General features: G+C 46.1%; 3 protein-coding genes and 1 non-coding gene across 6 annotated transcripts; 2 read left to right on the top strand and 2 right to left on the bottom strand.

Moving 5' to 3' along the window:
- The first annotated feature begins 14,669 nt into the window (after window positions 1–14,669).
- TRIM45 (tripartite motif containing 45) lies at window positions 14,670–24,533 on the top strand. Of its 3 annotated transcripts, XM_037038879.1 has the most exons (7): window positions 14,670–14,891; window positions 15,634–15,884; window positions 17,353–18,086; window positions 19,438–19,567; window positions 20,404–20,518; window positions 22,292–22,452; window positions 23,507–24,533. In XM_037038879.1, exons 1-7 carry the CDS (start codon window positions 14,694–14,696, stop codon window positions 23,715–23,717), a joined length of 1,800 nt encoding a protein of 599 aa, XP_036894774.1. In that variant the 5' UTR covers window positions 14,670–14,693; the 3' UTR covers window positions 23,718–24,533. The 3 variants fall into 3 exon arrangements, with proteins under 3 accessions (XP_036894774.1, XP_036894773.1, XP_036894775.1); XM_037038878.1 differs by lacking the exon at window positions 14,670–14,891 and having other exon boundaries at window positions 15,060–15,884; XM_037038880.1 differs by lacking the exon at window positions 14,670–14,891 and having other exon boundaries at window positions 15,060–15,884; window positions 22,326–22,452; window positions 23,507–24,532.
- A 7,009-nt stretch (window positions 24,534–31,542) lies between these two features.
- Window positions 31,543–66,060, bottom strand: TTF2 (transcription termination factor 2). Its single transcript, XM_037038862.1, has 23 exons — window positions 65,976–66,060; window positions 65,793–65,895; window positions 63,683–63,769; window positions 55,351–55,417; window positions 53,446–54,447; window positions 53,018–53,132; window positions 52,504–52,686; window positions 50,824–50,951; window positions 49,295–49,376; window positions 48,613–48,732; window positions 47,113–47,263; window positions 45,376–45,481; window positions 43,465–43,646; window positions 42,578–42,731; window positions 42,185–42,276; window positions 41,298–41,380; window positions 40,773–40,906; window positions 39,783–39,953; window positions 37,466–37,524; window positions 36,438–36,588; window positions 35,647–35,729; window positions 34,283–34,357; window positions 31,543–31,915 (listed from the first exon to the last, which is right to left on the bottom strand). Exons 1-23 carry the CDS (start codon window positions 66,001–66,003, stop codon window positions 31,771–31,773), a joined length of 3,501 nt encoding a protein of 1,166 aa, XP_036894757.1. The 5' UTR covers window positions 66,004–66,060; the 3' UTR covers window positions 31,543–31,770.
- LOC118982044 (small nucleolar RNA SNORA21) lies at window positions 59,242–59,376 on the top strand. Its single transcript, XR_005065465.1, has one exon. It is a non-coding gene; the product is annotated as a small nucleolar RNA SNORA21 (small nucleolar RNA).
- An 18,507-nt stretch (window positions 66,061–84,567) lies between the features above and the next one.
- Window positions 84,568–120,844, bottom strand: CD101 (CD101 molecule). Its single transcript, XM_037038891.1, has 9 exons — window positions 120,764–120,844; window positions 112,868–113,248; window positions 110,960–111,373; window positions 104,667–105,053; window positions 100,659–101,042; window positions 99,581–99,985; window positions 96,890–97,300; window positions 93,796–94,191; window positions 84,568–86,342 (listed from the first exon to the last, which is right to left on the bottom strand). Exons 1-9 carry the CDS (start codon window positions 120,804–120,806, stop codon window positions 86,107–86,109), a joined length of 3,057 nt encoding a protein of 1,018 aa, XP_036894786.1. The 5' UTR covers window positions 120,807–120,844; the 3' UTR covers window positions 84,568–86,106.
- Between the last annotated feature and the right edge of the window lie 8,167 nt (window positions 120,845–129,011).

Here is a 129,011-nt window from a genome sequence, read left to right as displayed (position 1 = left end):
TGGCTAATGGCCTCCCAAACCGCAGGTTACTATTTTCAATGTTACAGAAGGCCATAGAGCACGGAAAGATGAAAAACAAAACCAGTGTGGGTCCAGTCTTCAAAGGAGAACCGAGTGATAGGGGCAGCTGGGCTCTACGTGACCAGGCCGAGGACTGAGGTCACCACTAGGCTAGAGGAAGATTACTATCTCTTTTGTCCTGGGCTCTAGGAATGGAAAATGACTTTTTCCTTTTTTCCCTTCTCACTAAAATCTTTTCCACAGTTCTTGACGACAGAACACACCTGTGGTTGACCAGAGTCATGCAGAGGGACACAAACACACTCACCCCTGGGGCTCAGTAACGTAGATGTGCAAGAGGGCTTGTCTGGGGAGAGCTTCCGAGCAGAGTCAAAGGCAGGGCAGCCTCCGAGCCCCCGTTGAGCGGCGCACGTAGGACATGCACAGCCCCACTGGGCTCGCTGGGGCCTCGTTTCAGCCAGGGAGGGGTCTGCTGCCCCACAGAGAGTGGCCCCTCCCCACAGCAATGCTCTGTATATTTGAGGGAGAAGAAGAGAAGCCAACCATGAGGCTATGAAAGCCCTCAATTGAGGAAATGACCTTGTTAGAATGGGGATTCCCCCAGCGCTCAGGCCCTAGTGTTAGGTTGTTCTCCCACCAAGGGCTTCCCAGGCCCCTCGGATGTGCATCTGCTCAGTGCAGGGCAAGGAATGATCCCATTACCTATCTACCAGCCATTGTAGTAAGGGTCAGGCAGTCCTCACTACACGCAAATGGCATCGGACTATTCGTTGAAATGGCAGCACCAAGGGTGACTGACCCTCTCTAAGGGCTTCCACCTGCCTGTGGCCACACTGCGCCAGCGCCCTCCCGGGTGAGGAAAGAAGAGGCCCGCAGGACTCTGCTCAGAGGCGCATTGGGGCCCAGGCCGTAATTCTAAAACAAGCAAACAAACCAAACCCTCTGGAGTTACACTGCCAGAAATTGCTCTGAAGGGGACCTCTAAGTTCTTTCTTGTTATTTGAAGACCACACAGTCTCTCATTCCCGGGCACAGAGAGCTTCCTAACCCACTGAATGACCAAACCTTTTCCTCTGTCCTGTTTCAGGTGCCCAGCCGCGCCCTGGCCTAACAGTGGTCCAGAACCCTACATTAACAGGATAAACGGTAAAAATGTCTCAAACATACATGGTGGAGCAGGTGTAATCCACACCAAAGGAAAAAGGGTACTTTAACCAAAAGATCACATACATCTTAAGTAGTTGTAAAAAATCTGATGATTATCACATTTTTATCTTCAGCTTTCATCACTCCTGATCACAGCACATTTCCACCTCTGTCCATTTATTTTATTCTAAACCAACCCAAAACAAGCTCATTTTTGTGAGTTGTGGTATCACTGAAGTCATCCAAGCTAGGACTCTCAGGGTCCTCTTTGACCTCTAAAAAGCCCTAGTTAATTGCTCATCAGTTCTTGTCAATTATACTGCAAAAACGCCTCTATATTCCATCCACTCCTCTTCACCCTATTGTTCTTGCCTTAATTCAGCATCTGCTCTCAAGCGAATTGCCCTTTAAACTAATCTCTCTGCTTCCAATTTCATTTTCATTTTTTTGATTTTTGATCCAAGAACCACTCCTTTGAGGCATGGTGGGAATATAAATGTAACCTCTCCCGAACAAAGCAATTTGTTTCAGTACGATAAAAGCACAGACTCATTATACCTGATTCACAGAAGAGGACCGACAAAGCTGAGAAAGAAAGGAGCCAGTCTCTCCCGGTCAATGTGGCGCGATGCTGTGGTTTGATGCAATGACTGGGGCAGGGCTTCACGTGTGTCTCTGAGAGGAAAGAGATGTTCTTGATGGGAGATGGGAAGACAGGAGGAAAATGGCTACTCAACCCATGCTTTCCTTAGTTAGCATGCAGAAGAACCTGGGTGTGTACGCACTCTAACCATTACAGTCCGTTTTTAACTTAGAGGGAAAAATGACTCCTAACTCCACCTCTCTCAGGATGAGCATCATGCCTGTGCGTGCCCCCCCCCCCCAGCTTTGTCCACCTCACACGTCTCACGTAGCTGCAATCACAGCCTTTGTTTTGGGCAAATACACAGGTAATACCCACAGATCTGCTAAGTCAGAAAAGCAACTGACCTTACGGCATCTCCCACAATGCACCTGAGGAATTTTCAGGCTGGAGTACCTCGTTCGTGAGAGAGTTGTCCCTGCTGGTGACAGAGGACGTTGCAGCCTGGGCTGTATCCACACAATGGGAGGCAAAGGAGAGGTGTGAGACTTGGTAAGGCGCTGCGGATTCCAGATTGGTGGACCCTGGGTGGGAGGGAAATGCCTAAAGTCTAGGAGATGAAAAAGAGACCCTCTTACCTGCCTAGCCCATTCTGGCTTTTATTAGTAGCATCCTTTAAACGGGGTTAACAATATCCACTTCACAGGGCTTTTGTGAGGAGTAAGTTATGTGAAATGGCATTAAAATGCTACAAATGTAAGTAAGGGAAAACTATTAGTATCATTCATATCATTCACGAGCCTGTATCTCTCAATAAACTCTAAACTCCTGGAAAACAACACCCTTACTTCCTGTCTTTGTGTCTCCCCACTCCCAAACCCCACCCTCCTCCCCCGAGGACGTGCTACAATATAGGCAGACTCTGTTGGAGCTGAAAAATAAAAAATACCAACCCATTTTTTCTGGGGTTGTCAGGGACATTTCATCAATGTTTGGTAAAACACCAAAGTTTGGTAAAAACAAGGATTCTGGGAGTTATTTTTAGCACTGAAAAAAGTCTAACCTGAAATGATACTATTATCAGCAGTAAAGCTTTACAAGCTAAATAAAATCAGGGTTTTATTTTTTGTTTTTCCTTTTAAATGGAATTATACAAAACACATATGCATCTCATAGAGAAATGTATGGTTGGTTTATTCAATGAATATTGTGGGAAGCCCTGTGGTAAGTGCAGAGGACAAACAGATTAAAAACAACAAGTCCTAATTCTTGCCTTTAAGGAGCTCACAGCCCAGAGAACACAGGGAAGTTTAATGTGCAAGTACAATGTTGTACGACAAGGGCCATAATAAGGACAATCACAATAAAGGGAATATATGCAAGACCCTTGACCTAGACTTGGGTGGTCCTGGGAGGCTTCCTGAAGGAAGTGAAACCTTAAAAGACTTCTGGGACTTATCCAGGCAAAGGCTGTTCACGAAGGAAGAAGGGGAGGCCGGATGACGTGTCCAGGCAGAGGGCGCAATAAATGCGAAAAGCCAAAGGTGAGAGAAAACGTGTCACCGAGAAACTGTGGTTCCATAGGGTCCCCACGGAGAACTGGGGTACAGGAGTGGGTAGAAATAGGGTATGGAGAAGGACGGCATTTTACTCCAACTGTTACTTTGCAAATTTTCACATCTAGAAAAGACTTGAGAAATGAGAAAATAGTGCAATGAATATCTATACACTCTTCATGTAGATTGGGAGGGGAGGAGAAGAAAGGAGAGAGGAAGGAAGGGAGAGAAGAGAAAGAATATGAATGAATGAATGAATGACGAATGAGTGAATGAATGAATGAATTCAGCAAAATGTTAACAATAGGTGATCCATTGGTGGTAGAGACTTTTAACACTCTTCAGATGCTCTCTCCCCCAAACTGTAAAAGGAAATCTTTCTATATCTTTTCTCTATTTTTTTCTTCCTCTCCCTCCTTGGAGATTAATTGGTCATAAAGACATTCTGTTGATGTGTGCATACTCTAGGAAGATCTAGTCCAGATAAACCAGTGTTTCTCAACCTGTTTTTCATGACCATACACCAAGAATCAATTTGTGTCCTCATGGATAATATTACTCCCATTGAGAATGCATGAGATAAACAAATCTAATACAAAAGAAACATACATCGGATTAAAATAAAATAACCCCAGCTGAATTAAGTGCTGGCCTGAGAACCAAAGGGTTGCTGGTTCAATTCCCAGTTGGGGCACATGCCTGGGTTGTGGGCCAGGCTCCCAGTAGGAGGCAACCACACACTGATGTTTCTCTCTTGATTTTCTTCCTCCCTTGCCCTCTCTCTAAAAATAAATAAATACAAATCTTTAAAAAAAGATTTAAAAAATAAACATTCCAATAGAATTGTAGGAATAATATTAACACATTATTCACTTCTACAAATGTAAAGTAAGATAAATTCTAAGATTTCTAACAAAACATGTTTTTACCTCCTAATGCTTTGTTTTGGTTCTTCTAAAAAACCACTTTTATTGTAAGCCACTAGACTGCAGACACCATATTTGTATGCTCCAGAGAACATCGTACAGTGGTAAAGGAACGAATTAGTTCATTATCCGCTGGTCCTAACAAAATGAATCTAATAACATAAGTTGCTTGTTGGGAGGGGAAGGAGACTGGCAATCCTAAGCAGTTTGGGGGCAACAGAAAGGAATGAAATTCAGGCAGTAGAGTCCCAGAGAAGAGAATGCTCTTTGCAGAAGGCAGCAAAGCTCTGGGAGGCGCTGGATGGAAAGGCTGTGGTGAAGGCTGCCTCGCCGGACTAGGGTGGCGCTGTCTCGCAGGAATTCAGTGGGAGCAGTCTACATCATTTTAATTCAGAAACCCCATTAAAAAAGTAAAAAGGAATATAACATGTAATTTTATTAACAGATTTTATTTAATAGATTTTTATTAAAATTTTATCACTTTTAGATAAACTGTAGTACACTCATATATTAGAATATCATTCACTACTAAAAAGAAATGAGCTATCAAGCCATGAGAAGACATGGAGGAAACTTACATGCATATTAATAAGTGAAAGAAGTCAATCTGAAAAGGCCACATACTTTATGATTTCCATTATGTGACATTTTGGAAAGGCTCTAGACAGTAAAAGGGTCAGGGGCTGCACAGGGTTTGGGGTGGGGAGAGATGACAGGCAAAGCACAAGGGACTTTGAGGGTAATGAAACTACTGCTTGATACACTCGTCAAACCTACAGAATGTACAACACCCAGAGCAAACGCTAATGTAAACTGTGGACTTGGGTGATAATTAGATGCCAAAGTTAGTTCACCGATTATAACAAATGTTAACTCCCTGGTGCAGAATGTTGATGGCGGAGGACGCTGTGCCTGTGTGGGAAGAGAGGGTATATTGCTTTGAGAACCCTGCCCCTTTCTGTTCAATTTCGCTGTGAATATGAAGCTACTGGGGAAAAAAGTCTGTATTTTTAAAAAATATATATTTATATCATTTCAGTATGCAATCAGTATAAATCTTCAAAACCAGTGTATGTTTTACACTTAAACCTCGCTAACTTGGAATACCCACATTTCAAGGGCTCAAAAGCCACCCATGGCTGATGGCTCGTGGAAAGGACAGGGCACGTCTACAGCAGCGCAGCTTCAAGCCACACTGCGCACACGTTGGAGGAAGCGGTGCCCTTGCTGTGCAAGAGCGGCTTCCAAACCAGCTTCTGCACCTCCTTTCCACCGGGACCGCTCCTCCCTCTAAGCCCCGCCCACTGTCCAGCCCTCCCTGCGGTTTCACTGCAAAGGTTTTCTTGATGGGATTCCATCTAAAGAGAGGCACGGACCACTGAAGAACACAAGGGATTTGTCGCACCAGTTTCCTGAAAGCACCGTGTATACTCCTCATTAATAACAGGAGGAAAAGCTTTTAGATCCTGCACACTGTGCAAAAAAAGTGAAGACTTTATTAGAATGCAGTTTAAAATGCTACCTAGAAAATAGGTACTTAGGAAAACATAGTTGTTGTCAATATAGAAATAAATAATTAGGCTTTCCCTAAGTTGGTGGAGATTATTTATATTCCCTTGCAACTAGGAACATATTTATTTATATTTCTTAGCAACAACCCTGGATCTAATGAATAGACTTCTCCATATGCCATAATATATTATAATCTACTCATGCTCTAAATGCTATTTCCAAGATGTGGGTGCACTTTAGCTCAGAAAAGTTAGCTGTCTTTTGAATTAGAAAAGGCACTATGTTGAATCACAGTCTGTCACTTATAGTCATCATTTTCAGGTTCTATCACTTAGAGAAGTGAAGAAAAAAAGGCATTAATTTGCTTACCATGTCTAACAGCTCTTCCAAAAGAAGGAAAAGGAAACGAATAGAAAGTGGACTGACTATAGCAAAAAAAAAAAAAAAAACCCACAAACAACCCACATGTACACACACACACAAAACAGTCCCACAGAATCTTACAAACGGTANTTAGCTCAGAAAAGTTAGCTGTCTTTTGAATTAGAAAAGGCACTATGTTGAATCACAGTCTGTCACTTATAGTCATCATTTTCAGGTTCTATCACTTAGAGAAGTGAAGAAAAAAAGGCATTAATTTGCTTACCATGTCTAACAGCTCTTCCAAAAGAAGGAAAAGGAAACGAATAGAAAGTGGACTGACTATAGCAAAAAAAAAAAACCCCACAAACAACCCACATGTATACACACACACAAAACAGTCCCACAGAATCTTACAAACAGTACAACATAAAGCAGAATACAGACATGCAAGTTCTATTTACAGTCACTGAGGTCATTACTAAATGCCTAACTCCCATCTGAATTCTCTTTGAAATGAAGAAGGAAATTAAAAAATAAAACTGGGATTAGCTGTTATTGGCATTTCAAAAACTAAGTCTATATGAAAAGTAAAAATATTTTCCATCTTTACATCTAAGCCTTTTCAAGTAAGTGTCTTAAATAATCTTAACATAAGTTAATAAAATGGCATGATATCTTGGATTTGATTTAAAATATACCAACAAAAATGATAATACAAGTAAAAGAGAAATGTATAAAACAGGGATGACAGAATTCTGTTAACAGGTAAAGTGTTTATAGAATTCTGTTAACAGGGGGTTTATTATACTTTTCTCTCCACACGTTTATAGCTTATATCCAAAGGTTTACAAATAAAAAAGTTAAAAAATTATTGGTAGTAAGTTGTATCTTTAGCAAAAAAAAATTAATTGGTTGTTTCTGACTTAGAGTCTGGTTTAGGAAATGTATTATTTACTTATACTCTTTAAGTTATTCACATGCTTTTATCAAACATTTTCTCAATTAAAAATATTTCTAAACATGTAGGTATGTATGTATACATAGACATACACACATATGTACTAGTGTGTTGGTAAGTGCAGAGTGCTTAACACTTCCTAAGATATTGGTTACCGAATTTAGTTCTGTGCCTTATTAGTTGTGGGTCCTGAGGCAAGTTATTTCTGAGGCTTCTTAAGTAAGGACAACATTTAATGAGCAAATACATTTGAAAACACCTAGCACAGTGCCTGGCACAATACGGCTATTCATTTAGTGTTGGGTAAAGTAACATGATACGTGGGGAGACCAGATTTTTTACGAAGGCAGGCTCCCCCTAACATTTTTATTTTCCACAAGCAAGAGGAGAAACAGACATCCATCCCATGGTCTGTTCTTCTTTCCAAGTGGAGGGGCCTCCCACACACGTGTGTAGATGCCCTAACAAACTTGACCAAGCTCCACCACCATCAGCAACTGCCCTTTGACCACCCCTGAGACCTAGGTATGCATATACTTTTCCTGTCTGCACCTGAAGACCCAGCTGCACAGCCCCGGGAGTGGGCTCCCTGCTTTTTGTCTGGGAATTTCAAGCATACCTGACTAGCTAGAACCCACTCTGGTATGTGTGTGTTTGTGGGGGGAGGGGGGATTGGGGGACGGAGCGGGGATATGTACTATTAAATTCCATAGGCCCTGGGAAAAAATATGACTGGGAATGGGACAGACTGGGTCCTTTCAAAGCAAAGGGCACAGGTTAGGAGACTCAGGGGCCTGGAGAAAAGCAGTACTGATTAGAGACAAGGTGTTATGTTAAACCACTCAACAGAGTAGGAGTCAGAAGACATGGATTCTCGCTCCAATTTTGCCAGTAACTTCATGGGTGACCTTAGGCCAATGTCCTAACTTAGCTGTGCCTCATTTCTCTCATACATAAGTATTTAACAAATACTTATCGGGCTCCAATTATGGGCCAGGCATGTATCTAGAAACTATGCATACACAGAGAATTCAATAGACTTACCATCCTGATAAAGAGCAAGCCATGAAGTTACCTGGGGCAAACATATTCCGGACATATCAGAATGTTCATGATTAATCTTGCAAGTTGATGTGTTCATTAAATATAAAAATGGAAGAATCCTAAGAGGAAAAACACTGTATGTTAAATTATAATGCAATATTTTATGATCCATTCTTTAACAAAACATTATGAGTACTGCAAACTGCTGTTAATTTTAATCATGAGAGTCATTACCATATGTAACACAAAATCTAGTCTCTAAATGTATCATTTTCTTTATATTATTACCCATTTAACAGTATATATTTTATATGGAAGATAAATTTATATAAAAGATAATGTCATCACAGAGCAGTTATCTAAATTAATTTTTTTAATAAGCACATTAGTGCTTATAGTTTACCAGTTGCTTCTTAAAACACATATTTCAAAAAGGTTAATGATGAGCTTTATTACTTGATAAACATAGAAAAAGGAATTTGCAGAAAGAGATGAATAGGGTGCCCAGCAAAGTACAAACAGCCTAAGAACACCTTCATGCTAAACCAGTTAAGGCTGGGCGCAGCTCCCTAACTGCGCCAGCCACAGAATGTCTGGGGTCACGGCAGAGTATCCAGTCGGACAACCAGGCGTCAACTGAGCAGAGACAAGGTGTTAGAAGGCCTTGGGTAGGAGCGTGAAGAATTTCTCCTGAAAGGGTATGTAATAATGGAAACTTATGTCTCATCCAGTTCCAGCCTGCCCCAGAAGCACCTACCTACACAAGGACAGCTCCAAACTGCAGGTCATTCTAGCCATTCCACACCACACCTTCTCAAAATAGAAGAGTTGCCCATTTATCACAAAATATCAGTTACGAGGGACTTTTTATGCTGTTAAACATCACAGTTAGAATTATCTCAGGGCCTTGTGAATATCTAGATAAAACTCAAACTACCATAATCCAATGCAAACAAGTTCTCCCTTCTCTGTCCCAGTTCAAAATGAACAAAATGGAAGTGTGCATTGTCTGAGCTTTATTGTTACACCAGCTTTTTATTGCAGCTATTGCCACTAGATGGCACTAAAGACTCTGTGTTTTAGGAATCAGATTCAAAATAAGAATGCAAAAATGATCTGAAATAAACAATAAATTCCCTGGTCATCTGTCCTGCTATTATGGCCGGTTTCTTAGAGATTAATATGAATGTCATTTTCCTCACTCATTTATTAACCTATACTATGTTTCAGCCACTGTGCCAAATATTAGGGATGCAGAAATCAATCATTCCTTGTCCTTCTGAGTTCTCAGTGTGGAAGGGGAGAGGGTACGGTGAGGGGAGAGGGAAAAATCAGATAAGCAAGCATTAAATTGAAATGTAGAATGTTAAAGACTTAATAGAGGATATCGAGGATATCCCAGAGTACCATCAGTACCACATAGAGGGGCCCCTAATACAGACTTGGTCGATGGAGCATTCCTAGAGAAGTCGATGTCTGAAAACAGCTTTGAAGATTGAGTAGAGATTAATTATGCAAAGAAGTGCAGGCAGGGTGTCCTAAGCGGAACAAGTGACTTGGACGATCATAAAAAACGCTGAAGCTCAGAGTGCATCCTGGGATGGGGGGGGCAGTGTAAGAAATGAGGTTGGCTGGGATGACAGAGGGAGAGTCAAGGGAAGCTCCTCCTAGAAGATAACGTCCATGAGAGCAGGAAGTTTTGCTTGTTCTACAAGATGACAGATCCTGGCAAAGAGTCAAAAGTCCCTGGCCTCATGGAACTTACTATTCTAGTGGGGGCAAGCCATGAAGACATTTAAAAAAAAAAATCTTCCAGGTGCTTAAAGGGTAGTTAATGGATAAATGGAGGTACTGAGTAGACACTGAAGATCAAAATCAAATTGGAATCTCAGAAATGTATCTAACAGGATTAGAGAGAATGGTTTGGAAATGATGACCCTAATTAGTAACCCAAACAAAGTAAAAGAACGTGAACTAAAGCAGAAATAGTGTGGAGGAAAGGGAAGTCAATTTAGATATGATGTGGTAGTAATGATAACAACGAAAAGAGATCCCATATAAAAAGTGGGCCAGTGTTTTATACACATTACTGCCAAATCCCATAACAATCAATGAAAGATAAAGGGTTTATTTGTTTTATTTTTTTAAAAAAGAGCTAAGTACTCTGGGAAATAGCACCATTTAAGACCCAGGTGGAAGAAGTGGGAAAAAGGAGAGGTGAGAGGCAGGAGGTGGGGAGAACAAGAGCAGTGCCATGTCAACCAAGGGAGGAGAATCTTGGCAATGTCCAAGCTATAGCAAATTCTGTTAGATAATATCATATTGGCCATGTGTAATGTGTACTTCTTGCCCAAATTTTTGAGGGAAAATAGGGATGTGATTTATAGATGGGTAGCACCTGAAATACTTGTATCTGTTCTTAAGTTTTGTGATTATTTGTCACATAAAATTTCTTGTACCATAAGTTCAAAAATAAATGCTAAAATCCCTTTATAGTATAAAAAAACAAGATCTAGATATAAATAAGTAAATAATTGAATTAAAAATTTAAAATCAAAGATTTTTTTGAAAGTTTGAGCCAAAAGCAGGTGTGCATTAGACAGGGCAAAAATATGGTAATTGAAAAGTATCCACTGGAGTTAGCAAGAAGGAAGTTATTGGGGACTTTGACAAAAGCGATTTCAGAGGAACAGTGAGAGCAAAAGCCAGACCATACTGTGTTTGGGAGTAAAATGTGAGAGGAGTTAGAGATGCAAGTGAAGACTGTTATTAAGAGGCAGAGAGAAATCAGGAGCTAGAGAGAGGAGTGGGGTAGAAGGAGAGACTGAAGCATGGTTATGAGTTAAAAGAGAAGATCCACAAGAGGGGAAGAGGCTGAAGACAGAGAAGGAGCATGCAGCTGAGGCTGGGCTTCAGAGCACAGATCTTAGGAGAAAGGATTCTCCTACCTTCGAAATAAGAAAGGAGGAAGGATGGAGAGTGATGGAGTAATGGTCAAAGATAAATCTGACTTCACTCTCTGGCTCACTGTCTATATACTCGTTCGGTCTTTGGTGGTGCTGATCAAGCAAAATGTCCAGTCCCGATGTGCCCGACTTCCTGAGGGTCGTTCTGCCTTCCTGACCTTCTCGCCTTTGGTTCTCACTCTGTCTGGGGCTGCAGAGTGGGCTGAAATTCTTCAGACACTTCAATCAACCTGATCGTTTTCAACAGTCCTGTTCTCTGATTCCACTACTTGTGGAACTTGATTCCCCCTCTTCTACTTCTTGTAACTATTCAAAGTATGTGAGAATGGAATAAAAACCTGAACTTGTTCTGGGGAAGGAGAATCCTTAACTAATCCTCTCCCATGATCTTGCCCCATGTCATTCTTGCTCTGCATGATCCACAAAACCCTTGGCTGCATGTAGTTCTGCTTGTTTTCCTTTGTCAGAGACCATCATTCCCTGCCTCGTCAGTAACAGTCTGTATTAGTTATCTACTGTGAAGGCACTAGGTTGGTAGCCAAGAGTATTTCATATTAACAGAGAGATGAAAAATATATGTGTGTATGGTATGTATATATACATGTACTGTTATACATGTATAGACACACATGTATACACATATATACACATAATAAATAAAAACACTTGCTACCACAATGTAGCACAAACTTAAAAGTGAAAGGTATTGGCAAAGAGCTAATAGAGCTCAAATCTGAAGCCTCGGAGTAACAGGGAAAGTTTCAAACTGACTTGACATAGGATGAAGGGTGGGTTTAAGTAAAGATGAACAAATTCTGCAGATGAAATTGGCAACCACCAATAAGGAAGCTTAGTAATGCTTAGGGAATAACTAACAGGCCAGTTTTGTGGATCTATTAAGGAAGCCAGATTTCACCCTGTGGAGATAAGGAGCTGCTGATGCTTTTAGAATGGAGACTGACTTGCACCATGTTTTTACATGTTTTACAATTAATTTGGAAAAACTGTGTAGGATCAATTGAAAAAAATGGAGGGGAAGGATAATTCAGAGACTATTGTAATACGTGAGGTGAGGATGATCAAGTTCTGTATCATCCTAAACTTCTACATGGTAAGGTGTTGGCAGTGAGGATGGAAAGAAATTGGTACCTGCCTGGATATGGAAAAAGAAGAAGGAGGCCAGGAACACTATAAAGTTTCAAACTGGAGGGAAGGGAGAATGATGGTATCTTCAAGAGAATAAAATCCAGACAGCACAGTTTAATGAGCAAAAAAGGTCAATGAAGTTTAAGACATGTGGGACTTAGGTGATGGAGACACACTTGGGTGCAGATTTATAATAAATGGTTGTGATCAAAGCTTAGGAGGAGGTTAGTACTGAAAGTGGGGACCTGGGAGTCACCTGTGCTAAGAGAAAATGTAGAGAGAAAAGGTAGGGCATAAAGTGGACAAAGGGGAACCAGTGAGGAAAGAGAGTGTGAGAAGCAGCCCAAGAGGTAAGAATGCCAGGAAGGTAGAGTATTTCAGAAGTCAAGAAGGAAGCAAAATTTAAGGAGGGAGGGGAGGCTGGGATTAAAGGGCAAAGGTCTTCAATCTGACCTTGGACTAGAAGAAAGGCAGGTAGGAGAGGTAGGAGAGGTAGGAGAGGTACGAGAGGAGAGACGATCAATCAGATTTTTAAGTGGAAAGTGAAGTTTTCCAAATACCTTTGCTTTTCTTACTCAGTTAAAAGCTGAGAGTCTCTCTCTCTCTCTCGTTCTCTCTCTCTCTGTCTGTCTCTCTCTCTCTCTTTACATAAGCTGCTGAGATGCTTAATAAAGCTGGGAAAGGAAGGGTAGAAGTGGTTGGGGTAGAATCTGGACCATGGCCTCATAAGACTGAGTTCAGGTCATCACACATATTACCTTGGGCTGGCCACCAGACTGCTCTTAGAGTTGTTAAAAGATTAAACAAGACAATGCACATATAAATTACAAAGCACTTCTTAAACAAGAGAAGCTTGGAACACCTAAGTGGGAAATGAGATAGTGCATGAATAAGAGATGAGGAGAAGCATCACCGCCATCAGGGAGGGCTGAGGTGAAGTTTGGAGTGAGAATGCACAGCAAACGCAAGTTCGCACAGTCTGTGACTTACTGCAGCACACTGGCTGGGGCAAGCAGACTCTGAGTCAGGGCAGGTGTGGAGAGGACGAGAAGCTGAAGAAATCCAGGTAAGGACTATTTAAGACATTAGCAGGCATGCTTACTTTTGGGAATCACATGTACTTTTTATATACAGGGTGGAGGCAGATGTAGGTTTACAGTTGTGAATAGGAGAGTTCATTTTTATATTATTATTTACTATTGCATTATTTTCCATACAAACTGTAAACCTATTTTTGCCTCACCCTGTATAGGTGGCACTGGACTCATTGACATGTTATATGCATTTTGGAAACAGCTAAACATTTCGATTTTTGTAAATAGGGTTTTCCCCCCATATTTTGGAGCTGACAAGTTTGAGTTTCATTTTTTCAGATTTCCGTATTTTTTAAAGCTTAGGCTAGGCACTGCGCCTACAGTAGAAATGGAAAACGAAGACATCAGTGAAACCAATCAAACAGGGAAGGTCATGAACAAAGCAAGCGGTGAGAAAATGGAACCTACTAGGCAGGCTTAGGCGGCTGGAGATAACGGAGAACCCTGGAGGGTAAGGCGCTGGTGCCACCAATTCCGGGATCTTGGGAGACACAGGTTCCAGAGCCCAGGTGTAGCAAAGCGCCGGCACCGCCGAACCAGGGCACTGCCGTAAGGACACTTGAAGGAGGAGACAGAGACATGACGGGCGCTCAAGGAGTTCGTCTTCCCAATTAGTGAGCCCACAAAGGAGGGTGTCATCCTTCCTTGACACCCTCCACTATCCCATTATGACCAGTCATGGGCCCTCGCTGATTGACCGCTACAAACGGCGGGACAAACCTGCTCCGATTCTATTATGCATTACTGTAGAATTCTGGGTGACAAACGCTTAACCCCTGGGGTCATTTGCACCCCTGGCCCAAATGGGTGAAAGAGCGGCTTCTCCAGACCCAAAAATCGGGAGCTCCCGGCGTTGGCCTCAAGAAGGCCTCCTTGCCGGCCCTGGGTTCAACGGGTCTCAGAACGAAGGCCTGAGGGGCCCTTAGTCCCGGAAAAGACCAGGGAGTAACCAGGTGCCGAGGCCCTCGCAGAGGGCACCCTACGCCTGAGGGTCACACCTCGCGGAGTAGGAACTTCCGTCTTCGCATCCGAGGCCTCCGGAACCAGAAAAACGCTTCATCCTACAACTCCCAGAATACCCTGCGATGACTGACAGCCCCACTCACCAATGGGAGAGCCAAGTGTGGGTTTGTGGGCCCAATCCGAGGGCACAAAGGAGGCTGCCCCCGAAGCAAGTCGGCGTGACTTTGTTTATGGTTCTCTGGCCTCTCTGGTCAACACAGTTATAAAGAGAAGGACAATCCCTGTAGAGTGGTGACGCTGGCTGTACTATGCTGCTCAATCCCCTCCTGGCTTTGTCCCGCCCCTGAGCTCCGAGCCCTCCCGCCTACGGCTCTCAGTTTGGTTCTCCCCTCCTGGCCTGAGTGGACCAGCGAAGATGTGGGATTTCCAAAGCTTATTGGATGCTGGTGGTGTCACTCTGGAAGGCGGCCGGGGCCCCCAGCGGCGAAGGCCGCCCTTCTTCGACGGTGATTGGAGTCGCTTGAGAAGAGGGCTGGGATTGGTGCGAAGAGGGACCAGAGCCGTTCAGCACCTTGGGTCCACACCTGGGAAGGCGGAGGCCACCGAGGAGCCGGTGCGGCTCGCGGCATTCTCCTCCTGCTGCGTGCCCTCCCCGAAGGGCCGGGTCCGGGGGAAGGAGAGGGAGACGCCCTATCTCATCACGGGGGGCGAGGGGGGCGCTTGTCGCGTGTCGGGCGCGGGTCCAGTGGGGAGGGGGTGGGCAGGGAGCGGGGGTAGCAGTGGAAGGCTTGAAGGGTGCAGGGGTCCAGGGAGGCGGCAGCAAGACTAACTCGAGACCTAGACCTGGAAGCGCTTCAGGGGCGGACTTGGTGGGACGCAGGAGGGCGTGGGCGTGTCTGGTATGGGATGCGGTGGAAAGGAGGGGACCCTCCTGAGCAGATCTGTGAGCGGTTCCTTTGAGGAATCCTCTTCCCTTTTGCCCTTTCATTTGTTAAAGAGCGAGTCCCCATGGTCTCTGTTCAAGCTTTGGAAACTTTCTTTTCCGGTGAGCTTAATCACCTACTTCATTACAGAACTGTTCAGCGCCATTTCTGATACTGGGCATAAACGTGGGGAATATGTCAGAAAAGAGGAAGCCGCTGCTGGGCTTCGTGGGCAAACTCCCCAATGGGCCTGCCCTTGGGAACCGAGGCAAGACTCACTGCCCGTCGTGCATGGGGCTTTTCAAAACTCCCAGGCTCTTGCCTTGTTTGCACACAGTTTGCACCAAGTGTCTGGAGCGGCTGGAACCCTTCTCGGTAGTGGACATCAGAGGGGGAGACTCTGACACAAGCTCTGAGGGGTCAGTATTCCAGGAACTCAAGCCTCGCGGCCTGCAGCCGCAGATCGGCATCCTCTGCCCGGTATGTGATGCTCAGGTGGACCTGCCCATGGGAGGAGTGAAGGCTTTAACCATAGATCACCTGGCCATGAATGATGTGATGCTGGAGAATCTGCGTGGGGAAGGCCAGGGCCTGGTGTGTGACCTGTGCAGCGACAGGGAAGTGGAGAAGAGGTGTCAGACCTGCAAAGCCAATCTCTGCCATTTCTGCTGCCAGGCGCATAGGTAAAGATGGGATACTTCAACCTGGTGTGGCTTAAAAGCAGAGTGCAAAGGGGTGTTGGGACGGAGAAATCCCTCCTTGGTGAGCAGATGGAAAGCTTTCTCGAATGCCATAGAAGGACAAAGAGCAATCTACGATGCGCTAGCAAATACTCCAGAATGGTTGGTAACCCCTGCAGCCTTGTATATGGTAGTTAACAGTAATAACAGTGTCAAAGGCTTGCATAGTCCTTGTCAGTTTGCAAAGCACATTCAGTGTCCTTGAATCATCAGTCCTTTGTCTGCTGGCTAATTGTACCAGGTGCTGGAGAAACAGGAGAATGAACAGAATAGTGTAGCCCCTGCTTCGATCTCTTCTGATCCTTGCACCTCTTAGCGAAAAGTAGGCACTGTCTCCACTCCTATTTATTGAGGAAACACACTCAACAATATGTGATTTGCCAAGGTCCCACAGCTGGTACGTAGTATATAACAACTGCATTTTAAACCCAGATCTGCCTGCATTCTCTACTTTCTACGAATCCATGCTGCCTTCCCAGTGTAAGGTGCTGATTGACAGGGCCCCACCTCAGCCTTTGCCTTGTACCCTAGAGACTCAAGCTTGGTGAGGTGGGCAGCTAGGTGCTCTCTGGGTGCCAACTGTGTCTTTTATGGCATTTTGGTGAACAGTTTGTCATGTGAATCTTTGCCCCTTTTCAACCCCCTCCCCCATTCCAGGACATCAGACTGTAAAATAGCCAAGGTTTTAGGATTAGCCACAATTAGACTGTAAAGTCAGCCTTCGGTTGATTCTCTGGCCTCACCCACAGAACAAGTCTGTAGTCTTCAGTCTTTCTATTTTTAACTAGTGATTGAATTGTGACTGCCCTGCTGCCAGCTCAACAGCTGTCCCTGTTTTCTCTCCAGCCTCTGCTTGGGTGCCAGAACAGGCACGGAAGCTTCAAGTGGCTGGAACAGTCCCCATGGTTCCTAGGGATGCCCCCCAATCTCTGGAGGGCTACAGGAGAGGGGAACTAAGAGCTTTGATTCTGGCCACTGATTTTACTCTTTCTGGTGTTGATAACCCTTGTTGAGGAAAATTCTACCTTGATGCTTTGGGTGATCTAGGTGCTGGCCACAGGAAATGCCTCCCAAACTCCAGGTAAAAGCTGAGGGACACGTTCTGTCAGGGCCAGCTGTTTTTCAATTGCCTGGGGTTTTCTGCTATGCCATCTGGCCCGGTTAGTTTCTCAGTGCTGGTTTTCACCTTGCTCTCACCTCTCCCTTGCTGGGTGGGGGCAGGCTGCGGCTGTTGTACTCTCCCCCCTGCACAGGTGAGGAGCAGGAATTGGGGAGGGTCATGGAGTGAGTATGAGGTTATAGCGAGGAACTGAACTCAGGTTTGCGTGACTTCTGAGCCCACGCGCTCAGCACTGCTGGACTGTTTCCCAGCTGGAATGGGAAACAGTTTCCCCGATTTCCTCTTCCCTAGGCGGCAGAAGAAAACCACTTACCACACCATGGTGGACCTAGAAGACTTGAAAGGCTACAGCCGGATTGGGAAAGCCATTCTGTGCCCCGCTCACCCTGCGGAGGAACTGAGGCTGTTCTGTGAGCTGTGTGACCGGCCCGTGTGCCGCGACTGCGTGGTGGGTGAGCACCGGGAACACCCCTGTGACTTCACCAGCAACGTTATCCACAAGCATGGGGACTCCGTGCGGGAGCTCCTCAAGGACACCCAGCCCCATGTGGAGGCCCTGGAGGACACCCTGGCACAGATCAAGGAGACAGGCAGTGCCCTCCAGCAGCGAGTGGACGCCGTGGCGGCCGACGTCCGGGCATTCTCCGAGGGCTACGTCAAGGCCATCGAGGAGCATCGGGACAAGCTGCTGAAGCAGCTGGAAGACATACGGGTCCAGAAGGAGAACTCCCTACAGCTGCAGAAGGCGCAGCTGGAGCAGCTGCTGGCAGACATGCGCACCGGAGTGGAGTTCACTGAGCACTTGCTGACCTGTGGCTCTGACTTGGAGATCCTCATCACCAAGGGGGTGGTGGTGGAGCGGCTCATGAAGCTGAACCAAGTTGAATACAGTGCCCACCCCAGAATAAACGATAAGATATGCTTCTCTCCTCAGGAGAAAGCAGGCCGGTGCCACGGCTATGAAGTTTATGGGGTCATCAATACCAAAGAGGTGGATCCCACCAAATGTGTCCTTCAAGGAGAAGGTAGGAAGCCACTGCCCACTGGCATTGAGGGGTGGTGCACAGGGACATGGTTTTTAAAGATGTGTGGCTTTTTCAGCCAGGCCTTCCTTCAGCTAGGCACAGCCCCCTACTAAAGGACAATGGTCCCCTCCCTTGCCTTTCGTGATTTGTCCTGGTCAGGGTGCAGTTTATATCCCTAGCAGGAGGCTTGATCCCTTTCCAGTTGAGAAATACTGGAAAGGGATCAAGGGCCTGCCAAGGAACTCAAGGGCCATGCTGTTTCTGTCAGAAGACAGAGCAGAGACGGTGCCCACGGGAGGTAACAGCACAGACTTCAGGGCAGGGCAGAGTCCTGAGCGCTCGGAGAGGAGCGTGCCAGGCCCCGGACTGCTTGGGCCGAGTTCTGGAGAGAGTTTCAGAGGAGTGAGAGAGAGATGACGGCCTACTTTCCCCTGTGCCCTTTTTGGTGCACACAAGCCACATACCATTGGCAGTGAAAAGAATACGGTAGGCCCTTCGTTCAGCAGGGGCCACAGCATCATCTGACCACAGAGTTCTGTTCTAAAGGAAGCACGTCATTCACACATAGGTAGGTCATCCCTGAAGGAAGGCTGTATGCTAGAATCCTGCCGACTCTGGCCCAGGAGTTGGGAACTGTCTGGAGGTCACAGATCCCTCTGAGAATGACCATTCCCCAAGAAACACTCCTTGGGCATAGGGTTCAGGAGACTCTTAGACCCTTCGTGAGCCTCTCCATGGACCTCACGGGCAGGCACTTAACCTTAAAGAAGCCCCGTCTCATCTGACTGCTGGATGAGGGGCTGTGGGGATAGGAGAGTGGACGACCGAACTCACTGAACCAGGTCTGCCTCTTTCCTTGGGAGGGGCCTCAGCTCAAACAAGAGGTCTAATTATTTTTTTAAGTATGATGTTGTGTCCCTGTGAGTATCCCCTCAGCCTTGGTGTGAGCTACCACAGCATGGAGTCCAAGCCTGTTCCAGCAGTGTCTGCAGCTGAGGGAAGGTAGTTTTGGGGTTACTAGCCACCCTCACAGGGTCCAGAGGTTTTCTTCTCTAAATACTTAGGCCAATCCTGAGTATTTTCAAAGCTTCCTTGGGGCTGAAGTTCAGGGCCAGGATCCTGTGATCCAAAAGCCGCTGCTGGCTGAGAACCAGACTCACCAGGAGAGCCTCCCGGGAGGAATGATCTGGGAGACAGGATGGGAAGAGAGAAGGAAGGGGACAGGGTGAGCCCCGTGAACAGGAAGCACCACCTCTTGCTCTAAAGACAAAAAGTGAGATGGTGTCTGATCTGGCAAGGGAGTCACTGCAGGTGGCCTGGAAGGTGAGGACTGCCCGTTTATCTCCTGCAGATCTCCACAGAGCCCGGGAGAAACAGACAACCTCTTTCACCCTGCTTTGTAAGGACGCAGAGGGAGAGAGCATGGGCAGGGGAGGGGACGACATTCAAGTTGCAGTTGTTCCGAAAGATAAGAAGGACAGGTATGTACCACCGAGTCGCGTAGTAATAAGCAGTGATGGAACTGGAAACCTGAGGTCCTTAGCAATGGTGGACTTGTCACTGCGGTCGTTACTGCCTGTGTCCTTGTGGTGCTACTGAAAATGTGATGTGACCACTGGGCCAGGTGTTTTCTCGTGCAGGTTTTAGGCCTGTATTCAATTTTCTTCCCAAGGTCTGCTCTGCTCCCCCAGCTGTCTTCACCCCAAGCTTTGAATAGACTGAAAGATATTCTGTATCAGACTGAATGGTGCCCTTCTCAAAATCGGCCCCCCTGGCCCTGACTGGTGTGGCCCGGCTGGTTGGGTGTCATCCTGCAAAGAGAAAGGGCGCCAGTTGGATTCCCAGTCGGGGCCCAGGGGTGCGGGGTCGGTCCCTACGGGCCACATAGCAAAGGCAACCCAGTCGCTGTTTCTCTCTCGCATCGATGTCTGTCTCCCTCTTTCCCCCTCCTGTCCCTTGTCTCTAAAAATAAAATTTAAAAAGAAAATTCAGCTCCTAAATTGTACTGGGAGCCGAGTTATGTGGCTCTGGAATTGGAGGGAAGGGGTGACAAAGTGCAGGAGGGCAGAGCAGAAGCCAGTCGGAGAGAGCGTACAGTTTTCAAGGGGTTCATCCGTGTGCAGCATACTGAATTAACATTTACGTCGCTTCCCTTCTGTCGTGAAATTAATTTCTGAGACGAGTAGAAGTGGCGTCCTGCTTGGGAGACATTCAAAATTAAGATCGGATTTAATGGCAGAGCTTACATCCTGAAATAGTGGGCAACTGAACGAGGCTGGGAGAGTGAGTGGCTTTTTGGAACTCTGTCTCCATCCAGTCCAGTCAGAACGACGGTGCAAGACAACAAGGATGGGACGTACTGCGTTTCCTTTACCCCCAAGGAACCCGGCGTCTACACTGTGTTGGTCTGTGTCAAGGAGCAGCACGTGCAGGTGGGTGAGACCTGCGCGTGTCCTTCCCTGAGCTCGGATCACCCTGGCCCCTGGGTTCTGTCACCTTAGCACGTGGATCAGCTGTGTAGAGGGACTGAATAGGGGCCTTACTTCCCTTGCCATTAAAATGGCCCAGATTTTGCGACTCGTTCATATTAGAGGATGCCAGAGACTCTGAAAACTCTAGTCCTGTTTTCATCTCCTGGCAGTTATGCTTGTATTTTACCCTTCTCCCAGTTGGCTTGTGGGAACTCTTAGTTTGGGAAAGACGCCTTTATCACAGGGGACAGTCTACCAGCAGACAAGAGTGCACAGTTGTGAGATATGATGTAGCTCAGGATGCTCAGCTTTGCTCAGGCAACGACCAGACGGGGACTTCCTGGAACACCCTCTCCTCTCACTGGTCCTCTGTCTGTCTGACCATCCACTGCCCACGTGATTCTCTCCTCTGTTTACATATATGCTTATCTGTTACCACCTCCACAGATAAGTGTTATACTTTCTGGTTAGAGATGATGAATTTTTGAAAATTGGGGCCATACTCAACACATCTGGCAGAATCTCTCTGCTGACGTCTGAGTACTCAGTGGTCCCCCCAGACAGACAGCAACACCGACAGGACACTAAAATACCACGTGGAGCCATGACATGATGCACCTGTGGTCTGCACACCAGGGGACCTGCTAGTCACTAACCACTCACTGCCTGCCACCTAGTGTGCCCGCTCTGTTCAGGTGTTTTTGCACGTGGCACTTCATTTTTCTTCCAGACCATTCAGGCATAGAGGTCATCATCCAATTAGGTAGACTGAGAAACCAGACTTGCCAAAATGCACAGGACCTGCACAGCAAAATCAGAATATGACCCCATTTTTTTTAATGCCAAGTTGTTTTAAAAATAGATTGTAAACTCTTTAAAGGCAGAGAGATTTAACATCTGAGAAGCTTCTAAGGCACCAGACTCTCACCTTTTGCTCTTAGACTGCAGGAACTTACAGAATATCAATTGCTCAACACAGGCTAGAAACTGGAGTGGAACTTATCCTTGAAGGAGAGGGGGCAGGTAGAAGAGTTTCTAATTAGAAAATTATTAACCACATTCTTAAACTTTCTCCCTTGCAAATCTCTTCACTGTCCTGGAATAAGTAGATGGGCAAACAGATACATCCAGGAAGGATAGGAGGAAAGGAGGCAGCTCAGTGTGTGAGGGAAGAAGGTGTGTGGCTGAGAAACTGGAGAAAGGACCACAGGATGTCACAGTCTATGGCTGTGGCGCCATAGACTCATTCCTGAGATTCCTTGGGAATGGAGAAGGTAGCCCTTGGGTGGGTCACTCAGAGCATCATCACCCCATACACCAAAGGTGGTGGTTTTGATGCCCAGCCAGGGCACACACCTAGGCTGTGGGTTCAGTCCCTGGTTGGAGCATGTGCAGCAGGCAACTTATTCATGTCTCTCCCGCCCCCTCCTCTCAAAGTCAATACACATACCCTCCGGTGAGAGTGAGGATTAAAAAAAAAAAAAGAATGGAGAAGATCGAGACCGAAGTCAGTGACAAGAAAGCGCTAGGGTCACTAGGGCATCAGGCAGTCTGGGTGACGGGAGGGCAGCACAGACTCTTCTGCATGGGATCTGGCCCCGTGCAGCAGGGCGCGCAGCTAGTTATGTCCTCTAGTGTTTCCCTCCCGCCGTGCTTGTCCAAGGGCAGGCCCTGTGACCTGCACTCCGTTAGCATATGTGATGCTCAGCACGTTCCTGTTGACTCACACGTAAGGTGCTGTTCTTTGCTCTTGGTCTGAACACCGAAGGGCTCGCCATTCACCATGACCGTGAGGAAAAGGCACCGCTCACACCCAGGCGTGTTTCACTGCTGCACATTCTGCTCCAGTGGAGGCCAGAAAACCACTCGCTGTGCCTGCGGGGGCACCATGCCAGGTAAGGAGGGCCAGTAGCTCTTCAAAGTCCTTCCCTGCTGGGACCATCTCCAGCAGCGGGAGTGAGCGACTGCACAGACACTAGGTTTGGAATATGACTTAGGTTTGTTTGTAAGAATCTAGCCTGGCCCTGGCTCAGTTGGTTGGAATGTCCTGAACACCAGAGATTGTGGGTTTGACCCCGATCAGGGCACACACCTAGGTTGCAGACATATGAGAGCACAGACGAGAGGCAACTGATAGATGTTTCTCTCCCTTTCTCTCTCTAAAAGCAATATACATATCCTTGGTTGAACATTTAAAAAAAAGAATATAGACTGTGGATAAAAGTACCACCATTCTAAAACTTCTGTTTAAAGCTTCTTTGTTCTGAACATTGAAACAGCAAGCTTACACATTCTGAGCTCTTTTCGTTTTGATCCAGTTCACCAGCCCCATGAGCCCTGTGCTTCTCCCCGATACCTGGTTTCCTGTTTCCGCCCTTCCCAGCATCCTGGCAGCATAAAAAGTGTTAACCCATCCTGTTCCTTTAAAAAGGTTAAAGTTGCAAACAAGGCAGGGGTGGGGGAGCGAATGATTAAACCGAGTGCACCAGCCCTGGCTCCTCTCTTGGGGGAAGGCGGGTGAGCTGAGGCAAGAGATCTAGGTTGTGTTTTTTTATTCTATCGTGTCCTTACTCTAATGAGGCCTTAAGAGAAGCTTTTGACCCTTTAGTATAAAAACTTCAGAATCTACCTTCCTTTTTATTTCCACTACTCTACCTTCTCTTTTATTTTGATTATTTTGGGGTTAAAATCCAGAGCAGTTCATCTCCTTGAGTCAGCAGTGTTGAAGGGCCCTTGTCTCAGAACTTCAGCTGACCTCAACTGGTTTGCTGTCACCAGTCCCGGAGTCCTCTGACCGCAGAGGCATCCGACAGCTTGTTCCTCGCTCCAAGTGTGTGTTAGATGTTTCCACATCCAGGAGCCTTGAATGTGGCCGGGAGCTTTAATTTCCATGATAACTGCTGACTTTCCTCTGATGGTGTTTTCCTGTCTGCTCTTTGTACCACGCAGGTGGGTACCTGGGCTGTGGCCATGGACACAAAGGCCACCCTGGCCGCCCGCACTGGTCATGCTGTGGAAAGGTCACCGAGAAGTCAGAATGCACGTGGGCAGGTGGGCAGAGTGCGGCAAGGAGTCTGCTCAGGACCGTGGCGCTCTGACGGCCACCCGGCCGGCTGAAGCCGCACAACTTCACAGTACCAGAGGACCGGGCCTTGATTAATTCTGAAGAAATGGAAAGAATTAAAAACAAAGTGCCTTATCTGTCCTCTGGAGTTACTCACTGATTGTATGTGCGATGGTGAGTACGAGAGATCACCACTGTTTCTCTGTTCTCTTTGCACCGAAGGAGGCCGTCTTCGGTTTGTGCGGGAATGGAGGTCTCTGTGCCATTGAACTTGGAGAGCACAGGGATAGTTTGTGTCTTAACTTTTTGATAATTAACCTTTTCTGTTGCTCCCTGAGCTACATCTTATATAGGTATTTTTCTCAGAAATAAAAGCCTCCTTCTATCATACCCACTTTTCACTAGCATGGTTTTAATGGATTGTAGTGTGATCTTGCTGTTTAGATGGAATTACCCCTCTTCCCCCGCTGTGTCAAGTTCATCTCATACCCCCAGGGCCCAGATTACTGCTTGGTAAGGAACATACAAGTAGTAGTAAGTAAATAAAGGGAAATGACACTGAAATAGAACCTCATATGTTTACTGCAGTTCTGCTCATGCCAGGGCATCTGGGACCCTCACCATCCTTGCACCTGTCAGCGCTGGGGTTTTTTAGTCGTCTTTGCTTTTGTCTGTATACCTAGGAACCGAACCAGAAGCGGTGACTCCTAAGGGTGTGTCCACTTGGCTCTTTGAGTCCAAAGAGAATCTCGGCCCAGGAGGCACACAGCTGACCGCTCCCCTACAGAAACACTTTCTTCTTTCGGTTTCTGCGGTCCCATTCTTCTTACTCCTCCTGTATCATTGGCTTTTCCTTCTCAGTCTTCTTTGCTGGCTCCTCCTTTCGTCTCCAGTCTCTATACATTGGAAGGCCCTAAGGATCAGTTCTTTTTATTTATTGACTTTAGAGGAAGAAAGGGAGAGAAACATCAATTTGTTGTTCCACTTGTTCAAGCACTCACTGTTTTTCTTTTTAATTTAGAAAATTTTGTTTTAGATTTTATTTATTTTTAGAGAGAGGGGAAGGGAAGGCGAGGAAGACAAATTCAATGTGTGGTTGCTTCTCACACACCCAGGCATGTGCCCTGACTGGGAATCCAGCCGGTGACCGTTTATTTCACAGGCCAGCTCTCAGTCCACTGAGCCACACCAGCCAGGGCCACTGGTTGTTTCTTGTATGTGCCCTGACCAGGGATCAAACCTGCAACCTTGGCCTACTGGGACGATACACCAAAGAACTTAGCTACCCAGCCAGGGCAGGGTGAGTTCTTGTGTTTCTGTTTCTTCCCACTCCTCAGATGATCTCATTCTCCCATGACTTAAAATACCATTTATACACCAGTGACTCCCAAATTTACCTCCAGTTTCAAATCCCAAAGAATTACATATGATACCTTAATATCTCCACTTGGATATATTACAGGCACCTCATATTTAAAATGCCAGAACTCCCAGTTTCCGGTTCTCACTTTCCCCCTGCCTAAACAACCCAACGGTTTCTCCTGCAACCCTCTCTGTCCCTCTAGAAGCAAGGGACAGAGGCTTACAGGCTGTGGAGTCAGCAGCCCTGACTCCCCTCTCGTTCACCACAGCCCATCCGTGGGCGACTCCGACCAGCCATCCCTTCACGGTAGCTGTGCTGAGCACCGCTGTCCACCTGCTGCCCTCCCGAGGTACCCAGATTCCTCACTTGGAGTTTGCTAACTTGTCTCTGCTTCTACCCTTAACCTCATACAATCTATTCTCTACAGTCAGAAAGGTCTCTTTAAAACACCTTCCACTGGCCTCCCATTGTACTTAAAACAAAGTCAGTCCTTACATCAGCACATAAGACCCTGCGTGACCTGCTCTTCTCATTTACTATCCCCTGTCCCCACCCATCACTCTGTTCCAGCCAAACTGGCCTGCCTGGCGCTCTTCAAACTCCCTGTGTATTCTCTCTTGCAGCCGTACCACCCCTCCACCTGGAATGGTCTCACAGATGCCCACGTGATTCACTCATTTTCTTCAGGTTTCTGTTCTGTGAAGCACCCCACTGGAGAGGTCCCTAAGGGCCCCATGTAGAGTGGCAACCGTCCCCGCACCAGGGCTCATGGTGCCCTTCCTTGGCTTCATCAGGCTGACTCCTAGATGTCACCATCTAGCATATATATTCTGTTTATTGTCTGTCCTTTTACATGAGACTATAAGCTCTATGAAGGCAGAAATGTGGCATTTATTAACTACTACATACATTGCCCTTGGTGCATAGTTGAGGCTTAATATCTTGCCAAGTGAATAAAGATCTAGTTGGTAGAATTTTTATTTTGGATCTCCTTGGTATCTTCCTATAAGCCGGGCTTCCCTTCTGCCTAACCCCAATATATGCTATTTAACAAAATCCCACTTAGAAAAGATCTTGGCCTTCTCTCAAAGCTACTGGATAAACTAAATGTACCTTAGGGACCAGTTGTGAATTTTCTAATGACCTCAGACATCTAGGGAATTACTTGCCATGAAGAAGCTTGTTGTATCACATCCTTCTCCCCTAGTTTTTTTTTTAGTGAGTCAGATTTCAGAAATGAGGATACAAAGTTTATCATTTATTTCAGCTAGAAGATTTCAGTAATTGGATAACTCTACTGTAGATAACACTTCTGTAAAGTCTAGGTTTTGGCAAATTCCCCAGCCTTTAAGCACTCTCAGTGGCGACAGTTCCCTTATAAATAAGAGAGTCTGTGCAGGTAGCGGGGTGGGGGGTTGTTGCCGCGGTGGAATATAAACTCCGTTTGATTTAACTGCCCTGCCAGCTGAAGAGCCGGGCTGAGAGTGGTCTGCAGAGCCCAAGAGGAGGAAAAGAGGTCTGAGGGTGTAGGAATCGTCCCCAGTGTAACGGTGTTCCAGAAGTCACCTCTGAGTTGTGAGCGCTGAAGCATCAACACGGTGCAGTGTTATGATGTAAGTTCTACCTCTGGTGCTAACAGGGAAGAAAAAAGGGCCCCAATTACAGTCTCCGTCCTCTGGGATGTGGTGGCAGGATAAACACGTCGGCTGTCCAGGGTGAACACACATACACATACACACACACCGCCAGCCCACACTCACTTGTCTAATCTCCAAAACACAGTAGCTGCTCAGCTTTACTCCAGAGGATGTGTACCTGTGTTAGGTCTGTCTCAGGTAAGAGGTGGCTGGGTGAAGCGAATGCAAACCAAAAGCAGAATACAGGAAGAGGCGTTTCTCTTTTGGCCTTGTTACTTCGCCTCTTGATTCTAATTCCTTCATCACTTCCTCAGAGAAGTCTTCCCTGGCCAGCTCGAAGCTCTGCCCGCCCCCCCCCCCGCCCCCCCCCCCGCCAGTGACACAGACCTCTCCACGTGGCACGTCACCACTGCCCCTTCACAGTCACGCAGGAGGGGCTCAAGAGCACCCATCTGCCCCCCTTGACTGCAGGCCTCGGGAAGACAGGGATTGGTTAGGGTTTTATATTTTCAATGCCCGGCAGTGCCTGGCGCATTTACTATGTATTTTTNGGAAGAGGCGTTTCTCTTTTGGCCTTGTTACTTCGCCTCTCGATTCTAATTCCTTCATCACTTCCTCAGAGAAGTCTTCCCTGGCCAGCTCGAAGCTCTGCCCGCCGCCCCCCCCCCGCCCCCCCCGCCAGTGACACAGACCTCTCCACGTGGCACGTCACCACTGCCCCTTCACAGTCACGCAGGAGGGGCTCAGGAGCACCCATCTGCCCCCCCTTGACTGCAGGCCTCGGGAAGACAGGGATTGGTTAGGGTTTTATATTTTCAATGCCCGGCAGTGCCTGGCGCATTTACTATGTTATTTTTTGAATTAATGTATAAATAATTAAGTAGTAAAAGTGTTCCCCCCATCTTTTCTTTCATACGTAATCTCCCCCTACACTCAGATTCGGCTAAGGATTCTGGGAAAAAATGACTCAAGCTAGCAAATACATGACGTTGTGTAGCGGCGAGTCTGTGGCCCCGTCCTTCCCGAGGGGTTGGGCTTTGTCCCCTGTGGAATCCTGTGGTACTTTGTACTATAGCCAACCCAAACTTCATTTGCTTATTAAAGCATTTAAATCTAGGCTGTACACCTAGGAATTCTAAATTCCTACTTTATGACTGCGGGTACACTTCTTAATTGTCTTTTCCTAGGGCTAGAGGCTACACAGCAAACAGCACAAGATCCCACTTTATAAACCCCGTTCTCTCGAGGCATTAAGGTAGACAGCACTATTTCAGATGACCAAAGGCCACACTGAGCGCTGGCGTCCCCGTGGTCCTCCCATCAGTGCAGGAGAATCTGGCTTCACCCATGAGCCCACTGCATTGGGCAGCAGAGAGAAAACCACCCCGGGTTCCTGTGTAGCCATTCCAAATCCCGACTGCTAGAGAAGGGTCATGTCCCACACAGATACTGTTCTGCCTACTGGTGTCCACCATGACCGCACGACAACGGGAATGGGGGTGGGGGTGCGGGTAAAGGGTCGCGGTTCCATCCAGCCACAGCGGGCACAATGAATGCCCGTTTTTGATCAGCTCCGGTGAAGACAAGCCCAACTGTAAACCTCCGTGAAGGCAATCCGGTCACCTCAGAAACGCCCTGTAAACTGGGTGCCCAGCAGTGACGTGCTTTGGTGGCAGACGTTCACCACCCGGCTCTCAGCCACACCCACGCTGCTCTGATTCGCCTGGTCCCAGGCCCGGTCCCACATCAGCAGCGCTGTTTGTAAGGCACGTCACACTTCACAAAGCACTTAATACCCCATTCCGTCTTTGCCCGCGTCTGGTGAAGTCTGGTGAAGTGGGCTGGCAGATGGACAGGAACACCTGCAGCTGTGTCGCCGAGGGGCCAGCTGGCACTGGCAGGGCTCACCAGGCGGCACTGCACTTAGGCCGCTGCACCGGGGGACCAGCCCACTGCTGGGGGGTCGTGCCCAGACCTCACAGAACTGACTCACGGTGACCGAAACGAACATGAGCCTGAGGCAGTCACCAGAATGCCACTTATGTTAATTAGGAAAATAAATGAGAAAATTTCACCCCCGGGCTAGGATTTAAGGATGCACGTAGAGTATATTTCCTGCCATCAGGGCAGCGTTTCCAACTTTCGCTGCATCCACCTCAAGTCAACAGCATCTCACTGTTGGAGGAACACTTACCCAAGCCATTGGAAAGTCAGGTGGCTTGCCCACAGATGGCTTCACTAGTCTAGCATCAGAGCAAGGAACACTAGAGACTGTCCACCATACCAGACGGAATCTCACTGTGGGTTACACTTGTCCATGGACTCTGAATACCATAGGNCACCCCCGGGCTAGGATTTAAGGATGCACATTGAGTATATTTCCTGCCATCAGGGCAGCGTTTCCAACTTTCGCTGCATCCACCTCAAGTCAACAGCATCTCACTGTTGGAGGAACACTTACCCAAGCCATTGGAAAGTCAGGTGGCTTGCCCACAGATGGCTTCGCTAGCCTAGCATCAGAGCAAGGAACACTAGAGACTGTCCACCATACCAGAAGGAATCTCACTGTGGGTTACACTTGTCCATGGACTCTGAATACCATAGGCTATCATTCCCCTGTCCACCTCCAAACTGAAAACAAGAATACCTGAACTTCAAGGTTAACATCTCCCCTCTCCAGTGCTTGGAACAGGCGCCTCCAGTGTTCATCTAACGCACCTTCCACCTGACGACCCGCCGTCTATCCAGTCAAACGGGTTACAGCGTGTGTATTTGCTGCTGACTTCCCAGTGGAGCACAGGGAGGAGGTATGTGCTAATCCACACATCTTGCAGATGAAAGAACGGAGATGCCCAGGGAATCTGGAACTGGCCCCATCTCAGACAATCAGCAAAAGGCACAGGCAGAGTCTGTACATTCATGCCGACCTGGGAGGCGCTGCTTCTCAGGTGACACTTACCTCTGCCCTGTGTGCTGACCTCATGGCATAACCCCTGGAGGGTCATCGCAGCCTTCCACTGCCTGATTTTATCAGGAACCTCACTGTAGCTGCCGAGTGCTGAAAGCAAAGCCCGCCTTAAAAATGTGAAAACCTGCCCTGGCAGGGCAGCTCGGTTGGGGTTGGTCGGAGCAGCGCGTTTTCCCATACACCAAACTGTTGAGGGTTCGATTCCAGGTCAGGGCACAAACATAGGCTGCGGGTTTAATCCCCATTGGGGTGTGTATGGGAGACAACCAATCAGTGATCAATGTTTCTCTCACATCAATGTTTTTCTCTCTCTTTCTCACCAAAAGAAAGAAAAAAATGCAATAAATATATCCTTAGGTAAGGGTTGAAAAAAAAAAAAAACCCTGGAAACCAAAGTGTGGAAGAGTTAAGGATTTTTTCCAGGTTACAGCCCAGCTAAGGTGAATGTGGAACTGGAGTGAAGTCTAAGTTCTACACCGAACCCTTCCTGCCAGGCCACGCTGTCTCCGACCACACAGGCCTTGAGACCTTGTCCCTGGACGGCATCTTTGCTTAAACAGGTTCCAGTGCCCCAGTCCATTCCGTGATGGATTAACACAGGGTTTCATTCCCTACTCCTAACTCAAAGGACAGTGACAGCTGTGTCTAGGAAGAACTCCAGTGCTTTCTACCACAAGTCAGCAGAGTAAGCATTCTGGAAACAACTGCTAATGGGAAGAAGGAAATCTGAATAGTTACCCAAAATGTAAAAGTCTCGAGAGTTTGTATTAGGGTACTAACTGCTACATTAACAACCCCAAAGTCTCAATGACTAAAAAAAATATTATTTCTTGACCACGTCATAGTCCAATGTGGGTAAGCTGGGATGAGAAGGGAGGCATGTATGGGGAGGGTTTTGTTCCATTCAGGAACCAAAAGGGCCCACAGCCAAAAAACAGGGTGAGAACCCTAATTCAGAGACTTCAGAATTCCCTAGGGCCTTGGAGTCATCCATCAGGTCCTTTGCGTCCAGTGGGCCCATGAGAGAAGAAAGGGCCTGAAGCATCATTTGCAAAGTTTTAGAGGAAAGATGAACAACTTAGATCACTTCCGACCTCATTCCCTAAGTAAGGAACTCAGTAACATGACCCAGGAACTTCAGGAAGACAGGGATGTGTCATCTCTCTGGGCGCCCAGCAGGGAGAGGAAATGCGGTTTAGTGAAAACAGCACTATCCGTTACACTGCCACACATGTTAGATTACCCCAGCGACAACACCAGTGCTAGACGGTACAACAGTACAAGGACTAAATGACACAGCAATGCTAAATGCAGCATCGATACTAAATGTTACAAATGCTGTCAATGGAAAAATACAAATATTAGAAAAGTGACAGAAATGTTAACTTGATACAAGCAGTACATGATATGATAGCAATACAGATGATATAACACTAAGTGATAAGACACCAGCTACTAAATGACACGAGGACGCAAACACTAAGCGTCTCTTTATGCACAAAGCACCTCCTCAATCTTAGCCCTGACAGGGAGGAGCGCCTGGAAGTGAGAACACCGCGGAGGAATGGCTGAAGGGGTCCACTCCCTGCTCAGCCCATAAAGAGACGGCTGCAGCCTCACTGGCAGAAGAGAAAAAGAGACTGGATGGAGCCCGTGTCAGAAAAGGTAACAGCCCTAGGTCCCCCATCAGCTGAGAGGAAGAAGGCAACAGAGAGAAACATCGATGTGAGAGAATGATCAGTTGCCTCCCCACGCACTCCAACCAGAGGCTGAACCCACTACCTAGGTAGGTCCTCTGACTGGGAATCGAACCTCCAACCTTTAGGTGTATGGGATGATGTTCCAACCAACTGAGCCACCTGGCTAGGGTGGCAACAGAGTTTTTATTGACACGTATGCACAACTCTTCCAGAGTGTTTTCCACAATTATCTGACACTAAAACAATTTTTTTTAACCCAAGTCATTTATTGGTGTGTATGCCACTGATTAAATTAAGTTGAATAACATGACTGATTGAGCAGCTGGTTAACATAACCGATCCTCAATTCTGGAAATAAGAACACAGCTTCCTGTGAGGAGGACATAAGGCCTGATGGTGAACTGGGACGCATGGAGCGCTCAGAGGACCATGCCCACTACCAACTGACAGTGGCACTGCTCTGAGCTTTGTAAACGAGAACTTAGATGCCAAAAAGGACTTTGAGGTCGGCTAAGGTGAGCTTGGTGATGGATTCTCCAGATCCTGATAGAATCTGTTTGGCCAATTTTTTCTTTGTTTCTTGGAGCTGCAAGATCTTTTCTTCTACTGTTCCCTCACACACAAATCTAAAATACGGAGAAGCAAACAATCAGGAACCCAAAGCACATCTGATACAACATGTTCAAACTTCGACTGTGCTTAGTTTTTCAATGAAGCTCCTTCCTTCACGGAAGCCTTGGTTAAGAACTCCACGTTTCGGAGACCCAAAACAATGTTGACTACTGAGTACATGTCCATTAAAGACGATGTGGCTCAAGTCAACTTTTTTTTCCCTCAAGTTAAGGTAATTGAGAAATGCCAAAATAAGCAAAAGATATCCCCATCCAAAAAAATATACAGATCCAGCTTTCACACAGAAAGCTCCATCTTGATAAGATCAGAAGGCCCTAAAGCTTACCAGGTTTCTGCTAGGTGTGTGCCGGTTTAAAAATACAGTATCTTATTTCTGGGCTAATTCGTACTGAAAACAAGTTTTACAAACTGAGGAAATGCCCCTGCTGTCGTTTGATCACTCATTGTTGCTGAAAAATTCACTATAAGCCATGTGCTGTCTATGCTAAGTGTAGGTATGGAGAGATTCATACCGTCTGGCTCTCAAAGAGAACACGAGAGAGAACAATAAACAATAGTAAGAACGCCCAGAAAGTGCAGTAACGGAAATAGGTCCACTGTGCAAGAGGAGCAAGGGGAACTCTGTCCGGAGCACTGGGGAGGCTCCACTGAAGAGTTAGCTGTTAACGTGCAAGCTGGAGGGCGAGCAGGTTTGCACGATGGAAGGGGGGGCGGCGGGGGCACCCTATGGAACGGGAACATATGCAGAACCATGTCTGAGCTGTAACGCTTGGTTTGTGGGACAGAGACCAAGTCACTCAGTCTGGCCAGGGCAGAAATCAAAAGGATTCCACTGCGATGCACTATCAGGGCAGAAGCGTGAGAGGTTGCGGGCCAGATCCCAAGGGGCTTTGCATGTCATGCTAAGAAATGCAGATGTGAAAGAAGGAAGGGCAGTGAGGCTGGGAAGAAAGGAAATAAAATGAATGGATCTGGTGGCGGAAAGTGAGAAGGAGGGAGGAATCTAGCTTCTGGAGCTAGATTACACAGCGACAGCCTTCACACAAACAAGGAATTCAGAAGAGTAAATAGCTATGAGGTGGTGAGAAGAAACGATTTCATTTGTGACATGTTGAATCCCTGGTGTAACAGCAGTTACTACACAGTGAGTTCTCAATGGGTAAGAGCTTTTGGAGTTGAATGAGATGTGCACATGAGTGAACGAATGACGAGTGAGTGTGTGGGCAGTCAGATTCAGACATTGAGCAGAGACTGGATGTCTGGGGCTGCAGTTCAGGGGGGTCTTGGAACTAAAGATGCAGATTTTGGGGTTAATGGAGTAGACAGGATTCTTAAGGAAGGTGCACCAAAGCGAGAAGAGAGCTAAAGACAGGAAAAGAAACAATGGCTGGGCTTGGCAACTTTTCAAATCCATTGGTCCTCTTAACAAGAGCAATTTCAGTGGAACACATGGGTGAAAGTCAGTTGGTCAAGGCTGAGGAATGAATGGAAGGTAAGCAAATAAAGACGGTGATTTCTAATTCTTCGCAAGAAACATGGCCCCGAAAAGAAAGGAGAAAAAGGGGTCCACAGCACAGAGAGGACGGAAACATTAATGCTAAAGGCAGGTTTTGTTGTTTTTAAAGAGAAGAGGGGCCCAAAGAGAGGAATCATTTATAAAACTACTGGCTTGTGCTCTTCGAAAATGTCAGTGGCATGACACACACACAGAAAGCCTGAGCTATTGTTCCAGATGAAAGGGGACAAAAGAGTCGTGAGTCATGACAACAGAAAGCTATGCAGGATCTTGGGTTTTCTTTTGCTGAGAAGGACATCATTGAGATAAGTGGCAGAATAGCTCAGGTAGTTGTACTGTATCATTGTTAGCATCCTGACTTTGATACTTTTATTGTGGTTACGTAAGAAAAGGTCCTTATTTTTAGGACATGCACACTAAAGTAGTAACAGGTAAATAAGCATCATGCCTGTAATTTATTCTCAAATGGCCCAGAAAAAAGTTTCTACACACATACAGAAATTTTTTGTATTATTCTTGTAATATTTCTTACATTCTTTTTGTATGTCTGGAATTATGTCAAAATAAAAGTCATAAGCGAGAGAGAAAGGGAGAGGGTCCTTTCAGGGGCTGTCTAGGTTGAGATGACGAGCTTGCTCTTCTTCTACAGAGGCCAACTCCAAGGTCATTCCCAAACTGCCTGTGTTCCCTTCCTCACTGTGAGTACCAAGGAGGACATGCCTCTGGAGCATCATTAGCCACGTGATCACCAAATACTTTACCTTCTATTAAAACATCCCCCAAGGAAGACCTGCACAAAGCAGAATGTGGGGAGGGTCCTAGGACCTGGGCGACCTTTACTCACTTGTGTATGACAACATCCTTCTGCTGCCCTACTCGGTAAATCCGGTCACAAGCTTGATCTTCAAGTGAGGGATTCCTGGTGGAAGAGAGGCAAAGCTCAAAGGCACCGACAGCCGAGGCCGGGGGCAGCCAACTTCGTGGGCAAATCCAGCCCACGGCCTGTCTTTGGTATGACTCTAGCTAAAAATGGCTGTTATGTTTTTAAGATTGTAACAGACAGAATCCTACAATGAAGACCATGCAACAGAGACCTTTGCAGCCTACAAAGCCTGACCCCGTCCTAGGCTATACTGGTCTCAGAAAGTTAAGCATCAGATATCTTCCTGCCCTCTGATGAGAAACTGGGGCCACTGCTAATAGTAACTCAGCACTGTCGTCGGTTCACGAGTGGAAGTAACGGAGGTGAAACCAACGTTCGAATTGGGCCACTAAGAGCCGGGCGATCTGGGCAAAGCACCCGGCCCCCTCTACATTTCAGACTGCTACCTGGAAACATGAGAACTGCCTAATGCTCTCAAATGCCTTTCTCAACTTTCATATTCTGTGATATGAACACTCGGGAGACGTGTTCCCTTCTTTATAGATTGTCATTGTCAACACCACACTAGTCTCTCTCCTTACCACTTTAAAATCTTAGATAACATGTCTCCATTTTGTAAAATAGCCTAATTCCCAGTGTGCCTTCCTCACTCCCAGGTGTAGGGGAGTCCCAAGTGAGACCTGAACACACCCTCCAGGACGCTGATAACAGGCTGGCCTGCTTGTGCCCATCGGGGCTGCCTGGAAAGTCAGCAGATGTGCCATAATCCTTGACCAGCATAACTGGAAAACCAAAAGCTGGGGCTAATTATGACACTTTCTCCTAACAGCACCCATTTATCTGACTTCCAGGAAAGGTGCTGTTACCTGGGAGGCGGAGGGCAACGTGTTGGCTGTATTCCTAACAGTTAGAAAATCCCTCCCCCTTTTCCTTTCAGAGTAGCTTGCTCCCTCTTTTCCAGGATTGAGAGTTCCCTGGACGTCAAAAAATATGCCTGAAAAATGGGCTTTTGAATAGGTAGGACTGATAGATGTAGCTCTTAACTGTGAGGAAAAGCCCTGCTCCCAGTTTCCATGGAAACAGGTGTTAGAATAACCATAAGGTGAACGGACTATTTTCAGCGACACTGGAAGCCTTGCTGCGCAGGAACTCAGGGCTGTCCACTGGCCCAAGGCCTGCTCAGATCTGCATCTGCACACGCGTGTGCACAGAGGCATCCTCCTCACACAGAAAGAGCACGGTCAACACAGGAAGGCCTACTGCTGCCCTAGCTGGCCGCTTCCCTGCTCTGTGGGGACAACTCGGGAGAAGTCCCGAGGGCTTACCAGTGCATATCCAGAAGAAAAAGGTGGTTTCCTCCAGTCAGGTTTAGACCAACACCTCCGGCCAAAAGAGAGATCAGCATAACCTTCCAACGGAAGCACACCGTTAGCTTCGTAGAATTTGGTGTCATGATACGCCTCTCCTCCTGTCTCAGGTTCAAGCCCCAGATCAGTGTAGATGAGGACTGTGTTCCTACTAAATTCCTTCTGCTGTCGTAAAGGCAGTAATTTGAAACTGTGAGATGCCTCACCTTTGAAAAAATTCTTCCCTCACACTTTTTGGGTGAGTGAATCTCAATACACTGTGTGCCTGCCAAATATACAAATACTACACCCTCAGAGGACTGGGCGAGGTTAGCTCAGTAAACGTTCCTCTAACAGATGCCGTCTATTCCATCAGTCGCCGCCCCCCCACCCCCGCTAGGCTCCTCCTGTCTATCACTTACTCATGCTTTCCAAGTTCGTATCACCCATCATCAGATGCCTTCGTGCTTCCACCTCCCCCCAGAGTTCCGCACTTCTAAACCCCACCTGTTCTTCAAGGCTTGCCTCCGCACAGAGATGCTCTCGATCCAAACCAGGTCTTCTCTCACTTTCCTTTCAGCCCTCATATTTTATTCTCTTTAGAGTATTTGCATACTTTGATATGCACCCCATAAATGTCTAATACATTAAAAAACCTGGAGAGATCAAAGCTATGAATATATTTCAACTGAGCTGCTACATTAGAATTCTCTGTATAACTGAGAAGAATTTGCTCCTGATTATATAACTCTGATGTGACCAGCTCCTACCTGAGGGCCCCTGGAGTCATTAAACGTCTCTACCAAGTCTATTCTCTGTTTGGGGCTGACGGAGCCATCGATGGTGGCGTAAGTCAGTCTGTGCCTCTTCAGGTGCAACGCCACGACCTTCAGCATGCTGGTCCACTGAGACACAATGACACTGGGAGGAGGGAATAAACAAATCACCACCCTCCCAACAGATTAAACTCATCTGCAAGGCATTAATGCCCCTATAATTCTTAACACCCAGTTGTCAAATGTGGATGAAGAAAGGCCCTGTGTTGCCCAAGGGGGAAGGCACATTTTAGGACTGTAATGGAGATAGATAAATTGCGGCATTTTACAAAAGACGGTAACGCTCCCAGTTGTTTCCAGCCTGTGACGTGCCTGGTGCTAACTGCAGTCAGGATCAAGTGCGGGCTAGACGCCACTCCGCACCGCAGCCTCCAGCTACCTGGGGGTCTGGTGTTCACGCGGAGGCGCCCTCGGTCCTGCCGAGAAGGGGTGCCGGCCACCACCCTTTGCTAGTCATATGAACAAGCGACCAGGACTTCTCAACTCCCCTTATCCAGCCCCTCCGTGCTGTTTAGAGTTTTAAGATTTTAGACTAAACTACACATATGCAAACACAGATTTGTAACATACATGTTAGTGGTAACAAAAAACAAATGGACCTCCCAACACCCACCCCCCTCCCCTTAAGAATATCCCCAGCTCAGTGGGGCCCCCTGTCTGCCCACACAGCTCTCCCGCCTTTTGCTTCTGTTGCTCCCTTGCTTTCTGTGGGTGCTTTTTTAAAAACACTTCTTCAGAGGCTTAGCTTACTCCGACCCTCTAGGGAGTCCCTTTCCAGTCAGCGCCAGAAACCCTTTAATTAGAAATCATAGGGAATTTGTGCTATGACCTCGGGGCTTTCTGCAGGGTGGGACTCAAGGTCCTTGGTGGAAAAAGTTCAGATTTATAACTATCAGCAACACCAGATTTTCTTCCCTAGTTATATCACAGGCAACACTTGGATAAAGAAATAACACATTTACCTCTTTTGGGACCCTGAATCTCTTCGGATCGCCTCCAATTCCGCCAGCAGGGATGAAATCTGGAAAAGGTTACATTCACATATGCAGGTTTAAGCACTTTTCTCCACACTCCCTCACCTGATCACCGAAGCAGATTCCCGGACGGTCAGATCCTCTCGGCTTCTGGTCTGAACCCTCTGCAGCCCGAGAACCACTTTCCTCCGCGGGCCAAAGCCCCTGGAGTGACTTCCCGCTGAGGGTAAGAGCCAAGCGCCTTCCCACGATCCTGGCTGCTCTGGCCTCTCTCTGCTTATGCCTCCAGCTTCATCTCTCACTACGCCCTCCTCAAATGACGCTGTAGTCATAGCAAAGTCCTCCTCCACCAAGCCGAGCTTTGTGTCATCTCTGCACATTCTGTTCCCCCTGCCTAGGACACCCTTCCACGTCAACTTACTGTCACTTCTTCTTGGGGGTCCTCCCTAGCCCCCAAGTGTGGGTTAGCTGCCCACTGCCAAATGCCACTGCAGCACGTCGCGTCCATCACCACGGTCTTTTTCTCACCGTGCGTTAGTTGCGTATTTAACCATCTCCTGCGTTCATGACTTGGGATGCTCCAAGGTGGCAGAATCTGGTTCACTGCTGTGTACCTGGCACCTAGCACGTTACTAGACCACAGACGGCACCACCCTAACATTTGTGGAAGGAGAAAATGAAAGATCCACCTTGCTGAAGGCCTGCTCCAAACGTTGTTGAACAAGAGGACATGTCCAGGCCGAGGGACACTTGCTAAAGCTTCCAAACTACTCTCTGGAGATTAATAAAACCCCTGGGGTACCTTCGGGTCCACCGGGGTCAGTCAGCAAGGACACGTGGGCATGACACTGGACAGCAGCTGAGTTCGCTCTCCCGACTGCTAATGTGAAAGACCTCTCAAAAGCCTCATAAGGGCCCTAGAGTTCACCCCCAGAACAGTGGAGGAGAAGAAACCTGGACTAGGCATCCGAGGGTGAAGAAAGTTCTCACTCGGCCAGCACACGACTGTATCACTCTTCATTCCCATGACGAGTTCAGACTCCTCAGTGGGAAAACGGGGCTGAGCCAGGTGAACTCAGAGGTGCCCTCAGCCCTGAGAGTGCTGAGGTGCTGAGGACAGCGCGCTGCTGTCACGGCGGTCACCTGCAGAGCCCCACGCGTGCCGCTGCTTCCCAGTCTGAACAAACAGGCGGTGCCCGGGCAGCAGGTGTGGCACAGGACTGCCCATTTTCAATTAGCAGGAAGAAAAAGAGCAGGTACGTGAAGTGTGTGGTAGCTTGACAACTCAAGGTTCTGGAAAGTGCTGACTGCCACAAGAGGGTGATGGGTATTTGGAGAAAACTGTCCTGGGAAGGCGGGATTCATGGCCCATGTGCTGGGGTCAAATTCCAGTAACGTTCTGCCTGAGCTCAGGTTCACGTTACCAGAGAAAACCCCTTTTTCCTCATGAAACAACCTCAAGTGGGGTGAACTATTATTAACGGTTTCATGCCAAAAAGCCTTGTGAATAAGTGTCACCTTAGTATTAGACAAGGCACACGAATTATTAGGAATATAAGTTTTAACCAAACAGCTAACTTGGAAGGCACCAGGACAGAAAGTCCGGCCACATACGGGGCTCTTCTTATGTTTCTCTGCTGTTAGTGGTAAAGACTAGCTACATATTTTTAAAATTTAATAAAAAGTATTCTGAAGTAACACTATTCCCTTGGCGGTGACCTCCTTTCTAGTTCCTTCTTTAAACACAGCCTTTGGAGAAAGAGGTGGAGGCTGAGAAGGGCTTTGAGATGAAAGGCAGGACTCCCATGACAGCATTACCCCCGTCCTCCTCTTCTAGGAGGGGGGCTCTGCAGCCCAAACCAGCCCCAGTGAATGAGGAACAGAGACTAATGAGGGCAGAGGCTGTGCAGGAAACTCTACTGCAGCCGGAAGCCTTTCATCGTGCAAGCAGTTGGCACCCAGATGCACTCAGCCAGCTCCAGGGTCCAGCCCCTGCTGCGCTCCTCTAAAGCTTCCCAGAAACAGATCCCTGCTCACTCCGCCCCGTGGCTACCACCAACCCGAGAGGCTCCTTTCCCAGGACGGAAAATCTGCCCTCGTGCCAGGGCTGGCCCAGACCACCCCCTGAATGGCAACTATGTAACTTGCATGTTACTGGTGAAATAAAACTCGAATTTAAGAGTGAAGGGACAGCTGGACCAGCCACAGTCGAATAGTCCCGGCTCTGCCATCCAATGGCTGTTCCCGCTTAGACGAACGTGTCAGGAGCCCCAGTCCTTCCTGCAGGACAGAGGTGCCACAGTACCTTGGTGCTCTCTCTCATGTCTTCAAAAAGCTCCGTGCTGAAGCACTCGCCATTGAGGGAGACAGTAGAAGATGACTCTGAGCTCTGGAGTTCGGACAAGGTCAAAGCACCGAGCTGCTCCTCCAGGGAAAGGAACAGGCCGTCGCCCTTCAGTTCTGTCGGATCCAGGGCCTACGTGGAGGACAGACAGGGGACAGAGACAGGCGGACACTCGAGGCAGCAAGCCGTCTGACGCGCCAATGATGCGCCAATGAAGCGCTGACCATGAACACTCCACACAGCGCGGTGCCTTCTAATTTATCATTAGTATCTCTTCAGGGAAACTCTGATGAACGTGTAATCTTGCAAGTTTTTTCACCAGATTAAAGATAAATCAAATGATGGAACTTTTTAGTGACACGCCAGGCATATTGCGTGATCATTCTTTTCCACCAGCTGGGACAGTACAGTAAATTAAGCTACTGATAATCAAGATAGGCTACAACTCCTCGAAAGAATAGGAAACTCCTCAACAACGGATGTGCCTCTCTACAATGTAAAGGGAACTTTCCCAATTGTATAAATACCTGAGTTTTCATACATTAGACTTAAAAGCCCTAATACTACCTGAAGGCAGAGAAAAATAGTAACTAAATTAGCTTTATAACATCTTAAAATTCCAAAGTATTCATAAATGGTTTTCTTTTTAAGACAATGCCATTTTCCGTTCTTTTTTAAAAAGTGCTTATTTAAAACAAAACGAACAATAGAAACTGTTCTCATCATAATGGACACTATCAAGATCAATAAAGATTAATGTAAAACAAAGTAAAATAAGCAGGCACCTGCCTTTCTGCCCTCCCCCTCCCACCCCCACCCCTGCAGAACCACAGCCAAGCACCCACCCAACCCCATTTCCTATGACCCAGCAGACGGGACCCCACGGGCAGAGCCCAAGACAGAGAGAGCCCTGGCAGCACCTCTGAGTGCAAAGCTAAAGGCTGCCCTTACCGACTTCAGCAAAGAGAGGTGACAGCAGCACTGGCGGAGTCTCAGCAGCTGTGACAGTATGTGGACAGTGCTGGCCTGCTCTGAGTCTGAAGCCACAGAGCATTCAGGCTCACTGGGCCCAAACGCCTGCGCCACTTCAGGAAGAAAAATGAACCACAGGAAACAGTGAGGGTGCAAAGTAGAGAAATATGGGGATGAACTGAGCACTAAATGATGCTCTTCTCAAATCGTTTCGTCTGAGGTTCAGTGACATACTCACTCCTATTCCAAATAAGCCAAATGAAATGCTGGTGTTCTTTATAAGCCTACTTGCATTTAATTGAGCTGACTGTGAAAGTGACTTAAAGAGCAGCTAAGATCACCAGGACTGATGCTTATGGATCAGTATGTTACATTTTAGTTTGAGGTTCCTAGCTGAGGTCAAGTCTCTGATACCAAGAATTCACAGCCTCCCATTGTGGTAATTTTATGAATCCAATGCACATTTTCATTAGCTACATGTGTTTATGAGTGTCCACTGCTTACCTCTACTGAATGTGTTATCAGGGCTTTGTCCAGATTCACTGTCCCCACTTTTCTGTCTTTTTAGATAGGAATGCAGAGCTAACCTGCCTCAGATAGAAAAAGAAAAAGCACATGTAACGTTTGCCACAAACAAACAGGTTTACAATGGCCACTGCTTCACTGTGCTTGCGGCAGGACTTTGCAAAATGATAAAAGTCAACTTGCTAAACAACTTAGGCTTTTAACGAGCATTGGCCAAAGGTTACAAAAAATAACTATAAAAACCAAATCATTTAAAAATTACTAGCAAGTAATTGATATATTAATACAAAATGATATGTTTACTAAAATGCAATGTACTGGTATGTTGATATTATTAATTGGTATAACACAATAATATTACTTATATTGATGCATATTAATAAATATAAGATATATAAAGAGAAAAGACATATTTATGCTAGAAGTGAGAGGTAGTGGGAGAATAAATCCGGAATTCGAGGAAGACGAGTTTTAGAGGAAGTACAAAGACCAGATGACGAGATGGACCATGAAGCAGTTTTTTCTAAAGTCCCAATGAGATACTGAGTAACAGGTCAAAGATCAGAGAAATGTAATTTCCCAATAGGCCAGAGAGGACCAGATGACTGGCACTCAGTGGCCGCACCCTGGCATTTCTGTGCAAGGAAGCCATTGAAGGGCAGGTTCACAAGCCTTCAACATGTAAATGAGACAAAGGTGAGCAGGCTGGGGGGAAAGGGGCAAGAAAGGAGAGTATAAAACCGGGAACGCAGGTAGCCACCTGATCGATGGTACCACAAACACCGTTCGGAAAAGCTGGACTCAGTGCCAAGCAAGGACAGAAAAACAACAGTACTTGTGAGGAGCCGCTTCCTCTTGGCACACACCTTGACCTTGCAAAAAGGACACTGTAAACAGTCTCTTCATCTTCAGAAAGCTTTAAATGGTGCAACTGGAATCTGCGCTGGGGCAGCCTCACCTGGGAAAAGTAAAGGGAAAAAAAGCAGCTGGGATGAAGTCACACAAATTAGCTGAATATTACAGAGTAAGTCCCAGAGTTGTCACTGGAAATCTAGTCAAGCCTGGAGAGCAGTTTGCACCCGTCCCTAAAAACAGGACTTCCGCGACACAAGGCACAGGACTGCAACCCCAGGGCCTCCGCACCGGAAAACGGGGGGCTCAGAGGCCCCTGAAGCAGAGCAGATGGCTGTTCAACCCGGGACAAGGACAGGGTCGCCATCCATGCCGCCTCCCCCACGGACACACAGACATGTGATTACCAAGGGCTTGCCGGTGGAGTCCAGCTGGTCTTTTGTTCTCCGCAGCAAAAGGCTCTTGGTTAAAATGCTCAACCGTTCTCCTCCTTTCTTTGAACCGTTGTCAACCTGGCTCTTCCACAGATTGAAATCATCAAATGGAGAACAACGGAGAAACCTTTTTTGTTGGGGAAGGAGGACAGAAAGTAGGAAAGGAGAGGTAGGGGAGGATGGAGTGAAAGGTTCAAAGAAAGATGTCAGATGAAAAACAAATCAGATTTTCTGTTACGTCTGTCATCCCATCATTTTATAAAGGGAGTTTCATAGCGAAGCTCTGTTAACCAGATCAAAAGGACCCAGGTGAATAATGAAAACTGCAATATAAAAATGTGAATTTCCCCATTAACAAGGTCTGTGTCATCACAACAGGACATATAACCAACAGCTAGAATTTATTCCTGAAGCTTCAAAGGCTAGCAAAGAAATTCCATATCCTCTTACGGACTGACTTTAATAAGAGAAAGTATTTTTACATCAGAATTCTTCTCTCTTTGCTTCAAATAAATTGTAGTCTTGACCCTTGATCACAAGCTTTAAAGAAGAAATAGCCAAAAAAGCATTCACTGAACTGAAGAAAAATGACTTCGATTTCATTGTTTCCTTTAATTTAATCTGTCCTACATTTTCTCCATACATAGTGGCTGAATGTAAGCAAAGTCCTATATCAGCCAGTCAATCAGCAGCTCATTTTCCCCATAAATATTAATTCTTTTGCCCTTTAAAGGTCGACAGGCTGGCCATCTGCTGCAGGAGATAACTGGGCGTGCGCCGGAGCTTTACCATGAGATAGGAAATAATTATGAAGGGTCACTGACAGGGTGCACGTGGACCCAGCCCCAGAGTCTGCTCACTTTAGCAGGGAGTACATGTCCAACAGGTTGTTCTGAATGGGGGTCCCGGTGACGGCCCACCGGGCACGGGCCTGTAGCTTGCACACGGCTATGGAGGTCTGCACTCGGGGGTTCTTCACATTGTGTGCTTCGTCCAGGATGACCCGCGCCCAGACGACGCGAAGCAAAGGCGTTGAGACACCCTGGAAGAAAGACCCGTGAAACCCAGCAACACTGTGGGAAAACGCACCTGCCTCCAAGAAGGCAGGGGGAAATAACAAACAAGCACTGAGGACCCACTCACACCTTCAGGTAGAGGGGCACTGAAAAAGCACCGAGGTTAAGAAACCAAGAGGGGAAACTCTCAGTGGGCACAAATAAGTCACTCGAGAGCTGCAATCCTTGAGCTTAACAATAAAATGTTTTCTAATTTGAGTTCTCATTTATTCTTTCCACCCACTTTTGAGCAACGGCTATGGGTTGGGACTACGGCCTGCAAATTCACTCATTCAATAAAATATTTACAAAGTTTACCCAAAAATTCACTAAAAATGTACTGGAAGTTTATTTTTATGTGTAAGATACTAAGCCAGACAAAAGGACAGTCCCCCCCACCCCCCACAGTCCGGCAGGGGAGAAGAGCAAGCGCCGAGACACCTGCAGGACAGGCACACACAGGGAGTCCCGGTGCACAGCTCCGCAGAGACCGCAGGAACCCCTCCTTGTTCACTGCTGTACCCCTAACTCCTGAAACAGCAGCTCCACATTCACTGAACAGACGGAGTGCTGTGATGTAAGCAAGCACAGGAGATGCATATAACCCAGCGAGGAGGCAAAGTGTTCCATTTAGAGGGAGAACAAGGGCACAGCAACGAGACAGTGCATGGGGAGCAGGGCGCACCCTTGGCACAGCGGAGCCAGAGCCGCCACAGCGGGGGCTGGGTGTAGGTGAAGAGGGACAGGCAAGCAGAACAAGGTCTAAAAAGCCTAATGTAGCGCATACAAATTTTATCCTGAAAGCAATGAGGAGCCACTGAGGGGTCTGCAAAGTTAACCATCTGCAAAAAGTCAGAGTTGGTCAGGTGTCCATTCTAGAGATCTCCCCGAATACAGAGGTCTGCGAATATTCTATTATGAAAACATGTTAAAGACGAGCTCCTGGAGCTCCGCTATATTTTCAGGAGAACAAAAGAGCCCACAGTCAACGGATGCAATAAAGCCTCTCCCTGGACAACTGAGACTCTCCTGGGCGCACAGGCAAACACTGGGGGTCTTCCCTTGGCTTTCATTTATAGCCTGATCATTTCAGCCCCTTCTCCTCAGAGGTGGAGAGAGGCCTGATACCAAAATACTAGTATTAAAAGACTAGGATTTTAATATAAATATAAAACATATCCTGAGAGTATACCCCATAGGCCCCAAAATAAAAATTGCAAGAAGTGAGGCTTTCTTATAATTATGTGACGACCACCACAATTGCAATGTAGTTATCTTAGTTATTGAAAAGAAAAGAAAAAAAAAAAAAGCAAGCCCTGGCTGCTGTGGCTTAGTGGACTGAGCGCCCACCTGCAAACTGAAAAGGCCACTGGTTCAATTCCCAGTCAGGGCACATGCCAGTTGGGGGTGTGTGAGAGGCAACCAATCAATGTATCTCTCACACATTGATGTTTCTCTCCCTCTCTTCCCCTCTCTCTAAAAGTAAATAAAATCTTTAAGAATAAAACAGCTAAATACTGTGCCAAACCTCACTCTTTATCAATGAGGAGGTTGTCTAGAATAAAAGGGACAGGGAGCTCTTTGTTTCCATGGGTGGACCGACTAGGACGTTCCTGACCTCAGAGGCGGTGCCCCTGCTATCCCCAGGGCTGTGACAAGACTCGAGTTAAGGGAGGCAGGGCTTCAGCCCCCCTTCCCCGGCAGCCCCGGCCTCACCTCCACACTGAGGTTTGTGTCCGGGACGTCTCCCTCTTGCTTCTTTGTGGAGATCTCCTTGGCCAGAAGGCTATAGGTGGTGATGACGATGTCATACGTGGAGAGGCTGTGTAGATATAACACAAAGCAAATGGTAAACGACCCCTCTGTGACTGACAGCAAGAGGCAGAGTTGATCTCTTTATATAAAAATGCCTGTGGCTGAAGGACAGATGGCAGAATTCACTCATTTATGCTGTCATCCACACCTGTGATTCTGGAGAGCAAACTTGACTCACTTGGCTTCCTTATCTCTTATTGCTGACCACTTTTACAGTCTACTGACTATGGTTAGGACAGCCTCCCTCTTCCCTTCCAATGAGTCATAAAGGACAACCACTGAGCTCGAATTAACCCTGATGCTGTCTGGCAGGTACAGGATGCAGGGAAGGGAACTCACATCTAGTAATGATTGACACAGATGATGCTTGAGTCCCTGAGATGCTTGAGTAAGAGACTCTCGAAGCAGTCTGCCTTTCATCATTAACGCTTTCTCCTCTCTGTTCCAATGGATTTGTAAAAACCCATGATCTAGCTTTGACACTGGGGTAGAATCATGCTGTAAACTTTCAGTTTACCTTGCCTACACTCTCTACATGTAAAGATTCTTAATAAAAGGAAGAAACCTTTTTCCACATAAGCTTAACACTGTGCAGCTGAGAGAACTTCGAGCTACGCTTTTGATAAAAACGATATGACTGATTCCGCTGGGCAGCAATAAGTACATGTGGTCTTCGGATCATATAAAGTATAACTGAGAATGAGTCCAACTGGTCAACTAGTACACTCTGAATACCAAACCAGGTATAATCAAAGTGCAAATCCAGTGAGATGCAATTTATTTCTAAACAAAAATCTAGAACAAAGGCACGCCATTTCTCCTGGAGAAGCGTGTGGGCTGCCCTGATGCCCTCAGTCTGCTGAAGGGACTCTCAGTCACGAGAGTGGGTGTTGTAAGGGTCACCAATCAAGCAATTCGCCCCTGAGAAGTTACTTCCCATTCTTTACGAGATAAAATACCCACTATCAGAGGTGGGGGAGAGAAGCAGAAACAACTCTGTTCTTAACTAGCTCAGCAAGTATTCAACCCAGACCCTCATATCACGATTAGGAACAACAACAAAATATTTCTCTAAATCCAAAAGGCAAAGACTAGGACTCCAATTAACAGCTGAGGAAACATTTTCTTTCCTCCTTCCTGATCGTTCCTCCTCAAGGATTCATAAGGGCTAACCCTAAACTCTTGAAACTTGAACTTCTTAGATGATTCATATATGAAAAACAGTCATAAAAGTATAATCAACCTGTATCAACAAGTCATTAGTATTATACTGAGGTGCTCTGTAAGACCGGGCCACTTTCGGTCACACTGACAGGAATGTGAATGCGGAGTCAGAAACTCACAGTCATCAGATAACCGTGACATGGCCTGGTCTACCAGGGAATGCTGCGCTACCTGGCGGACAACGCAGGCGTCTCAGGCCTGTGCAGGTGGCGGCTTTTTGCTGTGGACAGCGACAAGCATGTAGCAAAAGAACTCCATTTTCTCTCAGGAGGCGTCTCTTGCTACAGGTGAAGGCCATTTGGTGATGAGAGTGCCAATCAGAGGAAACCTCAGGGAAAGCAGGTGAGGACAACATGGTCTCTTAAGCCAAGGTGCTGAGCACCCTCCCAGTGACTCCAGTGTTTCTGCACTTACACTTTTGCACGTTGATCCCGATTTGGCCCATGATACAGATAGACTCTTAGTTTGTTGTTGCTCACACGTTTTTCCACCTCCTTTTCCCAGTGATGGATCAGGGAAGCAGGACAGATGATAAGTGTTCCATGGGAAATGAACTCAGTGGAGTCTTGAGAGGGGGAAAGAAATCAACACCTAGTTACACCCATGAAATAGCATTTAACTTCTTAAAGGCATTCTCTTTCACTCAACTGACTATTTCTTCAATCAATATTTTAACAACCGCTGATCTCTGCACATAGCACATTGTAGTAGAAGGAAATAGAAAACATGGCCTTTTAACTCCAAACACTTAATTACTTCATATTTTCCCCTATAAAGTCATCAGACAGGAAGAGTCTAAAAAGGGAGATGAAAGTGGGCAATTCACGACCTCAGTCTGAGAACAACAGTGCACTCTCAGTGGCCAGAAGGTAGAGGCTAGACCATATCCTAACTTATCCTGGGCTTTATGGGAGAGTATTACTTTTTTCTGAAAAGCATAATTTAATGACACCTACACAACAGCCCTGGCTGGTGTGGCTCAGTGGATTGGTCGCCAGACTGTGAACCAAAAGGTCACCAGTTTGATTCCCAGTCAGGACACATGCCTGGGTTGCAGACCAGGTCACCGGTAGGGGGCGTGCGAGAGGCAATCACACATTGATGTTTCCCTCTCTCCTTCCCTTCCTCCTCTCTAAAAATAAATTTAAAAAATCTTTTAAAAAATAAAATATAAGTAGAAAACCCTCTCAGATGAGCAAACATTACTTTGGAGCCAATGGAATGTTTGCGTGTGTGCACATGTGCACAAGTGTGTGTGCATGCACGCACATGCTGCCACCCCACCCAGGAACACTGGATCCAGCGGCAACAGTGGTCATCGGAGGCCCTGGGAGCTGGCAGCCATAGATTTTTTAACTATCTAACCAACTGAGAAATGTACTTCTGTGCATGGCAACCTGCACACGGTGGTGTCTCTAAATAACACACAGGACTTTCAAAGTCCTTATATTTTAAAAAGAGGTTGAAATAAAAGAGAAATTGTCCAGCATCTGGAAACTTCTGGAATTTCAGAAACATGGAAAACAGCTTCTGCTCTTGTGGCTAAAGTCTGAATTTGTGACAGATCCTCCTTAAAAAAATAATACATGAACTAATTTGGATCTATCCTGTAGTTATTTCCTCAACGTTAATAAAAATAATCATTATATTTAGACTACGTTTTCTAGAGCCTTAGCTTTCTCCATAAATTTTTTCCACTGACAGGTCAAGCTAAGTTGATATTAAAAAAGAAAAATGACCACTTAAAAAGCACACTTGGCATCAGAAATGACACCATAGGAAAGTAGTCTAATACTACATTTCCAACAGATTAGTTCAATACGGCCAAAGCTGTGCTTTTGTAGCTTAAAAGTTTCTACTCTCCGCTGGCTCAAATGCTGTAGGAGACGATGGGCTACGAAGGCACTCGGATACCATCTTTGGAAAGCCAAGTCAGGGTCACGTTTTGGTCCTTTTCTTTGTTTTCCTCTTGGCTCTTCTGGGTCAGGATGAGAGCAATCATCGTCAGGGTCTTTCCTAACCCCATATCATCCGCTGGAAAAGAGAGATAACAACAGGAGAGGTGACTACGCAGGGCAAAGAATCAACTCAGCTCCAAGAAAAGGAACGTCCTGCTACCTATCTCACTGGTGCTTCCACATTTCTGGAGCTGCGGTTAACTCAGAACAGTCCTCCACTCCCTTAATTTATTCATCAGAGAGGCAGGAAGGGGTGGACACAGAAGTGGATGATTTTGGGGTGGCAGTGCCTGATGGAGCAAAGCAGCCGTGACGGTTTCCACAAGACACTGGCTACCACTTGGCTCTGGCCATTGCTCCTAGAAGTCTGGTCTCCAGCCTGCCACTCTGTACCTCCCAGAGATTCTGTGAGCCATGCAGCATGAACTCCACCTCTACTTAGTGGGCCAGAGAGGGCTCCCACTGCCTGCAGCCAAGACCTGACCAGTCCTAAGGATCCTGAGCATGTTGCTTAAGCATTCTTAATTTCAGTTTGCTCATCTGTAAAAGAGAGCAACAACCCCACAGAGTTATTGAGAGGATCAGATGAAACAGTACGACAACGTACGTGTTGGCTCTTTCCATAATCCCAGACTTACCCAGAATTCCTCCATGTGGCTTCTGACTTTCTCGCCATAGTAACCAGGCTAACGCCTGCTTCTGGTGCGGCAGCAAAGGGACCTGAAAGAAGCAATGCCCGAAAGTTAAGTATAAATTCCTCATGAGAAGCTATCCTGTATCCTGCCTACTTGGATGCCACATTCTACTCTTTTCCTTTCTATAAGTAATCCTCCTAATATTCTAGATGTCATATAAGCAGCCGTTTTCATCATGAAGTCCTTGACTCCACCGTCACCTGTGGTATCCACATGGCCTGTTCTGCCCAGAACAGCGTGATTGATGCCGGTTGTCCAGCACGTCTACCGAGAGCCCCCTCTCGCCCTCAAGTGAGAGCCCTGGTTTGTCTGCTTAACCAGCCAAAGTCAGCGTCTGCTGCTCCGCCGACACCGCTGACTGCTCCGCCTGCTGTCACCAGCCGTCCTGTCACTTTCTTCTTACCATCCCTTCAATGCACTCTCCTCTCTGTAGCCAACTCCCCAGTCTGCAGTTAGCCATAATTTTCAACAGCCCTTTAACTGCCCCCCCCCCCGCTTAGTCTTTTCTTAGTCCTATTTATCTTGTACTCCATGACAAAAACAATCCTCGTAAGACACCCCTGCTCCAGATTCTACAGAGATTCCCTATCTCTTGAGCTGGTGGGATGCGAGTTCCTTCACCAAAGCCAGGCTGGCTCCGCAGCCAGGGAGCCTTCCTGTTCAGTAACTCTGCTGCTTCCAGCTTGGGTTCCAGTGGCGCCCCGTCACCACTTATTCACACCAATCTGTCCATTTCCTCGAACCACCACTTCCTCTAATGGGGGAGACCTCCAGGCTACCTTCAGGCCCTTCAAGGCATCTGGTAGGCAGGCAACCAGACATTATTGCCCTAGAGAGACTTTCCTTTATTTGGGATGCCTTTTGTACTTGGTATGCAGCCTATCGTACCTCACAAAGCACATTTTATCTCTCTTCAAGTCACTTTCTAATTGTTTCATGTGTGTTATACCTGCACTTCCACCCCCACTGGTTCTTTAAGAGCAGCAATTCTTTAGTATCCTTTCGGCTCCTACTGAAGGCCATCAGTAGACCCGTGGCTGCTACTGATACAGAGCTGACCCTTGAACAATGAGGAGGGTGGAAGTCCCAACGCCCATGTGGTCAAAACCCACATGCAACTTATAACCGGCCCTCTGCACAGGAATTCCCAACCACACATCGAAGACACAGCTGCCCCTTAACCACTGCAGATCTGAACCCCGTGGGTGCCTTTAAACGCACATTTTACGTGTCAGTGGATCCATGCAGTTCAAACCACACTGTTCAAGGGCAACTGTATAACTTGATGACCGTAAGAAAAAAATGCTTTTCGTTTCTCACTGTTAAACAGAAAAAGAGAAAATAGTGCCAGGGAAGCCACTAAAGCATCATCTTCAGGAAACGCATCAGAATGGCACTGTGCCAAGCCGTCTCACAGCGGCCACCCTCTTGGTGGGCACTGGGGCACTGTCACAGGACACGCTCTGGCTCACCTTCAACCCAGCTGGGTCCTCTGCCACAGCCGTCTTGCCAGGACACGACGCGAGTGATCGATGCAGCTCATCGATGGCCTCACTCGTGACTTTCCACACGGAGGGAAGGTGGTCTTGGTTCACGGGGCCTGCAGACAGACAGGCGGTACCTAAGGTGCACAAGTGCCACGTCCTGGCTACAGCTGCAAACGGGCAATTCCTTATTTGCCAAACAATGGAGCTGAATGGACTGAAAATTCATTTTTTAAACTTACTTTTAATTAGAGCTGACACTCATTAGGGCTAAACATTCTTGCCTCCAGATTCTCCTTCCCCCATGGGCTCCTCTAGTCCCATTTTCTGTTTCTTTTTTTTAAATCACGTAATAAGGGATAAAATAATAGAAGCAAAATAAAAAATAAGATAACCCATCATATTTTTAGTAGGGTTTTTTCCAGCTTTGAAGATGTAGCAGAGGAAAAGGAACCACATCAGTGTTTTAGGAAGAAAAGGTCCCTTGGCCTGGGCACAAAGAGGAGTCGGTGACAGAAAAGGCCCAGCTCGGTGGGGTTTGGGCAGGCAGAGACCACCCTGGAGGGCACGGCCGAGCTGGCTGCCCTTCACTGGGACACGCTTCATGCTGGTAGCTCCCTCAGTCTCCAGAACTTCTAGTGAAGCTACTTAACAAATGCCAGCACCTCAGCTGGTTGCAATTTCAGGAATGAAGTATTCAAATAAGAGGTTTCTACACTAATAAACATGAAACCCTTTCAATGTTAAAAATGTTTTCAAAAGGAAAGCTATTTGAATGAAATTTCTCCCCAAACAGATTCCATACTTTCTGACCTTAATAACTGAACATAATTTAATTGTCCTCGAGGCAACTCGGTCACCATTGTGATTACGGACGACGCTGTAACAGTGACACTCTCAGAGTGCGCAGCTGTGGCCACCGTGCTGCTCTGACAAGTGCACCGTCTGTGTCCCCTTCAGACCGACCTTGGCTTCATCTGGCATGGAGTCTATGCTGCCTCGTGAACCATGCTCTTCAACTTCCCCCTCTGTCTTCCTTTTCTCCCGGTTAACATTCTTCTCCAGCTCCCTTTCTCCACCTCTAGCCGCTCTGATTCGGGAGAAAACTGGCTTCCACTGTGCTGGTCACTGCCCTGAGCTCCCATCTCAGGATGAGCACACCAACCCATCCTGTACGTGCCCGACGCTCTGCTTGGGATTTTCATTCTGCAGTTACTGCTGAATCATTGTTTTCTGGAAAGCGCAGGACGCGAACACTCAGCCACATAGGGTGTCACTGCTCTCGGTGGGTCTACTGGCCATGGATCTTTCATCAGGTCACTCCCCTGTTCTGCCTTAACACACGCACAGACAGAAGACACACGTATGTGCTGACCTACCTATTTCAACATGACGTGAGTTCAAGTTTTCATTCACATTTACTAGATGACTCCTATGTGCCGGCCACTGGGCTGAGTGATCAAGTGATCCAGGTCAGTAAACAAGGCAGACACAGTGCCTGCCCTCAAAGAGATCTAAATAACACCGTGCAAAGCTCAGCTGAGCATCACAGTCTTTCTTACAACTCAGGAGTGGCTTTCGCCTTTACGTGCGCACAAAGACGGCCACTAGTCAGAATCGACCCTAGAGGTGCAGCTCTTCCCACCAGGCCAGGCCCCTGGGTCTTACCTCCGTAGCCCTTACTGGACTGCCCGGCGGCTGCCTGGAAGGCAGCCTTCAGTCCTAGAGAACCCCGAGGCTGCAGGTCCTGAGCCTGCAGGGGCTGGGCTGGCACCACGTGGGGCGGGTCAGAGGTCGTTTTGGTGAAGTTACTCTGCTGTGGTACTTGAGTGTCACTCTTCTCATCAGTGCCTGTTTGAAAACCATGGGAAGAACTGATTTAAGTTCAGAAAAGTAAAGGAACTGTATGTTTAAGGTGGGGGCAAGAGAGAGTGGGATGACCACCCTTCCACTGAGCTGGGGAAGGCTTCCTACAGAGTGTAGCATTTAAACAGGTACGTAAAATGACAGGAAGGGCAGTTGGGACCACAGGAAACAGGAGAAAGCTTTTATAAACTACAGGTGTAATTTAAAAGGAAACTCAGAAGCAGATAACGAAATGGGAAGGTGAATGGATCAACATTCTGTATCACGACGGCTCCCTGAAAGACGCCGGTGGAGCTCGGGGCACAGCCCATTTTACCTTGCTCTGGGGAGAGGGCGAGCGCGCCGAGTGCGGCCTCCAGCTCCTGGATCTGCCTGAGCAACTTCTGACCTTTGTCTGGAAGAACCTGAATGTTCGCCGATGCCAGTGTGCTCTGAAAACCAGGTCCAATAAGGATCACTCCTCTCGGGTTGTTAGAAGTACAACGCTTCAGATTAAAATACCCCAACGCTAAAACGCTGAAATTATGGTCTTTTAACTATACGTGAAAACCAAAACTTAAAAAAAAACCCACCCCAAACCCAGCTGACTTACCAATCCTGAAAATACAAACATAGGAAGCAGAAACAAATGCCCACTGATAAAACTGTGCTCACGTTAACACCTTTGACCCATGCATGGAGTCCCCAGCTGCCCACAGCGAGCAGAGCTCTCACCTTCAAACCAAAGCACAAGTCAGCACTTACCTTCTTCTGCTTCAGTTGGGTCATGAGGTGCATATGTTGGGCTGCTGGGTCTAAAGGCTCTACCTTCTTGGAAACCCCTGAGACCGGAGACATTTTTCGTTGCACGGTTTGACCAGGGAGCTGAAGGTTCTCCTTCTTCTGTGGGTCCGGAGTCGGGTCTAAGAGTGAGGGGCTCCCTGGCTGACGGGAAACAAAAACCACATCATCTTCCTCACTGTCACCACTGCCTGTGTCCGCTTCTTGCCGCTCCCCCAGGGGAGGCCCTGCAGCCCGTGGCATGGACTGGGCGGCTGGTCCTTTAGGCGCAGGTACGTGATGGGCCTGCGACTGAGCCTGGAAATGGCCCAGGAGCACCGTCTTCTGAGCGGCGTGCAGGCTCCGCTCATCCTTTGCCTTTGTTTTTCTAATCTCCCAGCTCTTGGGCTGCTCCTTGCTGAGGTGTTCCCCTTCCAGGGGCTTGTTTAGTGGGTTTTGGCTGCGAACCATTTGAGGTAAAGGCTTGGTTTCCTTTTCTCTCAGAGGTTCTGATTCTTTTGGGACATAGCGATTCTCTCCCTTTGATTTCTGCTGAGCAGAAGCAGACGGTTTTCTCGGCTCATTACCATGGCACTGTTTGGATTTAATTTCAAAAAGGCCCCTCTGGTGCCTCCCTTCAGTCTCCTTTGCTTCACACCAAAGCTCTGTTGTCTTCCCTTGGGGCTGCTCTCGACCTGCAGGCTTTTCCTCTGCCGCCAGGCCAGGGGAGAGAGCTCCCTCCACCCGGCAGTTAGATTCAGGCCTCTGTTCCTTCCCTTGATCCAGGAACGGGTCTCCCTTTTCCCTTTGCTTCTTATCAGCCATCTTTTCCTTCTCTTCACCTTTGACTAACTGCTTCCAGAATGATGGTTCTTCATTCTTGTCAAGTACCTTGAACGGGTTTCTCTGCTGGTCGGAAGAATAATGAAATGGCTCGGGTGCGTGCTGGGACTTACTGGTTACAGAACGCTCTTTGGAATTAGGATCCTACAGGACAAAGAACATAATTTTAATATATTAATGCAAACTCTACATCTACAATGTCTTTTTTCAGAGAAAATGGAAACAGGCTAATACTTCTGAACATGCCTGGGACCATCTCTGCCTCTAGAAAAGACCACAAGGCAAACTCATGAAGTATTAGCTTCTCCACAGCGGTTTCGATGCTTGGTGCCTCTGGCCACCAGCCCTGCCTTCCCAGGCCGTGGTGGAAGGCAGTGCTGAAGTCAGAGTTTCCTTTCCCATGGCAACGCCCACAATGGGTACTTTTCATGAGAAACTGTTCTCTCAAGCCGAGCTTTTCCCCAAACCGGGGTAAGGCCTGTGCTTACTTGATTCGGCTCCTTTATCCACCCAGAGGTCTGGGTCCACCCTTTATCCACCCTGTGCTTACTTCACTCGGCTTTAGGAAGCCTTCACTGCGGGAGTCTAGGATCATACGTTCAGGCTACCCCTGCACTGAAACAAGGCTCCTCACCCCCCTCGGTCTGGTTTCCCACACAGTGGATATTTGTAGGGTATCTCCCAGTTTTCATATTCTGGAAGTTTATAAATTATACCTGGCGTCATTTACCAACATCAAGGAGATATCAGTCTGTAAAAAGATGTTGACGGTAGTCAGTATATTAAATTTTTCCCTAATTAGGAGAATACTGACTACACTTAAGGCCCCGGGAAATATTTAGGTAAATGAAATAGGAGACAGATAATTAAATCTCGAATATAACCAAGTTGTCTTTGGAATTACAAGTCCCAGTGGGGTCTACCTTCCTTTCAGAGGCAGCAGGAGGAAGACCATGTAGTTTATATTGTATTTCAAGGCCTTCTCAGGTGAGGGCACAGATTAAAGTCTTAACATAGCACGTTTGAAAACAGGTGAGTAACTCCTACCTGCCAGGGGACACACCCACACCACTGTTTCTTCTTGGTCTTACTTCTAACGCACCGGAAGAACAATCTAATGAAGAGTAAAACACAAGTAATCAAGGCTGTGAAAATCCATTAAAACCAGAGATAACCTTGTTTTTAACCCAAGAAAACATTTTACAACTACATGATACTGGTTTTGAAAGGTCACTGGAAACCAGTCCCTCTTCAATGTACTTTTAAGTATCCTCTACTGCCCAGGATACTCGCAAGGACAGAAAAGAGGACTGGAGGCATCACGGTAACCGGGGTGCATGCACCGACTCACTGTTTTCACTTAATACAGAGCGACTGAGGGGAACACACTGACCAGCAGCAGCTACTAAAGTCAGAAAAAGAGCGATGCCCAGACCCCACGTGTCCCTGACGGGCAGCAGCAATGCTACCTACAAGGCTAAAAACAGACAGACAGACAGACAGACAGAATACTAAGCCAGACCAAAAGTAACAAAAACTAACCGGATCTGGTCAAACCCCTAAATCCAACGACCAGTTTACAAGACGCGCGAACAGCAGAGAAACATGCAAACCCAGACCACACAGAGGTAACCTGCAAAATCCCGAAAGTGGGAACCGCCCTATGACAAACAACTGGGTCCCTTCCGCAGATAAACTGCAAGAGAAAAAATGACTTGAAAGAAATATCAACCAGTTGCAATATGTAGACCTTATTTGGACCTCGAACCAAAACAACTAAAAAATAAACTATTTATGATATTCATGAATCTAATAGAAATTTATACTCAAAGCAGTTTGAAAAACAAAAAAGAGCCCATACCTTTTATAGCTGCACACTAAAATATTTATAGAGGAAATCACGTTCGTCATCTGGGATCCATTTCGAAACACGGTGGGAATAGGTATGGATGCGACAAAATGAGCCAGGAGCCAGTCACAGCTGCAGCTCCTGGGCCGCTGGGCTCCATCCAAGCCCTTTTGTACGCGTCCGCGATCTCCCACTAACGAGGAAGACGAAGAGTCTTCCGTCCCAGGGCAGGCTGGCCCCCCACATGCGAACAGCCTGCACTCCGGCTACGCAGAAACGGCTGCACCGCCCCATTCTCAGATTGAGCCGTGCCGTCTCCCACCACACTCCGTGTGTGCACCCCCTCCGCCCAAGGATTCCTCTGCGTCTCTGATGGCCCTCGACCCCTCGGCATCACAGGCTATTCAAGTCTTTCGGGTCCCTCACTGTCTCGTTCAAGTCATTCCTCCTTCCAGGGGTTTTCTCACAGTGCCTCCGTCTTCAGCCATTGCACGGCGCTTGCATTTTTGTTGTACTTGGTTGTATTACATTCGGACCCGTCTCCCTGACTATATTTTGAACAGCTGGAAGGCAACAACCACATACAATCTCTTTATTTCGAACAATGCCTTACCTTATAGGTAAGTATTGCTGGAAAAAACTGAATCAATGATTTTTTTTGTTAACTAAAATAACTCCTCAAAGATTTTAATCAGTTAAATAAAAGCTTTAAACATGCACATTTTACTTAGTTGTTTAAATGTGTTAGTTGTAGGCAATGTATTCTATCAAAAACTATAAAATGGCAATGAAAAGCACCCCTTTCACCGTACCCTACACGTATTTTATATACAAGGGGAGACCCCCCAAAACCCAGAATTTATTTATAAAAAACTGTGTATTTATTCTTACATGTTTAAACTTCAGTCGCATTCAAAGTATTCTTCATTTGATGCAATACACTTTTCGAGACTTTTTTCCACTGTTCAAAAACAGTTTTTGAACACATCGCTCTTGATGCCTTTTAGTGTTTCTGTCATTTTTTTGTTTTAACTCTTCCATAGCAGCAAAACGTTTCCCTCTGAGGATTTTTTTTCATCCAGGGAAACAAAAAAGAGTCACCCTGGAGCAAGACTGGGGGAATAGGGAAGGTGGGGCACAGGAATTATGCATTTTTTTTTTGTCAAAAACTGGTGTTGACCTAGCAAGGGAAGCTTGTGATACAAATGGCCCACCCTCCAGAAGATAATTCCAGGTTTTTTAGGGCCCCCCTCGTACATATTTCACAGCTGCACGGGTTCATACACAGCTGTTATGTGGATGTCCCACCATTTATTTAACCAGAGCCCTCTGGATGGACACTGGTCGTTTCCAATCCTTTACTCTTAAAATCAATGTCACAACAAATTACCTTACACACATATCATTTCACATGTGTTTCAATACACCAGGAGGGGAAATTACTTCTCATAGTGTGTATTAGTGCTTTCTCTGTTTCCCTTGATCATTTAGAGTCTAGATTTTATTCCCTTTTTACTGTTTTCTAATTTATTAAATTCAACTTTTACCTACATACATTCCTTTTTTCTCTTTAATTGCTTGCTCTTCTTCTAACTTATTAAACGAATCCTGTGATATTCAACATGAATCTTAACAGTCTGAGTCCTGACTGAAAACGAATCCTGAGCAGATCTTGATCCCCCGAGGCCTTTACTTTACCTGGACATGTAAGCAAAGATGAAAAGCCCATGACAGACAAGTGTGCCACGAACATGAAACTAAAAAGAAAATAGTTAAAGTATCCAGCCCCTCTTGTACAAACTCACAGCTTTCCCATTCAAGTCCACAACTTCAAAAAAGAAGCATTGGTCTCTTTTTCTCACCACAACAGGATATAACATTGAACACGTATAATAAAATTCCTGAAGAGCTTTGAATACATAAAAATTCAAAGTACTGTCTACTATGAAGGAGCACTACTACTTATCAAAATAAATCAAGAACAAATTGCTGTTGTTGTTTAAAGTGTATTTAGCACTTGAAATCTCTACTGAAAGAATAGGTCATAAATAGTATCTACTTTAAAGCCCAAGCCATGTAGACTTTCAGGAGATGAGAAAGACTGGAGAAAGAAGGAAACACAGCATACTGAGCAACTCTGTGCTAGGCACAGTGCTAGAAACGCTTTATCTCACATTGTTATTAAGACAGCTCTGGGGTGGCTTGTTTTTATTTAGGTTAAAAAGCTTGCTATGTGCATTAAACTGTAAATTAACAAAGAAAGCAGTAGAGCTGCATTCTCACAGAGAAAGCAGACACTGATTCCACTACGAAGAACAGTGTAATTTCTGCAGTATAGCAATTATTTCCTAGGACACAGGTTACAAACCACAGTGATGAAGAAACCAGCTAGAGGAAGCCGGACCTCTTCAATTCTGTCTTCTTTGTCAGAAGGCAAATCCTCCCTTCTTACTAAAGGCTGCCTGTCCAATCCAGCATCATGGTCCAGGCCGGGATTCTTCCAGATTCCACAAGCATACTGTTGGTTCAAATCCCAGCCCTATCACACAATTAGCTCCAAAACAAAGACACCTTATTTAACTGGCCCCTGTGACAGTTTACTTTTGTGTAAAATGGTAAAAAAACAAAAACAAGAAAACCCCTTACCTACCTCATTTGGCCACTGTGAAGATTAAATGCACCATCACGTGTATAGCAAGAACTTAGTAAGTAACAGCAATCATTAGTCCACTCCCGTCGCCACAGGGGCTTATTCCTATAACCACACTTCTGTGTACAGCCAGGAACACTTACTTCCTTGTCCTTTTCTCTGTTCAAATTTTAAATATCATTCAAGGCCCAGTTCAAGTCTGAATCCTCCACTTTCCCAGTGACCTTCATTGGCCCGAGTCCCTCACTGCAGGTCTGGTCACGGGAGCATCTGGCACGTGAATGTGGCCGGGTCAGCGCCTGGGCACGTGCAGAGAGGGCTGGCCCACTCAGTGCCTTCCTGCGCCTGATTCTCGTCCCCGTTCTGTCACAGGGCACTTAGGGATGGGGGGTCACTGCTTTCACACTAAAATCCAAGAGGGAACAAAAACGGAAATGTGCCCCTTTGAAAAGCACTCGTTGGGCCTTTCGCTAATGACCCACTGAGCCGTCAAGAACGGACAAAGTAGAAACACCACTTTGGGTGAAGTGGCAGCAGGTTGTGCTGTTTCACTTCAATCGGTGGTGTGACAAGGGAAAAAAAGAAAACAACAACAACAACAAAAAAAGGAAATGTAACAAATGTAACAGTAAATATCCTAGGAAAAAAACAGATGACTATCTTTGTCATTCTAAAGTGAAGGCTTCTCTCAGCAAGAGACATAAACTCCTGCAGCTGAGAGACAAATAATTCAGTAGTTTTGGCTACGTAAGTTTTAAACTTCCATAGGGTGAAAGTACTACAAGCAAATTCGAAGATCAAAAGCAAACTGGGAAAGTAATTGCTACACATATCACAAAGGGCTAAGGGCCTTTACATACGAACTACTTCCATTGTACAGCAAGCGAGTGATACTGGACTGCACCTACTCAGTACTGGCCTCACTGATGGGGCTTCTTCAAGGGAGCCAAGGTCCGCCACTCACACTGTAATGCCTCTGCCATGGGCCCAGATAGTCATGCCAATTTTACCCCAACGCTAACCACACGAGTGTCATTAAAAATATTTTGAGCATGCTGCTATAACAAGTTAGGTAAAGAACTAAAACCTATTTTACTGTTTATAGGTAAAAGAGTTTTTCCACCCATTTTGACCCATATCCTTGAGAAAAAAAAGTGAAAAGACTGGGGCTGGGGAGGGAAAACAAAGAGAACGTGCACTTAGGAGCTCAATGACAAGGTCCCACATTACAAACCAAAGCGCGCCACTTTTATGTGGTAAATCACTCGTGTCAAGGTAAGAGTTCTTCCCTCGGGTTCTACCGAGTGACTTTTTTCCTCTGTTGCCCCCACAAGAGGGCCAGCCCAGAGGGCCGGTCCAACGCTGGTGAGGGGTGCCACCTGGTGTTTCAGTTGGAGAACTGCACACCAGTGCAGCTACCCTCCAACGGGGAGAAGGAGCACCAGCCTCAACAGGCTTCCCTCTCCGTTACTCTATCTCCTATTCAGGTTAAGCTTTAAACATAATGGCGTTCATTAATTCAAGGATATGTGAAGTGCCTTAAGTTCTTGAAAACAAAATCAGTGCCGGGGAAGGAAAGGCTATATTCGCTGAGGTCGTTCTCCAGAGTACAGGGGTTCTGGCAAAGGAAGTCAGCATCTATCTGTTTCGGCTTACATTTCCAGCCTGTTCCACCCGTCTGGCTGTGTCATTTTTGTTGTTGTTTTTTGGTTTTTAATTTGTTGTGTGTTATAGAACTGTATTTTATTTGTCCTAAAACAACTTTTTTAAAGCTCGAATAACAGTGTTCTAGATTTGGGCGATGCATATATATTTTTTCTATTTTAAAATAATGATCGCCTCTCAGTTACATCTACCTCATGTGAAAAATATTAATGACAAGTTCTCAAAAGTCTACACTTCGCCTAGACCGCCCTTCAGAGCTGCGCACACCCTCTTCCGGCCGGTCTCGCACGCACCTAAGACTTGGTCAGTCCTAAGCTCTCTCCTCTTCCGCCGTCCCCTTCCTTCCTGTCTTGCCTAAGGGTACGTATGTCACCGAAAAACCCCAACTCAGCAACCACGTACTGAGCAGACAATACGCCAAACACCACCGCCACGGCCTCAATCCAAGCCCATCGCTCAGGAAGTCTGAATCCCAGCAGCGCCACTTCATAACCAAGGTGCTCAGGTTCCTCTCCTAACCGCTCGGAATGTTTCCTCGACAGTCTGTAAAGCAGGAACACTGATCCCTATCCAGGCAGAGGCTGCGGCAATAAGAGGGTGAGCTGTGTAGTCGGCACTCTTGGTGGCTGTTCCTTCAGTGGTCTCCCTCCCTCCACTGTCTTCACTTCCTAATTTACTCTCCCTCCTTATTCAAATGCACCGCCTAAGACAGTGTTTCTGCAGGGTAGAGAGCCCCCAGTAGTAAGTATGCCAATAGCTTCAGGTGTCGGGTGGTCACCCTGATTCCCTGTGCTAGGTTACTACCCCTTCTCTACCAGCAGAAAACAAAAGAAAAGTGAAATTTTTAAAAATTCCATTTATAACAGCATCAAAACAACAAACATGGAGGATTAAAATTAACAAAAAGGGCACAGAACTCCATAATGAAAACTATTCAACAGCACTAAGAGAAAAATTTTAAGTGATAAATAAATATACCACGCCCAGGAACTAGAAGATCAATATTAATGTCAGTTCTTCCCAAAATGATCTAAACAGATGCAGTGTAATCCCGACAGAGCTTTCCGGGGCAGTCAGAAAAGCCGATTCTGTGTTGTATACGGAAAAGCAAAGGACCTAGAATAGCCAGTCCTGAAAAATGACGTTGGAAGAGGCACTATCTTAGCTGATTGTACGATTAGCAAGTCCAGAAACAGAGCCCTACCTGGTGATCAACTAATTTTTTTTTACAAGCCTTTCCACGGGGAAAGAAGCATCTTAAAAAGCAGTGCAGAAACCATTAGTAACAGTCATTTAATATTACATGAAAAATAAACTTCTACTCTCATCTCATGAGATACCCAAAGTTAATTTGAGGTCAGCCATATAGAGACTCAACAGATAAACAAAGAACTATACAACTTCTACGAGAAACCACTGGAGAAATCTGTAATCTTGGGTAGGCAAAGATTTCTCATAGAGAAGAAAAAAAGCAGAAACCATTAAAAATATAATGAACTGAATTTATAAAAATTTAAAAACGCCTGCCTTTCAAAAGACAGGAAAATGAAAACCACAAACGGGAGAAAATATTCATGATCCATGTATCTGCCAAAGGACTTGTACAGAGAACGTATAAACAATTCCTCCAACTCAGTAACAACAAAAAGAACTGCAATTTTTAAAACAGGCAAAAATCCCCAAAAGTCATACTGTCTGATTCCACTTAGGTAACATTTTTAAAATGGAGATCAGTTTCAGGGTTGCCAGGAGTATGGGGCAGCGGGAGGGGAGGTGGGTACCGTTACACGAGGGTAACGGGAAGGTTCCTATGGTAACCAAACTATTCGATATTTTGATTGTGGTGGTGAATACATGAAACTACATGTGATAAAATTGTATATAACTAAACGTATATACATTTAGTATGAGTAAAAAACTATCTTTACGAAAAAGATCAGTGAATTGTATCAGTATCAGTATTCTAGTTGCGATATTATACTTCACTTTTCAAAATGTTACCATTAAGTAAAGTCTACAGGGGATCTCTCTGTATTATTTCTTACAACTGCATGTGAATCTACAATGATCTCAATACAACTTTCAATAAAAAATGGGTAAAAGATTTAAACAGATACTTCACCAAAGAAGATACAGAGATGCCAAATGAGCACATGAAACAAACTGTGGAATTCAAACATGGAATTCAACTCAGCAACAACAAATGAATTACTGATACATACAACCAGATGGAGAACTTCACAGATATTGTTACATAAAAGAATCAGACCAAAAAAGAATACATACAGTATGAATCAAAACAGCAGCCTGCGGTGGATGAGGGCATTAACCAGACAGGGTCCAACGACACTTTGCGGGGTAATACAAACAGTCTGTATTCTGATGGGGGTCTCGGTCGTACATACGGGTATACACATCTGTCAGAACTCAACCAGCACTTAAGTGCTGTGCTTCTTACTGTGTGCACAGCTCAATTAAGAAAATTGGTAAAACAGGAAGTATTCAGTTATGTAAAAATTGTGACGATGGCACTTGAATGCCTCTATTTTGGGGGGTGTAGGGAAGGGGTCGATCTAGAATATATAGATTCCAAACTGCATAGAACATCATATAAAGACCATCACACTGGCCCCTGCCTTCCCGGCCAGCCTCCTGAAATCTCTCCTCAGACAGAAGCTGAACTATCTCTGAACCAAATGCTTGAAATTCCGTTACTTCATGCTGCAGTACCCTAACGCAGGGTATGAATCGGCTCAATATGATCCCTTCCTTGTGAATCCTACTTATCTTTCAATACTCATAAGAAATACCATGTCATCTTTATAGACTTGCCTGCCCTTCCTCTGAATTCCCATAAAAAAGGCAACGAACACTTACTGAGTACTTAACCTATGTTAGACCTTTTCACACAGTACCTCCTCCGACTACCAGAATGAGTGTTGACAAGTTACTGCGAGTTAATGACCATGGGCAGGCTGGCGTTACTGTCTACGTGAGAGCTGAAGAGCACAAAGGTGGAGCAGTTTAACGCTGAAATTTTGCTCAGCAGTGAGAAAGTGCGAATCAGAAGATATTCAATAAATGCAGAAATACTGTTGTTGTTTTTTAATGAATGGTCAATAAAGTGTAGTCCACTGGAGAACATGCATGGCTCTAATTCTTCCAGGCAAGGTAAAAAAAAGCCAACACACTTAGACGACCCTTTGAATACTTACCTATAGTCTTTCGTGTCCTTTGGCGCAAGTAAGCCCTGAAGCTCCACCACAAAGCCCTCATGCAATAAACAATGAGAAACGGGAATGCTAGAGGGAAAAAAAATTGAAATTTTGTTTTAGGAGAAAAAGAATCAATGCCTTAGAATGAAATCCAGACTAGGGGTTTTGAATGTCAGAGCCCACGCATGACCTCCAGGGGGTCTGTCAGTCAATCTCATAGGCATTTAGGTCTCTGCACACCCCTCTGGGGAAAGGGTCCACAGCTTGCATGTCTCCCACTCCCCCAATCATGAATGACCATAAAGAACTTTTTCCTGATGACTCAAAAGTTTGAAACTACACTGTGGTGAAGACCTTACATTGAGACTCCAGGAATGCCTGAAGTATGTAAGACTGGCTGCTAAGCTTCATCAGTCTCTTTCTTCCATCCCTGTTCCCCTCCTTTTAAAAAAATATTTTATTTATTTATTTTCAGAGAGAGGGGGCAGGAAGGAGAAAGAGTAGGAGAGAAACATCAATGTGTGGTTGCCTCTCATGGGTCCCCCACTGGGAACCTGGCCTACAACCCAGGCATGTGCCCCGACTGGGAACCGAACTGGCGACCCTTTGCTTCACAGGCCAGCGCTCAATCCACTGAGCCACACCAGCCAGGGCCCCATTCCCTTTAATGATCTGTCTGCTGTCAGTGTGTTCACATGCCGCCCACTCTAGCAACACGCCCGTGTGTTCACACTTGGCATAAATTTAACTCCTCTCCTCCAGCTTATTATGACAATTTATTTAACATTTGAGGGGAAATAGGTTTAAGTATTGTCATATTTTACTCTCCCATGACCTATGGTTCTTTACTTTGCTTATATTCTAGTTACCAGATGTATCTCAAATTGAGCAAGTTTACTTAAATCACTGTCTTGAAGTCAAATATTATTGTACCAGTGTGTATAGCAGAACGTTTGTATAAATGGCACTCTGTATAAGAGTATGCTCCTTTAATGTAAAACTGGGTCTTACGCTACCGTTAATGCTTATTTCCTACTAATATGAACATGCTTTTGTGTTTCACGAAACTAGATACAGAACCTAAGGAGTTCAGTATAGAAATTAGAAATAGTAAACTCTGACATAGCATGCTGCTGATAGCTTATTTTGGGTTGGTCCCTTCTATCTTAAGATTTGGCAGTTTTACTCAAAAATCATTTTGTATTGAATTTAAGTGGATTCCCATAATCTTCAAATTTAAAAAGTGTTAGGAAAAGTTGATATACATGTTTTAAGAAGTTTATTTTCTAGCTGATATCCAGTACAGTGTGCTTTACATGATCTGGAGGTAACTTATTTTTCTCTACCAAGTTCAGCACAGAGCAGGAAAGAATGTTCAATGATGTGAGCGTCTTCAAGTTCATTAGAGACTGTGCTGGCACTGAGAAAACATTAACCCTTTGATAACAGTATTAACTTTTCTCACTTTAAAGAAGAGGCTCAATATTTCTGGGTCTCAGCTTTCAATGTTGTAAAATCAAGTATCTGATTTTCTTTCAGCGTTAATTCCTAGAGTAATCTGTTCCTTTGGATTTTCATTCTCACCACTTAAATCCTATTTTTAGACGGGGTCATCGGAGTGTTCCAACCTTAAACATTAAAAAACCAGTTGGGCCTAAAACTAGTGCAAAGCGAGGACCAACGATTTTCTACTACGCCCGTAAAGAGGTCCTCGCTTAAATGGGGTGGGAAGGACGGAAGCGGGGAAATGTCCGCGTCGAAGATACCTAGGCCTGACGAGTAAATAGAAACCAAAAGCCAGAAAGGACCAGAGGGATCCGATACTGCCTACCCTCCATTACACAGCTCTCTGCGGTCCAGAGACGGTAAGTAACCAGCCTCAGGACACACAGCAAGCAGGAGCAAAGCGTCTCCTGAAGACGCGACCTCGTCCTAGGATTACCGACTACTCGACCTCGTCCTAGGATTACCGACTACTCGAAGGGCCCTGGCTCCCCAGACCAAAGGCCCCACCTCTCCTAGGCCCAGTGACGCCGGGTGCGGAGAGCCGGCGGCTCCTCCCAGGAGGCCCCGCGCAGTCGCCGGGAGTCGTGCCCAGCTCGAGACCTACTCAGTGGCCCGCACGAAGTTGCAAGCCTCCGCCCGGCACACGTAGAAGCTTTTTCCTTTATTCGGGCCCTCGTGGACGCCGGTCTTCAGAAAGCATAAGTTCCCTGAGGAGAGAAGGTCGACCACAATTATGCCGCGGGAGATGGACAGACCCCCAACAGACCCTAGGACCCTAGCCCCTCACCGTGCTCGGGACACCTAACCAATTCCATTGCCTTCTTTCTCGCCTCTGTCCCGACTTCCTGTGCCAACACTGGCTTCCGTCTTGCAGGACCACCTGACATCCTTAACCCCACCCTCTAGCTATTATCAGCCAGTCATACGGGAGGTTCGCTCACCTCCAACCAATCATAGCCATTCTCAGGCTTGCCGCGCCGAAATTAAATAAGCTAAGAGGCGTGGGATACAGGGGGGCAGGGGGGCGTGGCTGAAGGCGGAGGGAGGCCTGGAGGTTGTTTGGGCCTCCTGGGAGAACCGGGCCCGTGGGAGTAGGACCTGGGTGAGTCCGATTCCCATTTAAGACCCGGTGGCGGCCCTAGAGGAAACACGGGCTTACTACAAGCTGCAGCGAGGAGTGCAACAAAGAAGGCTCGCTCCTCCCGGTGGCCGAGAACTCCTCGAGCTTCCCAGTCACTCCCGCGCCGGGGCCCGGCGCTCGTGGGCGCTCTGACGCTGTGCTCATTCACGGTCACTGGGGAGAAGTCTGGAGAAGCGGCCATAGCTGGAGGAGCCGCAGAATTTGCGGGTGCAGGAGCGACGGAGGCAAAATGGGGTGCGGGAGAGAGGTGATGCGGGCGCCCTTTAAAGTTGCCTGGTGAACTGACAAGTCACAGAGCAGGCATAAAGGGCCCCACAACAATCCTTTAAATTTGCGTAGCGCTTAAATACACTTCTGTACACTCCACAAACTGGTGAGATGGGCAGCATTTTATGGAGGAACCCCGAGATTCATAAAGGTTTCAGTGCCTCACCCAAGGTTCTAGAATCCGTGAATGGGCGATCTTCCGACAGGTGCCCAGGGGACCGCGCAGTTGCCTCCAGCGTGTAGGGAATATTTCTAGACACCCGTAGTGTAGGAGCCCTGAGATTATCTTTGATGATGCGAAATTTTACTTTGCACTTTTTGTTTGTCAAATCTTTCCTACTAGTGATGCTTTGGTAGTATCAAAAATCAAGAGTGAAATTAAATAAAAGGGGACTGTATTTGAAATCGTAATCAAATCTATTAGTTAATAAAAAGGGAGGAATAGAAATCAGACTTATTGCAATGGAGATGACTTTGTGTTATAGCTATTGAGGACTATATAGCCACACATATGGTGTGGCTACTGTACTGAGGGGGGGGACAGTGGGGCAAAAAATCTGTCACGTCTAGGAAATTTGGGCTATATGATAAATGTAAATGTCATACTCAATATTTGGTAGAGAATGAACACAAATATCAATATAAAATAGTGGCGTTAACAGTAAACTCTATGGGGCTAGATAAAGATGTGCCTGAAACCAAAGTGGAGTTAGTTTATATACAACTAGTCCTCTGAAACATCTATAGATAAACTTAGAGATAAGACAGGAGCAAAACAAAAAGCAAAACCAACAACAAATAGATAAATAGAGGCATTTTCATTTTTCCCAAATTATAATTCTTGCACTGAGAGATTTTTAAGTACATACTTAATAAACATTATATTGGGAGGAGCAGACCATGAATACTGGATTTGCAGGAAGAGAAGCATGGTAATTTAATTATTTGTTGAATAATCTTTTTGAAACAAGACAAACTTGGGGCCTCTTCAAATATCCCGTTCAGGAAGAAGCTCTTCCTCCACAAGAATCCCAGCCTAACCCCATGACAATGGGCACAGCCAGACCCCAGAAAGGGGGGATATTTCTTTCATAAATCTGTGATATGCTAGATCAGAGTGTTGAGGCTCTGGACAGCTTGTCTCACCTAATCACAGTCATAAGAGTGAATAAACAAGTTTGTCTGGGTGGAAGGTAGCCCTAAAATATCAGCATGAACTATAACGAATTGTACAATATACACATAAATTAGGGTATGTGTATTAACTTTAATTCTTTGTTCATATTTTTAACTTATATCCTTTAATTGCCTGCAGACCTGTAGAGAGGCCATTGGAGAATGTGCCTTATGGACCTCTATTTTGGGTCAAATTCAGAGTCTGTGTTGGTTTTAGTTTAGAGCATGGTTTATTCAAAATGAATGCCTAGGCCAGGTCCTGGAGCTTCATGGTTCAAATACACAGGTTAATGACACAATAAATTCTTCCCCTATGGGGCTGGTCAGATGCAAAGTATGTGATGGGTTTGTTCTAAACTTGGACTGCGGTAATAGCTACACAACTATATAAATTTACTTAAACTCAGAACTGTACACTTCAGATAGGTGAATGCTATGGTATCTAAATGATCCCTCAATGAAAGATGTACAGAACAAAGAAACAAAAGATACAAGGTATAAGCAATGTGAAAACGTCTTTGTGGAAAATAACAGCTATGACTGATTACCTAAATTATCTTGACATCCTAAGGAAAGAAACAATCAAGAAGTACAATAGCAGAAAGTCTCCCGTTTCGGACGACGTAGCTTTTTAAGTAGACTGGTTCTCCATCCTGTAAAATGAAATCCAGAGCGGTTCAAATACACTCATTTTATTTTTAAACATTTTATTTATTTATTTTTAGAGAGAAGGAGAAGGGAGGGAGAAAGAGGGAGAGAAACATCAGTGTGTGGCTGCCTCTCTCATGCCACTTAGTAGGGACCTGGCCTGCTCTGATCCCAGGCATGTGCACTGACTGGGAATCAAACAGGCGACCCTTCGGTTTGCAGGCCAATGCTCAATCCACTGAGCCACACCAGCCAGGGCCAAATACACTCATTTTAATTCTTGGGAAAATGAAAGAACTATATTTCCTTTGGTCAGCATTGTGCTGGCTGGCATATATGAGGTCTGTCTGGAAAAATTCGAGCCATTGCTAGTATATGAGAATGGTTTGCACAACATCGATGTAACCTGGCAGCCGAGAGAATAGATTGGAATGCTCGTGTGTGAACAATGATGACTTCACTGTACTAGTCATTGGAGGCAGTAGATGCCATTGACTGAGCACGTGTACTGTGTGGCCATCACATTCAAAATGACTCAGCCAGTAGAGCAATGAACCTGCATCAGATTGTGCATTAAGCTGGAACATTCCTCTGTGGAATCTACTCAGATGACTCAGAAGGCTGCAGCCAAGGGTAACTGGTGACTGGCAGCTTCATCAACACAACACACTGGCTCATGCATCGCGTCTCATGCAGAGTTTTTGTGTGAAACATCCAATCACCAGGTGACTCAGGTCCCCTACAGCCCAGATTTGGCACCCTGCAACATCTAGTTTTTCCCAAAACTAAAATCACCTTCACAAGGGGGGGAGGTGGGTCTGGAGCCGGTAGGGGAGAGTGGTGGGGAGAAAATACAGACAACTGTAATTGAACAACAATAAAATAATTTTAAAAATAAATTAAAAAGATAAAGTTTTTAAAAAGCACCTTCAAAAGAGAAGACATTTCATGCTATAGATGCAATTCAGGAAAATACAATGGGGCAGCTGATGGCAATTGGAACTGTGTGCGGTCCCAACGTGCCTACTTTAAAGAGGAGAGAGGCATCACTGTCCCATGTACAATGTTTCTTTTATCTTGCATCTTCTTCAGCAAATTTCTCTTTTTCATAGCACATGGCTGGATACATTCCGGACAGACCTAGTATAAACATGTCAGACATCTAGAAGGTACCAATGGTGAGAGGCTCAACTAGAACAGTCACCCCTTGACATCCCTACTGTTACCTGTATTGTTTAAAAACAATCAGCGGTGCCAAGTTCCAAGTTATTTGTAAAATTCTAACTTTTATGTAACCTTTCCCCGTACTCTTTGTTTTAAAGATTGAATTATTCAAGTGTGTTTATCCAATTAATTGGTAACCTAAGTATTTTATAAATTTATATCCCTCTGGGTTTTGCTCATTGTTTTGGGACGAGGTGGAGAAGGGTAACTAATTATATTTTATTCCTTATGCTATTATAGTTGTCCCAATTTTTTCCCCCTTTGACCCCTCCACCCAGAATCCCGCAGTCCCTTGGGCAATCCCCACACCATGGTTCATGTCCATGGTCATGTGTATAAGTTTTGGGGTTATTCCACTTCCTATGCTGTACTTTATATGCCCAGGTTTATTCTGTAACTGCCTATTTCTACTTCTTAATCCATTCCCTCCCAACCCCTTCCCATCTGGCAACCATCTGCTCTCTCCATCCATGGTTCTGTCTCTGTTCTTTTTTTCTTAGTTTGTTTGCTAGATTCAATTGTTGATAGATATGTATTTATTGCCATTTTATTGTTCATAGCTTTGGTCTTTTTCTTACATAAGCCCCTTTAACATTTCACATAATAATGGTTTAGTGATGATGAACTCCTTTAGTTTTTTCTTGTCTTGGAAGCTCTTTATCTGCCCTTTGATTCTCAATGATGTCTTTGCTGGGTAGAGAAAGCTTGACTGTAGGTCTCTGCTTTTCATGACTTTGAATATTTCTTGTCAATCCCTTCTAGTCTGCAAGTTTCCTTTGAGAAATCAGATGAGTTATGGGAACTCCCCTGTAGGTAACTAACTTCTTTTCTCTTGCTGCTTTTAAGATTCTCTCTTTATCTTTAACCTTTGGCATTTTAATTCTGATGTGGAGTGGGCCTCTTTGCATCCATCTTGTTTGGGACTCTCTGTGCTTCCTGGACTTGAATGTCTATTTCCTTCATCAAATTAGGGAAGTTTTCTTTCACTATTTTTTAAAATAGATTTCTAATTTTTTGCTCTTTCTTTTCTTCTTCTGGTACTCCTATAATTCAAATGTTGGAATCCTTGAAGTTGTCCCACAAGCTGCTTACACTATCCTTGATTTTTTGGATTCTTTTTTCTTCTTGCTGATATATATATATATATATATATATATATATATATATATATAGAGAGAGAGAGAGAGAGAGAGAGAGAGAGATTTTATTCATTTATTCCTAGAGAGAGGGTAAAGGAGGGAGAAAGAGAGAGAAACATCAATGTGTGGTTGCCTCTCGAGCACCCCCTACTGGGTGTGTGGCCCACAACCCAGGCATGTGCCCTGACTGGGAATTAAACTGGCAACCCTTTGGTTCACTGGCCAGCACTCAATTCACTGAGCCACACCAGGCAGGACTCTTCTGATTGGTTGTTTTTTGCTTCCTATGTTCAACATCATTGATTTGATTCTTGGCTTCATCCATTTTACTGTTGTTTTCCTGTAAATTGTTCTTTATTTCAATTAGTGTATCCATCATTTCTAACTGGATCTTTTTTATGCTGCTGAGGTCCTCACTAAGTTCCTGGAGCATCCTTATAACCAGTATTTTGAACTCTCCATCTGGTAGATTGCTTATCTCCGTTTTGTTTAGTTCTTTTTCAGGAGTTGTGACCTGTTTTTTCATTTGGGCCATGTTTCTTTGTCTCCTCATTTTGACAGACTCCCAGTATTTGTTTCTATGTGTTAGGTAGAGTTGGTATGATTCCCTGTCTTGGTAGCATTCCCTAATGTAGTCGGTGTCCTGTGGGGTCCAGTGGCCCAGCCTCCCCTATCACCCAAGCTGGGTACTTGAGGTGCGCCTTTCATGTAGGCTGAGTACCTCTCCTCTTGTAGTTGAGACTCGGTTGCTGTTGGCAGGTCAATGGGAGGGGTTTACCCAGGCCAGTCAGCTGCAAGGACCGGCTGTAACCACTGATCAACAACTTCCTCCCTCCGTGGAGGATCAACCATGCAGGGGCAGGGTGGTGGTGCTCCGACGTGGTCTATAGCTGTCCACTGGGTGCACAGGCACTGGGGTTTCCCAGGTGGTGCAGGTCAAGGTCTGCACCTGTGTTTTTCCCAGGGCCGCCCTGCCTGAACTATAAAGCAATCTGGGATGGCTGCTACTTGTGCTGGGTTTGGAGATTCCCAGGCAAAGCCAAACTGTAAAGCTAGGCTGGCTGCCTCTAGTGCCAGGCCTGGGGTCATTTAACAAGAGGTATGAGGGCTGGGGATCACTGAGGCCAGCTTTGCTTGTTTGAGAGGATTTAGGAAGTTGTGAAGCATGAGCCAAGACCAGCCATTCATATGGAAAAGTCTCTGTTAACTGTGGGTGGGCCTGTAAGTCGGGTGCGACAGTCTCAGGGCATCTCCAGGGTGGGACAAACAGTGTTAGCCAAGTTGATGGAGTCTCAGATATGGCACTTGCTTGCCAGCTCTGTGGCTCTGTGGGGGCGGGAGGAAGGTTCAGAAAAGGGACAGTGGCCTCTGCCTTTCTGTCTGGGAGAAAGCTGTCCCGCAGCTCTCACCTTGGTGCCAGATACTTCAGTTCCTCCCTGCATTGCCACGGTGCCTTTCAAGCTGCTATTCTGATGCTGGAGTTCAGAGGGAGTGAGACTGAGTAAGAAAGTGTGTGGGTTTCTTAACAGTAACTGCTTGGGGCTCCAGAAGTTTCTTCCGCTGACTCAGTCACTGCTGGCTTTTGCAGCCAGAAGTTATGGGGACTTATCTTCCTGGCACTGGAACCCTGGCATGGGGCCCTGGTGTGGGGCTGGGACTCCTCAGTTTCGACGTATGCATCCGAATTTTTAAAAAATATTTTATTTACTATTTATTGTTTTAGAGAGGGGGGAAGGGAAGGAAAAAGAGTGAGAGAGAAACATTAATGTGTGGTTGCTTCTCATGTGTCTGCAATCCGGGCATGTGCCCTGACTGGGAATCGAACTGGCAACCCTTTGCTCCACAGGCCTGTGCTCAATTCACTGAGCTACACCAGCCAGGACTGCATCCCGAATTTTTATCCAAAAAATATGGATGTGGGACCAGCGCATTCGACATCTCTTCCTACCAGTCTGAATGGATGTGATTTCTTTAATTCTGTAGTTGTCAGACTTCTGTTCAACTCGATTACTAATGGTTGTTAGTGACGGTTGTTCTATAGTGTATTTGTAATTTAACATGGTTGTGGGAGGAGGTGAGCCATGTTTACCTATGCCTCCATGTTGACCGGGAGTTGTGAGTAACTAATTTTAAATAATAAAGAGTTTCTTCCCATGATGTATATTGTTACTGTAGGAAAACATCATTATAGTTTTTTTCTGAGGTGTATTCTAAGTACTTTTATATGCATTCTTAACTCTCACAACTACCAGGAAGTGGGTATTCTTTTATCCCCATGTTAAAGCGTAAGTTCCCAGAGTTTAGAGTCCTTAGGCCCCTCTCCTGATCACTACCTTCCAGAGCCTCTCCTTGGACTTTGGAATCAGGTAGATCAATCTTTCCTGGCTCAAAGTCACAGAGCCCACACCGGAGACTGGAAGCCATATTTCGAGATTCCCGATGCAATTGTTACCACTATAGTAGTTTTATGATGCATAAGTTATTCAACGATTCCCTCAGATAGTTCACTTACCCATAGCCAAGCATTCAGATCATTGTGGTACACAGACAAGGCTCACCAAATCCAGGACAAAACAAAGTCCTGCCATTTTATAAATGACCACTAGGTGGCAGCACATTAACATAAAAGTCAAATTGGAGGCCTTCCCCTTCGGTGGTTTTATTTTTAATTTTTTGCCTAACGGCGTGTAATGGTAATTCAATTTCATTTTATTGTGTACCTTTAAAAAAACCAACCATTTTAAACTTGTCCTCTAACACAGGCACCGACAGGACAATGTTAGAGTGCGAAGAAATCGGGTTATAATTTGAAAACAAGAGATTCTGAACTTCTTTTGTTGCACCAATACTTCGTGGTAGCATTAGGTTCCACATTTCAGTGGTGTTAAAACTGTATCCCTAATAACAGTCTCCGCACAAGGCAACTGCGGATCTGCTTTCTGTCTTCAGAAATTTACCTTTTCCGAACACTTCAAATGAATGGAATCATATAATTTGTAGTGTACTGCCTCGATTTTCTTTCACTTGGCATGACGCTTTCAAGGTTCATTCATGTTTTATAAGATGTATCTGGCCCTGGCTGGTGTAGCTCAGTGGATTGAGCGCGGGCCTGCGAACCAGACGATTGAGGTTCGATTCCCAGTCAGGGCACATGCCTGGGTTGCAGGCCAGTTCCCTGCAGGCAACCCATGAGAGGCAACCATACATTGATATTTCTCTCCCTCTCTCCTTCCCTCCCCCTCTAAAGATAAAATTTTTTTTTATCTAAAAAAAAAAGATGTATCTGCATTTTACTCCTTTTTGTTGCTAAATAGTATTCCATTGTATTCACTCGCCAGCTGATGAATGTTTGGGTTGTTTTCCCTCTGGGGTTATTAGGAATAATGTCACTCTGAACACTAATGTACACATCTTTATATGGACATTTGTATTCATTCCTCTTCGGTGGATACCTAGGAGTATTGCTGGCCATATGGTTGGCTTATGTTTAACTATTTTAGAAATTGCCAAACTGTTTCTCAACGTGGCTGTGCCATTTTATATTCCCACCACCAATGGATGAAGTTTCCTGGATGTCCACCTTCTCAGCAACACTTATTACTGTCTTTTTTTATTATTGTCATTCTAGTGGGTATGAAGTGGTATCTCCTGTGGTTTTAATTCATATTTCCTAATGACTACTGATGTTGAGCTCCTTTTCATGTGCTTATTAGCCATCATCTTCCTCTTTTTAAATGGTCATGAAAGGCTTTTTCCTTTAAAGGTTTGTATGGAAATTAAACTAAAACCTAAGTTAGAATGACATTAATTGTTGCCCTGGCTCGGTGGCTCAGTTGATCAGAAGGTCATCCTGTACAACAAATTTTATGAGTTCGGTCCCTGGTCAGAGCACATACCTAGGTTGTGGGTTTAATCCCTGGCTGGGGCACATACAGGAGACAGCTGATCAATGTCTCTCTCTCTCTCTCTCTCTCTCATTCCCCCGTCCTCTCTAAAATCAGGAAACATATCCTTGAGTGAGGATTTTAAAAAATGACATTAATTGTTATTAATCCAAGGAGATCAAAGAAATAATAATGGTTTATATAAAGTTAACAAAATTGCGTACTTATTATAATTATAGTCACATGAAAAATATTTTAACCTCAGCAAACCATTTTTTGGAAGACTATATATTTATATATATTTATATACCCCTGAGAGGTTGGGTTGGAAGATGGATATAGTTTTAATTTCTAAAATGCATAAATATTGCTCTTATAATTTTTAAAAGTCCAACAAAGACATTAAAAGCAGACGCATAGGAAAAATAACAGCGTGAATACACTAAAATAACGATAATGCGTATTTAAGATGATAGGCTCACGGGTGTCTGTGATCTTCCTTCCCACTCTTCCACGCAGCGTGCAGGGTTGCGCTGCCCTGGGCAGCAGAGCGGCTGTGGGGCCACGCCGGCACACCTGCATCCAGCACCTGTTAAACGTCTCGACCACCCTATAGTTAACCTTCCTTATATTGTCTCTATCCTCCCACCCACTTTGGGTATCAGATTTCAAATTTCATAGCAACCCATCTTTCCCTTTTCCCTTAATTCTATACTAGTCATTGTGCTGAATTTTAATGTTATCCTCAACCACAATTCCAAACATTACTAGCAAGCAATGCCACTTCTCACTTGTTCCCTAAAACCTTTGCCTGTTTAGAAATTGCAGATGACCTGGCGTCTCAAGGCCTCCGTGGCCATGTATTCGTTCTCTGGCAGTCACCCTGAGGGGTGTTTCTGCGGAGAGGTGACAAGTGGCACTGGAGTAGATCCCAGTCCTCACGCTGAGGATGGCTGCACTGCCAGGGCTGACATGTGCCTCCCTTGACGCTGGGATCTTGGAGGCTGAGGAAATGCCTGCCGGAGTTCCAGCCAGTTCTCCCTACACTTCCTTTCCGAGTTCGCCTAGGAGCCGAACAGAACAGCCTCTGTTGTCTGCTCGTTTTCAGTACTAAAATGGTCTTAAAGATCTCAGCTTCTTAATCACATAAATGAGAATCTGTTGCTCTTGGCTTAAACCTCTTCAATGGCTTTCTATGAATCTTAGAAACAAGTTCAAGTCCCTCCTCTGGGTTCCTGTGGGGCCCGTGCGATCTGGCCCTGCTTCCTTCTCCCTCTCCCCTTGCTTCCTGTCCATGACAGCAGCCTGCTGCTTTCCGTTCCTCATTGTGTCCAGGTTTTCCAGCCTTGAGGCCCTTGTGCATGTCATGCTTTCTGGCTGGAATGCTTTTCCTAGGCATTTAAAAGCTGAGCCCCTCATCCACGTGAGTGTCACCACAGAGAGACTTTCCCGGGCCATTTCATCTACAAAGGCCCTTCCTCGTCGTTCTCTCTCTCAGCACCCCATTTGCTTCCTGAGTAACATGTGCTTTGTAGTTGAGTCTGTCCGCTTGTTGTCTGTTTCTGCCATAGGTCATACGCGTAGGTGCCGAAGGAACAGGGACTTATTTCTGTTTTGCTCACCACTCCCTACGTATACACAGGGCATGGGAATTCAGTACATATCTGTTAGGTGAAATAAAGTAAACCACGAGTGGAAGGGGCCCTAAGGTCCCCTAGCATGCCCTCCTGATCTTTTCTACACCATGCCTAATGGATTCAGCCATTCCACACCGTGCCTAACAGAACCTTCTGGCCCTACCAAATTCTCTATCTGGGTATCTTGAAATGTCTGTTCATCGTAATGTACATTGAGTGGAAATCTGTCTTTCAGCCCGAAACTTCCACCTACTTGTCACCTGGAGTTAAACGTAATACACTTCACTCTTTTCAATGTCATTTTCAAATACTTAAATGTGGTCGTCCCATCCTCCCCACACTTCCATTACGCCTCTCCCCAACGCTTCTCGATGAATGTGACCTAACTGGAGGCATCTCAAGTAGAATTCAGTAAGGGAATCTTGTAGGATAAATTATCACCCTTATTTTATTGTTTAAAGAAAGGCATTTTTAATATTTCATTTATTTTTAGAGAGGGGTAGGGAGGGAGAGAAATATCAGTGTGTGGTTACCTCTTGTTCACCCCCTACTGGGGACCTAGCCCGCCACCCTGACATGTGCCCTGACTGGGACTCGAATTGGTGACCCTTTGGTTCACAGGCCAGCACCCAGTCCACTGAGCACACCAGCCAGGACTGTAGCCTTTATTTCAATATGAATCTATAAAAGGAATATAAAGCTGCAAACATTTTCTCTTTCCTAACACATCACGCCAGTAATTCTTATCAGGTGTGCAATCAACCCAAACCATTGCTTTCATTCTTCACACATGAACTCAAGTCTCCCTGACCTGGCGTGGCTAATTGCTGAAACTTGACTGGATTCTGTCTCTTTCATCTCGGTCGTTTTGGGCCATCATTCTAACCTGTTTGGATCTCTTTGAATCTGGTTCCTGTCAGCTGACTTGTTAGTGCTATCTCCTGACTGTGTTAACTGAGCACTTGACAGGCCTGTTCCCTTTGACTTCAAGTTGCCAGCGAAGATGCTGAACAAGGCACGTGAACACAAGCTGGCGAGACCTCCCCCAGCTAAACGGGCCACCTCAGTCACTGTGCTATGGGTGTGTGTGGTCACTGAGTCAGGCACACAGTCACATAATTGCCATGTGGGTCCTCACTGTTCAAATGCCTCCCTGCAGCTCCCCAGTGCTTGGTATAGCTGTCCCTTGATTTGCCAGCCTGCAAAGCACAGCAGAAAAGGAAGTGAGGTTAATTTAGGTGTTTTTTTTTTTTCTTAGTGAACAGCACAGGAAGCAGCCTAGAAGCCACAGCGGAATGTGGCTGTTCAGGACAAAGGCTGTCTGTTGCCTTGTACTAGGCTACCAGTTCATTCAGTCACACCATCTCCTGTCTTGTCCATTTGCCTCACGACACCTGTCACGTCTCACGTCTTTAATCTGCCACCTCCTTCCTCTCCCTCTTGGTCATCTCTCAAGACTTACATGCACTTGGGTGAAGGCTGAGTGGGGGATTTGCTACAGTCCGACAATGAGAAGAATATGAGTTAATAACTCTTTTTTTTAAAGATTGTATTTATTTTTAGAGACAGGGAAGGGAGGGTGAAAGAGAGGGAGAGACGCATGGGTGTGTGGTTGCCTCTTGCACACCCCCTACCGGGGACCTGGCATGCAGCCCAGGCATGTGCGCTGGCTGGGAATTGAACTGGCGACCCTTTGGTTCGCAGGCCAGCACTCGATCCACTGAGCCACACCAGCCAGGGCAGAGTTAATACCTCCTTTGATGAAGATCTGAGGCAGCCTTCCTGGGTAGCCCAGAGCATCCCTTTCAAAAGGTCTCGCTCTTCCTAGTTCTTCAGTTCCTCTTTAGTACTTTCTCACGCTCCCCTTCCTGGACCGAACTTCCACCTTCCTCTAAGCAGAAGCTGGCAAACCTGTTTCCACACACAGTGGACAGAACCTATTTTCTGCTTCTGTACCAGAGAGACAGTGAAGCCTCACCTCCTTGCTGCCTCCGCTGGTGTCTGGAGGGCTTCTCCAGCAGGCTGGCAGTCTCGTCCCTTCTCCGGCAGCCGCTTCCTTCAGAAGCTGTCTGGTCTGGGGGATCAAAGCCCCACCTGTGCCTAAGAGCAGCGCTTGGGCGGGGCCAGGGGTGTGAGGTTCTCCTTCCTGTGGTTTGTTGGCTTCTATTTCTGCTTTCTCAGTCTAGAGTGCTAACTGTCCATTTCTTCCCCCTCATTCTTCTTTTTCTCCTGTTTTCCCTCTAGCCCCGCCCTCCAGCCCTCAATCCCTCCTTGGTCCAGGGGAGACAAGAGCTGCATTAACGATGGCTGCGGAAGAGGTATCGCCCAGTCCTTTGTGTCCCTACCCAGAGCTCTGCCTGGATGTTTAAGCAATCCCCTTTCATCCTTAAACTTGTTTCAAGATGACACCATTCCTGCCACTTCAGTAATCGCCCGTTTCTGATGGAAGGGCTGACACACACTGCTAAGTGCCAGGGGGGACATTCTGCTCGCCTGATTGGTTTTGCTTTTAAGTTGTGTGCCCTATCCAGTGCAATGAGCCGAATTTTGTTCCCCCAGATGCGTGTGTTGAAGCTCCACTTCCCAATGGGATGGTGTTTGGAGTCAGGGCCTTTGGGAGAAAATTAGGTTTCGATGAGGTCACGAGGGCGGGGCCCTCCTACTGGGATGAGTGCCCTTACCAGAGGAGACACAGTTCTCTCTGTCCCTTGAGGAGGTACCAAAAAATTGGCAGCGTATAAGGAGGAGGGCCTCGTCAGTCAGCTGACACCCTGGTCTGGTGAAAATGAATTTCTGTTGTTTCAGCCACGCTGTTTATGGTCTTCTGTGAACGGCAGTCTGAGCAGACCAGTACGGATTTTCAGGCTAACTATTTGCACTCCAGTCTACATGCAAATTGAATTAGCTAATTAATACAACTATAAAGAACCTCAGGATAGGAGTCGCTAGGGACTTCATTTCCCACTAATTCCCATGTATTTATATACCTTCACTTGGAACTCCCGGATTAAACCATCCTGGCTTCTCATCCAACTGCAAGGCACTCAGACAATTTTATCCAAGTGTTCTCTGTCCACGCTGTCCTGACTCCTTCTGGAATGTTGCACTTCTTTTTCTCGAGATTAGCCTTTGGGGCTGAGGAACCAAGCAATGACCCCATTTTGTGGCCAAGCCCAGGCTTACATTTCATTCCCTTGCCCTGTTCTCTTTACTATTGTGTTGAGAATTAGGCAGTAAACCCTGGCCAGTGTGGCTCAGTTGGTTGGAGTGTTGCCTGTAATCAAAAGGTTGCAGGTTTTTTTTTTAAAGATTTTATTTATTTATCTTTAGAGGGGAAGGGAAGGAGAGAAGGAGAGAAATATCAATGTAGGGTTGCCTCTCGTGAGTCCCCTGCTGGGAACTGGCCTGCAACCCAGGCATGTGCCCTGACTGGGAATTGAACCGCGATCCTTTGGTTCACAGGCCTGCGCTCAATCCACTGAGCTACACCAGCCAGGGCAAAATGTTGTAGGTTTGATTCCCCGTCACAGCACAGTCTAGGTTGCAGGCTTGATCCCCTGTCTGGGTCTGGAGGTGTTCAGTTCTGGTCTGGGTGCCAATCTCCCGCCCAAGTGCATATGGGAAGCAACTGACCGATGCTTCTGTCTCCCTTCCTCTCTCTCTAAAAGCAATTTTAAAAAGTCTTTGTGTGAGGATTTTAAAAAATATTCTATTTATCTTTAGAAGGGAAGGGATGGAGAGAAGGAGAGAAATATCAATGTGTGGTTGCCTCTCATGTGTCCCCTGCTGGGAACTGGCCTGCAACCCAGGCATGTGCCCTGACTGGGAATTGAACCGCGATCCTTTGGTTCACAGGCCGTACTCAACCCACTGAGCTACACCAGCAAGGGCTGTGTGAAGATGTTTTTAAAAATTAGGTAGTGAAATGCAGCTATCTGGTTTCCTTTTCACAAATAGAAGTATTTGAATGGCCAGCTTGTCGCCGATGTCAATAGCGATGATGATGCCTTCTAACCCCTTCACATGACTATCTCATGTAATCCTCACAACCAACCCTATGAAGTAATGGGTATTGGTCTCGTTTCATGGATGAGGGAATTCCGGCAAAGGGACATGAATTGACAAAGACTACACAGCCAGTGGGTGACATTGTCAGGGTTTGAATCTAGTCAGTCTAAACCCAGAGCTCACGTTCCTGACTGTGAGGGCACCAAAGTATCCATTGGACCTGTCATCTAGAAGAACAAAAGTCAAGGTGGAAGACCCTAAAAGCAAGCAGTTACCAATCTTAACTTATCAACTCCATTCTCTGTTGCTCTTTAAGAGGACGAACATTGTCAGTTACTTCCCCAAGCCTACCTCCTAGAGGGCGTCTTGGCGCATGCTAAATATTACAAGATGCTTGTGGAATAAATTAATCTTAGCATTTCTTTTACACATTAAAATTCCTCACTCCATGTTGGTCATCTAGTTCATTCTCAAATAGTTTTTGAAAGAAAGAAACTTTTTAAAAAAAAACCCTCCGGTTGAAGTTATTTACATGTAAGCTATTTATTATTATGTTATGATATTATAATATAGTTATACATTCTTTATTGCCCAGTATATATATTTATTATATATTAAGTTAGTTACATAAAGTAAAGTACACATGTCCTAAAAAAACAGCTCAGTGAATTTATGTATATACGCACGAAATCACCACCTAAATTTCTTTTGCTGGTTCTTGGACTTCAAACGAGTAGACTCACACAGTGCGTACTCTGTTCCTGGCTTCTGACTGAACACATGTTGTGAGATGCACACAGATGGCCATNCATGGATGAGGGAATTCCGGCAAAGGGACATGAATTGACAAAGACTACACAGCCAGTGGGTGACATTGTCAGGGTTTGAATCTAGTCAGTCTAAACCCAGAGCTCACGTTCCTGACTGTGAGGGCACCAAAGTATCCATTGGACCTGTCATCTAGAACAAAAGTCAAGGTGGAAGAACCTAAAAGCAAGCAGTTACCAATCTTAACTTATCAACTCCATTCTCTGTTGCTCTTTAAGAGGACGAACATTGTCAGTTACTTCCCCAAGCCTACCTCCTAGAGGGCGTCTTGGCGCATGCTAAATATTACAAGATGCTTGTGGAATAAATTAATCTTAGCATTTCTTTTACACATTAAAATTCCTCACTCCATGTTGGTCATCTAGTTCATTCTCAAATAGTTTTTAAAAGAAAGAAACTTTTTTAAAAAAAACCTCAGGTTTAAGTTATTTACATGTAAGCTATTTATTATTATGTTATGATATTATAATATAGTTATACATTCTTTATTGCCCAGTATATATATTTATTATATATTAAGTTAGCTACATATAGTAAAGTATACATGTCCTAAAAAAACAGCTCAGTGAATTTATGTATATACCCACGAAATCATCACCTAAATTTCTTTTGCTGGTTCTTGGACTTCAAACGAGTAGACTCACACAGTGCATACTCTGTTCCTAGCTTCTGACTGAACACACGTTGTGAGATGCACACAGATAGCCATGCAGTCAGTGTGTTGGTGGGGTCGGCTGCCCTGCTTTGCCTCGGTGCTACCACAGCCCTCATCCCAACCCCCACCCATCACCTACGCTGCTGCCGTTTTCACGCTAAAGCATGGCTGCTCCTCCCCTACTAAATCACACTCAGTGGCTCCCTATTGTCCACCAAATAAATCCCAAGTTCTAACACATGTTTAAGAGTCATTCTCCTGCCCCTCCCCACCCTCAGAATTTTCCACGACCTTTCTCCATTTATTTCCTATAACTTTCCTCCATAAACTTGACAATGAAGTCAAACCAAAGCTATTCTATGTACTAGCTTTCCATGCAGCTACCTCTGCCCCAGACTACTTGTTTAGTCCAACTTCTCCTGTCAATTATTTCTGACTTTTAAAGCCCATTTCAATCGACATCTCCTTTGTGGAGTTGTCCCTGGTTTCTCAGTGGCCACAGCACTTTCTTGCATTACGGGCAAAAGTGAATAACTAGAGTAACAGAAGTCCCAGCTGAACCTCCAGGGACTTCAGCCTGCTCCGGGCCTGTCTGATGTGTGCAGAGCCTCCCCATTTGCGTGTCCCACCTGCACGAGAGACGGGCCTATGCTGAAAAGGTTCACACAGAGGTTCCTGCGATCGGAGAATGGGACACCAAGAGCCCAGCATAAAGTCTGTCTCCCAGCCTGGCCCAGCCTGGCGGGTGTCAGGAGCCCACCAAAAAAGGGAGAGAACAGGCTGTTTTCACAAGAGAATCTTTAGTGACCCGGGGCCGAAGCAAACTTGGATTCATCTGCAGTTCAGACAGAGGGCAATGCAGGTACAGTGAGAGGTAGGCGCTGTCCCCTGCCTACCACTGGGCACCGGCAGCTCGACTGCAGCGGCAGCCTGTGGAGCAGAGCAGAGCCGCCGCAGACGACGTGCAAGTGGGCCTGCAGGCTTGCTGGCTTGTTGGTGCGCTCGTCTGAATTCCCAGAATCCTAGGGGACCCCCCGAAATCCTTGAAGAACACTTTCTATGTGGCCAGGACTCTGTGTGAGCAGCCTGGGGACAAAAGTCTACAGAATTTGGATTATTACTGTTGATGTAATTTTATTTATGTGCACAGACAAGTAAGGCCTGGAAAAACATGGGTTATGCCAACAATTCATGTATGACTTGAAGTGGTTTAAAACTTATCTCCATGTAAGTATCTAATTAGATCCTCATAAAAACCATGTGAGGTGGTTGTGATTATCACCAGACTTTCCCCATCGCCATGGACTTGAGCAGAGAGCATTTATTGTGGAGAGAGTCCAAGCCTTGTCAGCTAACCCCAGTTTGAACTCTTCACTCTTCTGCACATGCTGGGTGATCCTAGATAAATCCCAGCCTCTCTGAACTTCCATCTCTTGCCTGCAGGATGGGAATAACCAGCCCTTTTGCATGGGAGGCTATGAAACTCCAGGATGATAAACACTTCCTGTACAATTGTAAGAGATCATTGTGGCGCGTGACTCTCTACCATTGCACTTATCTGGTGCCATAAATCGGCGGTTCCCGTAAATGTCTCAGTAGACTAAAGATAATGAGAGAAGCCTGTGCCTGCCTTAGTCATCTCCGTGTGATCTCGTCTCACAGAGTAAGGACTCAGCAGGGTGACGTGGAGCTTCCGCCTCTAGGAGGAGTGTGGTAGGGAGAACCCAGCCTTTAGCACTGCTGGACGAGACACCGATACGGAGAGTCCGAGACTGTTTATTAAGTTAATTCAGCTATATAACCACTACAGATATAATAAGTCAAATCAAGTTTCCCAGGAACACAATACACTGAGAAGACAGACAGAACATTGGCTACTTTAAGAGAGCAGGGTTGGCAAACATTTTCCATAAAGAGCCAGAGAGCAAATATTTCAGGCTTTGAGGGTCATGCCGTCTCCATGGCAACTGCTCAACTCTGCCCCTTGGTCAGACATTGGCTGCAGAAAATATGTAGGTAAGTGGAAAGGGCTGGATCCCAACAAATTATATTTTGAAATACAGGTGCTGGGCTGTATTTTGCCCATGGGCCCGAGGCAGCCAACTCCTAACACAGAGGTTTGTCCTGTTGCCAAGGAGAATTTATAACACCAGAAAGCAAGGTAAAACCCGGTGGCCATGAAGAATGGAAAGGTTGAAATCAATGAGGAAAAGTGGCGTTCTCCATTAAGTTTTAAGAACTAAAATGAACAAGTACATAACTGGACCGAATATGGGTTTCATGTGAAATGTCCATTATGAAAACAAATTTTATTCTGCGCGTTCAAAAAGGAAAAAAACAAGACTGGGGTTTTAGTTATCTGAACACTCACAATGAGCCAAAAGTGCAAATTGGCTTCTTTGAGATTCTAACCTGTGCCAGATCCCATTAACGACAGCAGAGTGGCCAGGCCAGGCAAGTGACCCACAAGGCGAGCGGGGCTCCGTCTGCTTGGGGTACCACTGGGTCCCTCGCACCCTCCCACCCCAGGCACGGCAGGCACGGCAGGCTCATTGGGAGACGATCATTCCCAGACCCTGCCGGGGGTAGGGGCAGCTAGACATCTGAGGGTCTGCTCTGACCACCTCTGTGCTGCCTTCGAGCGAGAAGAAGTGGTTCCTGTGAGCTCAGCCTGGGAAGGCAGCTTCCGGGCGAGGGGAGGGGCGTGGAGGGAGGGGAGGCCCTGGAATCCACTCCGACTCTGCTGGGCTCAGTTCTGCTCTTTCCCGGTTGCTGGGAAAACTGGAGGGGGAGACATCAATCATATTTTCTAAGAGGTCTTCACTTGAGCTTTGTTCTCTGAAAACCAAGCTTTCCTACCTGAGAAACACAAATGTGTCCATGTGTGTAAGGAAACAGTTGGAGTATTTGGAACGAGGCCGTAAAGGGAGATGAGTGTGAGGAGCCAGTGGGCCTGCAGTGGGGGTTCTCGCAGCCACCGATGATTCCTTTGCAACAAAACTAATTACGTTTGGAGAGGATGTCTGCGCCTGATACAATAATTAAAAATAAATCGCTCTCCTTGGAAATGCAAATTACCGAGTGTGAGAGCAATGCCGTTGGTCACACAGACGATAAATAGATGTGTTTTCTCAAGGCTGTTAGGTGACCCTGATTGATTTTCCATTCTGGCTACAACGGGGCCTGAGTAGCTTTTGAAACAAGGGGAAGGGACCTCGGGTCCAGTGGGGACAGTAGTCTACTCCTGGGGGACAGTGTTGAAAGCTGTAAGTCATGAACCCCAACCTCACCACCACCCTCTTGACTACACCTGGCTGAGAACAGGGGATCCCGAGGAGCCAGACTTGACCCACTGCCCCCCTGAACCCCGGGCCCCCTGCCGCGGGAGGGGATGCGGCACTGTGGACCCCCACTCCCCCAAATAACCACCACAGCATTGGAGCGCTGTCTGGTCTGAGAAAACAAGGCATTGGCTAAGAACCAGGAGCCAGGCAGGCCTTGCAGTGTGGGGAGGAAGGGAAGATACGAGCCTTGAGGGGCTCACTGGAACACTGTTGCTAGATTTAAAAAAAAGTTTTCCTTAGCAATGACTTAGTCTTATAGGGGGGAAAAACTCAGGCTACAAAATGCTTTATTATTTAATCAGAAAACCAACGTTGATTAAGCGCCTACTATGCAGAGTTCTTGCGTGGCTCTTAGAGATGGAACAGAGGGAAAACGGGGTTTCTGCCTCTAAGGAAGCTGCGCTGGGGTGGGAGGCAGATGCAATGGCAAAGAAGGGGGGCATATTCCCAGCTCCATCCACCTTGCTCCGTCAGGCCCCTTCCTACCCCTCCTCACTGGAGAGCCAGGGTGAGGGGAGCTCAGGGCGTTTCCCAGGGAGTCAGTGACTAAGAAGAGCCCAGGGGAGCTGGGAGAGTGCCCCCCACCCCTCCCTGGGCTTGGCCATGGGCTCTCCCTAAGCCCGAGAGGCTGTGAGAGGGCGGGACTTCTCTCGCTCGCTCGCTCGCAGACGGGGAACCTGAACCTCAGTGAGGCGTGCTGAATGACATCAGAGGAAAGATGCCATCCAGCTCGTGGGGGGAGGGGCACGCGAGGGGTAGATGAGGTCACACACAAAGGAACACTTAACAGTGCCTGGCACCCCATACACACTCAATAAACATCTCCTCGGATTCCCGGGGGACTTACCCAAGGCCACACAGACAAGAGAAGGGCAGAACCAGGATGCATTCACATGCTGGTCTGATCAGTCCCATGGCAAAGTCCACACTGTTCCCACAGGACGGGGGGTGGGGTGCCCCTCCGCATTCAATGGTCTTCCTCTTCCTCTTCCCACCTGTTGGTGGGACTGTCTCCAGCCCCGTTCATGTTCACCCAGAGGGCCTTTTCTCTCTGGGAAGCTAGTCTCAGTGCTGACAGCTTCCTGGCCTTCCAGTGTAAGCAGAGGGCACAGATGAGCAGAAGAATGAACAGAACAAAGGGGAAGACAAATAAAAAATAGATAAAAGATGTGGAAGAGCAGATCCTGGAAGGAAATGTGGGTTCTACCAAAAAAAAAAAAAAAAAAAAAAACAGAAGCAAGATGGAAAGAAAGAAAGAAAGAGAGAGAGAGAAAGAAAGAAAGAAAATAATTAGTCTTTGATTTATTTGTACTAATTCAATTATAAACACTTCTAGGATTCATTGTTCCAGGCAAATACCTGGAAAAATAAGGGATCCTAATAGAACCAGCCCCTTAATCACCATGAGAAGCAAAGGGGAGAGGGTGAGGAGCTGAGAACTCTTCCAACCTCCCCTGCCTGCCCCGGCAATTTCCAACCACTGGAGGCTCCAATGACCTACTTAAAACTAGCAGCCAGAAAGAAAACCAAAACAAAAAAGAAAACCTCTCCTTTAATCTTCTTTCCTCAGAAAAGGTATCTATAATTCAACCCTCTTCAACTCCGCTGCCAGGCCTGAAATTTTAACTGAGTTATTCCCACTGCTGTTGCTTCTTAATCAGTCTCTCTCTCTCTCTCTTTCATATGCATGGTCCTCATAAAATAGCACCTACAGCGATACCCACCATTCCTTCCTGACTCCAAATTTGCCCCCCTTTCTAGGCTCCTCCATTCAGCCCCATGTCTGTGCTGTTCTCCCTGCTGACCCCACCCCCAGGATGCTCTCTGCACCCTAATCCTCTGGGTCCTCTGGGTCCTCTGAGTCCCCTGGCCCAGCTCAGAACCTACTTCCTTCCCCAGGGAGTCCTACCTCACCTCGGATAAAATTCTCTTCTACCCCCCACACTCAGATCTGTTTAGACCTCTTCTGATCCCCTTCTAGCCCTCTGTGCTGTTTTATCATAGGGGTGTGAGTGTCTGATGGTGCCATCTGTTTCCACGGCCCCTGCAGTGCCTAGCACACATGCTTGACCACTTTTGCTGATCTGAATGAGATTGGCTTGAATGGGGCAGAAGTTACTGCATAAAGGCTGGCTGAAGATGCCCCATCCCCAGCTGCGGTCCCTGGGGAAATGTTGTTGGCCCCAGACACGTGGAGCACACACAGGCAGCCTCGAAGTGGGTCCCAGACACACAGCAGGACACGGACAAGAGGACGGCGTCCACACAGGCTCCAGGACACAGACCCTTGAGTTACTAGTAAAAGACCCGTCTTACAGTCTCTTGATGCCGAAAGCCACGTGCTTCATGAGCCACCAGCTACAAAATGTAGCCTTCCAACTGCATTCACTTGGCAGGGTATTCCAAATGAGGCTGTTGTGAAAATCTGACGCCAACAGTAGCTGCGCTTTCGTTGGGAAATGTCATAGCATAAGCGATTTCTTTTTCAGAGGCTAAGCCAAAGGATTCTTGGGACGACAGACTCTTTGAGGTGAAAACAACAGGTTCCGAGGTCATTCTGATCGACCGCATGTATAAGGTTCCATTTTCGGTATGGCTGATATATATGGCACCCTGAAGAATGTCTTTATGGGAACTCAAGTAACTAGACACTGGTCCAGCTCCTGCACTGGGAACTCCCAGGGGACAGGGCCTATGTCTCATGCATCTTTTTTTTTAAAGATTTTATTTATTTATCTTAGAAGGGAAGGGAAGGAGAGAGGGAGAAAAATATCAATGTATGGTTGCCTCTCTGAGTCCCCTGCTGGGAACTGGCCTGCAACCCAGGCATGTGCCCTGACTGGGAATCGAACCGCGATTGTGTGGTTCGCAGGCCCACGCACAATCCACTGAGCTACACCAGCCAGGGCTCATCTTTTTATTCTGTGCAGCACTTTGTCCATAGGTCATCCATGGAGACTGAGAGACGAACTGGTCATGAGAGTGAATTCCACACCCAGGAACCCAAGGGTGTGGCTGCCATCTTCTGCGCAGGGTGAAATCATCCCTGGACACGGCAGCTCTGAACAGGCTGGCAAGGAGCTGCAGGGCCTTGTTGTCTGGGTTTCCTCTGGTCTCATTCATACACTCCATCTCAAATTGGGTGCTTGATTTTGGAAGGGCGGGCAATGGGAAGGCTAGACTTTGAGTCCTTTATTATCCCTCCTCTCCATCCTACCTAACCCTTCTAAGGCCCTGCTTGACTAGAGTAATTCTCCCATGTCTTATCTGAATTTGAAGGCGTGTGGTGAAGAAGGAGATACAGACAGGGATGCTGAAAAAGAATGGAGTGGAAGAACATGAGGCTAAGGGTACTTCACACTATTCATGTGTGGACTAGTTATTGAGTACCTCCTCCATCCTGGAGAGCTGGGTTCAAATCTTGCCTCTTCCATTTACCATGTCTGACACTGGACAAGTTACTTAACCCCTCTAATTATTAGTTTCCTCATCAGTCATGTGGGGACAATAATTTCTAAAGCCATGATGAGATAATGCATAATAAAGCACTTAACATAGTGCCTAGCACATTCGTTGAGTCAGCAAAGAATAAATATTAGCTAGAATGCTACTGGGAAAGTCAGGAAAATCATAGGCAACTTTCTCCTGAAAGACCAGAGAGAAAACAGGGCTGAACTTGCTGGCTCCTCTCAGGGGCCACAGGCTGGGTTGTGTTCTTCTGTGGGCCAAGACTCTTTCTTAAATCTCTGAGCCCTCTGTCCCCAAGACTGGGGGACATTCAGCTGAGAGCCCCATGGTTCCCCAGGAGACTCTGGCTTCCTTTTTCTACTCATGGGGGGCAGAGAATTGGGAGGTGGGAGTCCACAGAACCCATGAACCACCATTGCTAGGATGGGGGTGTGGTGATGGGGGGATGGGACTGGCACATAGAGGGTGAGCAGAACTCTGGTACTTGCCTTTCTACCACTGGGGTGCTCACCCTCAGTGGGAAGGGACTGCCAGGGGGGTGACCATCTTAGAGGGGAGGCGGCTGCCCACTTAGAGTGGACTGCCATCAAAGGACATTCCTCACGGTGCCACTGAACGGGCCCACAGCCAGCAGCCATCAGCTCCACCACCAGGTTTGGCTTCCCCTGGGACCCCAAAACCACCCTTTCCCACCATCTGCCTCTCACCCATACCTGGGTTAGAATTACTACATTCAAAACCATTAAGGTTTGGCATTCTGAATTAATCCGAGTAAGTGCCCAAGGTGCAAAGTGCAAGGCCTGCAAGACTGAGCCAAAAGTGCAATGAGAACACTTCATCATGAGGTTTAGTCCATAACAGGCTGCCACCCACAGCCAAATGCATGACGAGGAACATTCCTTTCTGATGTGGCCTTGGAAGAAGAAAGGTATGGGACAGTCAGGAGGCTGCCAGCTCTTCCCCCACCCCAACTAAAACTTGGGCAACTGACTTCAGCCATGTGGGAGAGTTGGCTCTTGCCCAAAAAATAAAAGTAGTGTCAGGCAAGCTGATACAAGCACATCCTCCAATAAGTGAACCCCTGATAGCATCCTGTTCCAACCCATCATAAGGCTGGCTCGCTCATTCTTTCAACAAGTATTTGCTGAGCGCTCTGGTCAGGCCTTCCTGGGGACACTGGGGGAGCATGGATACGTGGCATGGTCTCTCCAGAACCTTCAGTGTGGGGGTCACATATCTCCTTTGAGGATATACCCTTCAACTAGATCTACTCAAGTTTCCCAAACAAAAGCTGGGAAATAGTAACAAACGCCATACTACAACAAATAATCCAGCCTCCCCAAAGCCCTGTAGCCTTGCCTATCAATCACAGAGAATTTTCTAGAAGAAGACATTTATGTCTGGGGTCTGAGGGTGAGGCTAAAAGACTCAGGCGGCTGGAGCCCCTGCCTTGGCTTAGCCAGAGCTAAGGAAGTAAGACGGAGAAGAAAATGCAAGGCCTATTCCCCCAGGGACATGCCTCTTAACTTCCCTACCTTCACTTAAACCACAGGCTCCACGGTTCTGTGACCTAGTCCCAAACTAACTGAATGTGCAGTTGCCAAGTAGGGGTGGTGGAAAACCATCTGAGAAGTGAGAATTGGTAGTACATTATATTTGATCTGCCCTTTGGCTTAAGGCTCTTGTCCTTGTCAGGAGCACAGTTGCACTGTGACCCAGAGGGTGTTCCAGTGTCTATGTTCCAGGCACAGTGCTAATCCTGGGGACGAGACCCTCAGAGTCTCTGCCTTCTCAGCATCTATGGCGCTGACGGATGTTAAACAGGTGTAATGACCAAGGCAGTCAGGCAGGAAAACTCAGAAAGTGTCAGTCAAGTTGGTAGGTAAAGGGTTAGCACGTGCTAGCCAGGGAAAGGCGGCCCTGAGGGGCACTCCAGTCAAGAGGTGGCGTGTGTTCACGCAGGGTGCTGGCCCGTCACTCGTGTCTGCTCTCTTCTACTCTCCCTCTTCTCTCCGTGGGCTCTTCCCCTCTAGAACACACACGTGTTCAAGTTCCCACGGTCTCCAGACAAAAACAGAACAAAGCAAACTTCACTGACACCTCTTGCCGTGCGTGATGGGGGTTCCTATTTCCCTTTACATCAACAGTCTTGCAAGCATAGCCTGTATTTGCTGTGCCCACTCTCTCACGCAGCCTGACTTCTCTCTTTGCTTTTCTGCTATTTCTCTCTGTATTGCTAAATCCAGTGGCTGTTGCTCCACTCTTATTTTCATTGGCCTCTTTGCAATAGTTGTGGTCTGTTGGCTCTCCCGTCCCTCTTGACGTTCCCCCCCCACCCGCCTTTGGTTTCTGCGCTGTCCCAAAACCTTGGTTCTCCTCTTACCTCTCTTCTAGTCCCCCATGCTCCTTCCCAGGCTCCTCCTCTGCACTTCCCTAATCAGTAAATGGTGAGGGATCTCCGAGTTCCATCTCTGGGCATCCTTATTGGCTATAAGCTGTTGACTTTTAATCTACAGCTCTGGCGAGGATCTCATTTTGAAGCTCCGGTGTCTACTGGAGAGGTGTTCCTGGGTAACTCACAGGTCCTCCAGACTCAAGTCCAGCCTAACTTATTCAGACTTGAACTAGTCTTCCCCTTCAGATTTTTCTCTCGTTTAGTGAACATTCCACTATCTACCTTTGCCAGAAACTTGATGTTCACCCTTGAGTCTTCCCTTTGCTCACTCACCCCACCCCAAGCCACATACATCTAATCAGTCCCTTAAACCTTTAAGGGTACACCTCCTCCTCCCACATGCCTATTCTACTCTCAGCCCTCATGGGCGCTTGCCTTAATTCAGGTCTTCATCTTGTCTCACCTGAGTTCTGCAGTCACTTCGAAATGGTTTGCCCTGCTCTGTGTCTGCCTCTCTTCTCACTGTTAACACTGATCCTAGAGGGGAGCTTTCTAGAGAGCAAGTCCGAGGCTGTCCCTCGCCTGCTTGAGGGTGTTCAGCGGCACTCCATAACCTCTCCGATAAAGTGCACTGGCTTCAGCTTCATACGCAAGACACGTCTTGTACCGGTACCTGCCCCGCTCGCTAACCTCACCTCTTGCCATCCTACCGTAGTTTCTATGATCATCTTGCACACCCTCTCCTTTTCATAAAATGGCTTTCTTCCCTTTTTCAGGCCCATAGTTGGGGGAACCTTCCCAGATCCCTCCTCGCCCAGTCCTTCCCCCCAGCTCTGCCTCTGCTCCTGTCATAGTGTACTGAGACTATTTCTTTGGTGGCACTTAGCACGTTGGACTTCACTTCCCCCACCAGACTCTGGGCCCTGTGGGGATAGATTCTGCAATGCATGTTTTCATGTCCTCAGAACCTCATCTACTGCTTTATTGAATAAATTACCATATTTTGCTACATCAGTGGACATATATGCACGGGCATTTCCGTGTGTGTGTGGCACGTATGGAGGCACGGGAGAAAAGAGTTAGCGTTTGTTTTGAGCACTTACAATATCCAGGGACCGTGCTCAATGCTTTGATTTTGTAGCAAGCAGGCAGGCGGTAGAGCTACAGTCTGAGGCTGGGTTTGCCCGATTCCTCACCCTGGCCTTTTTCTTCTCCCTACACTGCCTCCCCACCCCCAGAAGAACCATCCAGGCACGGGAAGCCAGATGCTGGGCTACAAAGGTGGGATGGGGTACCCTCTAACTGTATTTGCAAAGAAAACCATGACGCAGGCTTGCAAACTTCTTCAATTGTGAAGAATCCAATTTCTTTCAAGGGTCCATCTGTTTAAAACTTCACACTTGCTTTTCCAAGGATCCCACAAAGAGATGTGCTTTTTAATTACAGAATATATACTTCTTAGAGTTGTTATCTATTTGTTCTACTGCAAACAGTGCTGGTTCTGCAGAGCCCAGGGATTCTGGTGGGAAAAGGTATATGGAATGGGCTCCCATAATTCCTGGGATGGAAGAAAACTGATTGGAAGGAAAACTCTGCTTGGAGACTTGGGAGGAAAATTCACTGAAGAGTGGATGGGGGAAGAGGATGATGGCACCCCCAGACAGCAAACCAGATAATTTTGACTTCTACTCTGGAAGCCTTGCTGGGGTAGCTGGGAAGCTTCCAGACGTTTTCCACGGCCCTCACTCCCTCCTAAGGAGTGTCACCAAAGCTAGCTGCTGTCCTAAGAATGCTATCATTACTGACCCTTTGTGCCCTCTCTGGTGAAGGGAACCAGGACCACACCACCGCCTCTCGGTGACCCCTTCCCACCATAAGTTTCACTCGTTGCTCACCTCTCCCCTTCTCCTTAAACCCCACCAGGCAGAAGTGGCTCGGGGAGTGAGCTGGCTGCAACCTGTGCCAGCTCATCGACCGCCAGGGAAGACTTACTGGTCTGGCTGGAGACATTTTTGCTTTCATTAACAAATGCTTAATAAATGCCTATGATATGCTTGGCACTGCTCTGGCTGGAAGGGTGCCCTCTTCTTCTCCAAAATCTCACTCCACATCCCTCCTGAGTCGGCGTGCTCAGCTGAACAGAGGACCTTCCCATACAGAGAAAGGTCACCCTTTGGCCAATGGCCTTCTGTAAACAAGTTCCACCAGGTGCACTTCCTCCATTGACGCCTTTCAAGGTACAATTAGCAGAGGCGCACCAAATGAGCATCATTATGAAAGTGCAGTAGTTGGCTGTCCACACAGAGAGATAAGGAGCCTGTCCTTTGTTTATCGAGAAAGGTTTTTCCTGTTTGTTTTGTTTTGTTTTTGACCCAGGGAGCATTGAGGTGTAGCTGACATTGGTTCAGCCAGATGAAACATAAAGTCACCATGTCCCTCTCTCATCCCTATTGCCACTGCACATCAGCACTCTGAGATTCAAGATCAGCCAAGACCCAAGGGTGTCTGCTTCAGACACTCTTAGGTTACTTAAAGGGATATAACACGGAGGGCTTTTTTGTTTGGAATCGGGGGTGGAGTCCTCTGACATTTCCATGTCTGGGCTAAAACCTCATCTAGACCGTGTCTGTCCAACTAGGTTACCGTCAAGGGAAAAGGCAAAGTCATTCTGTTTGGGAGTCTGACGTGGGTTTCAGCCCACGGAAGGAGCAAACCATAGCTGGGAGAGGAAGCTTAAGAGGGGAGACAAAGATTCGCCTGGCCATGAGCCACGGCAGGATAACCCCTGGTTACCTGAAGGCAGCACTGTGAGCACCACACGCTGCGACTCGTCTGATGCTTGGGTGACCCACTTGCTGGGGGTGCCAAGGAGCTTCCACTCTGCCGCCCTGCACCAGTACGTTCCCGCATCCTCCATCTCCACTTGATGAAACTTCAGGACGAAGTCGGTAGGGGACGCACGGTAACACTGCAGGCGCCTCCTGAGCCCCTCTTTGCCATACTCCAGCAAGCCATCATGCTGCAGATGCACCAGCAGTTCGCTTCCAGAATGTTCTCCGGTCCGGTACCACATCACGGAGAACAGGGAGGCTGAGTCGCCTGAGCTCTCCAGGCTGCAGTGGACGGCCACCTCTGCATGCTCAGTTGCATTTTCTGTCCAGTACACTTTAGAGACATGGACCTTACTTCCTGGGAAGTGAAATGGCATTGAGTCAGAGGAGAACCCAGACTTCTAGACTAGACACCTTCTCTGAAAAACTCAGTTCTCCTTGAGAAGATGCCATCTTATAGTCTTTAGATATCAGGTCCTTCATCTTTAACACTTTTCTTTGATGCCCTGTCCTTCTTATTTGCTAGAACATTCTCAGCTATGAATCAAAGCAGCCATTTCTGTCCTTTAGCCCCGCCTCTTGTCTCTGGACCTGCCACTGAAAGCTACCCAGCTTCGGTGGGTGCTCTGCCTGCCTCCTTCCCCTCTCTCTGGTCACCTCTCTCTTCTGCCTCCCAGAACATCCAGCCCCCTGCCCATCCCTGGAGTCAGATATTCTACCATACCCCTCATTCTCAGCAAACCACCAGGATATCATCTCCGGTGTAGACACAGGGAAAGAGAAGGCCATGCGAGAGAGTGAACTTTTTAACGCAAGTGTTAGACTTCCACTCAAGGAGACCATTTAAATCATTGAATTAGACTAAATTTTAAGCAGATTTTGACATTTACTGAATTATTTTCTCTGCTAACCAGCAGGTAAGGACTTGGAATGAAAGCCAGACTAGCAACAAAATAAAGAAATTATAGTGTGCACTGAATTTCCAACTCTACTACAAAAACATTGATAATCTGTTGTTAAAAGAACGACTTTGATCCTGGATTTTTTTCCCAGTTACTATCTTTACTCCCTCCTTCCCTTGACCGCCAAGCTTGTGACACATCAGCTTACGGGATAAACTGCTATTTCCCTGCTTCCTGTCCACAAATTTCTCCCGGTGCTACTGCAATTGACCTTCCAATCCCACTACCACACTCTGGCCAAGGCCCACAGTAAGGGCCCGTTTTCCGGGCCCAAGAAACCCTCCATTGTTTTCTGCCCCCTCTGTGGTGTTTTGGTCACTGGAGTCGTTTTCTTCTTGAAGGCTTCTCTTTTGATTCCGGAGAAAAAAGCCCTCCTACAATTCTGATCAGCGTTTCTCAGTATCTTACCCTGGGGCCCCTTCCTTAACTTACTCCTTACCTCCAGCAGCCACATCCAAATACATTTTATTTGACACCTCAGGATTTTAAAGGAATTTGAATTCATTGTGAACTTTCTCAAAATAAGCAATGTCACATGCACACACCCACAAAACCATGTTCTAGGCATTTCTCGAGATACTAAAAGGCTGGACACGGAGCCCGTAACTTTGAATGGGAAGCTCTGGTTTGAGCTCAGAAGGAGCTGCCTCCTCGAAGGGGTGTGCATACACTGTCGCAATTTGGCTTAGACAACTTGGAGGAAGGAATGCCAGCCACACAGATGGAGAATGCAGAAGTGGGCATGCGTCTCATGGGATGGCAGACAGGCCTGATGTAATTTGGGACACGCTGAGTGTGAGGGATGCCCAGGCATCCGAGCAGGAACGCCCGACGGGCGGTTGGAGTAGGGGGTGAGAATAAAGACCTGCAGCCGTTTCGTGGAAGGTGGCAGCTAAAGTCAAGGCTGTGTTGGAGAAGTTCCACAGAGAGCGGAGAAGAAGAAAATTGGGCCCTGGATCTGTCCCTGAGGAACACCACATTTAGCAGGAGAGGAAGAGGGGTCTGAGGAACACAGAGAAGGGGAGCCCGGGGGGCTCCCCGCTGCCCAACAACAGACTGTGAGCTCCTTCAGGCAAGCACTGTGCCTTGTATCTGACTATTCCCAATGGCCTGCCATGCAGCAATACTCATTATAATCTTCTTTTTGATGTTATGTTGAAAATAGAATTTCGAGCGCCAAACTAGATGAACTTATTTGCATTGTGCTGTTGGATCCCATCCAGTTCCCGAACCTTAGCCATGACATTCATCTAAAGTTTTTCTAAAGATTTCATTTACTTATTTTTAGAGAGAGGGGAAGGGAGGGAGAAAGAAATGGTGAGTAGTAACATCAATGGGTGGTTGCCTCTCACATGCCCCCTACTGGGGACCTGGCTCATAACCCAGGCATGTGCCCTGACTGGGAATTGAACCTGTGACCCTTTGTTTCACAGGCCGGCACTCAATCCACTGAGCCACACCAGCCAGGGCGACATTCATCTAATTTTGATCAACAGTGGAGGTGACCTAAGGCTGAGAGATCTAACCCTGCCCACTCTTAGACCGCAGCACACTCAGACCAGTGCAAGAGGGTGGAAGGTCTGTCACATTTTTAAAGGTCTCCCGAGGAAGAGGAGATTCCCTCCATCAGCCATTCTAATGGTTAACACTCTTATTTGCCTTCTGTTTAGGCAGCCAAATGTTGAAAAGCAATTTCTGCACACATCCCTGTTGAGCTGTACGGTTTCTGTTCACAGTGGGAGAAATATGCTTCGCATTACTCTTTCTCTGCCAAATTACGATAGAGCCCCACCAGAGTGACACAGCTTGTCACAGAGATCTGAGGATACGATACCCTGGGTACCTGCACGGACCCGGCTGCCAGGCTGATCAGCAAACAAGCAAAGGAATCTTGGTTCCCCACCCCCAGCTGCTTGAAACCTCAGACTGATTCACTTTAAATGCCCCACCCCCACCTCTGGTGGACCTCTAGGTCATTGTGAAGGGGACACTATTCCTAGCAGTCCAGGTCATATTTTTACCTTCACATAATCCCTCTAAAGAACAGCTGCTCAAGAGAGGTGGCACTCCTACAGAAAGACACATGCGGTTTACCTGTGGGCCTGAGTTTCAATTCTGTCAGACCTGACGTCTCTTCTCCGAGTCGGTACCGTGCACCATCTGCAGACACGAGCCACTCCTGCACAGCGCAGCGGTACGTGCCCTGATCGCTGTCTTCCACATTCAGAATGTGCAGCTGAAACATGTCTCGAGAAACTTTCTCGGTGTGGAATTTTTGTTTTCTCCGTGGGCTGTGAAATTCATCCCCATATTTTACGACATTGGTTTGGTCCATCTCCAGGATCGTCAGCCAAGATGCATTAGGAGAAATGGAAGAGAAGTACCAAATGACAGCTAACGGAAGGTTTCCAGGGGTCTGGGACAAGATCCTACATTCTATGGCCGTGTTGGAGTTGATGGAGAGCTCTTGGACTTGACTGCTTGAGTTCACTTTTAGCTTGCTCTCTAAATTAAAGGAATGGAAACAGGTACTTTTGTGAGAAAACAGGATTTCAAGGTAGAACGGTCACTAGAGGTCAAGTAGAGCAATACCTCCCACATCCAGCAGATGTGTGAATTCCTGCTCCAGCAGCCCCACTGACTGCTCATCCCGCCTCTGAACCACTTCAGCACAGACACCTCCCCTCTTAGCATTTTATATCTCACATGGAGAGAAAGTTCTTTGCCCACGTGTTCTCTAACCAGAGTACTGGATTGTCAACTGGCCAGTCTAGTTGTCTGTGCCTTTGAACATGGGTGAATAAGAGGAAGTTGGATGGGGGCTATGAAACTTGCATGACTCAAACACTAAACCCACTGAGTGACCCCCAAAAATCGTATGTCTCTTTGCAGCCACTTGACTGTGGGAATATTGTATCCACGTGGAGTCAACTCTCCCATAACCCCGAAGCTTCTCTGCTCTGTCAGAAAGAAGAATGACAAAGCATGGCTTCCAAAGCTTATTCCAACTTCTTGTTGACATCGTTGATTCTACTTTTATAACTGCTTATTGATGTGAATCTTCCTTCACTGAGAATTTATGAAGCATGTGCAATGTTCCGCGCTAGGCTATTCCAGGCTCTGTAGATAGTTCCCTTTTTGGGTTCACAGTCTAGAAGAACAGACTAGGTACAGGGACCAAGGCTCAGAGATGACAGGATCGTGTCACCCAGCTGGGACAGAGGTACGCAGAAGTGACTATCAAAACACACACCAGGACCGCCTAAACCAAATATGGGGGTGAGGAAGGCTTCCTGGAGGAGATTTCTCTAAGCTAAGTCTTAAGGGTTAGTAGAAATTAGTCTGCTAAAGAAGGGTTGAGGAAATTCCACACAAAAGAAAGAACTTGAACAGAGACTTTGAAAGACAGAGAGAACACAGAGTATTTGAGGAACTGCAAGTAATTCAATGTGGCTGGAGTTCAAATTCAAGATGGAATATGGAAGGAGACGATGCTGGAAAGATATAAATGTACTGAATTATAAAAGACTTCACAGGATGTACTATGGGAGTTTGGATACGAGGTGGGCGTGGGGGAGTTGCAGGTGACTCAGGTTTCCCAGTTGGGTCACTGTGGATGGTGGGGACATAGGGAACAAGGTAAGAGGAGGAGCTTTGGAGGGATAACAATGACACATGTAGGTTTTGACATATTGAGGCAGCTTCACAGATGTGTCTGGAGATGAGAAGAAAAGTCCTTCAGGATAATGGGTTTGGGAGTTGTCGGTACACGGGCTGGACCCATGGGCGGGAACAAGCCCACTTCAGTAGACGGATAGAATGAGGAGGGAGGAAGCTGAGGGTGAAACTCAAAGGAATGAATCAGTGGAGGGGAAGATGTCTGCAAAACGAAAACAGAAAAAGCAGTTGGAGTACTAGGGTGGAAACCAAGAAAGTCTTGTATCATGAGGTCAAGGAAAAAAGAAGTTTCCAGAAGAAAAGATTGGGCCAAACAATTTCAAAGTCCAAAGAAAGGACAAGCCAACTCAGGCATGAGTTAATCAATAAGGGGATCGTTACTACCACGGAAACATTGCTCAGCAGCAGACGCGATAATGACAGCCACCTCTTCCCACACAGTTAGAGTGTCTGCTTGGTGTGGTGGGCACTGTGCTAGGCACCCTGTCGATGTCACCACCTTTAAACTGCACGCAAGCAATTTATAGGTGAGGTAGCTAGGCTGGGACAGATTAAGTGACCTATCCAAAGCCATGCTGCTAGTCAGATCTATAATAAATAACTTCCAAGGCTCTTGAACATTCTGTCCTAAGAGAATGAAAATCTTGAAAGAAGATATTTGACTCAGCAAAACTGCCTGCCTGGGTTGTCTTACTTCTAACCTCTCCATGCTATTACCAATCGACAAGGTAAATTGCATTTCCTATAACCGTATATTCTCTCTCCCACATCAACACATTAAAATGAGTGGATAAATATATTCCAGTGAAGTTGACATTTTCCGTAACACTAGGGGAGACAGCCCGAGCATTTCATGACTGGTAAGCAGGGGCGGTGAATGGTCTGAGACGATGCCTCACCCTGCTATTTTAATGCTTTAACAGTCAGTATGGTCATTCTGTGCATGGCAACATAGTGTTAGCCTGGATATCACTTACAGGCGTATATGGTGCTGACTTCTGCCGTACAAACACAAGGAGAAGGTATTTCACGCTGCAATTTTATAACCTACCCCAAATGGGAGTCATATTTTTTTAAAAGCAGGGATTAATTGTGAGCGGCGATTACCTGGTAAAGTGATGACTATGCTGAGTGGGTGAGACAGAGCGGAAGCCCGGGCGGGGCCGTTTGAGTGCAGGGAATTTCTATCATAAACATCCACCTTACACTGATACACCCCCTCCTCTTCCTTGGTGGCATCATAGATTAGGAGTTGAGAGTGAAATGAAGACTGTGACACCTTAATCTTCTTTTGGGACTGGGACGGGAAGTCTCTCCATTCGATAGCGCCTTGATGGGTGACTCGGACTAGCTGGTGGAAGACCTGAGACCCGGCTGGCCGAAACTGCCACGTCACGGTGAGTGGCACCTGGAGGCCAGAATAGCCAACACCCACTACGCAGGACAGGTTCAAGGTGCTGGTTAATTTCACTTGTGGCTGACGGCTCATCAAATTAACTTGTAAACTTGAGGCTGTGGGCAGAAATGTGAAATGCAATTTGTAAGATGTCGATCAAATCAAAGTAAGGTACTGGCTAGGAAAATAGGCGTCGAGACGTCATTCAGCCATTGGGAGTATCAGGGGTTTAGGGATAGAAGTGGAGTCACAGCACAGTCTGTCTTGAATTCTGACCTCAGTTCTCCTAAGCTGACCCTCCTCTCAGAGAGTTCTCAGCCGTGACAACAAACAGGCAGTGTTTGTCTGTCCAGGCTGCTACTTAGACTGCCACTGAGTGGGTGGAGTGCTCCACCAGCCCGGTGGCCGGCCTCCTTCCCGCACTGTCCCCGCCGTCATGGGTTCAGTACGTTTGTTCTTCTGCACACGGCTGAGAGACTCATCCCAGGGCTGCTGCTGTCAAAAGCCTGAGTGTGTGGGGCTCAGCTCCCCTTGGCGCATCTCTTCGTTTTTAACCTTGAATGACAACTCACAAGTTGCACCCTATCAATGACCTTTATAAAGATGAGTTTTCCCTCAGAGATAATTGGCAGACGTAGTGCCCAGGGACTGTGCTCTGTGTCCGAGGGTACATACACCATAAGTAGGGGATTCAGGATGAGACACCATCAAACTCCACGGCACCCCTCAGCAGCAGAAGGAAGGCACTGGTGGTACGCAAGTTCAGAAACGGATTTCTGTGACACTTACCTAGGGGTTTCACGGTGACGGACACCTTCTGAGCCCAGCTCAGCCCTCCACCTTGGGCCCCGGTCCTCTCAGACACTCTGCACTGGTAGGCGCCGCTGTCACCGATGCTGGTGGAGGAGATCTCCAGCTGGAAGGTGGCCCAGTCCATTTTCTCCAGCCTTGGGTGGCTGTGGTTACTGGGTTCGCCATAGGAGGCACCCCGTCGCACTGTGCCAGCCTGATCCATGGCAGCCACGAACTCGGGCTGTGCCTGGTTCCGCGGGAAGTGCCACCAGTCCACAGACAGGGGGCTTGCAGCTCCGTCTGCCTTGCAGAGGAACGTCAGGGCCTCTCCTTCCCACACAGTTTGCTGCTCGTTCTGGGTGGACAAGACCACACTTCTTGCTGTGGATTGCAGGTTAGTAGAACAAATTATTTTAAGTAAAGGAAAACATTTCTAAAGCGCAATGATTTCTCACTAACTAGGACCTGACTGGCGGGTGACAAATCCGATCAGGCCGTTTACTCCTATAGCACTTCAGCAAAAAGACTTGCGAGACTCCGGAACCGTGCAAACCGGACAGCAGGAAGAATATCTGGAGAGTCTGTTTATACCTAAACAATGTGTGACTTATCTCATTTTTAGCAATGGGTTAAATCATCCCTTCCTGAAGGACCTCTAGTTGGGAAAACATCTGTCAATACTGTGTTAGATTAACTAGGGTGGGTGTGTGACCCTGAGAGTAATGAAGCCATGTTTATTTAAATTTTCCTTTTTTGGAGTTCAGACTTTCACAATTCAAAATGACCCTCCTCTCCCTACTTTCCTTCCCTAATTAGCACGTGTTTTCAACAGCGAAGGAGCGTTGTTAATAGGATTCCTGGTCACAGCACTACCATTAAAAACAATTACTTGGGGGAAAACACATATGTGCATATATACAGATATAGTTCTTTTTCAAATTATATACATATAGTTTGAAGGGAGGTCCTTCTTTTATCTAAACTATACATATAAATTGGGTTCCCAGATGGGGAAATTCAAGCTGTGCAGAAAGGCAGACATTCACTCCACAAGCACTTCCTTGGCGAAGCCTTGCCCTGGGTGCTTCGTGGGCAACGCAAAGACGCCTCAAAGCTTGTGCCCGGGGGGCAGCCCCGCCTCACGCTTAAGGCCAAGGTCCCTGGAGTCAGAACAATCTTGGGCAACTTCGCTGATCTCTGTGAGCCTCACTTTTCTTTCCTGTAAATATAGGGGTAATAATAGCACCCCCCTTATCACAGTGTTGAGAGCAGTAAGCGAATGCACACGCAGGGGGCTTAGGCTGGCTGGCAAGGGAAACTGCCTGCAAAGGTTAGCTGTGAGCATTGGCATTATATGTTAGAATAGGCACTTAGAGAAAACAGTGGTAGTTCAAAGCCAAAAGAGAAATAGAAAATAGAGCTGGTGTTGGAAATCTGAGGAGGATCTAATTGAGTTTGCAAATTGTTCTCCCCTGTTGTGGCAGGAGTTCAGTCTTCTGCTGTTTTAATTATGTATGTGTATAAGTTACAAAGGCAGAATGAAGTTTAATGTCTACAAATATATCACATATACATACATATTTGTAGAATATGTACGTATTTTTTCAAGTTAAAAATAGATGCGTAACTAAAGTTTCAAAATGAGGGCCCTGACTGGTGTAGCTCAGTGGACTGAGTGCAGGCCTGTGAACCAAAGGATCGTGGTTCGATTCCCAGTCAGGGCACATGCCTGGGTTGCAGGCCAGTTCCCAGCAGGGAATGCACGGGGGGCAACCATACATTGATATTTCTCTCCCTCTCTCCTTCCCTTCCCCCTCTAAAGATAAATAAATAAAAAATCTTTAAGAAAAAGAAATTAGGAAGAAAATTTTTATCATTTCACTACTCTAATATAACCATAATAATTACTTTCAACTAACACCAATTATTTTTATTTTATTTTTTTAAAGATCTTTATTTATTTATTTTTAGAGAGGGGAAGGGAAAGAGGGAAAAAGAGAGGCAGAGAAACATCAGTGTGTGGTTGCCTCCCACACACCCTCACTGAGGACCCTGCCTGCAGCCCAGGCATGTGCCCTGGCTGGGAATTGAACCAGCGACCCTTTGGTTCGCAGGCCATCACTCAATCCAAAGAGCTACACCAGCCAAGGCTAACAGCAATTTTTTTAAATGAGGTTTTTTTAGTTCATTGTGGTCATTACTGCCTCCTGGTGAATACCGAGTGTGGGCAGGTTACATTCACGGGGACAGTGAGCCCCCCCTTTTTTAAAATATCCATAGGATGATAAAATTGCTCATACTTCAAATAATGGTTTGACTTTCAAAACTGAATGCCCTGAACAAGACCCCGAGTAAACCTGTCATCCGTCATGGCACCCTGACGCTGGCTTGGGGTCTGTGCGCCATGAAGCACACCTGCGGGTCCCTTTGGTACAAACCCCACATAGTGGGTTGAGAAAAGGTCACAGGTATGTTGAGGGAGACGGAGATGCACAAAGCAGAGATTCAGTTCTGTGTAAATATCTAAGCCGCCTACACAATTCTCCCTGATTCCTAGACAGACCAAATGCTGGGTGTGAAAACTAACACCCACATACTTCCCGGCGTGCACTCCAGGCCAAGGCTTCTGTGTCTCCTCCCCTAGTAGCAAATGGGGAGATGAAGAAAAGTGTGAAAGGGAAATGTGTCTGTCTTTGGAGATGCCTCCAGGGAGCAAGTACAGCACGGATATCTTTAGTTTCAGTTTGTGTTTGTTTTTGCTCTGGGGCAAATTAAATCTTTCGAGAACTTTGAATTTAACACTCAGCCCAGAGATTCACACAACCAACCCCCATAGCCACTGGTTCTTCATCTGCAGACTCAACCAGCCGTGGGTCGGAAATATCACGCATGCAAGGTTATGTTGCCACTGACCCATACTATGCAATTAGGCCTAAGACAGGTGCATCTGTCCTGAACACGTGCAGACTTCTTTCCTTGTCATTACCCCGTAAACAGTACAGTATAACATCCACTTACATGATGTTTACACTGTGTCAGGTATTCTAAGTAATCTAGAAGTGAGTTTAAGTAGCCAAGAGGACATGCATAGGTTACGTGTGAACACTATGCCATTTTATATAAGGGGCTTGAGCACCCGTGGGCTGTGGTATCCATGGGGACCCTGGAACCACCTGCCTGCAGACACCAAGAGGCCACTACATTAGTTGTATACGTGTCTGTTTTCTCTCCACGCAGAAAGCTCTGACTATTCAAACATATTTTAGGTCACCCAACCTTCATAAACTAAATGACAGCTGAACAGCCTGTCCAGTCCCATGCCTACAGATACTAGGACCCATTGGACAGGCATCTCACCCCATCACAGCAAAAGACAGGGAACGGAGCCTGTCCTCTCTCATCTCCCTCTTCATTCCTTGCTCTGTGCCATGCTTTGATGCAGAATTAAGACTTAGCGTCCGTCCCTATGTCAGGGGAAGATAATAGACGGTTGATAAAGGGCCCCTGAAAGACGTCAGAAGAGCGTGGGGCAGTAATGTGGGTGTCTATGCCCCAGGAAGAGAGCATAATGGAGCTTTTCTCTTTTAGCTTTACTCACATGACACACACAACTAAAGAAGACAGGACTTCATTCACCCAGGTGTTCTCTGCTTGAAGAAAAACCCAACGTATAAAAATGAGAGCTCATGGCAAATACAATAAAAGAATCTAAGACAGCAAGAAAGGACTTAAGGACAATCTAATTGTGGGTCACCATTTTACATTTGAGGAAGCTCAGGTTTAGAGACATAAAGTGGTGTATCCATGGTCATGACCCATTTAATGGCTCAAGCATAGGACTCAGGTCTTTGGCTAGTTCAGGTGCTTTCCTTTACCTCCCCTCAAAGTGACCCGACTGACACCTGACTCTTTAGGAGACCTCCACTGTGTCCCCCAGGCACCCTGTGCTAGACAAGGAGAGGGTCTGAAAGCAGCCACACTGTGTCTGGTCCCAACTTCACCTACCTGCTGGCTTCCTGAGGTGCACGCGACTGTCTGGTGACTGCTTTCTCTGGAGCACTTGCCAGGAGCCCCTCTGAGCCCTGGCCATCTCTACCACCACACAGCTGTAGGTGCCTTCATCTTCTGGCCCTGCAGCGAAGATCTTGAGAGAGAAAGCCTTGGGGCTTAATTTTGAGATCTGGAGTTGTCCTTGACTTGCTCTCTCTTTGTAGTCTGTCTTCAGATGCAGAACTCCGCCAGCATCAATGTGGGCCATTTCGACACCATTGAAGAACCAAACGCCCTGAAGCTGTGGGTCCTGGCCACTGCCCACTATCAGGCACGTCAGGTCTAAGGGTTTCCCTTCGGCAAATGTGCTGGTGGCTGTAATGTTGACTTGAAAATCTCTCTCTAGGAAACAAAAGCCAGGCAGGGGTTTAGAGAGGCCACTGCATCTGTCCCTGCAGCAGCAGAGAGAGGTGTTAGCCTCATAAAGACAGCGCAGGCATTTGGGTCTCATGTGGGTGCTCAGGTCTGAGGAACGGGTTAGCCAAAGAAATGCCTGGGATCAAAAATGCCCTTGACTATTTCTTGAATCACACAGAAAGAACAGCACACCTGTTTTTCTGAATGCAATCCTCTTAGGCAGGATATATGCACAGATGTATAAAGCATACAGTGATGTGTTTTTTATACTGTGTTGAATTACTGTAAATTGTGACTGCTCACTTTGTGTTTTGGCTGAAAATATCAAGTGGAATTTTCCTAAGCTAAAAGCACATGGATGTAAGACAAGCCCACAGCTAACATCATTTTTAGCAGTGAAAAGCTTTTCCTCTAAGATCAGGGACAAAGGTGCCCATTCTTACCACCTCTATTCAGTACAGTACTGGAAGTCCTAACCAGAGTGATTAGTCAGAAAAAGAAATAAAGGCATCTAAATTAGACAAAAAAGGAGTAAAATCATCAGTTTGCAGATGACATGAAATCCCAAAATGTAGAAATGTAGAAATCCCAAAAGACTCCACCAAAAACTGTTAAAACTATTATAATAAAAGATTTCAGTGAAATGGTAGGCTACAAAATCAGTATACAAAAAAACTCACTCACATTCCTACACACCAACAATGAACTATTAGGGAAAGAAATTAAGAAACAATGCTATTTACAATAGCATCCAAAAGAAGAAAATACCTAGGAACTTAAACAAGGAGGTAAACAATCTGTATACTGGAAACTATAAATATAGATGAAAGAAATAGAAGTTGGGTCTTATAGAAGAAGACACAAATAAATGGAAAGATAGCCTCTGTTGGAATAATTAATATTGTCAAAATGTCATGCCCACAGGACCCAAAGAAATCTACAGTCATTAGATTGCAATCCCTACCAAAGTTCTAATGGCTTCTTTTTAAACAGAACTAGGAAAAACAGTCATAAAAGTCACAGAGAACCAGGAAAGACTTTGAACAGCTAAAGCAATTTTAAGCAAGAACAAAGGTGGAGGTATCACACTTACTGATTTTAAAAGATATTATAGAACTGTAGTAATCAAAATAGAATGGTACTACCATAAAAATAGACATATACACAAATGGAAGAGTACAGAGCCCAGAAATAAATCTACACATTTACATCGATGGATCTCTGATATGAGTTCCAAGGCCATAAAATGGGGAAAAGACAGTTGCTTTAATAACAGTTGTTGCGAAAAAGGCATAGCTACATGCAAAAGAATGAAGTTGGACCCTCATTTCACACCGTATTTAAATGTCGACTCAAAATGTGGTAAGGATTTCAATGTAAGACCTGAAACTGTAAAGCTGATAGAAGAAGATGAAGGGAAAAGCTTCCCAACATCAATTTGGGCAATAATTTTTTGACCCCTAAATGCACAGACAGCAAAAGCAAAAAATAGACAAGTGAGCTTGCATCACACCAAAACACTTGTGCACAGTAAAAGGAATAATCAGCAGAGTGAAAAGACAGTCTCCAAAATGGAAGAAAATATTTGCAAACTATGTATCTGATAAGGAGTTACTGCCCCAGATATATAAGAAACCAAATTACTTGTTTTTAAAAAATGGGCAAAGGACCTGACTGACATTCCATACAAGTGGCCAATAAGTATATGAAAAGATGCGCAACCTCGCGAGTCATTAGGGAAATGCAAATTAAAACCATGAGAAAGCATCTCACATCTATTATAACAGCTGACAAACACAACAAGTGTTGGTGAGAATGGGGAGAAAAGGGAAGCCTTGTTCACTGTTGGTGACAATGTAAATTGGTCTGGCCATTATAGAAAACAGAATGGAAGCTCCTAAAAAATTAAAAATTAAAAATCAAAGAGTATCACTTCTGGGTATGTAGCCAAAGGAAATGAAGTCAGTATCTGGAAGAGATATCTGCACCCCCCCTGTTCACTGTTCATAATAGACAAGGTCGGTTAACAACCTACGTGTCTGTTTATGGGTGAACAGATAAAGAAAATGTAGAATATATTCACAATGGAGTGCTATTCAGCAATGAAACAAAGGGTATTCTACCATTTTCAACATGAATCAACCTGGAGGACGTTATGCTAGGTGACATATGCCAGACACAGGAAGACAAATTCTCCAGGACCTCACTTATACGCGGATTCTAAAAATATTGCACTCATAGAAGCAGAGCATAGAATGGTGGTTGCCGGGGGCATGGGGGAGGGGGAAAATGGGGAGATGTTGGTCTGAGGGTACAAAGCTTTCATTATGCAGGATGAATAAATTCTGGAGATCTAATGTACAGCATGGTGACTGTAATTATTTATACTGTGTTATACACTTGAAATTTGCTAAAGGACTTCTGGTCAAGATGGAGGCATAGGCAAACACACTTTTGCACCTTGCACAACTACAGAAAAAATTACAACTAGACTACAAAACAAATATCACCCAGAACTGTCAGAAAATTGAGCTGTATGGAAGTACAACAACCAAAGATATAAAGAAGCCACATTCATCCAGATGGGTAAGAGGGGTAGAGACATGGAGAAGCCCAGAGCCCCAGGAGTGGCACAGCCAAGTGGCAGAATGGGTGGTCCCATATTCCTGTGTGGTGGATACCTCGGGAGCAAGGGATCCAAGCCCCCAAACAGACCGCCCAGCAGCCTAGAGTGCCAGTCCCAGGAAGATAAAACCCCGTAACTTCTGGCTGTAAAAGCTAGTGGGGACTGGGGCAGTGGAAGAAACTGCAGGATTATCAGGGATCCCTCTTAAAGCACTCGCTTTGACTTAGGACTTGTACAGTTCTACCCACTCTGGGATTAGCACCAGAGCAACAGCTGGAAGGGCACAGGTGGTATACAGGAAGAAAGTGAAGTGACCAGAAACAGGGCAAATGCCAGGAGATGGCTTTCTCCTGGGCAAAACTCCAGAAGCTAGGCAGCAGCACTGTCTCTTCTTGGAGCTCCCCCAACCCACAACAGAACCACAAAGTGGGTGATACGGGTTGCCCTGCCCTAGTGATCACCTAAGGCTCTGTGCCACACAATTTATAAGTGCCTTCTACAACAGGCCACACTATTGAGACAGGGACTCAAAGCAGCTCTACCTAATACACAGAAACAAACACAGGGAGGCTGCCAAATTGAGGAGACAAAGAAATACGGCCAAACTGAAGAGCAGAACAAAACTCCGAAAAACGAATTAAACAAAGTGGAGATAACCAACCTATCAGTTGCGTAGTTAAAAGCATTGGTTATCAGGATGCTCAAAGAAATCACTGAGTATGGCAATAGCATAAGAAAGACCCAGGCTGCAATGAAGTTTACATTAAGTGAAATAAAGAAACATCTACAGGGACACAACAGTGGAGGGGATGAAACTGAGAGTCAAATCAATGATTTGAAACATAAGGAAGAAAAAAGCATTTAATCAGAATAGCAAGAAGAAAAATAATTTTAAAAAATGAGGATAGAATAAGAAGCCTCTGGAACATCTCCAAATGTACCAACACCTGAATCACAGGGAGCCAGAAGGAAAAGAGAAAGAGGAAGAAACTGAAAACATATTTGAAAAAACGATGAAAGAAAACTTCCCTAATTTTGTGAAGGAAATAGACATGGGAGCAAAGAAAGTCCCAAATAAGTTGACTGCAAAGAGAACCACATCAAAGACACATCATAATTAAAATACCGAATGTGAAAGATAAAGAGAGAATCTTAAAAGCAGCAAGAGAAAAGGAGACAGTTACCTACAAAGGAGTTCCTATAAGCCCATCAGCTAATTTCTCAAGAGAAACCTTGCAGGCAAGAAGGGACTGTCAAGAAGTATGCAAAGTGATGAAAAGCAAGGATCTACAGCTGAAGATCACTCTCCCCAGCAGAGCTCTCATTTAGAATGGAAGGGCAGACAAAGTGCTTCTCAGATAAGGTAAAGCAAAAGGAGTTCATCATCACCAATCCATTATTAAATGAAATGTTAAAGGGACTTATTTAAGAAAAAGAAGATCAAAACTATGAACATTTAAATGGGAACAAGTTCACAAGTATCAACAATTGAATCTTAAAAAAAAACAACACAACATGCAAACAACCAGAACAGGAACAGAATCATAGGTAGGAGATCATTCGGAGGGTTGTCAGCTGGGAGGGTGAAGAGGAGGAATGGCGGAAAAGGTACAGAGAATAAGAAGCATAAATGGTGGGTACAAAATAGACAGGGGGAGGTAAAGAATAGTATAGGAAATGGAGATGCCAAAGAACATATATGTACAACCCATGGATATAAATTAAGGGGAGGATTGCTGGAGGGAAGGGGGGTACCAGGTAGAGGGGGGCAAAGGGGAAAATACTAGGTCAACTGTAATAGCATAATCAGTAAATATATCAAAAAAAGAAGTCTGCTGAAGGAGTTGATCTTAAGCGTTCTCACCGCATGCATGCACACACACACACACACACACACACACAGTAACTCTGAGGGGGTGAGTATGTTAATTAGCTTGACTGTGGTAATCACTTCACAATGCACACATATGTTAAAACATTATGTTGTACACCTTATATATACACATATAATTTGTACTTGCCAAAATAATTAAAGATAAATACAGACTGTTTTACATTTAAATTAATTGTTCCCAAAGAGAGAGGGGAAAAAAGCACATTGATATGTTCCCATAGGGCTCACTGACTGTAAGCTGGACACTTAAGGCCAATAGGACATTTTTTTTTTTACTCTTATTTAGGGAAAGTTTTTCATTGCTTTTTAGAAAGAAAGGAAGGGGAGAGAGAAACATCAATGTGCAAGAGATGCATTGATTGGTTGCCTCTCATACGTGCCTGAAGAGGAGATGGTCCACCCCTGGACAGGGGTGGGAGGCTGGAGGTGGTCAAACCTGCCACCTAAATATACGATCTGACTGGAAACTGAACTCACAACTTTTCGGTTATGGGATGATGTTCTAACCAACTGAGCCACACTGGCCAAGGCACCAACAGGATGATTGTTAATGGGATAGAATAAGACTCTTGCAGAAAGAAAAGAGAAGAGAAGAGAGGAGAAGAGGAGGGGAGGGGAGGGGAGGGGAGGGGGGGGAGGGAGGGAGGGGAGGGAGGGGAGGGGAGGGGAGGGAAAGACTTCAAAGGTTGTCCATTGGATCACTGCTGTCAGCACACATATAAATGGCTTTAGTGACCTCTTATTGCACCAAAGCCTGTGTAGAAAGACCTGGAATTACAGCCAAATTTTGATGACAATGCCAATGGGTCATGAAGAGGGACACCATTCCAAGTTGAAAATGGGTCGGGTGAAAGGAAATCCCACCACTGACTGGGACGAGGCTTTACACTGGAAACTACAGTTGTTCTGAGGTCCAGCTGTCTGCGGGACACAGCTGTTCTCAAAGGCCGGCTCCACCCTCAGCGGTGGGGTGGCCTTGGGCGGAGCGTACAGCATGTCTTGTAGGACCTGCTGAACCACTCGACAGATCTTAGCCCCCACAAACCCTCCTGTGGATAGAGCCAAAACCCGCACATCTTACACGTACCAGCCATGGACGTGGACAACAGTGCGGGGACTGACTGTGGGAAGGTGGGTCTGGGGGAAGGGGACACAAGGGGAAAAATCAGGACAATTGTAATAGCATAAACAACTTCTAAAAAACCTTAATGTCTTTCTTTTACTTATGCTTCCTGGATATCAAAAGGAAAACTTACTCAAGCTTCCTAAACAATTTTTTTTCAGATTCAACAAAAGACCGGACAAAAACAGAAAGTGATCCCCTTTAAGTAACCACTACCAGCCTATCAATGAATTTTCAGAGACCGTTACCTGCCGGCTGGATCCTCAGAGTGGTTGGATCTGTTCGCTTTCTCGCGATGGCAGTCCAGGTGTCGTCCGGGTCTTGAATCCATTCGGTCGCCTCACAGAAGAGCTGGCCCTGATCTGAGGGCCTCAGGCTCCCCACGGACAGCCGGAAGGTAGTGGCCCCGAGCCTGTCGAGCCGCACGTCGCCGACTTTGAACCTCTCTGCGTACAAGGGGCCGGGCACCAACATAAAATCTCTGGAGAGGGAAATAATCTTGGTGGCTGGACTTTGTCCATCCTGCATCAGGTACCAGGTGACAGACAGGTGGGTGTGCTGAGCGGTGGCTTTGGCTACCTCACAGGTAAGTTCCAGTGGCTCACCTTCCTCCTTGCTGAGGGTCTGGGGACTCATGGTGGCAGAGAGGGTGTCTGGAATCACTAGAAGAGGAGAAATGATGAGACTTGGTTGACCCCACATCTGGCCTCCTTAGATGGAGATGCTGCCCTGACCCTTCACCTCTAAATACACGCTTTGAGGTTCTTTTCCAGTAGCCCCGTGTTCCCTATTGCCAACATAAGGGTTGGCATCTGTGTACATTGGCTGATGGAACGCAGCAAAGCTGATGGCTCACTGATGTACTTACCCCAACTTTAAACTTTTAGCATGGGCTGTAACCCATTTTGCTACTTGGACACAGAGTTTTTAAAGGGGAAAAATCCTGGGAGCTAGAAGACCTAAATTCTGACCCTAAATCTGTCTCTATTTGACTATATGAACTGGAGCAAGTCACATCACTTCCTTGGGCCTTTATAAAATAAAACTCTGAGACAATCTGTTATTATCTTCCATTCAGAGCCAAAATGCAACCCTTACAAAAGTTTTTTCAAAGACTTTATTTATTTATTTTTAGAGAGAGGGGAAGGGAAGGAGAAAGAGAGAGATAGAAACATCAGTGTGTGGTTGCCTCTCACATGCCCCATACCGGGGACCTGGCCTAGGCATGTGCCCTGACTGGGAATTGAACTGGGGACCCTTTGGTTCATAGGCCTGAGCTCAATCCACTGAGCTACACCAGCTAGGGCCAAAAGTTTCAATAACTGTCCTACAACCTTATCATTCTCTGTAGGAAGTCACACAACCTGAGCTTGGGGGAAGGCAATGCTTATACTCAATTAGGGAATATTTACTGAGCATACACTCAGTGCCAGCCCCTGTGCAAAGAGCTGAGATAAAGATTGCCTTCTCCTGGAGCTCAGGGTGAGGTATGAGAGTCATTCACCACATAAGTCACCACATAAATGGGTGAGTGCTAGTAATAGTGGTGTGCGTAGGGCATCAAGAGGAAACAAAGATTGGAATACTGCCCATGACAGTCAGGACAGGTTCCACAGCAGAGGTACTATTTAAACTGGGTTCTGAAGTATACGTAGGAGTTTGCTAGGCTGAAAAGGGAGTGGTAAGATATTACAGGTGGGGGCCAAGATGGTAACTGAAGAACTGTTACCCTCCCCTTTCAGGTAAATATGCTAGAGAACAATAGTTTGAAAAGAAGCATTTCCAAGTTAATGACTTACCACCTGTCACATCAATATGGGCTCTTATCAAGTGAAAGTTCTGCTTCCAAGAGGAGACACAACATGGTGAGAAATCTCAAAGCTTTGTTGTGATTACAAATCTATGGATAGCCGAGGACATGGCCTTGGGAAGACCATGCCCTATCTCAATCTTCATGGCAATGTCCATTGGGAAAATTGAGAATGTTGGAAAATACAAAATACCTCCTTGTGACAAATCTCCAAACTACCCGGAGGGAAACATGGGATCTTACGCCAAAGCAAACAGCACGGTATGAAGCCATGTCACATCGCCAGGTATTGCGAGGATGGGGAGTCTCCCTCGGGCGGGCTAGCAGAGGAGGGCAAATGGCTTACCATTGAGAGTAATCTTCGCACTGTAAGTCCCGTAGTATATTTGATCGGTGTTCGGGGTGTGACACTCGTATTCCCCAGCATCCTTCACCTGGAGCTTTGAGATGTGCAGCAGGACCGAGTTGCCCTGGACTCTCTCCACATAGATTTCCCTGCTCTGCACCCGCCCGGCATACTTCGCATAAGAGAAGGCGGCATCTTTGGTGCTGATGATCTGGATTTCCTGGTGCGGAGCTGTCGGCAGGTAAACAGACCACTGGAAATGCTGCTCCGAAGGTCCCTGGTGGCCAGTGACAGTGCAGCCGATGCTGATGGGGTAGCCTTCAGCTCTAAACAGCGGTCCTTTCTGAACTGTTACTTGTCTCTGGCCAATGCTGAGCTTAGCTTGCAAGTGGGAGAAGGAAAGAGGAATAAAAATAGATTAGTGCCCCAGTTCCCAATGGGCTACCCTTCTCCCTGTGTTACAATTCTAGAAAATGAGATCGCGGGTTATTAACTATAATCAACCCAAACGTTCAACACTTTCTTCAGGCCAAGGAGCAGAAGGATGGCTTGATGAGTTCATTGTTCTTTTATAACTTTAACTTCCATTGTAATCTCTAGTCTCTTAAAAACAAGTCCAGCTTCATCCATGTAACATGGTCCCTACTACGACACATATCTGCTTATCCAAATGCACTTATTTTAAAGTAAATGCGATGTATGATGATTCCCCTTTCCATCAGTTTTTGGGGAAGCTCAGCAGGTACTTCTTTAAGCCTCAGCATCTTAGGTACTCACAGAAGTGAGCAAAAGTGTCCGGTGCTGCCCAGGGGACGATGCTTTCGTCTGTGGGTTGGTTGGAACTATTTGAAGCTCTTGGCCACATCTGATGTAATGTCAGCTAAAATTAGCATCTGGAGAGATAGCGGTACTTCCTTTCTATACTAACGAGTGATTTCTGTTTTGTCATTTTTAAAAGAGCCACCACAGCTTTACTGAAAAGCTTCATAAAGATGATGGTCAAGTCCAGCAGGATCTGGAATACGAATTTATTTTAGTTCTTCCCTTACCCCAAATTTTTAGCTGGGACCACTATGGAATGTTTCCCTTTCGGACACATCTCATGTGTTAGATTTAAAGGAGAAACCGTTACTAAATGATAATGTGCTGGGAAGTTAAACAGGTATGAGCAGGGTAGGAATGATGGGCCAGGTACTGAAAGGTCACCAGGGTGGAAAGCCCTGGGTGCCTAGCCACGCACAACTGTGGGGCGGGACCTTGCCCGCAGGGTGACCTTTCCTCCCTTATGGTATTGCTGGTCTTGCAGCTGATCTGTTGTATCAGCTGAACTTTCATATCGCCAGTCAGATGGTAGCCCTCCTCAGAGGAAAGACAAGAGGACCAAAAAATAGCCACCTACAAAAGCCCTTGCATGACCGCTTCCTCAAGCGTTAAGCCCTAGAGGTAACATCGAGACCTGGGCTGTGTTTCAGCTCCAGGCCCAGAAAAGCAGGAAGGCCAGGCAGGGCAACACCATGGCTGACCTCAGGACCGGCTACGTTGACTAATGAACCCCTGCCCTGGTGCCGAAAGGACACACCTGGGGAGCGGATGACTATTCTAGTGAGGACCTTCTCTGGGACCTCCTCTAAGATCCCCATCTCTAAAAGCCCTTAGGTTGCAGGACCCAGTGGTGCTCTGGCTCTCTCTCTCCTCCCTTGCTGCCCCCCCACCACCCCCCAAGTTCCAAGGGCCCTTCTTTTGTCTCTCTAACTTGCTTCCCAAGCCCATTTTCCCTACAGCTCACTTCTACCTCTGTGACTTCCCGAATAAACTTTCTCTTACAGTTTGAGTCTTGGCTTTGAGTTCTTTCTTAACCAGTACTCAAGCACCGAGGTTCCTGAACCGAGGCTTCACTGCACGTAATATTCTGGCACTGTTTCACTGCTAACGGAAACATTTTCTCTGCATACCCATGTTCAGAAAATTAAAGAGAAAAGAAAGCTAGGAAGTGGTTACCACGAGTCAGAAAAGTGACGCTGCGTGGGATGAAGGGCTGCAATCTGAAAGGGGTACATAGCAGGGTGGTGGGGGCTTCAGAGTCCTGGCAACGTTCTATCCATTTCTTGACCTGGGCAGGCATTACACAGGTTTTACTTTTTACTTATTTGTTCAACTGCACATCTCTGTTTTACTAACTTATCTTTTGTGTTATATTTCACAATAAAAATGTCTTTAAAAGATATGGTTTCTGAGGTACTACTAACCTGTTTCTATCGGGGCGTGTTTCCACCATGTTATTTTTGGTAGCTAGGAAACACCAACGTTTTGCATGACTTTTCAGAGAGATGGGTATACCGCATTGAGAACATTTTATTGTGAAAACTAGCACTTCCTTTTCTCCTGCTTTATTTGCCAATTCAACAAATATTTATTAAACCACTAAGATTATTTTTGATGCTTCAGGAGCCAAGATACAAAGATGAGTTTGAGATCATCTCTGACTTATACATTTTATAATTTGGTCAAGTAGCCTAATAGAGAAATATGATAAAAATGCCTTTAGGAATTTGAAGAAAGAAGAGATTATATTTTTTGAGGAGGGAAATAGATCAGGTTCATGAAAGAGACAGTGTTTGAACCGGACTTTAGGGAACTGAAAAGACTGTGACAGTTTAAGTGGGGAGTCAGGGCCTCTTAGGTAACAAGACTTCACGAAGAGACCGAACAAGTGGGAATCAAAAGACTTGTTAAAGGAAATAGGGAGTAATCAGTTCAATTAGGGGACGGGCCCCATGAAGATTAATTAATAGAAGGAGGTAAGACTAGGTAGGACATTTGCGTTCAAAACACAGAGGACTTGACTTTCATAATTAAATGCTTGAACTTGATTGACTAGGCCATGGGAAGTCCACTGGAAGCGTTTGAAGGGTCTCAGGAAAATTACCCTGACAGTTGGGTGTAGGATGAGGGAAACTGGAAACAGACAGGAGGTAATGACTGTAGCCCAGGAGAGACGTGACTAAGGCGATGGGAATGGCAAGAAGGGGACTGAGATGTGTTGAATTGGCCAAAAAGTCTGTTTAGTTTTTTTCTGTAAAATAACTGAGACATTTTTCACTTTCACCAGTAACTTTATTAATTTGGATATTTTGAGTATGTCAATTATCTCCTGCATGGTAGAATGTTGATTGTTCTCAATTAATGTCTCAGTTTGATCATTATCAACTTCAACTGGTCCACCCGAGTGTGGAGCATTACCCAGCGAGAAATCTCTAGCATGGAACTTCACAAACCACTTTTGATGTATTCCATCAGTCACAGCACCTTCTCCATATACTGCATAAATCTTTTTTTTTTTGCATTTCAGTTGTGTTTTTACCTTTCTTGAAATAATAAAGCAAAGTAGGCTGAAAATGTTATGTATTTTCTTCCATCTTCAGTATTAAAATGGCTACACAAACACTCACCAATCTTGATGTTTTTTTTAAAAAATGCACACTGATACGACAGCTGTCACAATACAATCTAACGAAATTGTTTCAAATGAAGTCAAAGACACCTAAGCACTACTAGAGCCCCCTTACAGAAAAAACCCATCGAACTTTTTGACCAACACAATCGAAGCCACTGTGGTGATAGAATCTATTTTTTCAGTGCCTTGGGTTCCTACAGGTGGTCGAGTGAAACGAAGGATGGAAGGTAGGAAGAAAAACAAGGTAATACCCTGGTTCTGTGAGGGCGACTGGGAGGAAAATGGTCCTGTGTAACAGAAATAAGGATATCAGGAAAAGTTACTGTCCTGTGTTCAAACATGAGGAAGATGATAATGCAATTAGTCTCAGAAATACTAAATTGGATCATTCATGGAATAAACAGAAAAGACAGCCAGCAAATATTTGGGAATATTTAAACATGTATATTGGTGCTTTAAAGTCTTCTACCCTTTGAAAAGATGTATATTTTCATCCTTTCAAGAACTCTATGGTAGTTCCATATTTAGCAATGTCAAAACTTGCAAACATTCGAGCCACAGTTGAAGCTAGAGTTGCAAATGCCAAATCTCTGGCTGTCTCCGTGGTTCCTCACGCCTTCGTGTAAATGCTTGTTCGTAACTAGGGAGAGTTCTGGGCTAGAGATGCAAACTAAGCTGGTTACATAGTAATATTGGGAAGCGTCAGGGAATATAAGAGGGCTGAAGGGAGACTACTAGAAAATCTCTTTATTTAGGGGGTTGGATGAGAAGCAAAACCTATTGAAGGAAGAGATGGGGAGATGAAAGGGCAGCCAGGACAGTGACTTGGGAATCAAAGGAGACAAATCGTTCCAACACGGAAGGGCTTTCAGCCCTGCAGAATGCTGCTGAGGCTGAGGAGTCGAAAGGGAAAGCAAAGCCTTTCAGTGTCACGATGAGGGTGTCCGTGGAGACCTTTGTAGAAGGAATTCCAGTCAAGCAGAAGCAGCAGATTTCAATGGTCAGCAGCCAATGGAGGAAGTGTGAACTACCGGATTTTGCCATGTATATATAATGCACACCCAGGTTTCAGTACTAATTCCTATGTATAATGCCCATCCTTATTTTTACCTCAAAAATTTGGGCAAAAAGTGCACATTATACACAGAAAAACATGGTCCTTCAAGAAGGTTCACGGAGAAGAGAAGAAGAAGAGTAAGATGGCAGCCGGAAAGAGTTGCTGGGTAGGGAGCAGCAGGGAGGGCTGGGCCGGATGCAGGTGCCATTGAGAGACGGATGGCGACGGAGAAAGGGTGATGGATGGAGTAAGTTCCTAGTAGAGGTGCGAGGTCTAGAACACGACTGGGATGGTACCGCTTTCCCAGAAAAGCAAAAGACATCGTGTAGAGGTTTCACAGGTATTTTTGAGGTCGGAGGGAATGAAGATGTCAATTCGAATGTCTTTGCATTGCAGTCGTACGCGGGAGCACTTGGTAACAAATAGATTCTCTGTGGGATGTGCAGCCCGTGCTTTCCTGCTCCTAAAGAGTGAGATGCCTCGGAGGGCTGTCGCATTTATTTCTCTTTTAATGGAGCTGTTAGATGCCCTTGCAGAGCAGCTCCTGGTCTCACCGACCAATGGGCACACAGCTCGGTGCCCACATACCACATCGGACTCCTACACCTGAAACGTGAAGAATTCCTTGATGGTACTGGCTTTTTCAAAACTGTCCCTGGAATTGCCAAATTTGCCATTCCAGTATTCTTTGAAGGGAAGCTATTAGGTTGAACCACATAAAATGGCTCATGTCTGACCATTTCTGATCAACGAAAACAGCAACGTCAAATGATTCCACCTCACAGAAACTCTACCTGGAGAACATACCATTCCTTTCTTTACATATCCAAAAACCTATGTGCGTGGAGGCTGGGAGAGCTTCCATCCATAACTGAGTGGATTTTTTTCATGAATACAGTGTCAGTAAGACAACCAATATTCCCGCCCCAGAACCCTCCCATGTTCCTGGCTGTTGTTTGTAGGGCATCTACGTAGGGAGAGGGGTGACAGGTCAAGTATGCAAAACTAAGGGCTAGATCCAGGAGCTCACTCACCTGTGACATTGACCTCATCTAGCACGATACAACAGGATTAATCGGTCTTCGTATTTACCAAAAACATAAATAAATTAGGGCAAAGCATATATTTGCTAAACAATGCAATTGATCAATTTGTCATCACCTCATTTCCTTCATCCCCCCTCAATATTTGTGATGACTGACAGCAGGCTTCCAAAGTTTTTTCAAGTTACTTCCTGATTTATGAGCTCTTCGCACAAAAACTGTGGTTCTCTACAAAATTAGCGGTGAGGGTGAGTCAGAATTTAGAAGAAAGAAATATACAGTCCAGCACAAAAATAATGCCCCTTTTTTATTACAAAGGCTTTTATTACAAAATCATAAGCATGTAATTCTGTAACAGGACAATATCACACTTAAGCTCGCCCTGTGACATTTTAGGCGAAATGTTCAAATTGAAACTATACGTGATTACACCTGTATTATTACCCTACCAACCACACTTAAGCAGGCATTATTTCTGCCAGACCCTGTATATAACCCAGTGTAGGCCATTGTTTAAATGGGTTAAAGAAAAGATGCCAGTATTTTTTAACTTTTTGATCTGTGGTTACTACTTTCTTGCCTCCAGAACTTCCAGCCTGCTCAGAGAGAGAGACAGACAGACAGACAGAGACAGAGACAGAGGGAGAATTTGCAAGTGTCTGACTTGCCCAATATGAGCCCAGCTTCCCCCTACACACAAGCCAAACACACACCCCAAACTGGCAAAGTGTGTGCACCAGCAGGGGTGTCCAACCTATACTCAGCAGGTTGCATGTGGCCCAGGATGGCTATGAATGCAGCCCAACACAAAATTGTAAATTTACCTAAAACCTTTTTTTTTTGCTCCTCAGTTTTCATTAGTATTGGTCTATTTAATGTGTGCCCAAGACAACTCTTCTCCCAGTGTGGCCCAGAGAAGCAAAAAGTTGGGCACCCCTGCAATGAGAGCATCTCATTCAGACAACTGACCAGCACAAAGAGGAACACATTTGCCAACAGTCCCCAAGAGCCTGCCCCCACTAGCCATCAACACCTCCCAGGCCAGTCCAGTGGGCACCGATCACCCAGCACGTAGTCCTAATGATTTTTTTCACAGGCCCCCTCTCATCCCATCCAGCCCCCATCCGACCCTCACCTCACACTACCCAATGTCCCTTGCATCACGAGCCCAGCTGAGCTCAAGCCAGTATCTATTAGGCATGTCCTTAGCTGAGTGCTGCACACTTTTTGTGCTTAGCCACAGCCCTGGTCACGCCAGCTATAATCTGCTCTAGTTCCCCTGTGCTCCAGTCATTCAAACCTCTGCTCTCACTCAGTCCCGTCCGTAAAGCAGCTCTCAGCCTGGTCCACACAGGGGATTAAAGGGTCCATAAACCTGGGCGGGGGGGAAAAACCCTATACTTGTATCTTCACTGATCCTCCTGGAAATTTAGTATTTCCTTCAGTCACGAATGTAGAAACACACCATAAATATTTTCACATCACATTACACTTGCTGCAGATATCTTGAAATGTTGTTCACATTCATTACTGCTTTGAATTGGGTGGTTAATAGACCATCTGCAGATTGTTACAGAATGTGTAAAGAAACAAATAAATGACTACATCACCAACTATTTAAAAATATTTTGATACCTGCATTTCAGTATGACTGATTCCCCCTATAATCCTTTGAATTTATTTTATGCACTTAAGAAATTATTCTGAGATGGGGTGTACAGACTTTACCGGATGGTGAAGGTGCCCCCAGCACAAAACAGTACCTGCTCCCACAGTACCTTGCGCTGCTCTGGAACCATGTCATTCCCCTCCCAGTTCATCCGTTCTCCCATTTACCTTCAAATTTCCCACACCCCTCCCCATACCCCCGTGTTCTAGCATGCACAAATGCCCCCAGGCTGGCTCAGGCCCCTGCACACACTTCTCAGCAAAGCCAAATGAATGTCCCTGCCCCATCTCAGTCTCTCACCAGTCAATTCCCACTTCAGCCCAGGTGAAGCCCAGAACCTTCTTTCAGCTGAGCCTCAAACTACTAAGTGCTTCCCTGACCTTTCCTTCCATCCCCAAGGCACACTTACCTTGTCAAGCTCTGACATCAGGCAAACCTTAAGCTCATGTCTCTGTCTGGGGAGCTAAACCCCTTACTACCTCTGGGATGGGCTAGCCCAGCAAGACACAGGGAAGGCAGAGCCAGCAAAAACCTGGCATCACAGACAAGAGTCAGGAATCAGTGCCAACACCAGAGACATGTGGCCAGGTTTTTCGTGTTGAGACCGAACTGTCCTGTTCCATGCCCCAACAGCCCCAGTGACAAGAGAAACATGCAGAATAATGACACTTACTCAGAAAGAGAAAGAAAGATGCCACACACGAGATGCGTGCCATTTGGACCAGTACAGGTCTTTCTGGGTGGGGTGGGTGAAGCTGCTCAGACGCCGAATGACAAACGCTATGGTCTCACTGTGAAGGCAAAGAGGAAGCCGTGGTTTCCAGCCCACTGAGAACAGAGAGGGCTTGCAAAAAGCCAAGCTCGTTGCATCATGGTTCTTTGCTAATTGCTCCAATTTGGGTATATAAGTCGTCTTCACGGGTAAGTATATGTTTACACAGATAAAAATGAGAAAATATAGCCTTGTCCTGGCCAAATATGCATCAGCAGGTAATCACAAGGGAATTTAAGCAAACTGAGTAAATTTTTTAAAAAATCAAACAGAAATGTTGTTTCTTTGCCCCAACTTCTCCCATCATGGGAGAGGGAAGAACTGAGAAGTGGCAGAACATGAACCTGGGAGACATAAGGTGACAGTGACAATGGCAGGCCCTCAGGACGGGCTGCCTGGCTTTGCACGCAGATTCTGTGTTTAATAGCTGTGCAATCTTAGAAAAATGTATTAACCTTTTCTAACCCTCATTTGTAAAATACTACATGTACCATATAAGATCACTGTGAGATTTGAATGAACTAATTTACTTAAAACACTCAAAACAATATGCAATATCCAGTACCTGGTACCTGCTCAATATACATAAGCTACTATCTCTTGACATTTAAGTAAATCTTCTCTTGCCCAGGGTGGGCCTGGGTACCAAGAATGGTGGGGGAGTGTCTAGATGCTGGTGCTGAACTCTGGCCAACTTATCCCATTCTGGTCCTAGAAGACAAGGGGTGAGCTCATGGAGGACACTCGTTCCCTAGGTCAAGCCTACATCCAGACAGGTCAGTGGAAAACCAGCCCACTTCAGGCAGATCCCCGGATCCACCCAGCCATCCAATAACGTTTTAGTGTTTCTATGCTCTGGGTGCCGTGCTGGGCCGTGCACCTACAAAGGCATTAGCAATTCAGTCTTGCTTCTCTGCAAACTGCCACTTGGTCAGACAATCAGAATGCCACCTTGAAACCATAATGATCAATCTGAAACTGAAAGGGAACAGGGGGAGTTTGTGGGCAGGAGGGATGGGCAGGATGGGCTGGGCTGGGCTGGTCAGATGGAACATTCGGGAGGAAGGGGCCAGGTACAGTTGGGCAGCAGCCGTGTAGCAGGAAGAACATCGCACCAGCTGTGAGCCCCCATCGGAGTAAAGGTGGAGGCTGGTGTGAAGGGCCTGGAGAGGTAGACTGGGCAGATCTCCGTGGGCCATGCACGCTAAGTTTGGCTTTTACCCCATAGAAAGGGGGAGCTGTTAAGAGGGGTTTTTGTTTGTTTGTTTTGTTTTGTTTTGAAGCAGGAGAATGGTCTGGCTAGATTTTCCTAAAAAAAAAAAAGAATTCCATATTGCGTATTGCTAACTGGTTGAAAGACAAGGAAGGAAGGGAGACAGGGCCTCTTGCAAGCCTGTTTGCAATTTTCTGTATGAGCAATGATGAGGGCCTGAATTAGGGCATTTAACATAAAGACAGGGGAGAGACGGGTGAAGAAGTAACCAAATACTTACTGGAGCACCTGCTGTAGGAGCAGCACCTTACCAGGTGCAAGAGATGCACATGCAATTAAAATGGGGTTTCCGGTCTAGGAACTCCTGTGTGTGATGGTGAAGCAGGAGGAGGGGAGCAGAGAAGAAGGAACATGACCGGCTATCACACAAGGGAAATTAGGTGAGGTCCCTTAAAAATATTAAATACAACTAAAGAGATATGGATATTTGAAGGAGGGAGAGACAGTATGTAATTTAACCACAGTGGGGAAAAGGGCTGGGGGATTAAAACAGGGGGAAGATGGGCCCTCCCCACCAGGAGCTTGGAATCTAGTTTAGTAAACAACTGTAGATAAGAAATAGAAGTCACACAAGGCATATGTGTTGGGTGTTCATACTATGGTTCTGATAAGAGATACCCTATGAATGAATAGCTGGAGAGATCGCTGCAGGCAGAGGGCAGCCACAGTCATTCAGAAAAGGCTGGTTTTAAGTAGGTCCTCAGCGATCTGTTGTAATTTAAACAGGCAAAGAAGAGCAGGAAGGACACTGCAGGAGGGAGAAAGGAAATTGTGTACAGAGACACAGAGACAGCGGTGTGAAGGTTGTATTTAGGGGACAAATAAAGGGCAGTTTACCTAGAATGAAGATCTCAAACTGCCTTTCCAGATGGCTAACTGTAATATCAGCGTGGCCTGAAGTACAAGAATCTGTTCACCATTTCTGCTGAACAGAAAAGTCAACGAAAAGCATGAGTTGCCCCCGGGCACTGAAACTTTAGGCAAGCACATTGTCTCAGTTAGTTATTGCTGTGTAACAAATAACCACAAAAACTTTGGTGGCTTAGAGCAGCAGACATTTATTTTTGTTCACAAGCCTATGTGCACCTGCTGGCAAGAGCCTGATGGCCTAGGATGACCTTGGCTTGTGTCCCCCTCACATCCCTCTAGGACGGTAGCCTGGGCACGTTTTCACGGTGTGAGGGGTCCAAAAGAATTAGGGGAAACACATCAGTACTTTTTAAAGCTTCTATTTGCATCATGACTGCTAACATCTCACAGATCAAAGCAAGTCACATGGCTAAGTCCAAATGCAAGAGATGGTTTAACAGACTCTGTCTCTAGTGATGGAAACTACAGAAGGAGCGATGAATATCTGGGGCTATCAACACAGGCAGTGTGCCAAGTGCACTGAAAGGAGGGTTATTTTGGAAATCAGCACTGACTGCAGAGAAAACCATTTCCAATCATACAGAGTACCCTGTATTCTGGAAATGCAAACAACCACGTGAACACTAACTATGTGACTTCTCATTCTTAGCTGTTGCCCTTTTTTGTTTGTTTCTGTTTTAGTGGCTCCATTTTTGCCAGAATTTAACATGCACACGGTGATGGCACTTTTTTCCTAGGGGTAAAAGCATCTTTCTGTTGTTTAAAAAAAAAGGAGAAAGAAAAAAATAGAGGCAGCAAGAGAGAGCGTTATTCTACTACCTTGGGAATTGGGGCACAGCAATTGTATCAGCTGAAAGTAATGTAGTTCTTGCTTCAGATGGAGGAAGGGGGCCCATTCTAGACAAAGCAACACAGGAATGTGCTACAGAAAAAGAAAAATCCCATTTTGGGTCCTGGAAGATAAGGAAAAGAGATGTTTTTAATTTCCCCCGCTGTGACATGCTCAAATGTTAATTCCATAGAACTGTAGAAATTGCACCTATTGTGCTTTCCTACCCTAAGAATTTAGGCCCGAGAACTACCGGTGTTTAAACAGGGGTCTTTTACATGTGCAGTTTTACAGGATTACTCAGATTACTACGTGATAGGTACTGCTTATTCCATTTTGCAGATGAGAAAACTGAGGCTCAGAGGAGTCAACTAACCCAGCCAAGAGTGTGTGGCTAGGACATGGCTGCGTTCTAAGGCTGCTTCTTACTTGGAGTCGGTGTTTTCTATTCTACCTTCCAGCTTGCCATTCATGACGTTCTGAAGGCAGAATGTGTGCCAGCAGGAAGCTGACCATGACTCTGTGCCTTTCCCGACTTAAGCTCTTATAATTCAGGCCAGATTCATGGCTGCCCCAGAGGCTTGGGACGTGCCAAAGTGTATGGGCTGAGCCGTGTCTACACGTAGGGACACCGAGCAGTGATGCCACAGGAAGGGATCAAATGACCTTTGTCAACTGCCTCAAAGAACAGAGGGAGAAACCGAGGCCTCGAGTGCGCCCAGGTGTGACTTGGGACCCGTGACGGACAAGAACGCCCAGGTTCCTTACGTCCCCTGACCCAGCTTCACCAGGAGCTGATGGCTGAACAGTTTTTCCAGGTGGGTGGCAACTCTTCCTGCCTCTGGGGGGAAAACCTGAACTTGATTCCTACAGGCAGAGGCAAAGGCCCAGGGGTGGGATGGGGAGCAGGAGGTGGGAAATGCGGAAGGTGACAGAGGAGCGAGACACACACAGGATTCCTAGGCCAACTGCTATTTCTGAGTACTCCTGGGGGAAGGGCTTTTCCTTCAGTTTCCTATCAGGGACTAAGTGACAACCAGATCTGATTAAGAACAAAAAAAAAAAAAAGAAGGGGGACTCAGAATAGGCCCTGAAGAAAGAAAGCTCCCTTTACCTGGGCTCTAGGTCCCCCCTACCCCCTTACATGCGGTGCCCATTCTTGGCTTCCTGGGCCCATGCAGTGGCTCAGGGGCCTCCTACTCTTCTAAATAGACACCCCTTACCCTGGTATTAAACCACCTCCACTCCCCTCCCCTCCTCCAACTTCTGTTTCCCAGTGTTCTGGACTGTTGTTGGATTTTCTACCTCTCTGGCACTTCAAGCCCCTGCAATCTGGCTTGGCCCCACCCAAGTGTCCAGGGTCACAACAGTGGACACAGGTCAGGTCCATCTAGACTTGGTCTTTCTTTTTTTAATATATATATATATATTTTTTTTATTGATTATACCATTACAGTTGTTCTATTCCCCTCTTCATTCCCCTCCACCCTGCACTCCGCCCCCCCCCACCATTCCCCCCTTTAGTTTATATCCACGTGTCTCAAGTTCTTTAGATTCTATATTTCCCCTACTATTCTTGCCCTCCTCCTTATCTATTTTCTACTTACGGTCTATGCTACTTATTTTCTGTACCTTCCCCCCACTTCTCCTCCACCCACTCCCCTGTTGCTAACCCTCCATGTGATCTCCATTTCTGTGGTTCCACTCCTGATCTAGCTGTCCTCTTGGTTTGCTTTTGTTTTAGGTGTGGTTGTTAATAACTGTGAGTTTGCTGTCCTTTCACTGTTCCTATTTTTCATCTTTTTTCTTAGATAAGTCCCTTTAACATTTCATATAATAAGGGCTTGGTGATGATGAACTCCTTGAACTTGACCTTATCTGAGAAGCACTTTATCTGTCCTTCCATTCTAAATGAAAGCTCAGATGCACAGTTCAAAATACTGGTGATCAGGATGCTCACAGAATTGGTTGATTTTAGTCACAAATTAGAGGAACATATGAAGGCTAAACTAATTGAAATGAAGGGAAATGCACAGGAAACCAATAGTGATAGAAAGGAAACTGGGACCAAATCAATGGAGGGGACCAGAAGGAAGAACGAAACATCCAACCAGAAAAGCATGAAGAAACAAGAATTCAAAAAAATGAGGAGAGGCTTAGGAACCTCCAGGATATCTTTAAACATTCCAACATCCAAATTATAGGGGTACCAGAAGGGGAAAAGAAACAGCCATGAGTGGAAAACTTATTTGAACAAATAATAAAGGAGAACTTACCCAGTCTGGCAAAGGAAATAGACTTCCAGGAAATCCAGGAAGCTCAGAGAGTCCCAAAGAAGTTGGACCCAAGAGGGAACACACCAAGGCACATCATAATTACATTAGCCAAGATTAAAATGAAGGAGAGAATCCTAGAAGCAGCAAGAGATAAGGGGACAGTCACCTACAAAGGAGTTCCCATCAGACTGTCAGCTGATTTCTCAAAAGAGACCTTACAGGCAAGAAGGGGCTGGAAAGAAGTATTCCAAGTCATGAAATCCAAAGACCTACATCCAAGATTGCTTTATCTAGACTTGGTCTTTCTGTGATAGCAGGCATTGCTGGCCATTGACAAACCTGCTTAGAACTCTTTCCTTCCTTCTCTGATTCCACTCTCTTCCAGGATTTCCCCTCACCCCGTCAGAACTCCCTTCTGAGTCTCCTTCCCACTGGGCCCTCGTCTCCTCTCATCCCTTATCTGTACACATTCCTAAGCATATCATTGTCTCCAACCCCAGCCTCTCCCTAAAGCTCCAGACCATTTATCTAGCTGGGGTTGAACATCTCCACTTGAAGGAGACTCAGGCTGGAGACTCCAGCTGAAACTGCTACTTCTCTTCCACTGCATTGTCCACTGTGGTTGAACGCACTGCTACCACCCAGCGCCACGGTTGGCTCCACACTCCACATCCAGTTGTAAAATTCTATCAGTTCTTTCTACAGTCTTTGCAGGCACACCTCCTTTTATTGTGCTTTGCTTTATTGTACTTCACAGACATTGCATTCTTTACATATTGAAAGCAAAACCCTCTACCAGCAAAAAAATGAGGAATCACTTTATTGCAACACTCGCTTTGTTGTGGGGCCTGGAGCCGAACCCGCAGTATCTCTGAAATATGCCTGCTAGGAATTCCTTCTACCCCCCACCACCATCACAGTTGAGTATGGTTTTTCACCGGGACTAACAGTTGGGTTCATCTTGCAGCCTTGCCTGTCCCCACCTCCCCATCTGCCAGCATCATCTAAAATGCACACATAGCCATGTACTCTCCTGATTAGTTTTTCAATGGCTCCCCAGATATTTCTACAGGATCAAGTCCAAACTTTAGACTTGACCTTGACAAAGTGGTCTGAGGGGACTCTCCCACCACCTCACCCTGCAGACACAGAACCACTGTATTTCTCTGAACATGTCTTACCACCATTTCCCTCTTCAACTTTGCAAATGCTATGCCCTTTGCTTGGAACCTCGCCCCATTCCTATCTGGTAAATGCCCATTCTTTCAAACGTTTTAAAATCCCAGTTTGCGTCTCCTATGTGAGACCTTTCTTGACACTTTCCATGAGGTCCTGGAAGCTGCAGGCCGGACCTCCTTTCCGAGGTCTCCTGAGGTCCTCGTGCTCCCCCACCACTGCCAAAGCAATGGTCTCTTCTCCATCTCACTTCCCAGCTTTCAAGCAGGCACCACACAGAACCTTCCAGAAGCTTCTGGAAGGTGAACCTTAGTGAGGACTCACCAGTCCCTTCTCTGTGCTACGACAGTGAACTCTCATAATTTTACTTATTATATGTTATAAAGTGATTTATGTACATGCCTCCCTCTCCTATAAGATCATAAATTTCATAAGGGCAGGGCCCAGTTCTTACTCATCTATCTTATTAAGAAATTCTGAATGCCTAACATATTCCGTCCCTGCAGCTGCTGTAGAGATTTAGAAAATTTACAGACTTTGGGATCAGATCTGGGTTCAAACAGTGAGCAAATTATTTAATTTCTTTAAACCTCAATTTCCTCATCTAAAAGAATGGGGTCAGTGCTGGTAGAAGCTCGAATGTCTGACACAGTTAGGAACTGTTAGCTGATGAACAGAAAATGTCAGGGAAGTTGGGAAATACAAAAGTACTCCTATGCATCCGAACATTTTAGTCTTCACCTCGACCACATACATGCCAACTCATTCACCGATCTCTCCGCAGGAGCCCAGGTTTTCCCGAGTGTGGGTCTGTTGTCTGGGGTTTCCTATCCCGTTTTTGCATAAACCAAACCTATAATGTCTTTTCTACAACTTTCAGGCTTGATTTCTCTAAAACGGAGTACAAATTTAAAAACATCTGTGAAGCCAGTGGAGGACAGAATCTTTCTGTGTTTCTGTCATTTGTCCCCCCGACCTTTTATAGTTGTTTTGTCTGGACCTAAATTGACAGTATTTTTAAAACGCAATTTGCCCTTATTGAGTCTTTCCAGAGAATCCATTGTACTTTATCAACACCACTTCCATTGGCATTCATATTTTATTGGTGTATCTACTATTCGATGAATTTAGGTAACCACAGTAACCAGTACTGTTGACAAATAGGTTAGGGAACAAACAGGACAAAGAGGCGTGAACACCCCTCCCTGGATGGAGCTGAACCGCTCAGGTGTACCTGAGCCATATACAGACCCCAAGCTGGGAGTGTATGCACCATGTCCGTTTATTTTCTGTGTTTTGTTTCTTTGACATCCATGGTGTTGCTGACTCTGGAGAGACTGCCCCTCCCAGGCTAGCCAGTTCCTAGAGAAAGAAAATGATTCACCTGTGAGCATGCCGTTCCTGCGCAGACCAACCAATTGAGAGCCACACCTCCTCCCCCTCCTCCACAGGGCCTGCACACTCAGGACCACTGTCCCCTGCTCAAAGCACTCCAGGGACAGGGACCAGATGATGAAGGACCCAGAGCCAGCTGGAATTCTCCAAACTAGTCAGTCCTGAGTCTGTTCCCCTGTGCTTGTCCCTTCCCATAAAAACCATGGTCAAGGCCATTGGTGCCTGTGCTGCTCCCTCACTCCCTCTGCTCTGGACAGAACCTGGTGCTGCCCCAGTGGCTCTCCTCTTGGGATCTGTGAGCCTATTGAACTATCTTTTCAGTGGCAGCCA

Source organism: Sturnira hondurensis, unplaced genomic scaffold (genome assembly GCF_014824575.4).
Source record: "Sturnira hondurensis isolate 20B ecotype Veracruz unplaced genomic scaffold, ASM1482457v3 Scaffold0024822, whole genome shotgun sequence".
Lineage (NCBI taxonomy): Eukaryota > Metazoa > Chordata > Mammalia > Chiroptera > Phyllostomidae > Sturnira > Sturnira hondurensis.
This window is presented reverse-complemented; position numbering and strand designations above follow the sequence as displayed.

Bases quoted from the DNA above. Each gene is read 5' to 3' on its own strand.
- TRIM45 (XM_037038878.1), top strand. From the start codon at position 15,397: ATGTCAGAAAAGAGGAAGCCGCTGCTGGGCTTCGTGGGCAAACTCCCC. The intron at 20,519-22,291 runs GTGGGTGAGACC...CTCACACGTAAG, and splicing joins TCAAGGAGCAGCACGTGCAG to GTGCTGTTCTTTGCTCTTGG. The intron at 22,453-23,506 runs GTAAGGAGGGCC...TGTACCACGCAG, and splicing joins CTGCGGGGGCACCATGCCAG to GTGGGTACCTGGGCTGTGGC.
- TTF2 (XM_037038862.1), bottom strand. From the start codon at position 66,003: ATGGAATTGGTTAGGTGTCCCGAGCACG. The intron at 50,952-52,503 runs GTAAGACCCAGG...GTCTGTCTGCAG, and splicing joins GTCCAGTAAGGGCTACGGAG to GCCCCGTGAACCAAGACCAC. The intron at 42,732-43,464 runs GTGAGCAGACTC...CCAACAAAAAAG, and splicing joins GACATGTACTCCCTGCTAAA to GTTTCTCCGTTGTTCTCCAT.
- CD101 (XM_037038891.1), bottom strand. From the start codon at position 120,806: ATGGCACGCATCTCGTGTGTGGCATCTTTCTTTCTCTTTCTGA. The intron at 97,301-99,580 runs GTAATCGCCGCT...CCTTTAATTTAG, and splicing joins CATAGTCATCACTTTACCAG to AGAGCAAGCTAAAAGTGAAC. The intron at 86,343-93,795 runs GTAACCAGGGGT...TTTTTTTGGTAG, and splicing joins GCTCACAGTGCTGCCTTCAG to AACCCACATTTCCTTCCAGG.